Genomic DNA, 113183 nt, shown 5'->3' with positions numbered 1-113183 from the left:
AATTGTGCTGTCCCTTTCTTTGAACTGCTCTGAAACCCAAAGAATTATTTTCATCTGTTTGATACTAATGTGATAAAATTTAGTAATGAAAAAATACTGAGTAAAAAATGCAACATATCATTGTGAGGAAGAAAATGTGAACTCTTGAATCAGGTGTCTTATCTTACAAATTTCTTGTCATCTCAGTAATTAGCTCTCAGTTACAAAGGAGTTTCTGTTTAACACATTTAACACATAGACGCACCATATTAACATTATGCTTATCACTGCAACCTCAACCAGAAAACGCAAGTTGGAGGCTTCTTAGCGCTCATTGAAATTGCATCTCTCTTTGCAAGATCTTAATAAATGTGTAACATAAGTAAATTCAGGGTTAAATACATGCAGGCCTTGAAGTAATTACGCACGAGACTGGAATACTTCCATACTTGAAGACAGTTTCCATTATATTTTAGTAATATTGGATCGTTGTACTGGTTTTGGCTATGGGCTGTGTTTTGGCAGAACCAGGTATACTGCCACTGGCCAGGAGGTTGAGGGTGCGTGGGAGGTTGGGAGGAGACACAGCCAGGACAGGTGAGCCAAACTGACCTAAGGAGCATTTCTGACCGTGGCATCATGCTCAGTGTATAACAAAGTGGGGAGAGGGAGGAGGAAGGGAGGGATCACTCCATGATGGTGTTTATATTCCCAAGTCACTGCTGTGGATGATGAGGCCCGGGTCTCCCAGAGATGGCTGAGCACTTGCCTGCCCACAGGAAGCACTAAATTAATCCCTTGTTTTTTTGCTTGCGTGTTCAGCTTTTGCTTTCTCTCTTAAAATGTCTGTATCTCACCCATGAGTTTTCTGGCTTTTGCTCTCCCGATTCTCTCCCCAATCCTGCTGGTAGAGGAGTGAGCAAGTTCTTGTGTGGGGCTTGGCTGCTTGCTTAGGTTAAACTATGACAATCTGCCTGACTTGTCTGTTGGAATCAGAAATACTGCTTGCTTTGCATTCCATTTCTTCAGTACAATGGGCACAATTATGATTTGGTATGAAATTTCTGATAATTGTGCAAACTTAAGGTTCCGTATGGAATCCAAATGAAGTACCTTTGTGAAATGAAGGTGCTAAATCCTATTTGGTACTGCCCTGCACGTCATTCTATTCATATGCCATTAAAAACAATGCTATTTTGCTTTTTTTTGCAGTTCAATTGAGACAGTGAACTTGTATCAATCTCTTGAATTTTTATGATTAAGACATGGAGTTCCAAAGTACAGGACTCACTCCAAGCGAAGAAAACTCCTTTAGCAGAAGCAGATATGTAAGGAAGAGTATAAACATAGGGTTGTCAGAAATATGCATTGTTTTTCTGCATGGCATGCAGGAATTCCGAACATGAGAGCTGGCCAGCTGTGCAGAATTTGCTTGGGTAGTGAAACCTTTCAGTGCTACAGTAAGTTCTCAGTTGTAGCTGTACAATATAAGCACTTCTATTTCAGTGCAAAATTGAAGTCAAGTGTTGGGATGAACTGTTTGTAGTGGAGCTTTAAGCTGACCTTTTAGGTTGGAACAGAGAAATGGGAGGATTTACAGGATTAGGCAGAACCTCCTCAGCACACTAGCTCGTGTCTGATTTCATGCTGTAATTCTCTGTCTTGACTTGCAAAGCAGGATGTAACCAAAAGTATGTGTTCTATCACCATCTGTTGAAACCAGGTGGTACAGTGATCTTTATCTTTTCCACAAACCATCCTTCCTCCAAGGAAATGTCTTCTGTTAATGGACCACTAAGTCACTGCATGACTGATAAAATTACATCATCCCATTGTGAGATGCTCCACCCAGAGGGAAGAGCCAAGCATTTCCTGCCCAGATGAAATCTGAGATTTGGAACATAAGGGCAGCTTTTTCCACTGGATTCCAGAGGAAAACCAGACCCTTCTACATCATCTCTGGGCCTTCAGAGGAAAACTGCATCCTTCTACAGGACCAGTGCTTCAACTGAATCACATCTGTCACTCCAGGAGGACTGCAGCCACCATTTAATCAGACTGCTACCAACACCCTGGCTGACAGGGTGTCAGGTTGCATTCTGACTCTGTCAGTGTTTTCAGTTTGTTCTTTGTAATACTGTATTTCTATTTTAATTTTTCTAGTAAAGAACTGTTATTCCTATTCCTATATCTTTGTCTGAGAGCTCTAAATTTCAAAATTATAATAATTTAGAGGCAGGAAGGTTACATTTTCCTTTTCAAGAGAGGCTCCGGCCCTTCTTAGCAAACACCTGTCTTTCAAACCAAAACATTCTCCATTATGTATAATTCATATAATGTCTGAAAGCATCAGTTGTCTGAGTTCATCATATAATAGTTCAACAACTTTATTACTTCCTGTTACAGCATATATAGAACACTTATTTCCAATAGATCATGAGATATAGATGGAAAACACAGAGTGAACGAATAATATTGATTTCATATCTGGATGAGGACTCAGAGAGGATCCCTGTGGCCAGTCTTCCACCCTATCAAGGTTATTAATGTTTAAATAGAGTCTTGAGTGCAAGTGTCATTTCTTTTGTGTATTTGGTAGGAAGGATGACGTCCAGTTTTTAGCCTGAAGAATATGAAAACACTGACTAGATTTCATTTAAAGGTGATACTGAGCTTGCAACAGGAAAACCCTTCTCCTTTAAATGTTTACCTGAAAGGAGACAATCACTCTGGTTCATTCTTTAGGCTTGACCAAGCTTATTTTCAAAGCCAATGCAACAAATTAATATTTCCATTACTAATAATCCCTGTGTTCAAGCACCTGAACAATATCATTTTCATGTTACTGAGCAACCAATTGCTCAGCTTCTCTGACTACAAGTCCCCCTCGAGATGCTGTTAACAAACATCATTTGCAGGCATTTAATGTTTTGGTGTAGATATCTGCCTGAGCTCTGCAAAAAGAATCCTGGCCTCTTGCGAAGTATTGACTTCTATAGTTCTGTTAACTATTTGTAAAAGTCCTGTCTTTTTTCTTGACTTAAGCAAGGTATCAAAGCCTCAAAATAGCCCAGAGTAGGATGCCTCCTATTTTTTTCATAAATTAGCTTTATGATGGTGTATAAATTGCTGTCTTGCTTTTATTTGGAATGTTAAAATGTAATGGACCTATAGTTGGAGAAGTTTATCTCATTAATTTTTTTTTTTTAAACTAAAGGTAGAATCAAGCTTAGTAAATGTGTTGAGTAGAAATTTTTATATTCCTGGAGTATTTCAAAGGTCATTCTACTCAAAACACAAGTTGTATAAAAGCACTAGGTGTAGATGTTTTCCTTAACTTTAATTTTCTTTGTTCTATATCTTTGCTGGATTTATCTGCTTTTATCATGCTACTGGCTGCTGCATAAAGAATCTTTGATTTGATACATTTTGGCTATTTTTGTGTTACTACATAATTTAATCATAAAGTTATTTGGTTTAATCATAAAATATCATCCAGTTGCAACCCCTTGCCATGATAAGGGATACTTCCCATTATTCCAGGTTGCTCAAAGCCTTATCCAGCCTGACCTTGAAAAATAGAAGGACAATTATTTTGAGAAAGACTAAATGGTAGCAAGATGATCAGAAGAAGTTGCATTCCACAACTTCTTTATTCAGAACTTTAATTTTAGTATTACCTTCAGTGCTTAAAACCAATGAAACTTTACTTAGCAAGTGGTGCTTACAGAATCTGTAACTAATTTTTAAGCTGATGGGGTTTTGGCTATTTACTTTGAGAACTACAGGTTTGTTTCATCCATTAGGTTTTGCCTGAAATAAAAAGATACTGTAAAGAAGATGTTGAATTAGGAGCTTGTAACATGTATTGTCTTACTGCGTTCCTTTAAACTCTTGATGTGCAGCGGAATTCGTATTTGAATTTAGAAGAAAACAAGAATCACTTGTTTTGTAACCTTGTCCTTACACATAAGGAGGTAATGAAGCAATAAAGTTCCAATTGAAATAAATTGAAAAGCACAAGTATTTGCAATGTTGAGGGGCAGCCAGACTGTCGAAAGGAAACATGGTTTCAGTAAAGACAGGCTTAATTTGGAATGTCTCTGGGTTTTTTTGTTGTTGGTTTCCCCCCCCTCCCCCCCCTCTTTCTCTCCCCGTGTTCCCCTTTGTTTTATTTGTATTTATTTTGTATTTATTTGTTTCTTTTTGGTGCTAGGAAAAAGGATAAAGCTGAACAGAATAGACTGGAGAAAAATTGTAAAGCTGAAGCTGAGAAGATGTGTCTTCCAAAAGTGACCTGGTTTTAGTAGATCTTGTCAAAATGCTTGGCTTATGCCGATGATCAGAGCGTGTGGTCTTCTGTGTGGTCTCAAACTGGTGAGTTGGATATGTTCTTAGGGAGGACTACATTGCTACTACCCTAAGCAGCATGTCCATACATGGGCTTCACTGAAGAATTTCTTCAAGCTGCTAGAAATCTGCATGACATGGTTTTTTAGGTCATAGTGGCTAGTGGTTTGACCAAGTTTCTCAAAGACTTTGATTGCATCTTAAGAGCACTTTGGATAAATGTTATACTGTGTCATGGTGCAGTCCTTTGGAAGGAGTATAACTTGGTGTGATTAATGAATGTGACGAAGTTGACATATAGAGGAGGCACTTTGGACAAAATGAGGGATTGTTGGGATTCTTAATCACTGAGAACATAATGAACAAAGCTTAGTAAAAAAGAAGTTAAGGAATTGCTTTTTCAAGGCCGTGAACTATTTTGTGTGCCTTTATTCTAGGTTATGCAGTCCTGGCCCAACTTCCAGAAAAAAAGTATTGGTCAAGTCAGTCACTGAGAACTGGCTACATAAACAGCAACTTTCACCCCAAGAGGAAGGGAGAGAAACTGATATCCTACAGGTAGCTTACTCTGGACTATGTGTATAATAATTGTTATAAAGAGTAGTAATAGTAGTAATAACAGTAATTCTTGAAAGCATTTCAAGAAAGACATTTTTATTTTAAAAAGACTGCCTGATCCTCAATGATCACTGCTTCAAGCTACCCTTTTGCTTTGGATGTAGGACTAGAGTTTGTTCACTGTTTTTTGCTCCTACATGAAGAATTGCACAGTCCTGTAGCTGCTGGGGCTAGGGTGGTTCTAGTTCCTGGCTGCTACGGGAGACTGGATAGCTCCGAGAGCTCCCAAGGCAGAATGCCAGCTACAAGCTAGCAAGAGACAGAGATCCGAGACTTGCCGCAGAGGTTCCAAAGGCAGTTTATTTCTCCAAAGGGTTTCCACTAGCAAATCCGGTTACATAGCATAGAAAGGGGTCTTTATAGGTTTTAAAGGGATTGAAATTCTAACCAGTAAAATTATGAGTTGAGAAACTATCCAATTACTTTAAGATTCTAGGTAAGAAAAAGACCAGTACAGATGTGTTTTCTGAATTGTTTCAAATCAAGTAGACCCTCTTAGCACACGGTTGCTGTCATTGCAGCACATTTGCTGTCAGTGAGGTGAGGTTCAGGACTTCTGTTCTCTATTGCCTCACATTGTTCTTTCCCCTCCTTCCCCCACCTTTTTTCATCCCCTTATTACCAATGTGCTTCACATAATGCCTTTGTGATAAAAGTAATATTCCACCCTGTGACTAAAGGGACTTAAATGCTGTCTATGCAAAACAGGCAACTATGATGGAGGACTATCTGTTCTGTGCTCCCTTATTTAAATTCCACAAATAAGTAACAACAGTGAAGAACCTTTTGATGTTGCTACCACCTCTGTAAATACCTACAGTTCCTCATGAAACTTTCTTCTGTAAATTTGTGACAGGAAATTACAGAAAATACACATGAAAATTTTACTGTAAATTTCATAAATCAGGGCAATTTCCTCTGATAAAGTGGTCAAAATGTCAGAAGATATTCTCTGACACTGTTTCAGATCACAGTGATCTTCTTTTGTTAGGTCAGATTACATTTGTTAAGAACCAGAAATGAAGGAAGCATACAATTTTGAAATAGAATTGAGGATGAACAGTACAGCCACATTTCTGGTCTGATAGCCTTTCATACTTTCTTATGTAAGGTGACTGTGTGACTCTGGGCTGCCCTTCTCTGTGTCCATCTGAACTGATAGCAGAGGATTATGTGACCAGAGAGACAATTTCAAGGTAAAAAGCAAAGGAGCCAAAACCTCTTCCTGGCTCAGTTTATTCAGTTATCTCTATCTGTTGTTTCTGAAGAGTCAGTGGCAGAGATCCATTGCAGGGAATCTTTCTGGATGTTACTTGCACCCTTGGATGCAGACCCCGTAAATGAGTTTCACTGACTCCTATGCGATTTCCTAAATCACAGCTGTGAGAACAACATGGGTAGCAGTGAGTGACCAGCAAGGTCCATGTAGGAGACACACTCTTCCATGTAGGAAGGTCACGTTCTGTGCTGTGGGCTGTCACCGTGGAGCATGCTGACCTGCACAGCTGGCATGGCAGAGTTCAGGCAGGTTTCATCTATAGCAGATATCACTGCCAGGTGAGATGCCATTCAAGTGCTACTGCAGCAACTTTAGGGATGTTGTCCTTGTCTTTGGTCTACACTTCCAGTATCCTGGAGCTCATTTACGAAGGCTTTGCTTCATGAGTGGTTGGGTTCAGTCTCATCACTCGATGAAACTTCTCTATCCATTTACTAGGATGTGTGTTTGATTTTGGAAGGATTTAGAGGAAGATAAAGTAAACTTTCCCTGAGGTAGCGATTTCCTACTTCCTCGGGATTACTGAAGTCTAAACACACAATTTGTACAAGCTATAATACCACCTCTCAGAGTTATTCAGTGACTGAGAAAGATTGTAAGACTGAGGGGCAACACAGCAATCACATGCAATTAGAGAAAAACATCCGTAAATTATTCTTTTTCATTGAAGTAAAAATAAAATGGAGGATGAACATGTGAAGAAATGAAAAGCTGATTTGAGGTAATGGCTAATGCAAAATACAGATGAGAATGCTAAATACAATATTTTTCTAAAGCCTTTCTAAGGTAAGCAACATTAAAATGGTGGAAAAATTTAGCCTGTATTTCATGATAAAGCTGTATTTTGTGATAGCATAAACATGAGTCCCTGTTTGGAGTTGGTTTTTCCTCTTTGCCTGTGAATTTTTTTTCACATTGGCATGCTAAGAAGCACTGATGGCTAGATCCTTGAGACAGGGGGAGGGGGAGTTTCTCTCAGAGGGAGAGGGGAACCGGAAGATTAGAACCAGGTAAAAGGAGAGTGGGGGCAGTTGCTGTCTCTTGCTCGCTCTTGTCTTCGGAGGAGGAAGGTTGCTACTACCACAGACATCCTAACACCAGGAGCCACCTCTTCTTCCAGTGTTTGACCCCTCATCCCTGACCTGCTAGGACACCCGCCCACTTCAGCTTGCTGTTTCCAAGCATCCTGTTGGAGCACCGGGACCAACACTGCCTCAGGGTTCGTGAGCAAAGCCTGTCTCTTCCATCCCATTCCATCTCAAACACAGCTGCCATCTCCCCAGCACCCCTGCCCTACAGGAGCCTGCCAGTGCTCACTGCCAGCTGTGACAATAACTGCACCAAAGAGGAAAGTGTTACTGGGTTTCTGTTCTGTTTGTTGTTAATTCCGTAATTGTTGTTGTTTTGTTTACCTTGTTATATATATGAGTAAAGAACTGTTATTCCAATCTCCATATCTTTGCCTAAAAGCCTCTTAATTTCAGAATTATATTAATTCAGAGGGAGAAGACTTACTTTCTCCATTTCAAGGGAGAGCCCTTCTTTCCTTAGCAGACACCTGTCTTTCAAACCGGGACAGATTTTGCTGCCTAATGTGGCGCCTGAGAGCATCAGGAGAAAAGCATGAAAAAGGAGTAACAGTTCTTGAGTGCCCTAATCTTTTGTGTTAGGTAGCACCATGTGGTCTAGCTTACCCTGGTTTGGGTGGCATGTGGTCACAGCTATATGTCTCCTATTTGCAGCCCGTTATCTAAACATGGGTCCTGTCACTAAGGCTATTGTGGGTGTTACCCAGTTTACTTTGTGGGTTGAATTTTGTGAGGAATTAGTGGATTTTTAACTTCCTCTGGAAGGTGGATACATGGATTCAGAGCTATCGCACACTTAACCATATGTTTTTGGGTTTACTTCAATAATGTTACCTACTGTGAGGAAGTGACAGCAGGGGAAATTTTCTCCCAACCCTTCACTCAGTTTTCAAAGGGTTCAAATCTTCTCTAAATGCTAATGATATCTTACAATGGCTGGTGTTGCTGATTTGCCTGTTCTATTTAGCATTCAGATATAAGGGGAGATTGACTTGGATAACCACCCTGATACCTACCCCAGAAAATAAGGATGCTGCCCCACAGCCTGACCCTGCCCCACAACCCACCTCAGAAATGAGCCACCCAGATTGGGTGGGGGTTCTAGTGAAGGAGATATTTGAGATGGGCCAGATTGAGATGGGCTGAAGAAGTACATCTCCCCAGCTAGTGAGAAATTTTCCCCCTGCCCTAAAGAAGGAGAGGTCTGATTGTGCTGCAGTGGAACCCACAGACGTTACAAGCGTCCAGGTTCCAGCTGAACCACAAGGGCAGCCACAGCCAGCAGCAGTTGCCTCTGTAGAAACCAAGAAGTCTAAGGCAAAGTCAAAACACCTAATTAATAAGGATAAGAAAGACCTCACAATCAGCAGGGGAGCCAGAGGTTGAAATCATCACTGAGTCCCTGTCATATGAAAGTCTCTGTTATCTGCAAAAAGACATTGTGTGAAGGGGGCGTGAGGCTTATACTACCTGGCTACTTCGGATCTGGGACCTTATGGGTACAGATGTGCAACTGGATGGTACTGAGACAAGGAATTTGGGACCCTTGTCCCAGGACTCAGGTATGAATCAGGTATTTATAAGGGATCCAGGGCCCCTATCCCTCTGGGAGCAGCTTTTAATGAGTGTAAGAGAGAGGTTTGTCCACAGAGAGAGAATGCAGAGTACAATCATAGAATACACTGGAAGACCCTTGAGGAGGGGATCCAGCAGTTGAGAGAAGTGGCAGTGTTAGAGGTACTCTTTGGGAGGGATGGACAGGATGACAATGACCCTGACAAGGTCAGGTGCACTGTGGAATCTGGCAAACCTAGAGCCATCTCAATACACCACTTTCATTGCAACAGTTAATGCTGATAACAACTGAGAGACAGTGAGTTCTGTCACCAACAAGCTTAGGAATTATGAGAGTATGATCAATGGCCTGGTGCAGGCTCATATCTCTGCTGTAATTAATAGCCTCCAAAAGGAGATGAGGGAGGAGGTGAGGAGGAACAATTCCATATGGCATCTGTGCAAGTCACAGGCCCCAAAGTCAGAGCCCAATGTCCACCAGCTAGGGAGAGAGGGTACACCCCACAAGCTGACACCACTGGTGGTTCTTCCTGCGAGACCATGGGGAAGACATGAGAAGGTGGAATGGGAAACCCACTTCTGTCCTGGCAGCATGGGTATGTCAACTCAGGGAGGGAAACACTAATTGAGAGAGTTCCACCAAAGTGAGGGTAGCCTCAACCTCCCATGACCAAGCTATCAGGTATTACAGAAGGGAGGATGATCTGTCAGACCCACTTGAAGGAACCTCTAGTATGTATGCACAGGAAGGAAATGATCAGGGCTAGAGAGACCCTGCTTCTAGCCAGGGAGAGGCACAGGAAAACCAGGTCTTTTGGACGGTGTGGATCCAATGGCCTTGCACATCAGAGCCACAGAAACATGAGGCATTAGTGGATACTGGTTTGCAGTGTACCTAATACCATCAGGACATGTGGGGACATAACCTGTTTCCATTGCTGGGGTGACAGGGGATTGCACGAATTGACTCTGCTGGAGGCTGAGGTGAGCCTGACGGGGAAGGAGTGGCAGTCCCATTGTGACTAACCCAGAGGCTCCATGTATTTTGGGCATAGACGTCCTCCAGAACAGCTATTACAAAGACCCAAAAGGACTCGGGTGGGTTTTTGGAATAGCTGCTATAGAAGTAGAGGACATTAAGCAGTTGAACATCCTGCTTGGACTATCAGAAAACCCATCTGCAGTGGGACTCCTGAAGATGGAAGAGCAACAAGTGCCAATTGCCACCTTGACAGTGCACCACCGGCCATACCAGACCAATTGAGATGCCGTGATCCCCATCCACAAGATGATCCGTGACCTGGAGAGCCAAGGGGTGGTCAGCAAAATCCACTCACCCTTCATTTAGCCTGTGCACAAGTCTGACAAAAAATGAAGAATTGACTGTGGTCTGTCATGCATTGAATGAAGTGACTCCATCGCTGAGCACTGCCATGCCGGACATGCTGAAACTCCAGTATGAGCTGGAGTCCAAGGCTGCAAGATGGTATGCTACCATTGACATTGTAAATGCATTTTTCTCCATTCCTCTGGCAGCAGTGTGCAGATCTCAGTTTGCTGAGGAACTGACTGCACCGGGGATGGAAACACAGCCCCACCATCTGCCATGGACTGATCCAGGCTGCACTGGAAAAGGGTGAAGCTCCAGAACATCTGCAATACATTGATGACATCATTTTGTGGGGGGACACAGCAATGGAAGTGTTTGAGAAAGGAGAGAAGATCATACAGATTCTGCTGGGATTGTGAGCCCTGTCCACCTGGTCACCTGCAAGAAGAACAATTTCCACTGGAGCCCCAAACAACAGCAAACCTTTGCCCAGATCAAACAGGAGATCCCTCATGCAGTAGCCCTTGGGCCAATCAGGACAGGACTAGAGGTAAAGAATGTGCTTTACTCTGCAGCTGGGTACCATGGTCTGTACTGGAGCCTTTGGCAGAAGGTGCCTGGTGAGACCCGAGGCTGACCCCTGGGATTCTGGAGCAGAAGTTACAAAGGGTCTGAAGCCAATTACACTCCCACAGAGAAGGAAATCTTGGCTGCCTATGAGGGAGTTCAAGCTGCCTCAGAGGTGATTGGCACAGAAGCACAGCTTCTCCTGGCACCCTGACTGCCAGTGCTGGGGTGAATGTTCAAAGGAAAGGTTCCCTCTACTCACCATGCCACTGACGCCACATGGAGCAAGTGGATTGCCCTCATCATGCAGCGTGCCCATATTGGAAATTTGAATTTCCCTGGGATTTTGGAAATAATTACAAACTGGCCAGAAGGTGAAAACTTTGGTTTCACTAATGAAGAGGAGATGGATGATGAAGAGTAGCAGGAGCAAGTGACTTGTGCTGAAGAAGACCCACCATACAACCAACTTCCAGCAGATGAAACATGCTATGCTCTTTTCTGTTTCGAAGCATCCTGTTGAAGCACCAGGACCGACACTGCCCCAGACTTCATGAGCAAAGCCTCTCTCCTCCATCCTTTCCCATCTCAGACACAGCTGCCATCACCCCAGTGTCCCCTGCAGCCACAGGGGAATCATCATGCCATAATTATTAATTGTTAATTCCATAGTAGTTGTTGTTTTGTTTGCCTTGTTATATATACTAGTAAAGAACTGTTATTCCTATCTCCCCATCTTTGCCTGAAATCTTCTTAATTTCAAAATTATATTAATTCAGAGGGATTTCAAAGGAGGGCTCTTTTTTCCCTAGCAGAAACCTGTCTTTCAAACTAGAGAATCCCACTGATGAATTCATTGTCCCCAAGCCAGCTCACAAAACAGCATGAAATTTCATGCAGTCAGGGCCATAAACCAGATCAGATGAAACTTGTCTGGGAAAACAAATTTATTTTTTATATCAGCTGAGTTTGTTGTCTCATTCGTCACACAGCTATAGGAACTTTAAATTACCAAGGAGAAAAGGCATGGAGAAATACACAGTCAACCATCTTTTTTCACTGGCTGGGTCAAACAAGACTGATAGAAGTCTGGGATGCTGGACCTTCAGAACAGCCCTGCTCTGTCAGGCCCTACCAAAAAACTTCTGAGCTCTTAACCTAAGTTCAATAAAATTTGATGGGGATATAGAACTCTAATAGGATATTTAATACAGGTTTTGGTGAAACTGGTACACAGGAGGAAGGCAAGAGATGTCAGTGTTTCTTTCTGAACTGCAAAAGCAGCAGAACCCAGCTGCCTGAATACCTCTTCCCCAAAACACTATTGTATGTGTACAGGTGTAGTGAGGACATAGTAAAAGGGGGTTATTATCAAAAGGAGAGAAGGCTAAGGAGAGCAGGCTTTACTGTTCATAGGGCAATTTTATTTTTTTTTCCTTTACAAAGTGCTTACATTTCAGAGCTTTTTCCCACATAAGAAGCACATAAGAAGCAGAGAGATACCTTTCATTGGAATGATGAAGATGCCTACAAGGTATCTAAAAGGCAGGTTGCATCAGCCTGATTTTAGGATTTTATTTCCATCCTCATACTCCAGACAGAAAAGCCCCTCTCCTGCCTCATATCTGCAGGTGGTGCTCACCAAGTGTATGCACATCCCTGCCCCTTTTGTGGCACCCCCACAGCTCAAGGGCTTGTAGGTAATGGCTCCAGCTGCCACCCTTATGGAGCACTCCAGCCCTTTCCAAGCAGCACAGGTGGGACCAGCATCTGCTGCAGGGAGGGCTCAGAAAAGGAGGTTTTCTGAATGTTGTTTGAAGAGCTGTGGATACTCCAGCAAATCACCTTGTGGCCTGCAGGGACTACAGTCCTGCTTCCAGGGACCCAAAATAAAGCCATAGGGGACTGCATGTAGGTCCAACCCAAGGTCCTGTAGGCTTGCACAGGCTTGGAAGGCAAGCTATGGAGCTGAGGTATTTCTGTGAGTCTTGTGAGGTGCACAGGTTCAAGGGGACTGGCTTGGAGACAGCAAGGATGTGGAATGTGTGGTGGTGTCTGCATTTGACCTGCATACTCCCACAACTCTGGAGGAGACAGTGATGTGTGCTTCTCTAATATAATGGGTTATTCCCTAAGGTGTGGTTAAGTCATATTAATCCCCTTTATTATCTGCTGATAGTTTAACTAAGTCAACCAAATTTAAGGGTGAACAAGGCTTCCTAGTTTGGGCCCCTTCACCAATGCAAGTGGAATCTGATGCAAAGGGCTGAACACTTGCAGCTGTCCAAGAAGCCACTAGGAAATTTGTCTGGAAGGTATCAGTTTAGACCAGCTGATGGCAAGGCTCATCTTCAGTGTCCATACAGAGGGAAGGATGGGCTTCCTCACAGGGGTGTTGAGGACATAATTTCATTTATGTGTCTAATGCAAACTAGTGGTGTGATAATGGGTATGAAATAGGAATCTGAGGCAGCCCATCTGAAAAGCCTGGAGTAAAGAAGGCGTGTGACCCCATAGTGAACATTTGGGATAAGGTAAACTAATGAAATAGAATTGGTCAAGGTAGCCTATTTCATGTGCTGCATAAATCAAATATATTTTGTGATAGTAATTCTGTTCTCTAACATATGTCCCCATGTAGAAAGAATGAATAAATTAACTGTCACACCCAACCTTAATTTTGGCTTATGCTAGTTTTGGAGGGATTAACTTTGACACATCTGGGGGTTTTCTAGAGTCTAGGCATGCACACATGTACTGTGTGGTCCAAGGGCATGCAAATAGTGGATTTCTGTTAGGCACGAGGCTGGATCAGACTCATCCATGGTACCCCTACAGTGCTTTGTCATCAGAGCACATTTTACCAGACAATTGTTTTGGAAAGCTTTGACATCTCAAAAGACTGCCTGCTTTCTCAGTACAAAGCCAATGTCAGCAGCTCCACAAACTGCTGTTGCTGCCAGAGAGCAGAGTCTGCTGGCTCTCCAGCTCCATCCTCTCCTTTGCTTAGCTGAGGCATTCCTGCAGCTTTATGGGGACCAGGACATAGGAAACAGGTCAAGGTAATACTTGATTTTGCTGAAATTAAAGCTAATTTAAAGTGCTTGTGCAAATTATGTATAGACATGTGCAGCCAAAAGCTGAGAGATTAAAGAAATATGCACACTGGAAAACCTCTAGCAAGTCCTCTGTGACACTTGCTGTATGTTGCAAAGTCACATCCTAAAGCCTGAAACTGTGAAAAGTGGGGACTGGTTTTATGTCAAAGTTGAGTATCTGTGAAGATAAGCATTGTGAGGTTGTGAATATGTAGAGACCTGACCACAGCTGAATACCTCACCAGCTTTACTGTTTCAAGGAGAGAAACTCTATATTAAAGCTGCAGATAGTTTTTTCCCATAATTTATAACATATTGAATGTTTCATTACAATTGTTCAAGCTTATATTCAGATTGTTTTGATTAAGAGGGGACAGAGAGGTGCATGATAAATAAGGTGCATAGCAATCACCAGCCTGAGTGTGCGTGCACAGATGGAGAGAGCCTTAATTGTAGGGTGGAGCTGTATCTGAGATACCGTGTCTAAGGTAAATGTTTTGTTCTTTTTTATTAGCATACCCCCAACTCTTCCTCAGATATAAAGAAAAGGAAATAACTGTGATATGTAAAGGAAAGCTTCAGACTGCAGAAATGGCTGAAAAGGGGGAGAACAACATTATGCCATCTCATGTGTTGTCAACAGCTAACACTGACATAGGTATGAAAATCCAGAACAAAATGTAGAGGGATTGAACTCTGCCGAATATGAGAGGAGAAAATTTCCAGTCTTCAGCTCAAATAGCCAGAGATTTGGAGAGAAGTCAGGAGATAATTACCAGGAAGTATGGAAATCATGTCTTTTGGTTATGGTATATGGTTGTGTTGAACAAAGCAAGCAGGCTTTGTAGTGCTGAAGGTAGGTGCCACCTGTATCTCCCAGAAGGACAGGTACTGGATACAGACTGCCCCCCCTGACACTGGTCAGCTGTGTCTATCCTGTGGCAAAAGTGTTTTAGAATCACAGAAATATTTTTGCGTTGTAAAAGAGCTTTAATATCATTGTGCCCAACCACTAATCTAACACTGCCAAGTCCACCTCTAAAGCATGCCTTTAAGCACCACATCTATGCCTTTTCTAAATATTTCTGGGGATGGTGACCCAACCATTTCCTTGGGCAATCTGTTCCATCACTTGACAACCCTTTTGGTGGAGAAATTTTTCTTAGCCTCCAAGGTAAACCTTCTTAGTGCAGAACTGTAAGCTTTTAGTAGTTGTCCCAGACACTGAAATGCTGAAAAAATAACGACTGATGTGTTGAACATGACCCAGTACCCAGCAGCAGCCCTACAGAGTAGTACATATATGGTGCCCTCCTATAATGCAAAGACCTGAAGGAATTTCTGGAATCTTGCACATCCAGGATACCAGGCCCCTAGAAGACCTGAATTACCATTGTCTGGTTGCAAGACTCTTTATTTGCTAACTGAGATCTGTTTGTTTCCTGGCAGCGCAGTGTAATGTCTGCTAATTGACTGGGAATGCAGATCAGCTGGGAACCAGGAATTTGGAAACACTGAACTGAGGGAATGTGCATCATCAACTTCAATCCAAGGGTACTTAATCATGGTCCAAAGTGGCTGGCGTTTGCTTTCAGTTCAGTGTTTCATGTGGTCGTATCTGTATAAATTCACTATGTCAGAGCTCTAGAAAATTGCTTTTCTTGCCTTTTCATATTCTCTGTATGTTTTTGCTCAGGTAAGAACAGAAACATAGCTCATTTCAGTGTAAAATTTCTTATGTTTTATCCTTTGTAAGCTGTATAACCAGATGAGATGCTAATATGTAACCCAGAAGATAATTCTCACTTTAAATGGAAATGCAAAAATAATGGGATTTTGCCATTCTGGAAATAGTTGTTTTCCTTTGGATTTAGGTTGATTTAAACACTCTCTTTTTCCAAGTGCTGACTTACCTCTAGGAACAAGGAGTGAGCCTGAAACCTGCAGCACTGATGCTCTTTGACATGGTGTTGCTGCCTGTGTGCAAATAGGGACGGGACAGGTAAAGGGCTGGGAGTGGATCGACTCTGCAGGCAGGGATTTTAAGATTGTAGCTGGTATAAAAGCAGAGGCATGAAGCTTTCATCTCAATAGATCAAATGACAAAGGCAAAGTAGCTGCTGCAGCATTGGCCCTGAATGTTTAGGCAGACATGACTCTGGGTTGCAGCGATCTTGATATCCTGCCCAGTCAGATGAAAAACCACCTTGTGTGCATCTGCACAGCGGTATTTGTATCCCTAACACTGCTCTGCCAATGTGAGGGAGAGCTGAGATCTGAATTATTGCTCTGCCAGTGTGAGGGGGAGCAGAGAGATGCCCAGGTATCACTAAGGGGCCTTCACCTCCTGCAGCCCAGAGAATAGCTGGCGACTTTGCAGGAGTGTGGGGCTCTTGTCTGAATTGTGAGGGGGCTGGGAGGCACAGCCCTGGTTCCTGCTTTCAGACACATGTATTTCAAAGAAGGTAAAGGCAGCCTCAGAGCCTTGCAGCAAGCTCAGTGTGGCATAAATTCTTGAGGCAATGCAAGTAAAGAGGAATTCAAAGTATAGTTAAAGATTGTGAACTTTGCTTTCAATACTACAGTAAAATAGAGTTAAAAAGAGGCATATAAATAACAAATGTGTGTCTTGATGAACATGACGGCATTTTGAAAAGAGCAAAGGATTCCCTTGAATAATATTTAAACTTTAATGTTGCAAATTGCTTGAATGAATAAAATTGACATTTTTAGAAGGTCAAAATTGCTTCAGAAAGGTATCTAATCCTTAAAGTTCAGTGAAGCAATCTGCTTCTTAAGTCATGCTTCTGCTCATGTTGCTCTGGACTCACTTCCAGCTGAGGAATTTGAGCTGCAGTGGAACTGATCCTCTGTCTGTGGATTAAGGTGTATCAATCTGGACATTGGCCATTTCTGGATGCTTTTCATTAACACCGGTGACTGTGCAAGCTCAACAAATCTCTAGGTAAAATCCATCCCTGTCCCAAAGAAAGCTGAGAGGGAAATTCTGAGCATTCTGAGCAAATTGCAGTCTACATGGCAAAGCAAAAATAGCTACTGTAGCTGGCAGAGGAGGCTGATAGGATTTTCTGTAGATGTGTGGTTGGCACTATTTTCCTTCAACCCTGTATGGATCCTCTTAGTGAGCTGCCTGAAGTGCCCCTTCTCTTGCTTTTGTGCTTCTGTTTTCAGATTAGCAAGATTAGGGGTTTCCTCACTTTCTGGGAGATGTTTAGCCCTGGGTATAGAGTGTGCTGTAGATGGGGGGCTGGAAGGGTGCAGGAGAAGCAGGGGTTCCCCCAGTGCAGCCAACTCAGGGTCCAGTACCAGGAACCAATGGACTGAACTTGCATTTTTGTGCTCAGCCTGTCTCCATTCAAACACACCCCCAAATGTGTTTTTGGCATCAGTGGTGTCAGTTAATTTCGTGTCATTTTATCAAAGGAGTATCCCTGCTTTTAATGCAGCCAGCAAGGAGCAATATATGGGAGGACATTGTCTGGCTCCCATTGAAAAAATGAAGCCAGCAAGGAGCAATGTTGTCCTCTTGGAAATGTCCTCTTCCTCCTCTCCCTCGTTGCCTGGCAGATAAGGAGAGGAGGTGAGCAGGGGATAAACCACATTGCCATCATTTGTACTGGGTTAAACAAGTGTTGAGTGAGTTTTGACCTGCCAAAATCAGAGTTTCCCATCTGGGAGGGGAATGTGGCACAGATACAAATCTTCTGGGGTCTGACCTCCCCATGACAAATTCTCTTTCTTGGCCTGTCTTGTTAGTCTTTTACATAATAACTGTGCCTCACCTGGAAACAGCATGTGCTGCTGTGACCCTTTACTTGTTTTCTTTCTATCAATTTTGTGCAATTCCAAGGCATAGTTACAATGTGGTCTGAGTAATTATGTTGCTGCTCTACATGCTTCTTATGTAATTATAGTTACAGAGGCAATATCAGTTTACTTGTCTCTAAAGATGCACCATGGCAAGGCTGTTCTATCACTGTTGTATTTTTGGTAGCTCGTTTGGTCTCCTCAGACTAGGACTGACTTGTAAAAAAAAGGATTTTTCTGTGCTATCACCAAAGGGTAACATGCACATATTCTTGGAGAGTCCCACGGGTGTAGGGGTGGATGGTACAAGCTACAGCAATATGTGTGGTAAGCACTAGATCAAGGAACAGAATGATTAGAAAGGCTTGGCCTGATCTCATCAGCAAATTAGATTAAATAGACTTTGCAGGCTGATTGAAGCTCTAGTTGTCAGAGTGTCAGTGAACCCTTGTTCGTGAGCTGATTGGAAAATTGCAATTTTCCTTCTGATAACTTTGAATTCCCTTCATCCTGCTGTTGTTTTACTCTGGTGTTTCAGAACTTGCTCATTGTGATTGATATTTCCAATTAAAACAAAGTCACGTTCAGCAGCAAAAGAAATATTGTTTGGAAATTTGCTGTAGGAACAGTTGTGAGAATTGAGTTTTTCTGGTAAATGTGTAAATAACTGAAACTTGGAGCCTGACCATCTGCCTTCATCTTTTTCAGGCCAGCTTACTTGCTTTGGATGGATGCGGACATGTTGGGAAGACAACCTCATCTATCCTGCTGCTCTGTACTGGCTGACTAAGAAGTCAGCTCCAGGTCACTATGTAACCTGGTAGTATGGAGACTTTAAAATGGCATTCCCTAGTTAAGGAAACACTAATGGCTCCTCTCAGCTGTCCTCTCAGAACAGCTAACCCTGTTCTGTTCTCTGGTCAGCCCCATGCTCCCTCTCCCTGTCCCTCAGTCTTTTGGTCACTCCCACCCTGTGTCCCTGTTGGCCCTCATGCCCTAAGCCCACCCCTTGTGACACCCCCATGTCCTCTGGTAAATGGTCTCTGACACTTCTTCCCCCGCCCCACTCACCCCATGTACTTAACCTGGACCATCACAGGTTTTTTGCCTCTTGCCTCTGACACTGGACTGTCCATGTGCATGGCTGAAATAAACATCTCTGTGAAACCCCTGCAAAGGCGCTTCCTGCTTCTTTACCTGCATCCATCCCAATGGCCACCCCAGACAGCAATATGGTAGATCTGACTCCTTTCTTGCAATGGTGATGACCTGCTGTTGTTGGACTACTGAAGGTGCATTATGGCAATTACACAAGTCTTTGGACCAAACCTCCCCATCCTCAGTGTGGGTTTGTCAGCAGTGAATTCACTCTTCAGGAATTGTGGTAGGAAGTTATGGTTAGATCAGAGCAATACACCCACCAGCTGGTGTCTTAAGCACTGGTCTGGTCACAAGATGCATTCTGTGCAAAGAGGGAGGCTCACTTTGGGGAAGTCTGAAGTGGCACTGGGGCCTGACTCTGCCTTTGTCTTGCAGTGTTAGAGAAATTTTGTCACCAGGCTCTCATGTCCACTAGATACCTTTTTCTTTGCACAGAACAATCACAGTCTCTGGTAGCTTGAGCCAGATGCCTCTAAAGAGGGACCCCAAACAAAGAAATCCCTGGCCAATTACACCCTAACAATTTGAACTGCTCATCCTTCATGTGACAGTATGGACAAACAGACAAATTACAGTCTATAGTGTTATCCCTCTTTGTTGATTCACTGTTTTGTTACCAGCAGTTGCAATGTTGTTATCTTCATACTTCTTTAGGTCAGATTTGGTGAAGGTTTCATCTAATTCTGCATTCAATACTGTAATGTGTCTGTTATAGTTCATATACCATGACCTGCGGACTCTCCACTCTACCTTTTAATTTTTAAGTAATATTTAAGCTTCTAGCTTTGTCTGTCCTAACCCTTACTAATGTTCAGACTGCTAGCTTCAGATTTCACTTCAATCCACCTTTGACTTCCACAACGTAACCAGAGTTGAGGTAAAGTGCAACTTGCAACCCAACAAATCTAGATATTTATATCTACTTTCAAATAATATAAAAATGTCAACATGCAGGCTAGCCAGAGTCAGGTCTTACCTGCAGCACCCATATATTTGTTCATTTGGTGTTTCTACAAGGTTAAGACTTTGGCAGGACCACGCTGTGTGGGAGAGAGGCAGGAATTCATGTAGTGTGAAGCGTTTGCAACTGGTGCCTCCAGTTTTCTGTTTGTTAAAGGTGTCTCATCAGGCTTGACAGTGTGCGGGCAATTTTGCATGTGGATACGTGCACGCTTTCAGTTATCCTGGTGCAGATTTGAGCTGTCAGGGCCACTGTGCTTTGACTTCCCACTATTCTCCACAAGCACGTCCCCACCACCTCCCAGCATGCTAGTGGTTCTCAGAAACAATCTGGCTGAAAACAACCCTAACAAGAATAAAGTTTCCTTTTGGACAGCCTGATGGACATGACACCTTAGATTCAGACTGGTTTCAACACCTGTGAGAAAAGCCATTGGATTCAAACCCTGTGGACAGTTGCTGCCCAAAGGTCTAACAATCTGTGAGCCTAAATGCTGTTACAGGATGCCCATCCCTTTTTTCTCAGCACCCCTGTCTGTAAATGGATGGAGATGTAGGTGGAACTGTCTGCCCTGTTGTTATCTTCTATGGAAATAATGAAGAAGAAACCAAAGGAAAGCAAGGAATTGGGATTTATTCCATCAAAACCAAGGGTCCTGTTCATGCTTCTAAGATATTTGCAGCTTGCAGAGATTATGGCCCAAAGAATTTTTAGGTGAATAAGTTGCTAAGAGTTTGTTGCGGTGGAGGGTGGAAAAGAAATTAGATCAATTTTATCAGTCAGAGTTTAGGTGACATTTGAGAAATGCTAAACTAACCTTCAAAACGTCTCCAAATGTCTTGTTTAGGAAAAAAAAAGAAGGACATTCAGTCTGGGTAAAACAGACAATGAATGAGTGCACGCAAACATATTCCCTAAAGCATTCATAAATGCATTTCCTCAGCCTTTGGTATTACGTCTGATAATGAATTATTTTTATGTCTGTCTTATTGAACAAAAATTACCACCATCCAAGCTTGAAGGTGAAGAGAGAGCAATATATTTAAACTTAATCTGGATGGAGTTGAACACAGAGAGATTATTAAAAAAAAAAACCCTGAATATTCACAATATTGCTTCCCTGTTCCAATTTAAAAAAAAGAAAACAGGCTTAATTCTGTACTTTGTTGATACTACAACTTAGCTGTTAGTTTATGTGATTCTAATTTCAGACCTTAAAAAATCTGAGATGAAATTGAATGAATTATTTATATATGCTAACACTTGTAAAGATCATTAGGAGACTTGCCTGGTGCTTGTAGGCCCTGTGCTTGTACTCCCACACATGAGATGCTGACAGATATACATGTCCTTTCAAAGTTAGCCTATTTTTTGAGGGTAACTCAAGTGCACTGGAGCCCCCGTATTGTTTCTGGAGCCATGGACTAAATAGATTTTTTCTTGCTGCTCTAGGTGCCAGGGTTCTCTCAAGGAGAAGCCTGGCCCATTGCTGCTTGGCTAAAAGCATCCTGGCACTTAGACAAGGCCAGTTGTCAAGTTTTCTGACATCTCAATAGTCACAGTGGACCACGCTCCCCATGGAGGTCAGCTGATACACTGCCTTCAGAAAGGATTATTGCCCACTAATCCTCCATTCAAGGGAAGAAAACTCAGGTGTTCATCAAGCACCAATTAGCCAGTTTAGTCCTTTCCTCGCTACCTGCATTTCACCACTTTTCTGTGTTATTCTTTTATTTCCAGAGATAGCAATCATGATATTTTTAATCTGAAATCCACTCAGAACTACACTAACTGCAGGTGCTGCTCATTTCAGCCAAGCATTTAAGAGTTTGCAAAGATTTAAACTGATTAAATGTTAGAGAGTGTGATGAATTCCAGATACTGATATGCTAATTGCAATAATGCATTTGTAGTGATTGCTTGCAAGTGTAATTGCCTTGCTCATTGAATCCAGTTCTCTTTGTTCCTTGGTCAGAGGACAAGATAGATAGGAGTGTCACCAAATCTCTGAAAACTGGAATAAAGCCCCTTAACAACAATTTATTGTTAAGAAGGGTGTAATATATTCAGGTACCTGGTTTCACAGTCTGTTCTTGATCTCTTTTATATGTTATTCCTGTTCTCATAAGACAGCTGTCCCAACAGTGCACAGATAGTATCACAATGTTATCCAAATTCTGGCTTTCCCCCAGATAAACTAAACAATGTTTGTATGCTCCTTTTGATTTCAACAGCAGAATTTCCATTGACAACAATAGGAACAGAAAATCTCCTCCATAATCCTGTGAGTTTCTTCCTGCTAGCCAACCATGGTCTTGTTCATCCCTTCTGTTAGGATGCTCTGTTTACTCTGTGTCCTGCTGGGATGAGGTTAGGTTAGGAGTTTGCTTTATGCAGACTTCACACTGGTTTTCCTGTGGCCCTTCAACATGTCCTAGAAGATACTGGGGCACTTGGCTGATTTTTAATCTAAATTAATAATCATTACTTTGTTTCTGTCCCAAACCAAGGACACAAAAATAATGTTGGAAGTTGGACAACCATTTTACCTTTGTGTCTTCCATTATCCATTATGGCTAAGTATTGCTAGAAGGGATGAGGCAAAGCCATGCAGAATATAACTCTGTTTTTCAAATACCATAAACTGAAGAAGGCTTGCTGAACTGTGCTCATAAAAGAGAAGCTCTTCAGCTGTGATAAGAAAACGACCAAGATGAGGAACCCAATATTTCTTCCTCATGGTAATTCCCTCCACTAGTTAAAAACACCCAAAAACTGTAAAAGCTTTTTTAAAAAGGTGGGGGTATTGTGTCTGTCCTTCCCATTGTGTCTGAAAGAATATTGAATGACTTCTTGTTTCTTTTCCCTGACCTCCTTTGTCCCCTGATAACACAAGGAGCTCATGCTTTGTTGTTCATTATTATTATTATTATCATCTCTAGACCCTTTCTAGTCCACTCTCCCTTTGCATCCACAGCACCACTTTTTCTACATAGAGGGGACATTCTTTTCCCTTTGATGCAAAATTTGGTGCTTGATTGTACTCATACACTTTTGTATAGGACTAATTTACTGAATGTCCTTGTCCTGCTTTTGTGAACACTCAGCCCCCATCAGTGTTTATCTGTTTGACATCTGCAAAGCTTAGCAGAAGTGATTTCCTTTGTATTTTCAAATCACTGATAAGTATACTGAATCAGATCAATATGATATTTTTCCACTTTCTTTTTTGATCTGCCTACAGGGTTCAGACTGCATAACACTTGGTAGCAAAGCAATTGCAAGAGCCCTGGGACCTTCAGTGGTAGGTTATTCCTCAATGCCGTCTTTGCCTGCACAGTCCAGGCAGAGGGCACTGACAGTCTGTTTTTCTGTCCCTTTTCTGTATAGCAAGTGGAGCTGGAGAATTAGATGGAAAGGAGACCCCTGCCATTAGGGATTGTGTGGGGATTGCTCTGGATTTCAACACACTGCAACATGGTGACAGGAAAACTTCTGATGCACTGTAAGGGATTTTTGAAGCTGCAATGGGTGACAGGAAAAAGCTCTAAATGGGGGCTTGGTATGCCAAAATGTCATACTGCAGTTCTAATCATAGCTGTGGGTCGTAGTAAACAAACTTTTCTGATAGTCACTCTACTTGAAAAGTCATTTTTTCCCTCCTCTGCTTTTTAGCAATGCTTTAAAGAACATAAAAGCAGCTTTAGAGCAGAAGTGCCACTTCTGTCTCTGCTTGCAGGTATGCCACCTGAAATAGAATGAACCATAAATCACTTTAATAGATAGCAGCAGAAGCTTCACAAATCCTTGTGATTCAAACTTCAGAGGCAGCTAATGTAGCAATTCAGAAGAGGACAACTGGGAAACTGCAGTCGTATTTTGTGCTGCTGGTTGAAAAGCTCATGAAATTAATTCAGCTAATCACATAAAGATTGTCAGTCAATAGAGCAGTGGTTCTGTGTTTAAACGGTTTAATGACTTGACTGGTGAATGTCCTGTAGCTTGATAATAATTTGTCTTTGAGTTGATTATCTGAATAATATTAGCTTTATGAAGCAGAAATGGGGCGGTGGGCAGCTTTTATTACACCATGAAAATAATGAAATCAGACTGCTATACTGTTAATCTTGAAGAAGAATATCTTGGCAGAGCAAGCACTTAAGGCACTTTTACCCTGAAGCTCACCTTCTCCTTCAACAAACAACAGAGCAGTCAGGCATGCTGAGTCTTTTATCCATAAGCTTTTACTTGACTAAAAAGACAGATATCAGAGTTGGTGTGACAATCTCCTAGACAGAAGGGTTGTATATATGAGAGGTGGTGTCTAAGCATGCAGCTGGGTGCAGCAGCATGCAGAGGTATCCAAACTGGCTCTGAATATGGAGTAGAATCACCAGGGTACTGTGGCCTCTGACTTTTTGCCTGTAACCTCATGTGTGCACTAGAGTGCTATACGAAGGCTACTCAAGTGATGGGCTTGGACATGGCTTTTGACTGTGAGTAAATATTTCTAGGGCTTTTCCCTGTCTGATTCTTTCTCTCTGCAGACTGGGGTTCAGGCTGCAGGCACAAGTGCATAGTACAAATTACCCCACAGAAACCAGGGTTCCCCAGGGTGAGAAGATGAGGAAGAAGATGAAAGAGAAGATGACAACGAATCCCCAAACTCTTCATGAAGAGAGTGACACCTGTAAAAGTCCACTTTTGAAAGCCTGTCTATGACTTTTTGACACAGTCTGAGGGCAGGAGAGCACATTTTATTGAATTCAAGACTTTTTGTCTATTTGGACCTTTAAAGCATGGATTTTTTTGCTGCTTAATCCCAGTTTGAGGTGGAAAAGAGTAAAATTAATCAGAATTCTGATCTTGGCTAGGGAGAGGGCTGTATTTTTCCTGAGACTGCCTTTAGTTGCTATAAATGTGACTCTGAGCACACTTGATGTAGTGGTTTTGGTTCACCCAGCCAATGCACCAATTTATGTTGCAAATTTGGCATTGGCCAAATCTCACCCACTAGAATTATTTACTCATTTTCTCCTATGAGATACTATTAGGAGGAAGGCAAAACAGGCTCAAACTTTTAAGGGTACAAAGAAAAACTTTATTACTAGAAGCTATAAGAAAAAAAAGAATAAAACTCAGAATAAAACTTTTAGAACACTTTTCCTTACCCCACAACTTCTTTACTTCCACACTGACAACATACAGAACAAATCAGGCAATTTACCATTTTTTCTGAAAAAAGGTCCTTCACTTGGGAGAGCAGACTTCTCTGTTCAGTCTATGGAGATTTCTACACAAGAAAGTTTTCTCGTGGCCTTGATGTCACAGTCAATCAGTGGCCCAGGAGAATGGAAATCTGATCACTATGTAAAAATCCCTTCCTTAAGTGCTAGTTTTTCCACAAGTGTTATTGAGGATCATATCAACTTATGGGGCACACTTTAAGGATTATGACAGTTCAAACAAATGCTCTCTTCATCTTTGAAAACATAAGTCTTTCTTCTTTCTTATCTTTTCTTCTTTTTTCTTCTTCTTTTTTCTTCCCTGGGAGGCAGCAGGGTTCTTCTTCTCTACTCTCTATTCAAACGTACGGGATCACAGCTGTTTCAACATCTGCTCACTTTAGCACAAATGCCTCTAGTTATATTTACAATTAGACCATTCATACACCCCATAATGCTTTTCCAAATTATAAGGAAACAAGAGTCTCTTCTCCATAGCTTTAAAAAGAAGGAGAAATTTCAGTCCATGACTGTCCTCCTCCCCCTATCTGGCCTTATCTGGCCAGAGGGGCATGGCAGGGCAGCTCCTGCCTGGAGGTGCTCCTTGGGGTGTTAGCAGTGGCAGCATTTCTGCCACGCTGGGGGCAAGGGGGAAGCAGCCAGGATTTCAGTGGCCAAAGGGCCTCACCTTCCCAGCCCCCAGGCCTGGCCCGAGCCAGACTAGCTATCTTCTGAGAGGCCAGAAATGAGAGTTTTCCCAGGGTTTGTTTTAAAATGTGACTCTCACAGAGGCATGTCCATCCCTTTTAGTGGTTTAACCAGCTGCCCGTTCTCAAAACCAATCACTGTTGGTTTTTGTCAGACATAGAGGAAGTCTAGCTGCTCCTCTCAGGGAAAAAAAAAATAAAAAATCACTTCCTTGATTATCTTTAGTGCCAAACCAGCGCACTTGGTGATCCAGGAATTATACAACTGCCAAACCCATAAAAATATCAAGAAAATATCTAAGATTTGTACAAAAATCGTGGAAAGATTTGTATCCCATAGTGTCATCAACTACATGTTGTTGCAAGACTGCTGGTATTTCTGATATTCCTATGACATTCCTCTCCTGTCTGTAGTGTGATTTGAATCCACTAAATTTCAGTAGGGTATCAAGAAATAGGAATGACCTGTGAAATAGGAAGCAAGCATTACTTGTTTCACCATTTCAGTGGTTCCTCCATCCCATTTCTTAGGTTTTTTGTTAGATAATTCTGTGTCAGTGTGCACTGTTTTTCTCCTATCATTTTGCTTGGCCAACCTGAAAAAAAAGTGTCTGCAACCTGTTTTTTAAAATGCCAGTTTGTTTGGAGGTAGCAGTTAAATCAGTTCAGTCCTGCCTGAAATAGTAAATGTAAACACATTAAACAGGTCTTGTGTTCTTCCTGAGCAGAGCCTGATCAACTCCTACTGAAACCAACAAAAAGAATCTTTGTGACTTGTTATAGGGCTAGGTTAATCTACCAGAAATGTTTATTCATCACCCAATAAGCCTCCTCCAACAATGCAAACTGAAGTTCATGCTGCTTTATCTAAGAAAAGAAATTAAATTGATTAGATACTTTCAAAATACAGCAGTTTAATTGCCTTCAGGCTTTTGCAGTCTCCAGCTGGCTAGACTACTAATCTTCTGCAATTATTCTCATAATTACAAAATTAAAATTATGCCTGTTTTTGATGATTGATTGTGTTTCAGAATGGCTTTTGCTTGTGTTCCTCAATACACAGATGTAGGCCTGATCTAATGACCCCACCATATCTTCAATGAAAGGTGATGAAGACCATCTGAGATACATAAACAGAGAACCTGGCTTCAAATACTATGCAGGTTCAAATGTGAAATGCTGAATTCCCACCAGGCCTTTTCTGATATCTGAGTCCCTGAGTGAGCCCTATTAACAGCTTGCCTCCAGACATTGTTAATTAGGTCTCTCACCCATGGCTTTGGGATTTCAAATGAGCTTTTACTGTATTCATGCAGTATGGTGTGTTGCAGTGATTATTCCTGGCCAAGCAGTAGTCTTTAATAAAACTGAGGCAGAGTAGTTTGCCCCCTCTTGAGTCAGGTTAGACTCATTGACATGAAATTTCTCTCTTTTCTTTTTCCATTTTCATAAGAATGCAGACATTTTTGCAGACTCAAGAAACCCCAAGCGAATGAAAATCTTGGTGTAGGATGGAAGATAGGTTAAGAACTGGGTAGGAGCAGGAGAGAGGTGCAGAAGCTGAGGCAGCTCTTCCTGGTTTGCCTGAGATAAAGTTAATTTTTTCTAAGTACCTGGTAGAGTGATGTGGTTTGGATTTACTATGAGAATAAAGTTGATAACATACTGATGTTTTGACTGGTGATGAGCAGACCCTGAGTCAAGGACTTCTCAGTGCCACATGCTTGACCACTGAGCAGGTGCACAAGAAGCAGAGAGGAAGCATGGCCTGGGCAGCTGACCCCAACTGGCCAAAGAGATATTCCATACCATAGAATGTCATGCCCAGTATTTAAACAGGGGGAGTTACCTGGACAGGATTACTGGTTGTGGGGATGGGGTTTGACATTGTTCAACACATGGTAATCAACTCTACTGTGCATCACTTGTTTTTCTTGGGCGTTCTCTCTTTCTCTCTTTTTCTCTTTCATTCTTTGTTTCTCTCTCTCTTCCCTTTTCAATTTACTACTACTATTATTATTATATTTTATTTTGTTTCAGTTATTGAACTGTTCTCAACCTACAAGTTTTACTTTTGCCTCTCCTCCCTGTTCTGCTGGAGCAGTGTGGCAGAGAAGTGAGCAAGTGGCTGTGTAGTGTTTAGTTGCCAGCTGGGCTTAAATCACAACACAGCTCAAGGGTGCTCCTCTGTGAGGGTCTTTTCCCTAGAATGGGGAGTCGTGAGATGAGCCTGAGGGGTTCAGTACCACAGAGTAGATGCCAGACACCATGTGGGAGTGGAAGTCAGGAAATGTGTCTTTATTTCTAGCCCTGGGGATTTTGGATCTTAGAAGCTACATGAAGACTTTACCTAAGCATGCTGCTTAACCCTGTGACCAAGGCCATGATGATGCTGAAGTGCATCTCTTTTTCATTTGATCCAGAAAATGTTCTCTGTGTGCAAAAATTTCAAAATCAAAGTTCTCTCAAAAATAATAATTTGCTGGAAGAGTTTGATTGGCAATAACTATTTCCAGATGACTTTGTCCCACATTACCAGTCCATTCTTTGGGGAATGTTCTGGGAATTGCCAAGTGTTTGATGACATTTGACTTTCCTCTAAGAATTATCTGACACCCATGGCATCACATATGCACCATAATGCTGAGTTACCTTTAAATTGCTATTTTGGTGCCATATAAAAACTGAGCACACTTCTTCCACCTACATTACATATATACAAAGCAGTAATTCCCCTGTCTAGATTTTTAAAAACTCTCTTGGAATAATCCCCCCAATGAGAAGATTAAGCCATGAGGTGCAAATGGGACTTGATTGTATTTTTTTACTTGATCATTTTAAAGTCACTTTTCACTCCCCAGAAGCTACATGAAGTGCCTTTTAGCTTTTAGCATGATCAGGGGAGTCTGACTTATCTTTAATTTTCTGTGTAAATCTTTTAAGGGACCCAAATCCTTTAAGTTAAGGACACTTTATCAATTTACATTTGATGTAATGTAATGCCCTTTGGCATTAGTCTTTCCTGCCCAGGAAGCTGAGTTCTGCTGTCACTTCATACATAATGTATGCAATTACAGGCTCTTAATCACTTCTTTGTAAAATCATGAGCACGTGAAGGTAGTGGAGTAAGAACCCAAATCGTGGTGAGTGGATCCACGTTGTCTGCAAGCCACCAGTGTAGCCATGGGCTGCTGCTCCAGCATGAGGTTGCCATGTGAGACTGAAGAGTGTGAATGTCTTGGGGAAAGAGGACAGAGGATTATACTTCAAAGAGCACTGCTTGTATAACTCTGCTTTCATCAGTATTGATCTCAGCCTGAAAGCCTCAACACAGGCAAAAAGGCCAGCTGCTACCTTATACTTTACTGAAATCAATGAGGAGAGTGTGTTCATGCCTGAAAGTTCATTGGCTTTTCTAACTCTCTCAGCTTGACTTAAGAGGATATTATCTCTCCTAATAGAAGTCCCTTTTGATGCTTTTCATATTAGGTCTCCTCGATGTGCCATTACAAAGCCATGGTCATTAGTAAGGTCCAAAATGAGAGGAACCCCTGATCGCCTTGAAAAAGTTGCAGAGAAAGCCTTTCCTTGCCTTGCTGTGGATTTAGATCTCAATAAACAGCCATAGCAGAAACTAGGACTCTCTTTTAACCCAAAATCTTGCTTCCAACCCACGCACCAAGGTCTGGGTAGGCTGATCATTGTATTGGATAAATTTATTCAAATTCATTTATAGTGAGATTATTTCAGGGGCAGGGTTTGTTGCCCTGGTTAGGTTTTTAAGTAGTCTTCTTCCTTTTCGTCCTTTTCCCACTGACATTATTGTCCTAACAGACAGTAGAAATACCCCTTTTCAGCTTTCCATTTTACCAGCCTCAGCAAACCAATAGCTCAGATTGTTCTTTTTCACATTCCCTCTTTCTCTTGTTTAACACCAAGTGGTCTCATCAAACAGCAAGTGACACTCACACAGTCTTAGAGTTCTTCTGACAAATGCTTCACCAGATACCTGTTGAGATCATTGCTGACTATGGTTGTGTCAATAACAAGGCATCCTCTGGCTGAGGGTGCTCAAGGCTTTCTCCTCTTCAGACATTTCCATCTGATGAGTTCCCAATTTACAACAGAATTTCTCATAGTTGATGTATTTTTAATTTATTATTAACACAGCATTGTACTTATCACATTTCTGCTATTTGGGTCTTGAAGATCATCTTTCTATGTGATGTCTCAGACTGTTCATTTTTACTGAGTTTATTAAAGCTACTGAATTTTAATCCATTTTCATTTGCCTGGCTTGAGACTAAATCAAAAATTAAGTTCTAATTACGTACCACTGTAACCAACTCAGCATGAGGAATCTGTTTGTTTGTAATTTCATGCAAATGCTTGTATGCCTAACCCTATACCCCCATATTTTATTCATACACAGGATGAGATGCCATCAAAAATGACAAAATATTATCTAATGAACAATTCAGCTATAATGCTTATCTAAATTAAACTGCATAAAATAAATTAGTTTGCTAGAGAAAATAAAGCATATTTTACCTTTCAATAAATATTGCATTTACTCCACAAATTAATCACTTCCCAAGGTTGATGAATAAAGTAAAATCTCTTCTCCTGTAAGCACCAAGGCTCTGTGTTGGAAGGTACACACAGATAGCTTCTACACTAGTTTATTTTTATTTGTGGAATGATTCCTCTCTTGACAAAAGGAATTGTGCTCACAGCATATATGTATACAGTTTTGGTTTTTTTTAGTATGCTTGCTGCAATTTCTTTTATTGTTCTTTTTTCATCAAGTGTTTTTGAAAAGTACATGTAGCTCTTGTGAGGGGTAAAGTGAAGTGTCAGACAGTGTGATGCCTTCTGTGTTCTTGTCTGAAATATATCTGTACAGAGAATTAGGACTTCTGAAGGGACACTGAATTTGAGGCCTCCTATCAGCAAGTGTATTCCTATAAAGAGAGCCAAGAGACTATTCTCAGTTATCTTGGTTCAGGGTTACCCCAAAGTGCTAATATTTTGAGAAATTCTTTGCCAGTCTTGTGGGATGTTCAGTTGGGTTATTTTTCTTTTGTTTTTCATAGGGCCCTATGGTTTGAGAGAGGATTTTCCTGATTTTCTGCATGTTGTATTGCCAAGAAAATATGTAATCTGGATAGATACATAAAATTTCTCATATTCGAATGTCAGGGCTTGAACTAAAATAAGTAATATTAGACGTGCTTTTACTTCTGCTTGTGTGTCTTTAGAGACTGCTATTAGGAGGGGTCTAGTGCTTGCAATACCTTATACTCCAAAAGCATGTTTTGCAAGTCCACTTTTATAATGACATATTTGATTCCCACTAAAACAATTAATATTTAAATGTTTAGACAGCTTGTAGAGTATGGACCTTCATTCATTTATGCCTCACAAAAATTGGAGATGTGTAAGATTATTTTTTTGTTACTCTGTGGGAGTCAAATAGTCCTGTATTATCTCAATAAGTATAATTATTTTTCCATGAAAAATATCTTTCAGAAAGAGCCTCACACCTACAAACAACAAAGTATTGGCTAGGTTTTTCTTTTCTTGGACTGATAATGTCTGCACCTCTAAGCACTGGGTTGGCAGTGTGCAGGAGGGTGAAGCATGTTTCTAGGTAGAGTTTTGCTTTGATGACCTTCAATGGTCACTGTTGCATTTTGCTGCCTTGCATTAGTTTTTTCAAAGAAAAACAAAAAGAGACAGAAGTTTCTGAAACAAAACCAAGTTGAAAGATGAAATATACTTTACACTTTTAGCAAGAGATGGAAATCTGGTTTAAGAGAACTGAATTTTAAATTACATCAAAAACTCCAAGACATAATTAAATAGCTTTCTCATTCAGATTTTATTTGAAACTTGTATAGAAAGCATACATGTTTTCTTGTATTAGTGTTAGTTTAGAATGTATCCTAGTCCTATGCTGTTTGATGTGACTTCTCTTGGGGATGAGTATCTGATTTTTCATGCTTCTCAGGAGTCTACAGTCAAATAGGACTTTATCATCATACAAGACTTCATGTCCTAGCAGTCATGCATATGAATATTTCTGTTCACTGTGGGAATGTCAGAAGGATCTCACAGATACCTCTTGAAGTGTTAAAGCTGGTGTAAACCAGAGCTCCTCCTGGGCTGTATTGGACAAGCTAGCTGGGTGTCCTCTTCTTGTTGTGTTCAGCCCCCTTTCTGGGCAATCAGACCTTGACACTGACTTTTTCTGCCTCCTCCCAAGTGTGGGGTGTGTCAACTGAACAACTCTGGCACCTTTAAGCAACTAAACAGTACACAGATGTAGAGCAAGTTGCAGACAAGGAATAAGAAACCTACAGATGAAATTCCCTAAATCTCCCTCCCCAAAGGGGGAGTATTTTCCAGACCAATGGACAATGCTTAGCTTTACAACAGAAGATGTGGAGAACAGAAAAAGGTACTAAAATGCCATCTCCTGCACAGTAAGAAAGCAGCATAGAAAACAAGATGAATTATTTATTCCTATATTTAAGTTCTTGGAAGGGATGCAGACAAAAGCAGTGTGAGGCTATGTAAACTGAAAGATTCTCATATGAAGAAAAGCATAGACATCATGTCCAAAGGAAAAATGATAAGGACTTGTAAATGGTACATAGTACAATGATGAATTAAACAAAAGCTGTTTCTTTGAAAATAAATGAATGATGACTTTATTTCAGTCCGCAGTCCTACATTTATTCATGCATATGCTAAATTTAGATGGACGGGATAATTCATGTGGTAACCCCAGTAAATATTTCATAACTTTTGGTGGGATTGAGTCATACTAAATTTGCAAATCAAAGTACCGCTTGGAAAGGTTATCTAATTTCCAGGTATTAAGTCTAAAAACTCCATTAATTGCTCAAAAGTGGGTTGTGAGTGTACATTTATCAGATGAAAAAGCTGAAATCTACAATCTATGAAGTTGAAACAAAGCAGTCCAATTTTAGGGAAGTTATTGCATGCCCATGGGAAAAACACATTGTCTGGTTCTTATACACAACCTATCCAGGGTTGCTGCTATAAAGGCTGCTGTAGATTCATGGTTTTAATTAAGCAGTAGCAAAATTTAGACATAAAATCTAAATAACAGAACTTCATGGTAATAAAAAGAGATACCTTATTTATTTTCCTGAGAACATAAAAACCCATGATTTTCTATATCTCCTACTTAGGAAAATGTATTTTTGTAATATAGGCAATTATAAATAAATTTTATTCAGTTCTTGCTTTAGAGGAAAAAAAACTCATTGCAAAAGATCATAATAATAAAAACTCCTTTTTAAACTGAGTACACTCAAGTAAGAATAATTTTTTTCACTGAGAGGAAATAAACTCAGTTGCCATACAGCTGGTTAGAGTTAATTTTTAATACAAACATTTCAAGCTGTCTTGTAGTAAAATGAACATCGAAGTTTATAATTGAAGTTTTTCCCTTCATTTAAGAACAGTGTGGTGGGAAGATGCCCGAAGAGTGGAGAAAGGACATGCTCAGGTGCTTGGGTGCACAGCAGCAAAGTTCTGCCTGTTGGTCCTCTGTGAAACCTACGAGTTCACAAGATTGGACCATCAACAGATTATTTCTCCTAAATGTAATCTGAGTTTTGTGGTTTTGCTTGGATCTTTTTCCACCTATGAGTTTGTGCAAAGATGTGTGTGGTTCCCTGCATGATTTAAGCGACAGGGATGATTTACAGGGGGTATGGGATAGGAAAACGCTGCTGTGTGGGTGGTGAGAGAGATCTGCACCAACTAAGTCCCCTTCATGGCAGCTCCCCTTAGGATCCTGAAGAGGCTGCTCAGGGCCTTTGCCACAGAAGTGTGGAAGGATCTGCACATGGGGTGCACCATAGGGTCTGGGAGGGGCTGGTGAATCATTTGCTAGTAGCCCAGAAATAAATGGCTGTCCAGATGTGTCATGTATGAGTCCTGCTGGGACACTGGGGTACCACTGATGTGTCAAGGTAGGACAGCAGGGAAATATCACACTGAAAGGGGAGGAAGAGATACAGGGGCAGTGTTGCTGGTGTGAGTTGAGAAGCTGTGCCAGATGATGTGCCAGGCAGTGTCCGAGCACTTTATTCCCTCTTCTCTGGTATGACTTTGTAAGTGGCTCTGTATGAACCCCAGATACAATTACATAGAGTGACAGTGGTGTTTTCTCATTGGAAAAGTGCCTGTGTTTTCATTTTAACTGGGGTCCTTGCTCTGTAATTGCTTGTAAACATCTCTATCTGTTATAAGAGCCAGATGGTGCAGTACATGGCTTTTAGTGACTCCTGAAAAATAGAGCAGGCTCTGACTAGACACCATTTACAATTATTTCTTCTGTTTGGAGCACATAGATTACAGCTTGCTTTAAACAGAGGGTCAAGATGAAGCCTCACAACAGAGGCATGCAAACCTCTCATACTGAGCTTGGTGCTGGCAGTGTGCAACTGATGAAGCTGCAGTGCCCCCCAAAATATACATGCTATTAGAGCACAATGTGTGGGCTCTTGCCAGTGAGTGCCACCCACTTTAGAGACTACAGGGCTTGTGGGGGACCTCTCTTTTTCTCTTGTTGTCAGTGTGGCTTTGCAGAACATTATCTCTGCTAGATGTATTCTGGTTTTGACAGGACCTGCATCTCCTGCTCTCCATCACTCCTTTCCCGAGAAGTTGCCCCCAGCCTTTGAGTTCTTCTTTCCCTACAAAAAATAAAGAAAGGTCAGAATTAAAGGAGTCAAAAATAGTTAATCAGTTTGGGGACTGTGTTTATGTGTTCCCTCCCTTCTTAGGGGTAGTCAGAGTGACAGTAAAGGACCAATACTCAGAAGGCGGGCAGAGGCTGTTGCTGAAGAAGCAGTAGATGAGGGGGTTGACGGCACTGTTCAAGGCTGGCAGGTTCTGAATAATCACAGATGCGTAAAAGCGCTCTTTGGTCTCAGGGAGTATGTTGAAGTTGTCCAGGATATCAAAAAGAAAGTAAGGGCTCCAACAGAGAATAAATGCTGCAGACAAGACAGAGAGAAAAAGCTTGGATAGTTCAGCAGTTTAGGGGGGTAATTATACACTCATGTAGCAAAACTGTGATAATGCATAAATATTTGTTCATGTAAAAAAATCCAAAAAACCTCTCCCCATTCAGGATCTTATTTAAGAGAATAGTTACCAGATTGTGCTTTTATTTGTTTTTATTTTTATTTTAATACCTATAAAATATATTACATGTGTTTCTCAAAGTGTTTAAAGTGCTCCCTCTAGACATATTGAGACACTTCTGAACACTACACAACACATAAAGGGTAAATAGGTAGCCAGTTAAAGCATCATCAGTTATAGTGAAGTGCTCTTTTAATGGTCCCTGGAGCGAGCAGCCAATCTAAATGTACACACAGCCAAAGTGCTGCTCCGTGACAGCTCTGCCCATCACAGACACCTATTAAAATAAGGTTCTCAGACACCCAGGAGCAAGGAACAACACTCTTTCATACTGCATTATGGCAAACCAACATGTCATTTGGCATGCTGGCTGGAGGTGCTGTGCACATGGAGTGTGCAGGAAGATTCTCCTAATTTCCTGTACTGCCACTTGAGAGATTAATTTGAGGAAGGGAATAGAGCATTGTACTGCTCATAGTGTCTGCTTTTGTTCAGAGGTGGTAGGGAAGAAAGGTTAGCCACAGATCTAGCTTTATTTGGAGACACAGGGAATTAATCTGTCCCTCACAAATTTCTATGCCATTTCTTCTCACAAAGGCTTTGATTCAGGATTTGCATAGAAATGCTGGGACATGCATTTCACTCAACTAAGCTGTAAGTACCTGGGTTGCAAACATACAGGTAACTGTGAAATCAGACACATGATCACATCCTGACCCAGATGGGACCCTTTGCCTGTTTTCTTGTCACATTAATCAGAATTTCTTGGCTGGCAGTTAGCTGAGTGCTCACTAAAAGTGCAAGGAAGAGGTGAGGTAAGCTCCCCTTCTGTTTTCTAGAACAACCAAACAGGAGCTGTCTAGGCTCAGATAAATGAAAATACACAGTGTCAGAGTGTGGATCATAGCACTCACTTTGCAGAACTTTAAGTGGCTTTAAAAAAATCCGTGGATGTTAGATGTCAATCTGTTTGCACTTCAAGAGATGCTAGGTGCCTAATATTCTCAAGGTCTGCTGAAATGCTTGAGCATCCACGTGAGCTCTCAACATCTGATGGCCTTGCAATAGTAGTTGCATCTGATTGCCACACAGTAAAGTTCAGACACGGAGAAGCTGTTCTTGGGCTTATGAAAAGTATGAATCACACTGGCCTTTCTCATGTCTGCAGATGCTGTCACTATACAATGAGCTAAGCTACTAAAGTGGCTGTTATCATAACATTCTCCAATCTGAATTTTGCACAGTTCTGGAAAGAGAAGCAATCTCTTTTTAAGTGTTAAGGGATGACTGTTAGCCATTAGGAGTAAACAGCTTTGGTTCCTTTCCTGCATGTCTCCGGCAGCTAATCACAAGCTCTGTGTGATGCTGTCTTTATTTATTTAGATAGAATATCAGCCTCCTAATTGCATCAGAATAATGCCATTTTCCTGGAAGACTGAGAACACTTGCATTAATTCATCTGCTGCCCAGCTGGGAAAAGAAAGCTTATTCTTTCCATCTGTATTGTATTTGTGACATCAAATACAATTGCTGCATATCTCACCTCTTCTCTCCCTTGCACCACCCCAGCAGCTCACACGCCTTGCTATGTCTCTAAGCCTAAAAGACTACTCAGTTGCCAAATCTTTTGGCAGTCTGGATAGGAAAGGGATGACGTTTTCCTTTGTTCCTTTAAGACATCTTTATTTTGTGCACATGAGGGGCTATGCATTTAATTTAAGGCTTATGTCAGATACCTAAAATAGAAATGTATCAGCCAGAAGAGTGGGGAAGGACAGGCTCAGAAGGCAAGTCATGTGTCTGAATAAAGCTCCTTCTCCAAGCCATCTACTTTGTCTGCTGATGATAGAGGTTGCTGAGGAAAAGCAGCTTCCTAATGCCAGCATCCTCTCAGCTGTGGGGCTTTTCACTTACCAAGGATAATTACAATGCTGTACTTGATTGCTTTCACCTTTGCCCTGGATATGAACCCACGACTGGTATAGCCACTGGAGGTTTTGCCACCTGGGAAAAGAACAGTTCAGCTAGTGAAAGAATGGGACTGGTGTGTGGATGTGTCCATGCATACCTTGACAGGCAAGACAGGAATACACAATCCCATCTTTCCCTGGTGACAGCTAGGACCTAAGTAGTTCCTGAAATTTGGACACTTGCAAGTCTCCTCAAGCTGGACAATCAAAACCTGAGCCAGCCAAAATTAAAAAAAAAAAAAATGTAAAAGGAAGCAGAATAGATCTTCCTGAAGCATTGAGGCATGTGTAGTCTTGGGATGGAATACTCAGATCATTTTCTAGCTTTCTGTGGCCAGGAATTTCTGATCTTGAGCAAAATTCAGACTTGCAAGCATGTGTGAAGACACAAAAAAAGTGTTGCTGAGTATCTGGTAGAAAAAACTATTCTGGAAATGGCGAAAGTTCTAGGAATAGGAATTAGAACTTCTAGAATAAGTAGTATTTTTATTCATTTCCCCCCAGGTGTTTCCTATTTTGTCTCTAAAGAGTATTTAGTGTCAAAGGAAAGAAGGTAAATAATGTAGAAATGGGTTATGAATGAACAAATACAGAAACTCCATTCACACCCAGTGATGGGGGTCCAGCACGACACTGCATGTCCAAGCACTCCCAGATTTGTGAGGATCTGGAACTGAATCACAAAGCTGGAGTCATGGGTACACTGAGACTCACCAGGACAGCTGGATATGATGACAGCCTGAGCTTTGCTCTTCATCCAGATGGTTCGAATCACAATTGAGTATATGATGCTGCAGAATGGGAAGAGTTGATGGTATTAGGCACAATAAATTTAACAGATCATAATCCCAGTCATTTGTGCTCTAAGCATACACTTATCTATGTGTAAGGAATTCACAGAGATGGTGAGACTGAATAAGAGTAAATTACAATAATAGTAATTATTAATATAATATGAGTCTCCCACAGTATTTTTCAGAAGGAGATCTGAAGACTTTTCACCATGGAAGTCCTGATGGTTGTCTTGGCTTTGTAGATGTCAGATCTAAGGCTCAGAGGAATGCAGTGATTCAGTCAAAAATCTTTCAAGCAGGAGCTCATTGGTGATTTTGAGCCAGCCAATGCCAAATCCATCTCAGTATCAGCCCTGAAACACCTAGCTGTGATGATGGAAGCAAGGGAGGAACCTGGTTTTTCTGTATGTACACTTGGATTTTGCTGTTACTTTTTGGGTATGAAGCTGGTGAACAAAATTTCACCCTGGAGAATTTGCTAAGGGCAAGATCCATGAGAAATGCAAATAAATATATCAGTGCTCAGTTTTGTGTCTTAGGATCCTGTGGTGGAAATCAAGGAGGACAGAAGTGTCAACAAATGGGGAGAGTTAGATGATTCAAAACCAGATCCACCACAACTTGCATATTTAGAGAGGTTTATATACTTTCAGTAGGAAAGATGAGAAGTGTCCTAGTACACAGTGACTTTGGATAGTTATGGACTTTCCCTATGCAACAGCCAATCTGGACTTCTATTGATTTAATACAGAATAAATAAAAATATTTCCTTCATGATGAAGAGCTGTTTAAACCCATGTCCTGCTTGAGGATGTTAATTGCCATAAACTTTAGTGGTCCTTATGTGAAAAAGATGCAGTGAAGGACATAATTTCAGGGTATTTTATAGAAGCATAAATTTGTCCTACTGTTAAGGGGCTTATTTTTGCTTTCAGAAGAAGCATTATTCTTACTAGTCCTTTCAGACTGATATACTAGTCTTTTCTACAGCACCCTCAATTGCTAGACATGCTTCCAAAGGCAGAATTTGTGCTCAAAACACTATGAAGGTTTGGAGGTTTCCTTTTTGCGGAAGTTTGAGCCATCTGGTTTCCAGGCTCAGCAGGTGAGAGCTGTAAATTCAAGGTGTAGTCTGGGCTGTGCAGCAGAGCAGTAGTGTCCTTACCCAGGGAGGGATTTGCTCACATCTGCCATAGACTACAACTCGCTCTCCTTAATCCCAAAAGTCCAGCTTGGCTCCCAGCTGATTTGAACATTTTCCTTTTATCTCATGGCTTTTCAAGAGCCTGTTTATTTAACAGATCATACGCTTGAGAGTTTCTTTGTACTTTTATAGACAATGGTGGAAAATTCACATACCATTTCTCATTTGATTATTCCAATGAATCAGAATGTATTATAATGATAATTGTTGTAATCTCAAAAATTTTACCAGCTCACTCTTAAAAGTCCTGTTTCTATTTTCTTCCTAGGCTGCTGTCTCTAGCCTGACCTCTTTATTTGCAGTTGAGACAATGTCCTCTCTGATGCAGATTTTCATTTGTCCTGCAAGACATATTTCAAGTTTCTTTAGCCTCAGAACAAAGAAGTCTAACTCTGTAGTCAAAATATTCAGACTCCCTACTTCTGGCAAAATGTCACAAGGATTGAAATATGAAGCCAGGCTTCTCGCTTGCTTTCCCTCTGACCCCAGAATCCCTGCCCTCTGGCTGCAGAGTCTGGTGGGGACATATCTTTTGCCAGATACACTTACAGCATCTGTCTTCTCATGGGCATTTCACATACTGGATTACATGCTGATTTATTTGAATACTTAATTTTCAGAACTGCAGAGGAAAGATGAATTGTTGTTTTCATCCAGCAGCTTATGAAGCATAGTAGGTCTGTGTGGGTGCTTTTGCCTCTGTTCAGCTTTTTTTTCTCTGCAACCGAAGCTACTGGAGGTTTCCTTATCAGGAATGGACCAGAGGTGGTGTAAAGCTGCTCAAGGTGGGTGTCAGGAAATTTTACATGCTAGATAAGCTTCTGAGCTACTCTTGTACCAGCCAAAGTTATTAATTTATGATTTGATCTCTCTGGGACTCCAGTTCATAGTAGTGCCTAATCCTTTTTTTTTTTCTCCAGCAATGTTGACATGGAGCTGAGAAACTGGAATTTGCAGAAACCTGTTACCTAAAGCATAGATCATAACAGGCAAATGCATGTGTGTTTCAAAGCCACAGAAGTAATAAGAGAGCCCTTGTGAAAGAGAGGTATTTTTCTTACAAGGGAAAAATAGCTTATTTTCCAGACTACATTTGTAGCTCCTTTGTTTCTTGTAAAAGGAGGCCGGAGGAGGATGCAGAGATTGGTCAAATCTTGAAGAAATTCTCATTTGAAAAATGAAGTGGCAGATGAGCAAAGAGCAGCAGGGAACAGATTACAAACTGGTATTCAGAGAAGTGTTTGGAAATAGTCTGCACCATGCCAATCATATCCTAATCTCTGTTCACTTCCTCTGGGTGCTGAACTGCTTAGTCTTCACTGCCAAGATGTAAAAGCAGGTGGTACACATTGCCAGAAAGCTTTTTCCAACCCATGTAACATGCCTGCATGCTGCTTGCTGTGGTCTCCACTGAAAGCATTGGGAGAGGTGATGTGCAGCTCTTGAGCTCCAGGTGTTGCCAGGCTTCTTTGTGTAAGTGCACAGCCCAAATTGTAGGTGACAGACTAATGAAAGGGTACTAAGGTGGAAAAGTCAAATCTGGATGGAAGAGTCACCCCAGCCATTCTGAAAAGTAGCTGCTCAGTCATTGAAGACCACAGGATAGAAAGGTCATGCTGTTGATCTGAAAACATGTGATTTTTCTAACCCTGATAAAATTAATATCTCAAGAGGTGGCAGGAAAATACAAAAATATGGCTCACATTATGATGTATCTCACAAATAAAATTCTTTGCATCTCCAACAACAATTTAGCTTGATCCAAATTCTAAAGGATTAAGAGACATGTTCATCACAGCCTGCTATTAGTTAATGGTATTGTTTAATATGCCTCATTGGTAATTACAGCAATTTTTATCCATGTAAATATGTAACTTACGGTTAGTCATAAAAATGCAATGTGAGTAATTGTACCCTATCTGAATTTTTAATTCATAGACCATTTTGTTTTAATAAAATATCTTCTGGTAAAGCTATGTACGGATATTAACAATCATAAGTGTTACTGATCTGCCTGCTCTTTAAATGCAAATTTTTAAAAAGTAAATAATTGCACTATGACAGCATCCCACACACTCTCAGAATTTTCTAGTAAAATGAGCCTTTACCACGGCAAAAGTGCACTTAACCTCCCTGTTAATTACTTCTATTAATCATCCAGTGTTGCCTATTGTTCCTTATACTTCATTTGTTCAAAGTGATACAGCTGCTTTATGCGAGCTAATTTGCAGAACTATTTGTCTAAAGAGAAAGGTATCCTCATCTGAACAAACCACTGCAGGCATGTGTAATGGGTAAGTGAAGAGATGAGATGGGAAGATATTAGAACATATGCACAAGATCTAGGGGTTTTTATTTAGAAATGGAAATTGTAGGCAAAAAAGAATGCCCTCATTGAGTCAGTTCAAAAAATGACCTTTGGTATTTTTATTAATGTCATTTCCAGTCCTTTTATTTTATTTAATTCAGAGAAATACCTTTTATTAAATCTATTTTTTATTTAATTGCAATGCCTTGGATTAAATTCCATATTTTTCCTTTTAGCTGATTTTGGTTTTTTTTTTTTAATCTTCTAATTATTTTTCAGCTTCTCCAAAGCTCTCTTTGGAGTTTAGATTTTAAACAACAGATAGATATCTTTTTCCTCTGTGCTTCAAAAGGACCTTTAGCAATTTTTTTTTAAACATGAGTTTGCAATTATATTAGGCAAATGTCTATGTATTGTATTTATAATATTAAAACTTAAAAAATATATTTAGCAATCATTAATAACAGCTTTAAATCCTCTGAATTTCTGGATACTTAAGTGCCAAAACATAATTAGATTTTGTCACAGAGTAGCAATGCAGAATAGAAATACAGCAGCTCTTCTGTCTCTGCCTCACAGGTTCCTGCGAATATTTGCAGGAGAGCAGTGTATAATCCTGATTTGATCCATATTTAACCTCTGTTCAACAGTGCTCCAGAGGTCTTCAGCTATCACAGATACCATTTGAGCTTTGCTTGGCATATTTCAGAATACGAGAAAGGCTTTGCTTATAGCTAATGACACTTGTTGCAGAAGAGGAGAGAACTAATTACTGCAGGTTCTCTAATTGCTTTTTTGGAATTTTCTGGAGTTTTGTAGGTTGATAATATCAGCTGCAGAAGAAGTGGTAGAATCATGTAAATAAGAAGGTGCACGTCAGATTTTTAAGCACTGTATAAAAACACCTGACTCAGGATCTGTGGCTCTTCCTGTACAACAGTGAGACAGCAGGGACAAGGGAGGTTTTAATATGAAAAGAACAAATATTCTCCACTTTTTTCAGCTCTCAAAGATATCCACACACTTAGTACCAATCATAGCTTTTAATTTTCTTTTCAATATTCAGGTCTTGTTCATTGTTACTATAATCAGATAAAAAACTTACTGAAAAACCCACAAACTCTTTGATAACTAATTGCTGATCTCTAGTTGTGAAGAAGTGGTAGGAATAGACCTCAGAAGTATTAAAATCTTTCAGGCTGTTGCAGTTTTCTTCATAAATTACCTTTCTATATATACATTTTTTAAAAAAGCAAGGGGCCAGGGGGAGAGAATGCTGAGGAGTTCTAGTTCACGTTTTAGCTTGGAATCCGTAGACTTTGCTCACACCACATCTGGGGGTTTAGCTTGCCAGTGGAAGGGTTTTCCACAGTGAGCATAAGGTTATCAGTTAAATAATTCATTCCATGGGCTTCACTATTATGAATAACACAACTCCTGTGAGTTAGTTGAACGCTGTCAGGAGCATGTGAAATCAGCTTCACTGAGAGAGTTGGGGGCTGGATGAGAGAAGCTTAAAAGATGATGGTGTCTGGACTGTAAAAAGTGAAAATAGCTCAACCACAGCAGCATATCTAGTGTGGAATTAAGCCCTGCTCCTGAAATGTAAGATTTTATCCTTTGTATGCACTTCAGATGAATACCACCAGAAAAAGTGCTGTCATCAGTGAACTGCTTTGCTCTAGAGGTTAGGTTTTCAGCAGAGCCATGCAGTAGAACTAATTAAGAATTAACTCTGCCAGCCAGCATCCCACGTTGCATCAGACACTTGCCATGCAGCTAAATCAGAGTGCTTCAGGAGAGAAAATAAAGTAGCTGTGCAAACAATCTGAATTCTTGCAGATTTCTTTTTTTTTCCTGTATGCACTCTGCTTTACTTCCTCACTGAATGTGGTGGATGACTTGATTTCTGACTTATATGTATTCATGGTTTCTTCTACTCATCCTTGACTTTTCAGTTGCATGTTTATGGATCTTCTCTCCATTTTTATGTTGTTGCCTTTTTAAAATAACACCTTCAGCTAAAGGTCATTAAATTAAAAAAAAATCACAAAATGCCTTCCTGAATTTATTAAATAACACCTTTCATTTTATAAATAATCTCTTGACAGAGTAACACACAATTGGAATATATATGATCTCTCTCACCCTTATGAAATAGCATCTCATTTATCATCAAACCTCCTGTGCATCTGAAAGAATTGGATGAAACAAAACTTTTACAGAGAAACTGAGTCCCTAGAGATGTTAACAACCATTCCTGCTGTTCTTGAGCCACAAACTGCTTGCCAGAGTATTTGTATGCTGCAGCCACATCAGGTGGATTAGCTTTAAACTCCTGGACTGCCAATGATTTTTAAAGAAATAGATGTCACACCTTCAGGCTATGTTGCCAGATGTTTTACAGACACATCAGCTGGGAAGTTGCAACCTTCACATTTATGCTTGAGACTTTAAAAAGTGCTCTACAAAATAGCCAATTCCTTCCAAATTGGATGGCATTTTTCCATAATGTCTCTGCTGACCTTGCCCTGATGCTAATCCTCTTTTTCTGTGGTTTTAGACAATCCTCTCTGTTCTGAAGAAAATAGTATCACTGACAACTAGAAATAAATAAGCACAAAATAAATCCTTCCCTGCACCACTCCCCTTCCTTCCTTCCAGTGCCAGACACCACTTTGGACCTGTCAAAAATCTGACTTCTGCAAGGACACAGGAATGTTTGTGGTAATATACACTGAAACCAGGAATGTTTCTGGGCAGGTGATGGACACTGCTGCCCCTGGCTCCAAAACCAGTGGTTTTAGTTCCTGTCATGCCATAAACTTCTCGTGTGAATATTGCTTAATGTTAAAGCCACAAAATTTTAGGATGTTTAATTCATGTCTCAGATGTCAGGGCAATCTCATGAAATGCCAGTTTCACTGCCTTTCTGTTTCCCCTCATGTCTTCATCACCTTCTTGCTTCTGGGGATTTACTGTAAAGCAAGTCAGAGAGCTGATCTGGTTTGAATATCTTTCTTTGGCAGAGTCAACAGCTCTGAAATATTTCTTGCTCTACAGCTTGTCTTGTCTTGCCAAACAAGTATAGATGGCATGTAAAAGGAGTGGCTGTCTGCAACAGAAACCATGCAAATCTCTATGTTTGAGTGTGAAAGAGATGTTTCACACACCTATTAAATGACTGGTAACTGGGCAATCTGTGGGGCTTTTTTCCTGAAATGCTTATGATGCTGGCTAGAATCTCCCAACTCCTACCTATGTGAGAAAGCTCCTAAAAGAACCCTTTCACAGAAACAGCCAGCCTCAAATTTTTCTAGTGCCATTTCCTTTCACTGTTAGATTGCTTTTTGTCTGTGCAATGTATGTTTATTTTTTTGCTTCTTGTGCTGGGCTGCAGATCTACCCACATTTTTGTTTACATATTCCCAAGAATATTTTTTTGTATGTTGAAAACTAGGCTGGCTTTCAGATACAGAAAAACATACAGAGAAATTATCTCACCTAGGAGGGATAACTTGGGAGTAGTTTTTCCTCTCTTGTTATCCTGTCCTTTTTTAAGGAGAACTTTCTTGATTTTTTTTATAATATCTATAAAATCTGGCATGAAAAATGGAAAGTTTAGCAAACTGCCATGTTATGAGAAAAGTGTAAAAATCATCCCTTCTCTCTAGAGACCAGCACTGGTCCATTTTGAATCCATACCAAAAAGTCAGTGAAATGAGTTTAAGACCACATAGTTTTGATTCTATCAGAGATAAACTTGTTGCCATTAAAAGCTGCAGAACTTAATCTCTGTGATAAAACAGTAATAAACTTCAAGACATTTATTTGGGTTATGTAGTCAGTCCTACCATCATCTAGAAGAGATTGGCCTCTGCCCACCCCACTCTCACTCTACCAATGAGCATGACGCTAAGGGAGACTCATGTCTCATCACACGTTGGAAAAACAGATGGACCATAAAAAAAAAATCCAAGGGACATTGCAAAAATAGTTCTTCTCTCAGAGTCCAAGCAGCCTTTCACCAAATTATGGGGGGAAAAGTAGCCCCAGCAAGTTTTTCTTCCTGCTGACAAGAAGAGATGGACACCAAGAAATACAATTGTAACCTTTCTAGTGAAAGAAAGAAAAATAAAGGCTCTGAGAACTGTCACTGCCAGTGGCAGCATTTTGAGGCAGTTAAAAAGCCTCACTCCCCTACCACATCTGATTTTGGCTGCTCTTTTGCATTGGTGGCTACTCATGGCTTGTTAACTTCTGTTTAACAGCAGCTAGTGGCAGTGCCCTAGAGTGAGGCTGATCACTAAGCACGATCTGCAACATTGATTGACCTCAGTTTAATAGAGTTTCTTCAGATTGTCTCTGGTTTTTGCCTCTGATTTGAGGCAAATCAGTCTCAAATATCCCCAGCTTAGCTTTCCTATTATAAACCAGGAAGAATTACATTTGTTCATATTTTAGGAATAAATGGTAAATTTAATGCTTGGAGATTTCTTTCCAATCCTGGTGAAGGAACATTTGTTGAGTACTGTGAAGCTTAAGAGCACTTCAAGTTAATTTTAGTTTAATTAGTGTTAAGTGCAGTTTTCTGTTCTATTAAAATCATCCTTTGTAATAATGGATAAATATTCATGCTGGATTTATAAAAATATCTTTTAAGCCTGGAGCTGTGGAGATAAGTGGACACACTTAGAGATTCATTCCTTTTTTCAGAGAAAATATTTCTGGCTGTTAATACCACACAGAGAACACCCAGGGCAAGTAAAACGACCTGTGTACCATGTGATAAAAACCAAAGCAGCTATGCAGCAGGTATGAAAATGAAATTGTAATGAATAAGTAGAAATTAAAGCATTAAGCTGATTGCACACTTGATAGCTTTCACCACACACTTGCTGCCTGGGGCTCAACCTTACCTGATAATGATCAGAGGAATGAAATACACCAGGAAAGCCACAACTGTCATGTAGGGGATCCAGTAGGAGTCATCAGGCCAGATAGCCCAGCACTGCACTTCCCCATTGGAGAGCTGCCGTTTCCCAAAAATAATCAGAGTTGGTATGGAAAACAGGAAAGAGAGGGTCCAGGCCACTCCAATAAGCACTTTCGCCTGCCTTTCTGTGTAACAGAGTTAAACAGACAGTGTCAGTGGGGATGTTGGTGTGAGTTAACTCTTGCAGAACTATTGACAGAAAGGCAGGGAGGAGGAGGAAATTCTGTGAAAAAAGGGAATTCTAGGCTGCAACTGGCTGATGCTGAACAGGTTTCAAATGACAAAAGGGATTTCATCTCTTTGTCATGATAAATTGTCATATCACTATGAGCTTGTATTTTGCAAGTTTTATTTAAGGATGTTTAGGGTCTGTTGAATCTGAAACACTATGAGAAGTCACTGGTCAGGTTCAGCAAGTCACAAACATGAAATGCAAATGGTATCTCTATGCCACCAAGAGAATATAATTTGTGGATGTAAAGGACCTCAAGCTTGCCCTACTGCATGCCTAGTGATGCACCTTGAAGTGAGAAAGATTGCAAATCATTTCCTATGAGGAGAAAGAAAATACCTCTGTTCAGGGTCAGAACGAGACTGCACAACCAGCTGCCTTTAACTCCATCTACAACTTTACAGTCCCAAGGAAACATGGGCCCAAAGAGCCTGGGCATCTCCTGCACTTCTCTGTATGATGGTGGGGATCAAATTTAGCTCCTGCTGATGAGCCCAAGCCCTGCCAGGAGTGAACTGCTAACCACAAGACAGGGAGGATGACGGTGCTCAAGTGCTCAGCTCTGTTTTATCTCCTGCAAAATACAGGAACTAGGAGATCCTGCTGGACTTCATGGTAAAGAAAAGGAGATAAAGGACCCCAAAATCTCCATTAGGTTTGGGTTATGTCATCCTCTTGATTTCTGGCTACTTCCAAGTGAGAAAAAACAAGTGGGAAACGAAATGATGCCCAGTGGCACCCAAAAGATTTTGTAAGTATGAATGAGTTGGAGCAAAAAGGCTTTATTTTTGAAAAACCTGCATTTTCTGGCTAAAATCCAGTTAGCTCTAGCTGAGAAGTGTGGTGGAAAAGGGTTTATCTGTGGAGTACCTATGATTATCAGTGACACTTATTCCTCCTCAGTCAGACTGCAAGAGGAACAGATAGGGACAGATATTTTTTTTTTAATCTGGGGAGCTTTAGTGTTCACATACTTTATTGTCCTAAAAAATACCCAAGGTTGTGTGTGAAATAGAAAACCACTTTAAATTATACATGTCAAGAAGAATGTCTTTCCTCCTTGAAGCTCAAAGAGCAATACAAAAGCATGTGGGTGAAACATTCAAGAAGTAATTTTATGCTTTATAAAACATCAGTAGCAAATACTCAGTTATTCTGCTCATTTTTCAATGCTACCCACGTTCAGGAAAGTATGGTCTTGCTAATCTAGGGCTTAAGGGAAGTCTGATGACATCTGCATAAGTGAGAGAGTTAGATTAAGGCCATAAATATTGTACAGGCAAAAGAGAACTGTGAAGTTTCCCAAAGCATAACAGAATAAACTTAGCAGAAGAATATTAAGAATCAATTTTGCAAAATATTTCCTGACAGAAAAGACATTTCATATGTGAGCTAACTACTTAAACTACAATCATGCAAGCCTCAGTGGGGCCTACCTGTGTTATTCTAACTAAAAAAAAATCAGAGCTGTAAAAGAAATCTTATTTTTTTGTACTGTATATTGAACAGAACTGGGCAATTTTGGTTGGGCAAGAGCACTATTTCTTTATGTTTCATAATACTTTTCCTGCAATGTTAATTTATTTTTATTTTAAAATGTCCCTTCCATTTAGTAGAACATGGCCTTGCTAGTCTAAAGGGCCACTGATAGGTAAGCAGATTTTTGTTTTATTAGAATAATGTTCATTTTCTGCCTCACCATCAGGGCTTTTTTAATGCTGCATTTTTAATAATTGCTCTAATATGCTCTAAATGCCAGTAATAACACATAACTAGAACTGTATCAGTTATAAATGAAACCAAACAAATAACGTTTGAAATACAGTATTCTATTGGGCCAGTCTGAGCATTTTCATTTAGAGCTTTTCAATCTCTGGTGGCCCAGACGAACTGCCAGAGCTGGAGTGGGAATCTCAGTTGTGAGCTCTGGCTCTGACTCTCCTAAAAGGTGTTTCTCTGTGACTGTCCCCTTTGCTCTGCTCCCACCATCCCTGCACTGTGGCAGTGGGTTTGAGTACATCTCTCTGTTCCCAGCAACATGGAATAGGAGGACACCCCTTGGGAGGATCTTTACTTCCTGCCATCAAGAATGTCAAGTTTATGCAAACTTTTCATAAATTAAGTGCCACCTTAAAATTAGGTTTTAAATCCAGAGAGAGCAGAGCAGCTCCAGAATCTCAGTGACAGCCCTGTTTTCAGCCCAAAGCCACACAAGGATCAGTGTACACCTTTTTGGCTTTTATCATTTACTTAAGCAGTTCTTTTATCACCTGTTGTTTAGCTTGCATGTTGTTTGCATATATCTTTCCAACATGACAAGTATTCTCAAAATGTGTTCTGCTATAACTTCTCAGTTTATTTTCTTTCTGATCTTTATTTTTACAATTTTTTCTTAATACCTTTCTCTTATCTCATAGTAAATATACCCTTTTGGTGTCTCATAGTAAAAACTTTAGGAATAAAAGACATATTTCTTTCCTATACTGCACTTTCTGTGGTCATTTATGTATTTTTAAGTATAAAATATTCAGCTGTTGAAGTTTGTTTTCTTAAAAACCATGTAAAGAACAGGTCATTGCAAATACTTTGTAACAGGGCTTGAGGTTAGTAACTAAAACACAATTAAAAAAATTGTTTGACATTATCAAAGTGGATTGTTTGATTTTTTTTCTAAAATGATATTTCAAGGCTACATGGAAACATGAGTTTTCAAACCAGGAAGAAGAAATAACTCTTTTGTTTCTTGATTAAAGGATTTTGGGGGGATGAGTGTTTCATTTTGCAAAGAAATTTGCCACAGGTTGACTCAGAACTGTTCATGAAATTCTCCTGTGTCATCACCAATGACAAAGATCAGTAATTCTCTTTGTTCTCTTTCTATAGAATAGCTAAGAGGGCATTTCAAAATCATACCACGTGGCACATCTGCCAAATATGATTGTTTTATGCATATTCCAGAAAATTGCTATGATAAATACACCTCTCTAAAGACTTATTTTGGATTTATAGCTGCCTTCTTTTTTCTTTGAACATGGTGTTTGCTTATGTATCAGTGTATAGCCAGACCTTGCAAGAGGCAGATGGGAGATGGGTTTTATCTGTGTTTTCTCTGCTTCTGACCTTTTTCCCCAGACCAAAGCTGCACCCAACTGATGATTTTGCTACCCTAGACTGAAAGCAACATCTGCTTTACTGCAGTTTAATAAAAAGAAAAAAAAACAAAAGAAAAAAAACCAGCCTTTATGGTATACATATAGGAAATAGGATTTTTAAAAGGCTTTTACAAAGATTTTAAGTGATTTTTCATGGGTTCTTTTTCAACTTCAAAGTGCTTTTCAAAGATTACCCATCAAAATCTTTACTGTACCCAGGTGGTAATTTAACAAGCGCTGCTTTTCCTGCACCACGCGTGAAGAAGAAATGCCAGCAGGTCTGTCCCACAGCTCATCCTGCTCAGCCAGGTTTATGAGCTGCCACCCTTCCTGGTTTATGAGCCCTCCTAAGGGAGCTACAGAGCAATGCCTCCTCTCCCAAAGCCTGCAGGGAAAACCTTGATATCCATCTCCCTGTTTTGAAAGAGCTGATATGCACACGGGGGTATATAAAGGTAAAATTTCACAGAAGTATTTGAAGTTTCAGACCTTAACATCTGCCAAAGCTGCGCTACTGTCTCAGGTGTGATTGACTCACAGGTTTTTAAGGCCAGGAAGGACCATTAATCTGATCCCCTGAATAGAGTCGTCTGGCAAAAGCCATCAGTACTCCAAAACAGGAATGATATTTGCATCTGATTAAAGAATCCTCCAGACCTCATGGTTCTTGTAACTGTTCTTCTTCCTCCCCACCTGCTATTTCTGTTTCTTCACTCAATGCAACATACTTAACGCCCCACTTTGGCTTTGTGGGAAAGAAATAATTTTGTTTAAACTATGTTAAGTGGTCAGGATATATCTAAATGCTGTAAAAAAAACCTGAAATCAAACAAACAGAGGAAATTATAAGAAAAATTAGATATCCAAACCTATATGCTATCTCTTTTGAAGATACATCAAATGAATACCTGAATTCTCAGTACCACACCCTCCACCCAAGTTATTTTTAATGTGAATAAATAGACAGAATAGATATTGCAGTTCCTAAGGTCAGTACAGTGGAACAAGGGATAGCCTTTGCCCATTAAAACCTAAAAATGCTGGAATATAATGATAACCATTATACTTTTCAAAATGTAATTTCATTCTTTGCCAACACAATATTTATAAAAACTACTGAGGGCTAAGTGGAGTTAAATAAATCTTGAAACCACAGCTACTTCATCATTTGGGAAACTGTAACAGAGTTCAAAAGTAGCTACAGCAGGAATGAATAATTCATAGCAACAAGGTTAAGAATTTTGAAAACTAAAAACTTATCCAATAATATCATAGCAAAAACAAGGTACTGAAATTTTCCTACCTCCTTGCAAGAACTTCATGGGATAAACTATGGCATGATACCGGTCTATGCTTAGTGACACAAGGACGTAAGTTGAGGCATAGAGAAGGACCACCTGGGGCAGTAAGTAACAAGACAACAGTTGAGACACATCTATTGCAAAAGGTGATGTCAATGAGAACTCTGATCTAGGAATGTTTCAAAACTTACTGAAAAAAAAAGAAAAAAGAAAAATCCCCTTGTATATTCATCCAGGTATTTTTACTTTTTCCTGTTCACAAAATTTATAAGATTTAATATGCTTTAACTGATGTGTTTTACCTTTAAATTAACATTTTGCTGCTAGAAAAGAATCTACAGTGTTTTTGTCAGTTTACACAAAGCATGAGGAATTTATACCTGGAAGTAGCGAACAACCCTGCAAACGATATCAGGAGCCATAAAATCTCCGGTGTAGCGCCAAATGATGTCAGTCATTATGTTGATGAGTCCTGTGAATGAATCTACAAAGAAATTAAGTGAAGAAGCATTGAAAGAAGCAAATACATGACTTTAGGTGAACCACAGAGGTAGGTACCATTGGGATATATCAGCTCCCCAGTCTTAGAGGCAGTCAAGCCATAACCACTCAGCCCAGTATGCTAGAGAAGTTGGGAAAGCCTCAGAAAACACTCCCTAATTAGTGTCTAAGTATGTAGCTTGAATACAGCTGTGACAAATACTGAACTACTCAATGTTATGGGTTGATGTTTAGACTGGCTCCTCTCCTTGCTTCCCCCGTGCAGCTGCCGGCCCCTCCCTCGGGCTGTTTTATCTAGGCTGGTGTTTTCTGGCTGGCTGCTGCTGCGCTTCGGTTCTTGGGCTGTCTTTCTCGCTCTGTCGTTGCTCAGCTGCACCTCCCCCCCACCCCCCTAGCTACTTTAGCCGCTTTTCCCCTTTCCCCCCAGCTGTTTTGGCTGCGCCCCTGTTTTGGCTTGTCTTGGGCTTGCTTTGGCCTGCTCCCAGCTGCCCCTCCCCCTCTCTCCCTTCTCCGCGCTCCAGGGATTTGCACTGACTCCGGAGGATGAGGATCTGGATTTCGGGGGCCGCTGCTGGAGGTCGGCTCGGAAGGCTCTACCACCCTCCCTGGTGAGGACCGGCCGGGTTTGTCTCATCTGGGTCTGTGCTGGGGAGTGTTTCTTTTATATTTCTGTTAATAAAAAAAGTTTTTTCCATTTTCCCCTGAAGAACATTTTTTTCCGAGCTCGGTGAAGGAAGGAATTGTAAAAAAAAAGGGGGGGGGGGGGGGCCCTTTGGAGCTCTTTTTCCCCAAATTTGTCCTAAACTTGGACACTTAACGCTCTTTATTTTTTATCTGTTATTTCACTTCACAAAGTCTCCTGCAAAATCATCTGGAGTGACAACCAAATGCTGCTAAAGTTAGTAGAAATTTTGTCAGGAATTAATTTGCAAACTTAATTAATTAATTGCTAACTTTGCCTTGTCAGCTTGAAGTTAACCTACTTATGCCTGTATTTTGTATTTGTCAAATTTAATACACCTCAGGCTATCTTTTCTTTTTTCTTCTTTTTTTTTTTCTTCCACAAGAAAATTTAAAGAGATATTCCAGCCTTTGTTCTGTTTCTTATTGAAGAAGTGAGTGCTCACAGAGATGCACATTTTACAAATGAATCAAAAGAACTGGTGCTTCTGTTTCACATATGAGTGATATTAAGTTTTGTCTTTAAAACCAACTTCTCTCACTCGGACATGATGAATGTTTTCAATGCAGTCCATGGAATAAAATGTGTACCAGTCCAATGTCCTGCCACTTCAAGTAACATGTCATGTTGCTCTTCTTGCACAGCTTACCACAAAGGGAGAAAACAGGTTAGGAAAACTTTTCATACAAATTTTTGGGACAAAACCAAACAATATGAACAAACAGTTTCAATCTTTTTTAAAAAAAAATTATAGTGATGAGGTAAAGTGTTTCATTTTGCTGCCACCATTTTACACATTCAAAAACCATCTCTGAAGTTTAGTGTGATAAAGATATTTTAACTCTCGTAATGGAAGACTTCGATTTGAAATTTATACCTTTAGAAACAAAATATTCCAATAATTACAAAAAAATGTTTTGAGAAATAAACAGTTTGGGATAGTATTTCCAATCAAAAAGGCATGTGTTTTACAAAACAGGTTTCTTCTAAACCCTTTGAAATTAGAGAAATTCCAGATATTTCTAGTTGGCAATTGACATTTCAGCTTAATGCTTCAGAAAATTGTTTTACTGAAAAACCTGGTTTGTTTCACTGGAAAATAAGGGATATTTTTTCTGTATCAGTAATCCTTTATCTCCTCATTTTCTTCTTTCATTTATCTTCTTCTTCAAGACTCAGTTCAAAATTAAATTTGTATAACTACATTGCCACCCTCCTTATGACTACTGTTCAATTAATACTGGCTTGCTCTTTATTCTCACAACATTTCCCAGCCCCAATTTCTCTCTCTTCTGCCTCCAGAGAGAGGCTGGATCAGAGACAATCTCTGAAAGGAAGTCTGTTGTTTAAAACATTACGTTAAATGTTGTTCATTGATTAGGGTGATGGGATAAGGAACGATTGTTCCTCTGATGAGTGCAGTGGCTTTAAGATTTTACTGAAAAGACTGTATGTATATAATTCAGGTGGTCTTAGAGAAAATCACAGAGTTTAAGTGTTTCAAAAAGTGAAATGTATCCCCCAGCAGTAGTTCCAACCTATCCCTTTCCCTTTCCTTACTCCTGAATTATTGATCCACATTCTCTCTCTCTACAGTAATGAAATATATATTGGTTCAAAGTATTACACATCAATAGAGCTTCACCTCAGGCTATCCTCCTGCTTTTGATCAGCTGAGCGTCTGCCAAGCAGGTGCTAAATGAGGGTTCATCATTCCTCAGGAGGGGGAGGGCGCAGAGGCTGCCCTCCCTCCTGCCAATCTCAGCGCTCTGAAAAGAGAGGGAGAAGGGACAGCACCTCAGGTATCTCGCCCTTTCCTTCTTCTCACAGCTATCTTCCTATCCCTTTTCAGTGCATCAGGAGAGTGCTTTAGAGGTGCATCCTGCAGCTGTGGTGGGACATGGGACAGAATCCTGGTGGTTTCCTTCAGGTAAGCAATTTGGCAATCCCAGACAACGCCCACGTCAGCTTTTTAGTTTGCATCAGGAGTGTGGTTTTTAACCTGTGGATGGCCCCCACCTCACTGGCTCATGTAATGGAGATCCACAGGGGAATGAGGCTTTGTTCAGCTGATGCTTGGCCCGAAAGTACTCTCCAGGGCTGCCCTCCTCGCATCCCACACTATGTAGCTGCCAGCCAATGCTCAGGCTCAGGAACCATGGCAAAGTTTATGCAGCAGAAGCAAATCACTCTCCAGAAATACAGAATATGGATATCAGCTCTGTCTTTTTCATGCTACAGGTCTCTACCCATAGTTTTAAATACTTCAGGAGCTTTAAAGACAACTCATAATTGTTTTTCCCTTGAGACCTGTTGAGTGAGGTTTTTCAGGTGACTGCAGAGGCTTTTAAATGAGGCTTAAACTTCACAGCTTTTTTGTGCTTGAAGCCTCAACTCATCTCCCCCAGCAGTATGTTTTAAGAGTTCCCTGTCCTGAATTTCAGAATTGCTGTGGAGGGCTCAGCATGAGCCTCCAAGCACGTGCCTCTGAACACAACACACACATGCATACCAAAGCCAATGCACCCAGCTGTCTGTGTGGGCCAATTTTAGCCAGATTTCTCAATGCCCTTTAATTATAGAAACATTCTCCCACTCAATGCCCTCATTCTCTCCTCAGGTTTTAGAAATATCTCTTGTCTTTTCAATCCTAAAAGCATACCAGACTAGTTTTTCTCGGAGGATTGTTCAGTCCTCTGCTGCCTGCTTCAGAGGGTGTTTCTTATCCCATCTCTGCAAAGGACGAGGTTCTCTCAGTATGAGCACACACGTCTCGAGGGTTTGTCCTGCAGACTTCACATAGGGTCACCAAGTAAATAATGTGCTTTGTGTCAGTGATCAGACAGCATGAGGGGAAAATGCAGCAAACCTACAAATTATGACAAAGGATTGTGATATACTCTCCAGACACACATGTACCTAGTGCAAAACTTCATTAGTGATTTAGACACTAAATGTGCTGCTCATTAATCTTTTATGTTATGATCATTCACACCTTCAATAACCAGACTTTATATTTTTCACACCTTCACAACATTTTTTTCTTACAAGTCTCTTTTTGCACAAGGCCCCAATGTGCCAGCACTATATACCTAGCATAGAGCTAATGAATTGCCAGCAGACCTTTTGCCACTGGTAGATGAATCCTCCTCACCCTATCATCTCAAATGCAATTATATCCATGACCACAGCATCTTCAAGTCCTCATTTTCCATGTAATTTTAGTTGCTGTAGTAGAGTTCAGAATTCAGCTGGTTTCAGCAATGAGATCTTAGCAGATCACATATTCCCTGGCTGTTTTTGGCAATCTTATACCTCAGACTATGTCACTGGGTTGCATCATTGCCATCCTAAGTGTTGAATGTCAGGTACAGAAAGCTGACATAGCCAATACATTGCTCTGAACCTCAGTGTTCTCATCCTCATGACTTTGAGTATCCTCACCACTCCTTACAAAGCTGGTGGTTAGCGTGTTAAATACCTGTGTTCTTTCACTGATGAATGTTCTTTGGGCCAAACAGCACCAAGATAATTTCTGAAAAGTATCCTAAACAACCTTCACTCATAGGTGTATGCAAGTTTATCATTGCCACTGCCTTCTTAATAATCTTCTAAATTCTTTTACTAAGCAGTGGTGTGTTTACTGTCATACTGTGTCACCATTGCTAGGCAACAGTGGGGTTATTGGCCCATTTAATTACTCAGAAAAATAGGCAGAAATTCTATTAATGGAATGTATTGTCTTTTGATACAAAATAAAGATGCCAGCAAGTGATATTTTGTGACTTTTAAGCCAGATGTATATTCAAAGGGGGATACAGATAAACAATTCCTTGTTGAAAAGAGTGCATGGTGCTAGTGTGATAGGAATGTAAGACTTGCAAGTCTCTCTCCCTCAAGTTTGGGCTTGAGTGAGAGTGGGTTTTCTGTAAATAAATGTAAAAGAAAAATTTCATTATATTTCAATAATAAGAAAAAGTAGAGGGAGATAGAGAGTAAAGATGGCTTTGCCTGGGCAAAGGGAGACAAGAACAGCTTTGTGGTGTTTGTGCAACTGGACAGGTCTGCAAACCTTTATCTGTCTCCTCCCTGTCACCACCATGGCCACAGCCAGTCCTCAAAGGCAAAACAAGTGTCTGCCTTTACAAACCTGTCAGCATTTCAAAATGCAGCATTTTTAGACAGTGTTAATCAAAAAGGCCAAGAAAATTGGCCTGTTGTTCCCAGAGGAGACTGAAACATGCTAAATATAGAGCTACAGCATCTGTTGTTGGGAAATATATCAGGTACTGAAACAACCTGTGAAAATCCTGGGCCCAAAAGGCCAACATAACCCAAGTTTCCATCATGTTCAGAAAAATGCCTTTGGATTTTATTATGGACATGAATGAGTGTTGGCATTGTCTCTATACTTTTGAGCCCAGGAACCACTTGGTTCAAGGAGATGGGTGATGGGTGCTGCCTCATATGACACTGATCTCAGAAATCTCTGATCTCAGAAATTTAAAAAACTGCCCTTGGAGGAACAAATCTGAATTTCATCTTGCTGTTGCTGTGAGTGAAACAAATTTTTGTGTCAAAAAGCCCTCCACGGAGAAAGAAGTCCATTATAGAAAGCAAATGGTGGTAATGAGCAATCTGGCATGGGAATAGACAGGTTACAACTGTCTCAGATATCTTCACAGAAACTCGTTGACTTGATGGTGTTCCCAAAGGGATGTACCTTTGCAGACTTCAGGGTATTCCTTTTGTTACAACTAAGGAGGTTCAGACAAAAAATCAGCGCTAGCAAAAACTAGCAAGTCTACAAGAAAATATCTCCATGATTTGATTATAGTACTGACACTACTCTTCCCTCCAGATGCTTACCCTGGGGACAAAAGTTTTTCTGCCAGAAATGGAGAGCAGATGGTTGGTAAACTGTGATGTGTTAAAAAGATCCACATGTCATCTCAGCTGCAGTTTCTTTTTTTCCCTGATGAGAACAGTTCTATTAATTTGGATGTGGCGACCCATAATTTCTTGGTGAAGCTGTGCCTCTTACTAAAATATCCTCTCTCTTTCCATGTCACTTACAGAGTGATTCCATTGTAACGAGGTATATCTTTTTCTGCTTTGTAGACAGCACCAAGCTGCATAAGGCAACACATTTTGTAAGGCAAGACAAAGAGTGCAAGTTCCTGATCAGGGCTGAGCCTTTCATATGGCTCTTTTTTTTTTTTTTTTTTTTTTTCTTTACTTCATGAGGTACATTCCTGTCACCTACCACTCCCCGAAGAGTGTATCCTCTGGAAGCATCAGAAGCAGCAATTTGCTAACACCTGCCTGCAACAGTGATAGACCCTTAAACACAAAAGTGGCATCATTGCCTTATGACAAAAATAAGGTCCTGTCCATGATTTTTGAACTGATGAGGCAGTCACTGCTCTCTGACCTTGCTGCTCTGTATCATGCTTGATTTGCTGTCAGCTAATCAGAGTCAGTGCTGTGAAAAGCAATTTTAATTAGGTGTTCTTAGAGGTCCTGGAGGTTGGCTTTAGTACAGGCACAGGGCAGAGAGAGCAGGAGAAGCTGCCCTACCTCTTGCAAACACCTCTAGAGCTGCTTTTCTCCTCTTCTTCCCATAGTCTGTGCTTTCCACTGAAAATTTCACAGGTGGCTTTGCAAGTATTCACTGCACTAGAAATAATTTTGTAACCACATTTCCTAAAAAATCTACCTAGCCCACTCTCTCATTCAGAAGCTGATAGTGAAATAGGTTGTGTCCCTCATCTGGGTATCTATAGGAAAACATGGTGGTTCCACATGGAAGGGGGGAAGTGCGGAGCCTACACATGGAAGGGGGGAATGGAGGGGCTGTCCCCTCGCTGGGAGCTTCCCCTGTGAGATGTGGAGACCAGTCAGAGGCTGATTTGGTGGTTGATATCCCAGATGGCCAATGAGAGAGTTGTTTCATTTTTATAAATCACATTGGTGGGGGGTGGGCCACTCTCTTTCAGCTTCCAGCCTCTCCGGAGGTGAGATGGCTCTGGCCAGGCCCTGGCCACATGGCCTTGGGCTCAGCCCTGGCCCCTGCCCTGTCCTTGATGGCCCTTGGCTCAGCTCGGCTCGGCTCAGCTTGGCTCTGCTCCACTCCACTCCGCTCTGCTCCCCTCTCCACATGGCATGAACAAGCAGGGGAATCAGGGAGCCACCAAAGGTTCTCCCTTCCCCACACCCTCCCCTTCTGAGAGAAGAGGCCTCCAGCTGACCACGGGGCTTCTTCTTGTTCTGGATGCAATTTTAACTCTTTTAATGCCTGGATAAGATTCTTGATCTCCTGAGCTCCCCTGAATGAGAAGAAGTAAAGCATGGAGTCTATAGAAGTCAGCAGAATGAAGATAAAGTTCCTGATAGGAAGAGATTGAAAAGATGCAACTGATGAGTAGCTGAAAACCTTTTTTGTGGGGCTATAAGGGGACTGTGACTACACTAAAATTCTTTTAAACTGTGAAATATACTTGGGGAAGTTTGGGTGCTTGAAAAGAAGAGCTTTTTGCTTTGAGAAAATGGGGCTCTCTGTTTTGGGACTGGAATATGGACAGAGACATTTAACAGAAAAAGAGATGAAGAGAATTTTGTCTTTCAGCAGCCTGCCTTTAAAAGTGGTACCCCAAGTGAGTAACATAACCCATAGCACAGCTCTGGAAGGACTGTGGAGATGAGAGGAGAGTCATAATCTGCAATATTTCCTGGGTGAATGCAGATTGTGAAGGTGAAGACACCCCCTAAGCCTAAGCCTAAGCCAAAAAAGGGACTTTTCTCTCTAGAGTGAATTGAAATTATTATTTAAGTATATAACTGACTGAAGTGTTTTCTGTATGTTGTTAAGAAATGTGGAATGAAGGAAGCGGGAGGAGGGAATAATCTAGAAATCTAATTTTGAATTATTTTTGTGTTATTAATAAATTTCTTCTTATACCCTTTTAAGTTTTACGCCTGCCTTGCCTCTTCTTCTGAATCCTATCTCTAAAGAAAACTGAATACATTAAAATTGGCAAACCTAAGTCACACTGTGACAGACAATATACTCACAAGATACTCAGAAGATGCTTTTTCAAATTATGACATTTTAGCTCTTCAAATGCTGAGCTGTGACAGCCTGGTGTATGGCTTCTCCATGCAGTCATGGTGCAGCGAGAGGCTGTGTGTGGAGCAGGGTGGGTGCAGGGGGCCTGGGTGCAAGAGTTGCCCTCATGCTTTGACAACTTATTCCTCCCCTTCACAACCATTCCAGGTGCATATATCTGAGGTTATGGTCATTTGCAGCCCCTTGCTCCAGCATTTAGAGCATCTGGACTCCATGCTGGAAACAGGGCCAATAGAGAGAATGGTTGAAAAACCCAGGAGCTGCCATGAATCTGCCAATCTTGATTTTGACTCTTTTAGAAGTGTTGATATGAAGCAGATATAATTGAGCTTACACAGTGCAAGAATCCCAGCTCTCTGCCAGAGGATCTCTGGCAAAGGGATGGAAAGTGTTAGCCTTTGGTGTGCACTAACTTTTTATGAGGAATCAGCAAGGACATCCACAAACACTTTGTTCCATTATGGTGCCTGTATTGGAGCATATAGTTTGCATTGGAGTGGCAATTTTGCCACAGGAACCAACAATATGTACTGTGCTGTTCTTGGGCATTTTCTCCTTCAGCCTGGAACAAATGTAATGTATAAAGCAAAACACACTTGAAAATTGTCAAGGGAAAACCTGTTCAATTGACCTGTTAAAGCTATGTGATTTTTTTTGTGGCAGTGGTGCTTTCTTTCTCTTTCTGACTCATAGGAAGTGACAGGAAATTTTGTTAAGCTGTGTGAGCATCTAATTTATTTGTTGCATTTCTTATACTTCTGCTCTTGATCCACTTTCTCATGTGATGAGGCAGGCCCTCTTAGGCTAGATGTTGTAAAGGATGGATTCAATGATGTCACAGCTTCACTCCACAGCTCATCCAGGTTGAAAGAGGAAAGGCTGAGAATAGCATATACTGCATGATACCAACCTCTTAAGAAGCAGCACTTACAAGAGAGCTGGAGATCTGATCTCTAGGAACTAAAATTCAAAATGCCCAGCCATTGTGAAAGGCACTGAGGTTTTGTTTAATTTTCCTTTATTAATATATCTCTTCCTACCATTTTTTCCTACTTCATAGTTGCTGTGGGGATACAGCTGGAGGGGGCTGGACTGATCCAGCAGTTCTTCCAAGAAGGAGCATGGCACCCACCAAAACAGGGCAGGATAACAGGAACAGCAGCAGCACATCAAAAACAGGTGGGGGACGGGAGAGGAATGGGCAAAAAGGTGGGCTTGGTCACCACATCACCAGTGGTCTCAGTATTCAGAAAAACTGGGTCCTCCCACAAAGTTGAAGAACTGAATTGTTTTTAATTTGAGAATTGTTGTCCAGGATGTATTATGAACCAGTCAAGACAGTAAAGGCAAGTAATTTTCATTCAGAAGTCCCCTTCTTCAGATGTCTGTGGATACAATGGTCTGGGATTGGCAGTTGCACTTAGGGGGAATATGTGGGAGCAGATGGAGTTGGTGATAATTCTGGAAATTATTTAGAACAAAGTTTCCTCTTCCCATCTTGTGTAACTTGCACATAGATGAGACCACTGTCTACTATATGAAATACTATTCTGTTGCATGCAGTTGTTCAATGGTTCAGTCTGTGTAAAGAGAATGTGTCTCAGTGTAAATGCAGAAGACACACTCCTGTGGATCAATTTGTTTTACTTAAACACAGAAACACAAGGATATGACTCCTCAAAAGACAAAGGAATCACATTGTTTGTAATTAATAACTGCTGTATATATTTCAAGTGGTGCCTGTACTTACAGTATTTTCCAGAAAAAAAATTATCTTCTGAGATGCCAAGTACCAAACGATTCCATTTTGAATTATTTCCTTTCCCAACATCTTGTGTAGATGCTTCTGCTATTTTCTCTGAATCGTCTATGCTGATCCTTTTGCCAATGCTTTACCTCAAGTATTTGGAGGACTGCAGATTCATATCTTGATCAGAACAGAAACTACACGATAATTCTCATCTAAAAATGTAGACTATCCTAGGAGTATTTTCTGTTGGCGTAGTTCAGGCACCCAGGTCAATATAGTCATTGATTATCCACACTTCTGATGCTGCCTTGGTTGGCGTAGATATTGTTGATGCAGATACTTTAGCTGAAGTAGGAGTGGCAAGTGGTTTCTTCCCTCACAGCAAACTGTAAATTAAGACTCCCATGGTGCTCAAGCAGTGACATTGCACGCTGCAGCTCAATTTTTGTTGATGCTTAGGCTTTCCATTACAGAATAATAGAATAGTGTTTATTCCCATTTTTGTATCTGCTTTCTCTTCCCTGGTGGTTGCTCATAGCATGAACAAAAGCACACTGGTAAGTGTCATTGGCAAATTCCCATGCAAAATCATCATATGGAAAAGGTAGATAGGCAAACCCACACTAAGCTGTTTTCCATTAAATATGCTGCAATGCCAGGACAGGCTGAAAATTCATTACATGCGGTCTGGATCTCCGTCCTGAAATTGACCTGAATGTGGCCAAAATGGACTTCTGAGCATTTGATCTTAATAGAGCAACTAAGTCTCTGTAGCACATGGTATCTTTGACCTGAATTCCATAAATCCTGGTAATGCTGTGTGAACATTTGCTAACCAGCTAGGCAATGGAATTAAAGGAAGTGACTCTCCAGAGAAAATCTGTAAAACACATGAACGTGAGTTGGATGTTTTGACAGGTGATGAAATGCCACATGAAAATGTTGGATGTGTCATCCTACAGCCCTTTGCAAAAAAGGGTAGAAGGAAATGTATTGGTGTTATTGTCAGTGACACGAATGTGTCACTAACACATTTAGTGACACAAAGACAATCTAAGTAAATAAATATCACTGCTTTCATATGCAAGAGGGGACTAGAAAAACCCAAATCTTCTTAATGTAACTTTAGTGCATGCAAAGGCTATTTCCAGAATAATTTCTGTTTGATTGCAACTAGATGTGCTGCAGCATAGATGATGGACTAAAAGGTACTAATGATGTATTTATACTTTTGATGTCGAAAGTTTAAAGTCATGTCTTTTAATGGGAGATAATGAGACCCTAAGTGATGATTTCAAATAAAGCATGGTCATTATGGCCATGCTGTTGGCAGCACCACGCTTGTGCAATCCTGTCTCTCAGCATTTGCTGCTGGCACGTGAGGAAGTCAGGTAGCAAACTCCACACACCTACCTATATTTAACAATAGAAGTCAAACTCTCATGTAGAGTAACAGTTAAATAAATGTCCTCTATGTCAGGTGACAATTCTGCCTGGATATCCATCAGGGAATCATAAAATTTAGAGGCAATGTTTTCCAAGTAAGTCAGAAAGAAATCCATTCCCCCCCTTAATGTGAAATGTTGGACCCAAAGGATTTATCTGCCAAGCAACCTTTATGAAAAAACAAAACCATAAAGAAACGTAACACAACTGTCATTAGGATTTGAATGTCTGAAACAGGCTGAAGATAGGAAAACCATAATCAGTCCTTCAGGACCACATAACAATTTTGTAGGTGTCAAAACAAGAATTAAGGCTTCCTATAAACTGACATAAATTTACACAGCAAAAGCTGACTGTTGCTGATGTAACAAATGCATGGCTCATTTCATTGACTGTCAAATAGGTCTACAAAGTATATTCAGGGCCATCACTGGGCTACAGGAAAGGCTATCAAAAAAACTTTCATAAGATTATCAAAATAACCTGCCTAAACCATCCTCATGTCTCATTTTGCTCTGGAGCCCTGTAGAAAACCCTGAGTTCACCTCTTGCAGTTCATGTTTCCCTGTGCCTCACTACATGCAACAGGAATAAAACCACACTGTTCTTGTACTCTGCTTTGTTGGAAAAACATGGTGTTTTGAATCAAGTAACTTATGAAAAGATGCATTAAACAGGACCATTGTTGTTCCATCAAGACTTGGAGATGCTGATGATCTGTTTTCTCAAACTATGTCAGTGATATGAATAAAGGCTGTGCCTATGCCCTCTATATGCCATGTCTGGACTGTGGTACTGCATGAAGCTGGTGCATCAGATTTTGTCAGTGTAGCCAAGTCAGACCCCTCTGACAGTGCTGAATGTAGACAATCCTTCTGTGGGTTCCCGAAGGATTCAAACCTGAGGCCGATATGAAGGCACAAAAAAACTTCAAGACCTACAGAGAGCTTCACTATAATGGAGTTCCAAAGTTCCCCACCAGTGTCAAAACTATTTGGATTTCATCTAAATTCTAGTTTAAGGGCCAAGCCAGCCAGCCAGAAGCTGTGTCAAGATTGCAATCACAACCCAAAACTGAAACTCCAGCATGCTAAAATCATGAAAGACATCAGTCTTTTCAAAATGTCTTCTTCTCCTGACCAAAAAATGCTTGAGCATCTTTGAGATTAATAACCAGATATTTGGATTTTCCCTGAAGGTAATTCACTGGGATTGATTGACTATAAAGAGTGTAAACAATTACTCTAATTTGAAAGCTAAAATCAATTTACTTGTGCCTTTTCCACATCCTGTCAGTCAACATCCTAGCAAAGTACTTCTGAAATTGGCATGTCTTCCCAAATGATGAATGAATATGAAGTTTTGGTGTTTATTTACAATTCACACAGAAAATATAACTGTGGGAAAATATTCATGAAGATCTAAGTATGTCTATCTACATCTAAATCAATGAATGGTCAAGAAAGGGATGCGAGTATTTTTACAAACATTTTTACAAAAATCATAGAATTATTTAGGTTGGAAATTATCTTTGTGAGGAACAAATAGCATAATCAACAGATTTCATGAATTCAACAATAGGAAAAATTTATAAGCACTGTAATTTCAAGAACATTTTCTGCAAGGCACAAAATATGTATTGTGGAAATATTGTTAGCTAAAAACAATGCTAACCTACCAAAGCCTTCATATTGAAACAGTATTTGGTACACTAATGAGTGAGTGTTTAAGGATTTGGAAATAGAGTTGAAAATGCAAAACTCTGTCTTATAGGAGTACATCCATTTGTGACGTTTCAGAATGATCAAATTAATCTTGAGCAAGAGTGAACTGTTTTGTTTGTGATAGTATCTGTGCACAAATAGGTCCAACAGAACTTAAAATAATTTCCTTTTACTGATCCTTTCAAATTCACGTTGACATTATAAACCATGTAAGTGGAGCACAGAGATATTTAAAAGCATACCTCCGAGAGGCAGTTTTGGAAGCACGGCTTTGTTTTTCCAACGATCTTGTTGAATCAATTTTTTCCAGTCTATTTGTATTAGCTGGGTAGAGAATTCATGGAAATGCCATTGTGTATTGTAATTTGACTTTGATCACAGTAATTTTCTTTCTTGTGTCTCCCAAGCAGTCTTCTAGAAAATATAGCATTAATGGTCTGCAGCAGTGGATATTGAACTGCTTGCAAGCCACTCAGGCAGCTCATAAAAACATTATTAAAAAGCAAATGCCCTTTGTGCTCATAACTTCTAAACTACACAAGCTGAAGTGCCTCAATACTTCTAATGCATTCTAATATAGTAAGATGTGCTCTCTTGGAGTTGGTGTCGTGGCTTTCCAACTGACATCTTGTCCTCTTTTGCCAGTCACCATGGTTTGGTTTGACTCTTCAAGTTCAAGAAGTCAGGAGTCTGAGCATGGCTTTCTGGGAAGCTCAATGACTGGCAGGTGGCACATACATTCTTTCTGGAGCAATCTCATCTCCTACAGAAGAAGCCTTTTCCCTTCTACTAATGAGTGTTCTCCCAAACCATGGAAGCTCTGGAGATGCCCAGTCCTGCAAAGGTGCTTTGGCTCACCTGATAATATAAATCTGCTCCCAAGGTGAGAGTTCTGGGAGACCTGTGAAGGTCACAGAAGGCAAGAGTGTTTTCTGTGGCCACATGATGTGTGTGCTTTACCAGGTAGAACAATAAAGGAACCCTTTTAAAGATAATCCTGATGTTCACTAAGAAAGTGGTATAGTGCTTTATTTTCTGGTTGCATTAAACAGCAAACTTCCCATCTCCTAAGGTCATCCCTTGCCCAGCAACATCCATGAATGCTATATTCAGACATACGAGTTTTTTCCTTTACCTGAAGAATTGGAAGCACATCTGAGGATGTGCTTTCTCTCAAAATCAGAACTTTTGTAGGTGACTTGGAGCTTTTCCCAGAAAGAGAAGAGCAACAAGACTTGCTGTAGAGTTCAACATCTGAGTAAGTATTACTAATCCTGTGTGATGGGAAATTCTTTTACCATTTTTATTTCCTGTAAATGTTAGCATCACTATCTTCAACTTTTTTTCTATCTTGCCTAGTTCTTTTGTAAACTAAACATTAAGTCACACTGTCAACAGGGTCCAGGTTTTGTGGCCTTAAAAAATATTTCTCCAAATAGCAGTTAAAAAGGATGCAGGACACGTTGGAGCATCTAAGACCTTCACACAGACAACAGCCGCCATTCCAATCAGTATCAAATTGTCAATATATGATTTATTTTTTCAGTTGGCCTCAAGATCTTTATCCCAAATAACAATTTTTCTATTGGCTCACAATTTCCCCTAAAATGGAAATTACTTTCCCTACTGGCGTACTTTGGTGTATTAGGGACTCCCCTTTGACAGTGAGTAAACTGTACTGCCTTCATTTCCTCCTCTCCACTGCTCCTTTCCACATTCCCCCTTTCCAGCTCTGAATGTAGATATTTGATTTGGATAACTTTGGTCTAGATAGGATTGTGAGTGCTCCTTCCAAAAAGGGCAGGTATAAGTTACTCTCAATGGAGTTTATACCTCTGCTAACCAAAAGAAGTTAGTAGGCAGAGGGCTGAAATCCAGTTTTAAGTATACAAGTTGTTTCATGCCCCATGCCTTTGGACATGGTAGGCACTTACAGTAAGATAACTTCAGACTGCAAAGCATGATTTTAATGCCATTACTGACAGAAAATCCATACTTGAAGCAATATACACACACTTTTCAGTGCCTCGGACACAGTGCAAACCAATTCCATGCTGATTTTCATCAACCATCCATTTTCTCCAGGGCCTCAGAAGATGACCAACACTGAACCTTGTCTCACCCATTCTACTACCAGTACTGAAGTACTACAAGCTCACACTACTCAAAAACTTCCTGTTTAACAAGCATTTGGTAGACATATAAGTGCCTTTGAGAAATACCTGAGGGGTGCAAAAAGCAGTCTATTTTGAACAAACTCAGTTGGTTTATTTATTGCATAGAAGGCAAACTGGGAATTTGGGAGGTGCTTGTTAAGTACCACGTTGTGGTGTCCAATTGAACTTGGCAAGCTGTAAGTACCAGCATACTCAGGCGGGGAGACTTAGAGATGGTCTTCACTTAAAACCAAATGTCAAAAGCACAGGATATATTACTGATTTGTTTGACAGAAGCTTCATTGTTTGAGAGAGAAGGTTCTACAGCATGAGAGGACACTTCAGAGAAACTAGGTTGATGTGCAAGTGATATGATTGTCTCTTCTTAATATTAGATGATACACCTTGGGAAAGCAAAGATTTCAGGTGAGGAGTTTTATCATTGTGCAGTCTTTTGTGCATTAAAATTTCATTAAGTTTGTATTTTAGAGCAATGAGATTTGCCACTAATAACTCTTTGACACAAAAAAAACTTATTTTATATTTGAGTTACACAACACTATAAAACCTCATCAGAGCAGATCATCAGAGATGCACGGAGATGCATGTACTGTTAGTAGTCTTCATGGGTCTCATGATCCCAGTGCTGTGAGGATTATTCAAATGGAGTGTGTCATCTAACAAGCTCAGTACTTAAAATGTGTCAAGCTTGCTGTGTGGCTGCATTTGCTTCTGACAGGGATAAGAAGGAATGCAAATTTAAATTGATTATCTGAATGAAAGATGGAAGAAGTGTTCATGGTATCCTCCTTTCAAAAAGATGAACAAAAAACACTGAAACACTCTTACTTTACCAGGGTTATGTACTAAGCTTTTCAGGAGTAGTGACACTAGATTCCATGCTAAGGATGAGGGAAAAAGCCACTCTACTTCTCAGCCCTGTTAGAGGGAATCTGCTACCAACTTCCATAAGCAAAGAGTTGTGACCTTGCATTTCTTAAGAAAAGGTTTAAATAAGAGAGAATGTCCCCTTGATTTCTGAAAGCTTTGCATGTTTCATTAAAAAAAAGATGACTGAGCAGCAAATGATATTTCTTGTATTTCAGCTGGCTTATCAGATATTGCTGGAGAGACAGTTTCATAATGAGCATTGAAATTACCATATTGAATATACCTTGAATTTTTTCTATGGACTTACTAGTAGTATAGCAGTAGCTCCAGAACTCCCATAACATATTAGAAAACCAGTGATTACACAGTCCCTATCTCTGCAGCATGGAAAAACCATTTTCTAAGAGGGCTCACCATTCCTTCCATATGTGGCATCAGCTCCTGATTTTCTCCCTGCCTATGGGAGACGGAAATGAAGATGTATAGAAATCATTCTTCCATCCAAGACTAGAAAATGTCCATCAAAAAAACCAAAATAATCTCAAAATGTGTGCAAGCTTTTGATTCTGTTTTTTTAGAAAACAAATGAACATATGTTTTTTGCCACTTATCTTCAGGTCCCCACAATTTCAAAGCAAACAGAATCAGATCCACATCAGATCCTTCAGTAATTTCAGGTGGTTCTTTCTACCAACAGTGGGGCACAGCACTTACATGCACTGAACTCAACAATCTTGAAGTTCTTTCCTAACCTAATTGGTTCTATGATCCTAAATATTCTCCTTTGGGGCTAGTCATGAAGCTAGTGTTAATGCACAGGTTTGGAGTAATATTTGTCACTTAAACTACACTTTTGCTCCACATCCTATTTAGATCTCTGCAACTACCTGAAAGGACATTATAGAAAGTTGGGGGCAGTCTATTCTCCCTAGCATCAAGCAATAGAATGAGAGAAAATGGCCTCAGGTTGTTCCAGGAGAAGTTTAGTTTGAATATTAGGAAAGACTTCTTCAAAGAAAAGAAGCATTGGTCAAGCATTGGAACAGTCTGCCTAGGGAAGGGGGTTAATCGCCATGCCTAGAAATATTTAAAACACATGTAGATGTCTTCATTTCAGATTCTTCAGGAATTTTAGAGATGGAGTTGGCAGTGTTAGGTTGAACTCGATCTTTTCCAACCTAAATGATTCTGTGATTCTACGAACAAACTGTCTTTTGGGTGGTGCTAGAAAATCTTGGACAATTCCAGATGGCAATTAAGAAACAAATCTGAGCACAAAAGAAATAATCCTGCATTTTCCATCAGGTAACTTTGCTGTGCCTTGTTGTGCTTAAAAATAAATAAATGGGAAGGTTCTGAGAAACAACTTCTCCATAAAACTTTGTGTTTGGGGATGGGATTGGAGTCAGAGTCTTTTATGGTCTGATTGAAATAGCAGAAGCTTAGGTTTGTAGTTGTCAAAAATTAATAGTAATCCTAATATATTTGATGATGTACAAACACTGGAGGGATTTGTATAGTCAACTTTAGGGATCTAAATAAGGAATTGAATCCTCTGTGCAAGTCAGTGAAACTTAAGCCCAAATATAAAGCTACTTGGAGTGTTTTGCTCTATTGGCTATAAATTGAGCATGGGAAGGGTGACTTGGTATCTTACATACCTACAGTGAGGACCCTAAAATAAATGGCATGAATCATCCCTAAAATGAATACCAGTGTGCAAGAATGCAGTCATGAGATTTAATCCAAATATCTCTGTGACAATTATGTCCCATTTTTCTTCCCACAACTGATGTCAAGAAGTGGGCTTTCTTCAGACCTACTTCTGTACAAATGGCAAGAGGCTAACAGGGCATCTCCCCTCCACCCTCCCTGCTATTACACAGAATCACAGAATATTCTAAATTGGAAGAGACTCTCAAGGTTCCCCAAGTCCAACTCTTAAGTGAATGGCCCATATGGAGATCTTGGTATTATTAGCACCAAACTCTCACCATCTGAGCTAATCTCAGTATTAATGATGTTGTATAAAGCAAAAGGTGTAATGTTCCAAATAATAGTAACTTCCTCAGATCACAGGAGGTCACAGATTAAAATTGCATTGGTCAAAGACCTGCAAATGTAAATTGTCACCTATGCAGTCAACCACCCAGCTGTATGGCAACCAAGGTGTCTGAAGATACTTGCCTAATCTGCATTTCACTCAGCTGACTAGAAAAGTTACCACAATAGATTAGAATTTTGTTGTTCTTTTTGCTGTTTCTTTCAAACGCCACACCGCTGCATATGTGCCCAGACCATCCTGCATTTTTGTCTTACAGCCCTGAAAGTGCTGTAGTTGCCCATACAAACCTTTATAATCTCCACATAGCCCTACTGGTATCAGCAGAGCTGTGATAGTGTGAGGGTCAGCACAGGGTTAGGGAAATTACATTGCAGGTGAAAATGGGGGCAAAAAGGTACTGAAAAAAAAAAAAGCAGCTGAAAGGAAATGCTTTCATTTTAGTCACACAGATGTCTTGTCAGGAAAAACCTTTGTATGCAAAGATCTGAAGGAATGACAGCTTCTTTTGAAAGAACAGAAATGGTAAATGTGGCCCTCCTATGTGGAAATCTGTGGGTGGGTAAGTGGAATCAAATTTAGGCTGTGTGTGTCTATTGAAATGAGAAAACAATGCCTTTGATAAAGATAGGGCATAGAAGGTGCATTCATCACTTTCAATCCTTTCAGAAATGACTCATTAGCCAGGAAAAGCAAACAGAACAACTGATTCCATCTTAGTTTAAAACTGTATGATCTGGGGTGAATTTGGAGAGATAGGATTATCACTATATTAATATTGTCATTATATTAATATTTCTTTATAATACTTTATAACTAAAAAAAATACAAATTAAAAAAAGAATATATCTGGATTCAGAGTGTTAAAATGATTGAGATGAAGCTGAAATGAGGGCATATAATCTTTGTTGCTAAATTCTCGGGTGGTCCACTGGAATATGAAAAAAAAACCAAAATCATATGACCATATCCTACATTAAAAGTGGTACTGGAACCAGTGACAAGCAGAGTGTGTCTGCTGTTTTGCATTTACAGAGGGAGATACAGTTTATATCCCTAGGTGCTCTGAAAGTTGCACTCTGAGTCTCTATGTATGACAAACACACAAACTGTCCCCTTCCCTAGAACAATTTAGTACGGCATTTAAGTACTGTATTTTGAGGAAATAAAATACTTTTTTCATTAGTTTTTTGCCTGTATGAACCTCAGCTCTGTACTTGGGTTTAGGCTGCAGAGTGATTTTTGCTACCCAAAAGGGATCTGAAGACCACTGTACACGGAAAAGAGACAGAAAAGCACTCGTTTATGGATGTCTCCCCAGTGGGTTGTGATTGCATTAATTACAAATCATGAATCATGGACATCTTGTTCCTGCATTTGTAAGATTAAAGTAGGCTATATAAATAAAAGTCATTACAGGGTTTTAAGGGATGATGACGTTTGCTTCCAGTAGCAAATCGGGATACCTCATTACTTTTATATTGCCACTAATGGGAGCGACACTGCATTGTACTCTTATAGTTACTGCACATCAGCTTCTTTTCCTTTTTTTTTTTTTTAAATAGTGCTAGTGCTGCTGTTTCCTACTGCAGTGAGCTCCAGTGTATAGACTCTTAGCAAACACAGATACTGTGTCCAGCCCTGACACTTAGGATTTGGTTTGGAGTTAGATTCTAAAGCAAACCTACAGCTCATTTCTGCATTCTCCAAATGTCCCATCCCTACAATAGCTCCCAGACAGCTTTTTGGGGTACCTCATTCTGGCCTAAAACCCTCTGGTTTACTGCAGCAAGATTTTATCCATTGCGGTTTCTTTGTTTTTCCTCATATACTTGCTTGACTCCAATCCTTTTGGAAGGCAAAGGTGATCCATCTGCCTTAGACCCCAGGATTACTGCCAAGTCTCCAAGGCTACCTTTTTTTCTTATAGTCTCAGTCTTGTAGTATCATAACTTTACCTTTTCAGAGAGATAAATATTGCACCTAAAGAAGTTTATTTTGCTTTAGATCTCACAGGGAAATAGCATAACTCCACGGATTGTTTGAGCACTAGTCCCATATTCAGCGTTCCTACACTTCTAGACTGGACAAGAACAAAGTATTATCAGGATACCAAGTTTTCTATGTCAGGCCTCTTGCTTCACGATTTCACCTCTAAAATATGAAATCTACTCTGTTTTCTGTGAGCATTTTCCTTTGGGTACCTGATCAAACTGTGAAATAGAGACCCTGATACCCCTAAAAAACATATCTCCTTCACATAAAGCTTCTTTCTGTCTCTCAGTTTTGATGCTGAAGTTCACTTCTGGTTTCCTATCCTACCTTCTGAGGATATTTCACTTTTTACCCTATCTATTTCAGGACTGTTTGGGAGAAAATGCATTTAAACAGGGATGCATATATAGGATATTTTCCTTGGGAAAGTAGAAACTACGTTTTGACTAACCATTTATGCAGAGATAATTTAATACATACAGACATACAGAAATACTCATGGCTCTTCACATAAGAAATCTTGGAGTATTGTAAAAGATGATTCATAGTATCAAGCTGGAATTGTACAACACCAGTGTCCAAGTTGCATATTACAAACTAGGGAACTATGACTCATCTTCAAATCTGAGTAAAAGTTCAAAGGAGAATTTGAGTTTCTCCTAGATGTTATTAAAATCCACCAGGAATAGCAATGGATATCAAATCTGTTTTGCCTTGTGCTGACACAGGGTATTGCAGGCTGTGACCACATTTATCTTATTCTGCATTATTTCCCAGTTTGTGGGACAATGCTAATACATACCTAACTTAAAGTAAGTCCTGCATTGCTTTCCTCTTACTAAATTAGTCTTCTTGGCAGAATCAGGATGGAAAAATTATTTCTTCTTTTCCAGGCAACTAATGCAGCCATGCAACAAATTTTCTTATTCACATAGTTGCATGGGATGCACTGAATAAGCAATATTAATTTTGGTGTGTTTACTCCCAGAGACCAGTTTTGCTCTTGGTAAAGGGAATCACATTTATTCTGTGAATGCAAAATGGAAGTTGCACTAAATGCTATAGTTTCTGTAGCCTATGGAGGAAAGGTGGGTGTAATCTATTTATTTCCCTGTTTATCAAGCCATGTGTACTGTCAGGTGATTTGCAGAGTTCTTAGACTTCCAGCTAGGTGTTTAGGAATCAAACTCCTTGCAAAAGTGGGGAATTTGGATGCCATTGGGCACTCTGTAAAATTTCAGTGTCTGTGCCTGAGGGAATATTAACAAATCACACTCTTTCTTCCAGTCTTGATAAACCTTTTTCAGCAGTGGTGGGAGCATGAAGTGCAGAACACAGACGATCCATTAGCAGAGACAGTTTCCTTACATTGATTACACTTTCAAGAGATTTTAGGACATAATGAATATAAGAAATTCACATGTCTTTCTTTCAATTTAACAATTAATTCTGCATTCAATTGTAACTTCCTCAAAGTTTTCTTTTCTGCAGTTAGGATGATGCAACCTCTCACCCTTCTTCAGCGTTCATATTTTTCCTACAAATTAGCAGACAATTAGTATGGAAAGAGGAGGAAGACAGATTTCTGGGAATCAGTTCAGTTTTGTGCATTAAGTTTCTTAGGTGGACAACCGTGTAAATCATATTGGCAGGTTACAGCCAAGATCCAGCTGGTAAGATAGGCAAGTTTTCCAGTATAACTGGGAACTCTACAGACTTTTTGGCTGCCAACAGTCCACCTCCATTAAGGTGACTTGCTGATTTGGCTGTTAATTGGCTCTATGCAATTAACTTCCACTGCTCATAATCACCGTGATGTCTAAACTACTTGTAAAACTGATGAATTTGTATGTATGATTTCTCTAATGTGCAGAAATATTCCAAGTATCATTTTCCAGATTAAAAGCTTGTACAGAGACCATTATCTGTTAACAATGTTCTACATGTTAATTTTTGTAATGGTGTTATTATATTACGCTTTTCTACAGATCATGTCATCTTCATTCCTTCAAGTCACAGAGTGCAGTGAAGAAAATTATTGAAGGACAGACACAGTCCATTAAAGTAGTCAGTACACTACTGGTTTTGGTGTAGGGGAAAGAAAAGAAGAAAAGAAGGACGAATTTGTTCATGTTTAGCTCTTGCAGTTGTTAGATGCACTCATTTGGTGTGTTTAACCAGAAAAAATATTGGTAGTCCTTGCCTTCAATCACCTAATCCAAAGACCCCCCAGATGTCAGTAATTGAGCCCAGTTGGTTCTAGTCTCACAGTCATGCTCTCTCTGGGCTGTTAGAAGCAGCACAGAAATAAAGCAGCACTCTTTGTTTTAGCAGGTGCTTCCATTGTCGTCTCATAGCAGGCTCTCAGTATATTGGCTTTTTACCAAACACTAAACAAAATGAGTGCATCTGATAAGGACCAAGGCCTTCAACTTCCTGGAGGAAATTAAAAAAGGTGGCAATGATACAATATCTTTACATCACTTTTAAAATTATCACCTTGTCTTTTTAATGTCAGTGCTCAAGTCATCCCTTAGGATTTAGTATTCATACCATAATATGGACTGTATAGCTACATATGTTTACAGACCACCTTTTTTTTTTCCTGTTTATATGTAAATTATCATAGAAGTTACGTGATGTTCTTTCTATTTTCTCTTCATTACAGCCACAGCAATACCTATGTGAGCATGTATTTCCAAACAAGACTGTCAGAATGTTATGGGCTGATGTTTGGACTGGCTCCTCTCCTTGCTTCCCCCGTGCAGCTGCCGGTCCCTCCCTCGGATGGTTTTATCTAGGCTGGTGTTTTCCGGCTCTCTCTCTCTCTTGCTGCGCTTCGGTTGTGGGCTGTGTCTTGCTCTCTGCCGTCTGCTCAGCTGTGACCCCCTCCCCTGGCTTCTTTGGCTGTTTTTTCCCTTTTCCCCCAGCTGTTTTGTCTGTGCCCCCGTGTTAGCTTGTCTTGAGTTTGCTTTTGCTTGTCTTGGGCTCGCTTTAGCTTGTCTTGGGCTTGCTTTGGGCCTGCTCCCGGCTGCCCCTCCCCCTCTCTCCCTTCTCCCTGCTCCAGGGATTTGCACCGACTCCGGAGGACAAGGATCTGGACTTCGGGGGCCGCTGCTGGAGGTCGGCTTGGGAGGCTCTGCCGCTCTCCCCGGCGAGGACCGGCTGGGTTCGTCTCATCTGGGTTTGGGTTGGGGGAGTGTTTCTTTTGTATTTTTGTTAATAAAAAGTTTTTTCCATTTTCACCACAAGAACAATTCTTTCTGAGCTCATTGAAGGAAGGAATTGTAAAAAAGAAAAAGGGGGGGGGGGCCCTTTGGAGCTTTTTTTTTTTTCCCCAAATTTGTCCTAAACTTGGACATACTTTTTGGCGCCCAACGTGGGGCTCGAACCCACGACCCTGAGATTAAGAGTCTCATGCTCTACCGACTGAGCTAGCCGGGCCAGACATGCTGGAACTCCAGTACGAGCTAGAGTCCAAGGCAGCAAGGTGGTATGCCACCATTGACATTGCAAATGCATTTTTCTCCATTCCTTTGGCAGCAGAATGCAGGCCTCAATTTGCTTTCACCTGGAGGGGCGTGCAGTACACCTGGAACCGACTACCCCAGGGGTGGAAGCACAGTCCTACCATCTGTCATGGACTGATCCAGGCTGCACTGGAAAAGGGTGAAGCTCCGGAACATCTACAATATATTGATGATATCATCGTATGGGGAAACACAGCAGCGGAAGTGTTTGAGAAAGGAGAAAAAATTATTCAAATTCTCCTGGAAGCCGGCTTCGCCATCAAGAAGAGTAAAGTTAAAGGACCTGCTCGAGAGATTCAGTTCCTGGGAGTGAAATGGCAAGATGGACGGCGTCAGATTCCTACTGATGTTATTAACAAGATTACAGCTATGTCCCCACCTACTAATAAAAAGGAGACACAAGCTTTTCTAGGTGCCATCGGTTTTTGGAGAATGCACATTCCTGAGTACAGCCAGATTGTGAGCCCTCTTTACCTTATTACACGCAAGAAGAATGATTTCCACTGGGGCCCTGAACAGCAGCAAGCCTTTGCTCAGATTAAACAGGAGATTGCCCATGCAGTAGCCCTTGGCCCAGTCAGGAGGGGACCAGATGTGAAGAACGTACTTTACTCAGCAGCTGGGAGCCATGGTTTGTCTTGGAGCCTGTGGCAGAAGGTGCCTGGTGAGACCCGAGGCCGACCCCTGGGATTCTGGAGCAGAAGCTACAGAGGGTCCGAAGCCAACTACACTCCCACAGAGAAGGAAATCTTGGCTGCCTATGAAGGAGTTCAAGCTGCCTCAGAGGTGATTGGCACAGAAGCACAACTTCGCCTGGCACCTCGACTGCCAGTGCTGGGGTGGATGTTTAAAGGAAAGGTTCCCTCTACTCACCATGCCACTGACGCCACATGGAGCAAGTGGATTGCCCTCATCACGCAGCGCGCCCGTATTGGTAACCCAAATCGCCCTGGGATTTTAGAGATAATTACAAACTGGCCAGAAGGTGAAGATTTTGGTCTCTCTGATGAAGAGGAGCAGGAGCAAGTGACCCGGGCTGAAGAAGCTCCACCGTACAACCAGCTGCCAGCAGATGAAACACGCTACGCCCTTTTCACCGACGGTTCCTGCCGCATTGTGGGGATGAACCGGAAGTGGAAAGCTGCCGTATGGAGCCCCACACGACAGGTTGCACAAGCTACCGAAGGAGAAGGTGGATCGAGTCAATTTGCGGAACTCAAAGCTGTTCAGCTGGCCTTGGACATTGCTGAGAGAGAGAAATGGCCAAAGCTCTACCTTTACACTGATTCGTGGATGGTAGCCAATGCTCTGTGGGGTTGGCTGGAAAGGTGGAAAAAGGCTGACTGGCAACGCAGAGGAAAACCAATCTGGGCTGCTGATGAGTGGAAAGACATTGCCACTCGGGTAGAGAAGCTCCCCGTGAAAGTCCGTCATGTGGATGCCCATGTTCCCAAGAGTCGGGCTAATGAAGAACACAGGCACAACAAGCAGGTAGATCAGGCTGCACAGATAGAGGTCTCAAAGATAGACTTAGATTGGGAACATAAGGGAGAGTTGTTCCTGGCTCGATGGGCCCATGATGCCTCAGGCCATCAGGGTAGGGATGCCACCTATAAGTGGGCACGAGACCGAGGGGTGGATCTTACCATGGACAGCATTACCCAAGTCATTCATGACTGTGACACTTGCGCTGCCATCAAGCAGGCCAAGCGGGTAAAACCCCTCTGATATGGTGGACGGTGGTCCAAATACAAGTATGGAGAGGCCTGGCAGATTGATTACATCACACTGCCTCAGACCCGCCAGGGAAAACGTTATGTGCTGACCATGGTGGAAGCCACCACTGGATGGTTGGAGACTTACCCTGTGTCCCATGCTACTGCCCGCAACACCATCCTGGGCCTGGAAAAGCAGGTCCTTTGGAGGCATGGTACCCCTGAGAGAATTGAGTCAGACAATGGGACGCATTTTAAAAATAAGCTTGTTGACACCTGGGCTAGGGAACATGGTATTGAGTGGGTGTACCATATCCCTTACCATGCACCAGCTGCAGGTAAAGTGGAGAGGTACAATGGATTGTTGAAGACCACATTAAAGGCATTGGGTGGGGGATCTTTAAAAAACTGGGAGCAGCACCTGGCAAAAGCCACTTGGTTAGTCAACACTCGAGGTTCCACCAACCGAGCAGGTCCCGCCCAGTCTGAAGGCCTTAATGTGATAGATGGAGATAAAGTCCCAGTGGCCCATGTTAGAGGGTTGCTAGGAAAGACAGTATGGATTCATCCTGCCTCGAGTACAGGCAAACCCATTCGTGGGATTGCCTTTGCTCAAGGACCAGGATGTACTTGGTGGATAATGCAGAAGGATGGAACAACCTGCTGTGTACCTCAGGGAGATCTGACTATAGGATGAAGTATAGACAAATGTTATTGTTGAGTGTTGCCACCATTGTATACTAGATTCTATGAATAGAAAGAAATGTGTAAGTATTGAAGGTTTAAGCAAGTCAGGAAATTTCCATATCGTGTTTAGTGAGTGTGTATCCCAATCGTGTGTCAATGATCACGATGTGGGATAAGGGGTGGAATGTTATGGGCTGATGTTTGGACTGGCTCCTCTCCTTGCTTCCCCCGTGCAGCTGCCGGTCCCTCCCTCGGATGGTTTTATCTAGGCTGGTGTTTTCCGGCTCTCTCTCTCTCTTGCTGCGCTTCGGTTGTGGGCTGTGTCTTGCTCTCTGCCGTCTGCTCAGCTGTGACCCCCTCCCCTGGCTTCTTTGGCCGTTTTTTCCCTTTTCCCCCAGCTGTTTTGTCTGTGCCCCCGTGTTAGCTTGTCTTGAGTTTGCTTTTGCTTGTCTTGGGCTCGCTTTAGCTTGTCTTGGGCTTGCTTTGGGCCTGCTCCCGGCTGCCCCTCCCCCTCTCTCCCTTCTCCCTGCTCCAGGGATTTGCACCGACTCCGGAGGACAAGGATCTGGACTTCGGGGGCCGCTGCTGGAGGTCGGCTTGGGAGGCTCTGCCGCTCTCCCCGGCGAGGACCGGCTGGGTTCGTCTCATCTGGGTTTGGGTTGGGGGAGTGTTTCTTTTGTATTTTTGTTAATAAAAAGTTTTTTCCATTTTCACCACAAGAACAATTCTTTCTGAGCTCATTGAAGGAAGGAATTGTAAAAAAGAAAAAGGGGGGGGGGGGGGGCCTTTGGAGCTTTTTTTTTTTCCCCAAATTTGTCCTAAACTTGGACACAGATATAGCTTAAAATTCAGCATGCAGTAAAGTGCCTACATGTATTTCTACCCCTAACAATGGAAAAAATATAACACTGGTCCTAAAGCAATGATCTCTGCTAAATGATGGAATAGAAACACACTGAGCTAAAAGGTCATGACATTTCAAGTTCCAAATCTCCAGATGTCAATGTTGGAGAAAAAGATATAAATAAACTACCTACTTCTGGTCAGTAAAAAGAGCTTGAATACATTCCTCTGTTAGTAGGTGAATGGAAAATAATGAGAAGCAAAATTCTTTTTTTTCATTCATTCCTTTCAATTAATTTCATTCAAATTCAGACTTTTTTAAATGTATTGCTTGATTGATTTTGGAATTGGCCAAATAATAACAGTTCTTACTGTATTAACTCTTTGGCCCACAAATTACGTTTCTTATCCACTGCTACTCAAACAACTAGGTTTGATTTTTTTCTCATGTTCACTGCTTTTACATTTTGAGAGTAAACTTAAGAAGGCCTTGGTAGTGCTGGGTAAATTGACCTATACAGATATAAACGTGTGGACAACCCATCTTTTCTCAAAATAATATTTCACTTCAATATTTCCTGCCTTATACAGCATCTGTGAACTCATCCCACTCTTTGATCTTGAACCACTTAGTGATTTCAGTTGGAGGCAAACATCTTAAATATACTAAGACTCTGAAGTTATGTGAAATGGCATCGGGTAGGGGAAGATGTGAGAGATTTCCTGCAGGGAGAGAGAGCTATGCCATGAGCATAACTTGTGCTAAATTCAGAAGGAATCTATTTAGGGAAAAGTGTTTAGAAATATCCTCCTCACAGGGTAATCTTCAGAGCCTGCTCTTTCTGAGAAACTAAATTTTGTTGGAGATAGAAATCTGTAGGAAACCTAGCTTTAGTTTCAGTCTGCACAAACAACAAATGCTGTTTCTAAGAACATTTTTACAGAAGAGGAATATGCCCAAAGGCAAACTGGAAACTGAACACAAGGCAAATATGGCAATATTCTTTTTTAATTTAGCTGATGCTGAATGATTAGTACTATTGTTCAGCTCAGCTGTTAACTCTTAGCTGATTTCCTAGTGCTTAATTCCCAGATAATTTCAAAGAGATTTATGCATGAACTGAGTGTTAGATACAGACTTAAATGTGGTGCTGACACAAGCTTTGTATACGTGTATCTTTAATGTGAAATATTGTGAATCCAGGCTTCAGCAACATCCTTAATCATTCAGAAGTTGAAGGGATTACTCACATTCCTACAGATTCCTGAAATCTTGAGCACCACGTTGAATTATGACATAGTAGAGGATCAGTAAGTCTCTAGATTTGTGGAGTGGGTTGAACCACTGAATTCTGTTGGTGTTGAAAGAAGCCTCAAGCAGTTAGTTGCTTCTCATCTGCATCTGGCTTGGCAACCAGTCAAGAAGAACAACAGCACTCACTTTCTGCTCATGTATTATACACAGTTTTGCTTTGAATACCTTGTTTATTCTAACAATGAAGGCTGTATTTTAATTTCATTTTGGTCCTACATTAGCAGGAAAATGTGAGAATTGAGGGTACCACTCAACTATTGAGCCACAGATGAACAGACAAAAAAGTTTTTAAATGGCTTTGAAATGCCTTCATTTATAAAGCTATATCCATTATTCTTCTTTCTGCTACTGGGAAGAAATAAGAAATATTTTAACAATCTCAAAATAGATGGAAGTAGTAATATTGACTAAGAAGAAACTGTTTGCCAGGAGATTAAGCTTTAGTTGGTAGGATATAAATATGCTTGGCATGTCAAAGCAATGTGACAAGTCAGTGTTTTCATAATGTTCTGTGTCTACCTCATAACTTGTTGTGAAAGGATGACGGCTGTTGCCAACTTGTTTTGTTCTTAATAATATTTTTAAAGATAAGAAAGTGAAATGGCTCAATTTCAGGAATTAAGTCATTTCCTTGTGCCAAAATACTGACAAGCAGTCATGGTGCAGGAACATAAATTAGAGTTCTGACTCCTGCATCACAAAAAATAAATCAACATTGCTTGAAAAGCGCCTTGTGGTTCAAGCTGGAGTTACTTCTTTTAATGTTGCAGATGTGAATGTCAAGTGAGTTTCTATGTGAATTTTTGTAATATGAAATGGACCAGACTGTTGAATTCATGCAAGATTAAAAATCAAAGATAATTTTAGAGAGGGGGAAGTCAGAAGAATCAGCAAATTCAACACAAATCTCAGTCAAATTATAACATCAGCTGTATAGCACTATTTGCTGCCAACATCTAATGGTATATTTTCCTTGTTGTCTTTGTCACTGTCACTCTTTCAGCTCCCTCAAAACTGCACTTGCAGTGCCTTCCTTTCTCTTCATGCTGACAGCATTTAAACCCCTAGTGAATAGTTCTCCATGCACCTCCACTCTAATACAAAAAGTCTTCCTTCCTATGGGCACAAAATAGAAAAATTCCCACTCAGACACATCCAGCCCAGCAACAGCAGTAGACACCTCCCAGTACACCTGGCAGTAAGTAGAAAATGGATTATGTTCCATTGGGGGCTTCTTCTGCCTACTTCTGCTTGGCTGCCTGAGTACATTCCATTCATTTGTAACTGGGAACTCTTTGAGCAGAGTTTATTTTGAAACTCCTGTGAACACTGTAACGATTGATCTGTGACTGATGCTTCCAAGTTATGGGGTTAGGCTGTACTGGCCCACCTTACCTGATAGAAAATACCACTGGTACATGAAGGAAGTGGCACAAAGGTCACAACTGAGATAAGAAGTAAAGCCATTTATTACAGATGACTTGGGCAAACAGGAAAATCAGATGTCTGCACTTCAGAAGAGAAGTTACTGCAAAACTACACCTCTTCACCTTGCATGGATTCTTACATCACCTGTTACAGGTCTGCCTCTTTGCCTCAATTTGCACACCCCAGTCTATCTGTTTTAGCTGAATAGTTCTTCAAACTGAACATGCTCCTGAGCAGATGTGGTTGAAACCATGGAGTTCATTTATTCACAAAAACACATATTGAGAACTGGGCAGTGTAGTGTCTTGGTTTTCCAGTTACAATACAGGTACAACAGACACCAAAGGAGGATGCAGTATTGCTGTGCATTGGGGTGACTTTATGATGCTTGTATGTCCCCAATCATCTGTTCTGTTTGTGTTGAATATTGAGTTCTGCAGCTTTAAGACTGGTTCCAGGAGTGAAGGGGAAGACAAGAGGTGCAGAATTTGTTATCGGAGACTGCACTTGCTCCCCTGCATCCTTCACACAGACTGTGTTGTTGGCAGTGGACAGCAGGAGAGAGCTCTCCTTTGCTCTTGGTTAGTTTCTGGATAGCTGAGGCAGAGAAGCTCCCTGGACTGTTTTTTTTCCTTTTTCTTGGAATTGTCCAAACCTGCTCTGGACTGAAAACCCAGAAGAGCACCTGGAGCTCACACCTGTGTCCCACCGGGCCTGGCCTGGGCCCTGGCGTTTCCCAGCACTGGAGGGACTGATACCAGACTGAGCCAGGCTGCAACCCACAGAAGGGACTCCTCTGAATCTGTCATCTCTTCAGAGCGGGGAGAGGTTTTACTGTTTTGTATTGTTCAGTTTTGCACTGAGAAGTGTTTTTCCTGTTAAATAATTTTTTTTCCCACTTCTCTCCAGGGAAATATTTTCCCTGAAACAGTTGAGGGGGGGACTGCTTGAATCTGTTACCTAGAGGGACCCCATTCATAGGTTTCCTCTGAAATTTGCCCAAAATCAGGACATGTAGAAAAATCATATATTAAATGTCTCTTTAGTGAAAAAGTGCTATAATTCCTGCCATAGCTTTGGTGTGAGGGGGAAACAATAGCAAGCATATAAATATATCCTATACACAAACAACAAAGATGTCTTGTAAGCAGGTATTAGTAGCAGCACATAATAATAGAAATAACACATATTTTCCCTTGGGAAAATTAAACCTCCACAAATGTAGTCCATTCAAGACCACAGAGAAACAATGTGCTGCTTATGCTCATTTCCTTTCCTTCTTGATGAGACTGACATTTTAAAAATTAGGCACATTTCACTTTCCATTTAAAAATTACTAAGTCCTTGGATCAGCATCCTTTTGTCCATTAAAAAAAATCTAAATTCATTCCTCTCCACCTTACTTTGTTAAACTGGACAGCATGAAGTTATTTTCACTCCTCACTTCAGGAGCATAATTGATGAAGTAGTTTTATTAGAAAAACACAAGACTAGTTTAATTTAAGCAGTTCCATGACAAAAGCTGGAGACATAGCTTCTGGGAAATCCACATGCAAACTCAGACTTGAAGATAAGATTTAATGACATCAACAAGTTGCAAATGTTGCATACTACTACATTTAGCATCATCTTTTTAGATCAGAATCTGACTGAGCCCTAAGATAAGCAGCCATCCATTTGCTTTATGGCAAACTGCAACCGGAAATTAGGTAACAACTGAATTCTTCACCGCTCAACTCACATCTTCTTATCTATCACTTTAATAGGGATTCCTGTGCAGGTCAGGGGCCCTTTCCCCTCCCATACACTACCTGTGATTGCCAGCTGAGTAACAAAGTACGTCATTCGAGATTTCCTCTTCCTCCTCCAGGTAGAGAAGAGTACAACAGCATTTCCAGCAATTGTGACAATAAAGAGAATCCAAAGAGTCACCAGCTGCTCTGTCTGCAATGGAAAGAAGGGAAAAAAGCATATCAGTGGGTGCTTGGATAGACAGTCACTTATCCTCAAACAAATGAGATCAGAATGGAAAACAGGATTGAAATTTGAGTTTTGCCAATTGATTTAAACTATTTAGTCTAAAAGACATTCTTGGTTGTTTTCAGAAAATACTTAGCATGCATCATTTCTAATGATGTTCACTCCAGTTTTGTTTGCAGTGGCTGTATGTTACTTCTCTCTTCACAAAACCACCAGCAGTATTCTGCACTTAGTGCTAAAATGAGAGTCAGCTCTCTGCTTTCTTGTGCTGCTCCAGCAAGCTGTGAAATAACCAGCTGCCTCACATCATAAAGAATGTTGATAGATGGGCTTCTTTAGAGAAATGGGGGAAATAAATTCTTTCTTTCCCTTCACTGAGTCTGGGCCACTCACGAGCCCTATGAAATTCAGACATCCACTCCATGATCTAGATGTGCACCAAGACTGAAAAGGAAGCATGACCCACTAAAGAAAAGTATAATTGTGTAGCGACTGAAACGTGATGACAAAACGTCCCCTAGTGGTGTGTGTACAAAGAAAACAAGGTAAGAAAATTATTCATGCTCTCAAAGCATCAGGATGCTCTGGCTGCCAGATCAACAGGGTAGGTGTCCATGTTTGCTTGTTTGGTGAGTGCACACCCAATCTCTATATTCTAGCAATTGGGATGAGTTTTAGGCAATGCCAATGAGGTCATTCCAGATCTTTCCATTCCAGACAGCAAACCCACATCGTGGGAGTTAGAGGAAGATGGAGGAGGCAAGTAAGGGCTGCAGCTGAGGAGGGGTGCCAGATTCTGGCCTTACAGACATGGCCTCAAGGACCTGTCCTGAGCAGGCTGGGAGAAGGATGCTGTCAGTAAGACCCCACCTACCTGGCTGGACTGAGAGTGGAGCAGAAGCCAGGGAGAACACTCATTAAAAGCATTTGTAAGCCACTATGGGTGAGCAGAAACCAGAGCTCCTTCTGTTTGCAAAGAAAATAGCTCACTGTGAGTGTGGGGAGGAAAGGTAAAATGAAAGGAATGGAGCAGGGACATGGTGATTCTTGCTTTATAATCAGCCTTAGTGCCTCCTCAGCACTTAGCCCCACTCCTGGCTAGCAATCATTGTCCCTCCTCATCCCTCCCATTGACCCCCCTCCCACCGGGCAGTCTCTCCTGGGAACCAGCCTCAGCTTTGCTCTAGGCAGGGAATGACACTACCTTGTGGATCATGCAGTCATGCAGGGAAAGCAAGATCTGATGAGGAGCAATTTGATGTTGCACTCTGTGCCTGAGCCCAGATTAGTTTAAGCAAACAAGGCAGGCTGTGTAGAAAGGATTTCACTTTTCACAACATGATGATTTTCACCATGAATCCACCATTTATGTTGTCTCCCCTAACTTTAAAGTTCTGAAGAGGCACAAGGATTCTAAATTGTCTTAGTATTGTCTAGGTAATAGCAGTGTGTCAGAGATGAGTCACAACTCATCTCACCTACCTTGGGACAGGTTGTCTTCACTGAATATAGAGTGATCTAGATGAGACAACCTGTGTGGGCTAGATACCTAGCTTTTAGATTTTAAAAAAATCTATTTTTGGGGTATCTGCAAATCCCTTGAATTTCTTGGAAACAAATTTCCTTTAAAAAGTGTGGCAGAGATATGGTGAAGCTATTTTTATGGGGATGCTTTTCTTAGTACAGGAATTGGAAAGAAATGTCTTTTTGGAAGACAATAAAATCATAAAAGACAAGATTTCACATCACTTTTGTCCTTGAAATCAATGATTTCTCCTTAGGGTTTGTTTTGTTTTTTCTATTTCAGGAAATATATTTGTTACCATTTTCCTTAGTATAAAATCAGAAAAGCATTTTCTTGAAAGTAATTATATTCTTGTATTATACTGATACAGATAGGAACAGAACAAGGATCTGACACTCAAACCTTCTCATGATTCCCACAGAAGAAATAGTTGTGGAGCAACAGAGGCTGTGTTAGAAGGATGTTTCCCTGCCATTGGAGCACAATAAATGGTCAGATTAAACCCCTTTTGCCAATTTAAAAACACTGCCTAACATTTAAGCAATGTTATACTCCAGAAATTAAACCAGACTATAAAGATAACTTAAAAATGCAAACAGTGAAAATAGAGGTAAGTCTGGAAGTACTGCAGACAAAGAAATAAAGCTGAAATTTCTATTAATCTCTTAGTGGGAGCTGCCATTGAGACAAAAGGAAAAACATCTCATTCCTGGGCATTAAGGAGCCATGAAAACAGGCAATTTAAACCACCACAGCCTCTCCCAACCTGTGTTAACTTGCACAATGAAAACTTCCATGGTTATTAATGAGATGCCTGCTGTGATAAAGGCCTTTGCAGAGGCTAGAATTGGAATTCAAAATTATCTTAATGAATTGGAAACATGTACAGAGAAAAAAGCAACATGCTGTCCAACAAGGAGAAGTGCAGGACTGCAGTGTAGTGCATGTAATCACAATTGGTTGGACCAGCCTTCAAAACATCAACCCTCACAAGCAGCGCAACTGCAAAGTGCCCCAGAACATCATGGCATCACTCTACCATGAAAGCAACAGACACTCCTTTGGGATCAACACCACGCTTATGTGCCTCTGCTCTAATCTTTCCACTGGGCCATGCCCACCCCTGGGCACAGTACTTCAAGAGCGACACACAAATGAGTTTAAAGGATATAGTTAGTTATAGTTATAGTTAACTTTATAGTTATAAAGGATATAGTCAGGCAAAACAACTGAATTAATCAAGTTTCTAAATCCAGCAAAAGCTGACTGCAAGAAAAGATGAACATAGCCTTGAGGACACAAAAAGACTAATGTAAAAAAGTAAAGACTAATCTCTTCTTTAGATCCACTGCAGACAGGACAAAAATCAAACTATGGCACAGAATTCAGAATGAAAATTTTAAAAGAAAAAGAAGGTTTTAAAATATATCATCAATAGAGAGATTGATTGAGCCTTCACATATCTGAAGGCTTAAAAATAGTTATTAGATGAGATAGCTGATGGATCTTTGAATTTCACTCCAGCTGAATTTTCTCTAGTTTTATTCATCATCTTCAGGTTGTTTAGACACAGAAGTGTTTAATTTCATATTGTTCATTCATCAAACAAAAAATCCTTTCTTAATAACAATCCTTGACAAATAAATTTACAAAAAATATTTCTCAATAATATATTGTGCAAACATCAGAAGCATTCTAATGAAAAGAATGGTAGCAATATCTCCCAAACCCCTGTTGACGAGGGCTTCTTTTGAAATGGGCATTAATAATTACACTAGATAAGAATGCCATGAGAGACTATTGTCATACAGAAGTTATTTCAGGTTATAAAAGCTAGAGATGCTGTTGACATTATTAAGGTCCCCAACAAATGATAGTCAAGAGGATTTCCTTGGCTTGGCTTGAGCCATTGCACATGTTGCTGTTTCACAAGGCTGCTGTGTTTGGAGCACGGAAGTGCTTGACATCCAGAATGCATATTCACGCTTTGTTATCGTGCTCTACGATTAAAATCAGAGGAAAATGCCTCTTCGTGGGTGAAATGTAAGCCAGAAAACCTGTCTGAAGATTGAATGCACTTTCCTTTGGCTATAAAAAAGGCTAGTCATTTTCTTTTTCTAATAAAATTTCTGAATCCAGAGGCTGGAATAAGTCTAACAAGTGGTGTATTCTGCTTTATATTTGAGGCAAAAATCACCCCTGCAAACCCCTTTAATCAAGACCATAGTTAAATCCTTTTGGAGATGTTGGAGATGTTTGGTAGCACAATGCCATACCTCCTTCCAGTTCTTGCCAGCCAACTTCCTTGCTTTGTAATCTCTCAGGATTTGTATCCCTTCTGCGGGGGAGCACCAGCTGTGGAATGGGGATATACCTGATAGCCCACTCTAGTGGAGGCGCTGTTCCTCATGCCTTGATGTGCAAAAGCCTTTGTCTGATATTAGAGGAGTTGCTTAATAGAAAGAGGGGTTCAACTACCAATCGACAAAAGCTTGTTGGTACTTGAACAGGGATACAATCTAAGGCAGTTTAGCTCTAGCTGCTGAGGCTGCTTGGGAAACAACCTGAAAAAAATCGGTTTCCAGGTAAGAAATACAGAATTTTCTATTCCTAAGCAAATAGAAAAAGAGAGAGATACTCCATGCTGTGGATGACTGGCCTCTGAATATGAGGACCACAGGCTTATGGTAAATTCTTCGTCCTGCTGACCTGGTGTCTTTCTGCACCATTTTCTTGGTCTCTTGGGTGATGAAGAGTCATGATCCCTCATGTCATAAGTCAGTAGCAGCTTAAGTCTCTGAACAGCTTTTTCTTGACAGTTGAGAAACTCTGGGAATACACAAATGATCTTGCCTTTGATACATTTTAAAAATTATGGGCTTAGCATTGCAGCAATTGAGATTGTAAGAGACCTGCAATCATGGAGCAAGTCAAGCAATTTTGCAAGAGTGTTCTTAACACATAAGAAGAATATATAAATCCCTTTGTTAAATTGGGCAACTGTCATGCTCATGGTCGGGTTTATCATTAGCAGATTGCATTGCACTTTCTTGAAGGAGGGATAAAAAGAGAAAAATCTTTCCTCATTCTCTAAAAGAATGACATTAATTGCAGACCATGTAGAAAAATGGAGCAGTCTAGATTAGCAATTTTTTTATCCTACTGTAGAAGATCTGGACTCTTGAACATTGAAAACTGAAAATGTTCAGGATGGATTTGCTATTTTAACATCCTCCATTTAGGATGGAAACTTAAAACCCTTAAAAAATTTAAAACAAACAAAAACACCCCCCAAACAAACAAACAAAGCCACAAAACAACACCAACCAAAAAAAAAAAAAAAAAAGATCAAACCATAAACACCCCAAAAAACCCCCAGAGAAACTCCCCCCAAAAAACCCCAGGAGAATTAATTTTCCAGAGGTAGACAAGTGCCATGCAGTGTGTCTGATTTCTGTCAGGGATTTATAACCAGCTTATCTCTAAGGCACATTGCACCTCAGACTGCAACACTGAAGGGAATCAAAGAAAAACACCCATTAACCCAATTAGTGAGTTTTAAAGGTACTGGCTAAACCTCTGATCTAATTAACTGAATTTTTAAAATAAATAAACAAAGCAAAAATCATAAAACACCTCTTTTTCATACTGTCACCTTCCTTCCTTAGGGGTTTCTGGGCTCTAAATGCTGCCCACAATTATCTAGCAGGGGGGTAGGGAGAAGAGGGAGGCAGATTCTTCTCAGATGTGCACCATGGAAGGGCAAGAGTCCACAAACAAGGGTTGCAATATGGGAGATGGTGAGACACTAGGAAAAAATGTGTTCCTCATGAGGGTTGTGAAGCACCAGGTTGGGAACCAAGAGGGGTTGTGGGATTTCCATCCCTGGAGATATTCAGAACTTAAATAGGCACTGCCCTGAGATATCTGACATTGTTTGGATTTGCTTTCATGTGGTTGGTACAGGTGACCTCCAGAAGTCCTTCTTTACTTGAATTACTATGCACACACAGAAGTATGCATAAGACATATTTTCTTAAGGAATATTCTTAAAACCAAAAGGTACTTAAACAGATATAATCAGATGAGTGCTTTGCACACATTGTATATTATTTTATTGTATCACAGAAATATGAACAGCTCAGGTCTTTCTGGGAATCTTTATGTAAATTAAAATTTGCTCTGCAAGTAAAGAGTATGGGTGTAAAGGCTACTGGCATGGAAAGGGCAAAAACATATTAGTCATAGGAAAAAGGACTTTAAAAGTATAAGATGACATTTTTCTTATATTTATTTCAAGTCCTGAGATGGAGAATTTCTGCAGGTTGTGACCAGCTTAAACTGTGGGCTTTCAGAAATGAATTGTGATGCCACTGACTATGGTTATGCTTACCATCTACAAAATAAAGGTTCTGTAATGCACAAAAAAAAAAAAAAAAAAAAAAAAAAAAAAAAAAAGAATTAACTTAGTTAAACTTCCAAGGAAACATCCGTATTTCTTCTTGTGTTGGAACTTTCTACACAAGCTGGGTTGTGAAAAAACCCACAAACTAACAGCAATATGCTTGAAGAAAATCTGTAGGTGCATTAAGGTATACTTTTAATTGTAGACAACAATTCTGACTGTCAAGAATGGAAAAAAGTAATGGGCACCAAATATCTTACAAGAAGAGGCACAACAAACAGAATACTTGGGCTAGAAGCAAGCTTCACACAGTAAATGCTAATGACCTGAATGTGAAGACTTAGATGATTAATTCATCTCCTAATGCCCAAGAAAAGAAAAACTGACAAAAAAAATGGTTGAAAAGCTCTTGATTTATTTGCTGATAGGTCTTGTCTTAAAAAGAAAGAAACATGCTCAAACAGCTAGGAAGGTCACTGAAATCTTCAGCCTTAGCTGTAACAAGCAGCAGGAAGTTAAAATATTCAACCCTGTAATACAATTATGTTTTGAAAGAAGGTTCTCAATCCAGCAAGACAAAAGTTAGAAGATGTTTCTACACAGCGTTCACATAAGATACTCCTGAAAATTCTGAGAAAACAAATTTTGACACTTAAAAACCCAGGGAAAACTCAAGCAAAGGTAAGAGAGACAGGAAAGACAGTTCAAAGCTAAGTTTTATATTTTGTTATTGAAAGTGCTTCCATTATGATTGAATTTGAGAGAAACACATTTGGGCAGGCAACAAGCCCTCCAGGAGTTCTTTTTTTCTTTTTAATTCATTTGGCCTGGAATGGAGCCTGATTCAAAGTGCATAAACACAAGTTCAGCCTCAGGTTTGACTCTGGTACTGCTGCTTTCTCATTTAAATGCTACTAGCTGTGCTTGATAGCCCTCCTATCCTCTGTGTAGAGGCTGTCTCATTGAGCCGATTTCTAATTGACTGCCTGGATTATCCTCCCAGCCCAAGGTTATGGAACATCCTGGCAAAGCTGGGATGCATTGCCACATGAAACCTTCACAACATATCAAACATGCTGGCAACTGTCACTTTCCAAGGAGTCCTTATTGTTGGAAAAAACAGCTGGAAGGAACACAAGTTGATTTTTTCTGTTCTGTTGAACTTGAGAAGCAGTTTTGTGTGAGTTTGTGTTGATATGGCATTCCACTCATAGTCTGTTATGCTTATGTGTTACATACAGGAAAGTTCTATAATATTTTTTCTTTTAGACTTAGGGAAACAGACAAGCTGAGAAAGTTTATTCCCTAAACCAGGACACTTTCTCATGGAAAGGGACAATTTTGTTATTAAGATTAATTTCTCATCTTTTTGAAATGCAGCAAAGCTGTAAATGTTGGGTTTTTTTGTTTTGTTTTGTTTTTTTTTTGTGAACCGTCATATTTTTAAAAATCCTATTTCTTAGCTCTGACTTCACCACCATGCGTGACGCATGATAGTGGTTGTAATCTCTCCAACCTCAACAACTGAACAAGTCCCCACTCTGCCACAAAATTCTCCATAGACACGGTGGTGATAGTCAGTAACAAATGTGACTAATCCAACCCAATTCCACCACCAAATTGTAGAGGCCCAGTGGTCTGCCACTCAGACCATAGCACTTCACCCCTTGAGGGTCAAGAAGAAGAGAGAAGAAACACCCCTCTTAGGTTATGGTGAGAAGTGTTTATAACCTCCCAAAAGTCTTTGCAGACATATGTTAGTATCTTAAGTTCCATTGGTTTCCACATTTGTTCCACCCATGTTCTGCCCCTGTTTGCCTTGCATATATGTACCTTCATGGAATGTTCTTCCCTTCCTTGATCCCCATTGGCTATGTTTTGCCACATTGCTCTACCCCTGTTATCCTATTTGTTTCCCTGGTTGCCTGTCCCTCCTCTGCACCACGTTCACTTGTTCCTATTGGGCCTTTACCCTTAGACCTGCCTCTTCTGTCCCATATTTAGTCCTGTGCCCTCTACCCAGCTTTTGCCATTTTCCCTGGACTCCCTTTGAGACCAAATAAATCTTCCCTTGGATTTCCATACAAAGACCTGTGCTTTGCCTCTTTTATCAGCCAGTTTTCTTTTAAGCACTAAGGAACACATCAGTCTTGGAGGAACCCATTGAAGCACACTGCTTCACCAGATAGTTCTTATTTGTCTTTCTGTTGTGATTTGGTACAAGACCAATAATAAATGTGGGCAGTACTGCTCAGTTATTGCAGGATGTTTTACCCATTACACTCTAGGAAAATTCCACAGAATTAGACAGATATTCCTGATTTAAATGTCAGCAGGAAACATAAATTTTAATGGTGTACCTATCTATATTTTTGTAGAATATTTTCAATGTGGAAAGACAATATTGTGTCACTCTAAGATCCATCCATAATTTATTTTATTTTTGACAGCTCTATTTAAAACTCTGAAGTGTTGTTTCTATTAATCACTTAAAATGATTATGCACACCCAATTGGTAAAATTAAAATATCTCAAAAATGTTTTAAAAAACATGATTTCTAGGCATATTTATATAGGAGAGGCAGACAGGTGCAAATCATGTGCCTCTATGTAGCTCAGGGACAGTAGTATGAGGGTTGTAAGTGTAAAAGAGCCCAAATCAGCTGGCTCAGAGCTGCTGCCTGTTGGACTGTCTTACTGCCACATCAATTGTGTTGCATTTAAGCTATTGGATGAGGCCAGCCTGGCCAACAGCACTGCAGCAGCAGTTTCCCAAGGAGATTATTCTCAGCGCCGCATCTCAAGAGCAGCAACAGTCAATACAGCACATTGCAGAGGCTGTGTTCAGGAGTCCCTGACACTTTATTTGGGTAAACTTAATCATTCTCCTCTCACTGCACTGAAAGTTTGCAAAGTTACCTCTGAATTATTTGATATGTCTCTTTTCTAAAATTCGTGATTGCATTGTCAGAGATTACTCCAGAAATTTCACAGCACCCATTATTATTTTCCTATTATGGATTCAATTATGGGATGCTCTGTGATATTTGCTTGAAAGAATGAGCAATAGTATAAGCAAATGAAATATAAAGTGACTCCTACATTTGGATGAAAGAATGGGGACATCAGACTGTGACTTCAGCAGTCTCTGAGAATACCTGGAGCCAAGTCCATGTAACTGGATAGTCCTGCAAAACCTATCAACATATGTTGTTCTCCTCAGCTCTTTGCTGGCGATAGTAAACCCCAACCTTCGTAAAAAGCATTAGCTCCATGGATATGCAACCCCTGTTCTTAGAATTGTGCTTATTTGACCTAGGTTGCACTGTCCTGTTTGATATCTGAGTCTGGGCTAAAACACACAGGTACAGGGAATGCTACAGTGTGGGGGGAGGACAGTCAAAACATATATTTAAAATAATTTGTGATGGTTTTGATAGGCACACAGTTCCTCCTGAGAGCTATAACACTTCAGCATCACTGCTGTGCTAATGCTGCATGGCACAGCAACCAGGGCTCATGGGAGCAGGGGCAAGGGTGTGTTAACATTTGGACCAGTGGTTGGGGTTCCCACTTGGCAGGGGAGACACTGGGTTCCCAACAACCTTGGTTATAAAACAACAAAACCTTTGTGTCCTGCTGCACAGGTGAGGACTCTACACAGCAGGAAACAAAAAGCACACATGATGGATTCCCAGCTCTGCTGGGAGGTAGAAAATGATGGCAGGAACAAAGTCCCACTGAGAAAACTCGCAGGTGCTGTTCCTTTCTATTTTTGAGCAGCCCAACCTTACACTGCTTTTTTGCAGGAAAGTTATCTCCTTTCTCAGCAGAGCTCTTAAAACAGAGAAGATCACTACGTAATCTTTCTGAGGACAAGCACACACTCCTGCCATGGTGAAAGCTTCTGGGTTATTTAGTATCTGGCAGGAGGAGATGCTTCCTCCAGCCCTGAAAAATCCTCCCAAACCCTGCACGAAATCAGGCCAAACCTATTCTGTGATTCCAGCTTTTCTCTGGCAGGTTTCTGGTTTGTACCTTGTCAGGTTTGCAGAATTAAGAAGGTCCTAAAGTAGAGGAAGGCTATAGGTTCAGATTATTAGATTATTTCTGCTTTTTCTGGACTACTGTATTTGGCAGGTGCAGTTGTGGTGCTTACTTGGAGTTCTTTTACACATGGATTAAGCACATTTAGAGGAGATTGTAAAGGGATGTATTGAACTGTCCTTGGCTTGAGAGATTGGAGCTGTAATTAATACTAATTTGCACATCTGTTTGAAATTAGGTGCTGAAACAGCCAGCAGAATTCCTTGTAATTTGAGTCAGTAACCTACCTGGATACACAGAAAGGCACCCAGGAAGAATGATGATCTGGGTTTTCAGGACGATTTGCCATAACACAGAAGCAAGACTTAAATAGCAGTGGGAATGAGGCAGTGCCTTTCCCATGGGAAGCACCACCTCATCTTGTGTGGAATGGTGTGTGGATACACTCAGTCCTGCCCCAAAAGCTGCCATTCTGTATGCAAGAGTCAGTCTAGTTAGCTCACATGACCACAAATCAGACTTCATTAGCAAAGCTTTGGTGAGCAGTTGGCCCTTCTGTAGTAATGACTACCTGACTACCAGAAGAAAATCAGCATTTCTCTAAGTGGAGAAAATGTTCCATTTCTGAGCTAAAATAAATCAACAAGATCCCCCCCCTCCCTCCCCCCCCCCCCCCCACCCACCCCCCCCCCCCCCCGCCCCAGACTTCCCCCCAAAAAGGCAATAAAAACCTGATCTGGCAAAACTGTGCAGGTTTTAGTTGTTAAGCAGAGGAGTACACAGAAGCTCAAATTTTTCTGAGAGAGAAGCATTCACAGCTCAGCCTTTAACAGGACTTTCTGTCACTGATATTCTTTCTGGCGCTATGCACATTATTTTACTTTTGTCATGTTGCCACAAAAGTATAACACAGACACTGTCTGGGGTACGTACCAGCTATCCTTTTCAGCTTGGAATGAAAAGAAGACACCAGCACATGCTCATGTAGCTTGAGCAGCATATGAGATACCCTGTCATTGGGCAAAATCATTAAAAAGTCATAAACACAGGCACAGGGTGTTACTCCCTAGTCTACATTTATCAGTTTAGATCATGTTTTTCTATGACTGCTTTGATAAGGTAGGTTACACCTGAATTTTCCAAGCAGAAATAGCTTGTGTGCTCTATCTGCATCCCAGCATACAGGCTCTGGAGTCAACCTGTGTAGTGACCACACCCTGTCTTCACAGTCAGCCACAGGCTACAGTGTGTTTGAAAATCCAAACCCTATTTGTAAGCTACATTTTGAACACTGAACTCTGTTTTTCAAATTCATTCAGCCTGTTCCAAACTGAAACTTAGATTGCTTTAGCTGCTTAACTACAGCATTGTAAAGAGAAACACGATGCTGCTTGGCTTGCTGAAGCAGGCGAGGACACAGCCACAACACAGGGCTGAGCTGATGGAGGATGGCCAGCTGAGTGAACAGGTATCAGCAGCACTTTCCACGTGTGAGTTTTACAGTGCTGAAGTTGCTGGCAGGGAGCCCTGTCTTCCCTAAACTGTAGTCATCAGAGCAGGTGCTTTCTCCTTCTTTCCTATAGCTGCACCTGTTGTCACTCGTCTCTAGAGTCAAAATATTTCCATGCCTATCAACAGCTAGTAATTGATGTGAAATCAGTGAATCTCCTTGCAAAGTTCATGCTACATGTGCCAGAGTCAGGCATGTGGCAGAGACTCAAATGCAAGTCTAATGAGAAGCTCTCAGCCACAGAATTGCTTCCTTTAGCAATGGATGAGCATGCATGACTATCCTTCATTTCCAAATTATTGTAATTTACTAAATCTCTCCTATTAATGAGCATTTTTCTGCCTGGGGACTTTCTAATTATAGAATTAATTGACACTTTTACCATTATAAAACATGGCTCCCATGACATTGTTCAGATTTACAGCCCTGACTATGAAAAGAAGACAGGAGATAAAGTTGTGAAATTATTATTCTTGTCCCTTGTGATTTTTTTTTAAGAGCATTTTAGGAGTCTAACATGGAGAGGGGAAAAAAAAAGGAATAAAAAATAATTTTCACCCTTGAAATCTTAGGTAGGAAGTATTATCTTAGCAATTATAAGCAGCATGTTAAAAGAGACCCTCATTAATTAAGAGTAGCACTATGGATCATCTCTTTAATTAGGGCTGGGAACCTGCTGTAATTCCACTGATTCCACTAGGATTGTGTCAGAGCACTACCAGTCTCACAGATACAAAAGTTGCTTCTGAATATATCCCCTTTTACCTCATGTGCTGTCAAATTATATAGATGCCTGTATCTTTCCAGCTGAAATTGATCTCTTTGGTGCTGAACTCTAGAAGAAATGGCAGGGTACTCCTAGTCAGACTTTTTTAATTACTTCAGCATACATCATACCATAAAAGTGAAGAGGCATGGCATTCAGAACAAAATTAGGCAGTAGCAACAGGCATAGAAATCTGAAGGAAATATGAACTTCAGAACTTCTTTAATCTTTTTCCTACATTCACATATTGCTAGGGTGATGTTTAGTTTTGGAGATGACTGAATACACTTCCTATTCAATTCAACAGCATTCACTACTGAATGACTCATCTGATGCATTCTTAACAGCAGATTTCAAGAGACGCTGCAACCCCCGCTCAACTTACCAATAAACAAACAAATTAGAACTTGTCCCTCATGACTAAAAAAACCCCAAACAACAAAAAAAGCCTCTCACTTGTGTACGATGTTTGTAACAGCTGCAAAATTGAAAAGAAATCCCTTCCCTCTAAGAAATTAAATTAAAAATGTGTTAAAAGTAATACAAGCTTTTGACTAAAGGTGTGTGTATAATACTATACCTCTACAGAAAATCAGTACTGTCCTCTCTTGGAAGGGGATAGAGTTAGCTAAGACATGTAAATGTGAAGTCAAATTTCTACAAGTATTTTGCTTTTCAGTATGCTCACACGTGCTGTCAGCTGTCTTTGCAGGGAAAAAGCCCCACCAATATCTAGGACAAAATAATCTTAGCTGCCTCCCCACATATGTGCTGAAAATGCTCCAAAGCTGCTAGAATTTGAGAAAATAAAGTACACCTTAAAGTGGTACCTTAAAGGAGTAGTAAAAGGATCCCAACTCCTCTTCTGCCACCAGTTCTGTGAAAGTCATCGTTTCAGTGAAGGTGACAGGGGTAAGATCCAGACAGCTGGTGCCTCCCTGGGAGCTGCTGCTGGTTTCTGTGGAGTTGACCTCCATCGCTGGATTTCTGGATTTTGTTTAAGTTGTCTAGGTGCTTGTTTTAGTAAGAGTTAATGCAGTCAGGCTTTTCTTGTAAAAGCGCAGCACAAAACCAGCTTCTCACTGGCTACCAGAGGTGTCGGGCTTCAGTGCAGCTGAGTGATAGCGAGAAAAAAAAAAAAAAAAAAAAAAAAAAAAAAAAAAAAAAAAAAGGAAGCTGGCATTCCTTTGAGCTTTTTTTTGGTACAACTCTGACAATAGCCATCCGTATGCTCTTTCCTACAGCAACAGCCAGTAACAAAGTCAGTACACACAAACCCAGTCATGTGCTTTGTCGACTCTGGATTAACTTGCACCCCAAGCTGTTAGCTCTGAAGTCAGGCACACCTGTAAAAGCATAGAGCTCCTCCCTGCTCTAAGCCCAGGAGCCTGGGTATTCCACTCAGCAACATCACTTACTTACCTTTTCTGGGCTCACTATGATTTTCTTTACCTTTAGTCTTACAGTATATCCATAAAGCACCAACACATTCCCCCATATTAGCAAAACCCTATTAAGTTTGTAGGCTTAAAATACCACAATTTTCCTGTCAATATCTACTTGACTTCATTAATAGACCTCTCCCTCACCTTTGCAAAGAGCTGGAGTGTGCTGCACACCCAGGAAGGCAGTGCTTTCTTTGCTGTATGGAAAATCTGTCTGGAAAGGCACAGCTCCTAGATAATTGGAGGCTCAAGACTCTTCAGGAAAAGGTAATTAATTATCTATTTGCAGAATTTCTGGGCACCGATCCCACATACTCCCTGTTTATTCAGATTCTTTTAGCCATCTCCAGTGGCATCAGCCCGGCTTTACACCAAGGTGACAGATGACAGTGCACTCACCTTCCCTGACCAGAGCTCAAAGTCACTTGTAAATACAGCACTCGTTCAGCTTTGCTAAGATGCTCTGCCTAAATGACAGTGCAATCCCAAGCAGAACTTGATGCTTTTCACACTCACACCCCACCAATTCAATCTCTCCTTACCTGCTCATGGCAAAATCCAATTCTGCATTTATGTAGGCACAGATGGCCATGGGTGAGCTCAGGAGTCTTTAAACTCCTCTCTCTCGCTAGCACAGCACACTTTCTCCACAGGTGCTGGAGCAGGGGTCTCCACAACATGCCTACATCATCTGTGTCCCTGGTCTTCTTGGGTCTGTGCTCATCCTTGCCTACATAAGCAGAAAGAGAGGGGTCACTAAAGGGTGCTCCAGCTCCCAGGGACTGTATCCACAGGGAAATTGAGAGGAATTCAGGTCCAAATTTTGACTCTGAACCCTCCCAAGTTAGGACATGCCTGGATCTAGGGCTTTGGACCAGTTCATTCTAGAGACTGCGGAAACCTCTGAGTGTCTGAGCAATATTCAGACTCTTCAGAAGATGCTGGAGTCATCAGTCATTCAGCACAGTCATTTAGAGGAGGGAATCAGTCCAGACCAATACAGATAATCAGTACCAGTCACAAAGCAATCAACTCTGACTAATATACACCAATGATCAACATTTAACAGCAAGAAATGATTCATGGATTGGAACATGACATAAATAAAAAAGAAATACTATAAGAAAAAAGATAGAAAGAAATATTATAGAACCACAATATTTTGCTGAAAACTACCAGGGAAATGCCATATATATTATATAAAAGAGAGGGGTAATACTTTTTGCATTTTTTTTTGGACTGATTGTACAAATCAACTTTGAAACTCTGCTAAGAAGTATTTAGGCAGCATTTCAGCTTATTGAAAATATTTTACCTATTTTTCCCCTCTTCTCTCTACCTTTCTTTCTTATATTTACAGAATTATCTTAGCTAGAATTAAAATTTATTACCCTGAATTTTTGGGTTTTGGTGGGCTTTTTGCACTTTCATTCATATAGAGCTGTTAAGCTCAAACACATCACAGACATTAAGAGGCTTTTCAGTATCTACACCACACGCCAAATCACGTGTAGCTCTCAGGGCTAACCTAGAGTGACCTGTCTTCTGGTTTTCTCAGCTACTTTCTTTAAGTAGTGCTTATGGTGCTGCAAAAGGTTATACCATGCCCTGCTCCAGCACCCTCTAGAGTACAAGGGCTAATTTGGGTTTTCCATCACTATTAGCTTTTCTGCCAATGAGTATTTCTCAGTTACTGTCACTACCATGTTTTGTTGAGGGCTGGTTTTATCAAAATGCTGTTTAGACACAGAATTTGAAGCCACGGGCTGTCTGTGGTACCACATCTAGAATTAGGCTAATTGTCTAGAATAAAATACTTTGTTTTTAAACCACTGCAAGTCATTACAAGTTTTTGAAATTTAGTGTTCAGAATTTTTTCCCCACCCCACTCTCCATGGTGAGATTAAGCAAATTCTGAAATGAATGGCTAAATAAAATACTTTTATGATTGACTCTCAAAAGCTTAAAAAAGGCACGATCAAATCCTAGAAACTCCTCTGTACTGAAACAAGAGCAGATTTATTCCAGTAACTCACTTTGGTTTTTTTCCCAGCTGGGACCTTGGAAAGTCTCTGAGAACTTCCAATGTTTTAAGAGATTGAGACAGTTTTACAGGGAGAGAAATTCAGTGTTCTCTCTGCTTTAATATAAAATGCTGTCCAATGATTATTGTAAGACAGTTTTTTATCGAATGTATAATAAAATATGCTTTTTCCTTTTAAGCCTTTAGAGGGACATTTTTTTTAAAATTCGCTATACTGTTGTACTGCACCACAGCATGCTTCATAAGTTGGAAAGATACTGAAAAATCCATAAGCGATAAGAATGGATTATTTGAAAGAAGAATAGAGAGAACTTGCTTTAGAGGCCTCTTTATTTGCCGTTGCCTTTATTTCAGTCTTGGAAGCTACACACATTTAGTTTGCATAAACAAAATCTTGATCCAAAATACTAGAAAACCTAAGAGCATAAATGGTTCAACTGAAAGGTGAAGAAAGTATTCTGTGGTAGCTGTGTGGAACAAAACTGATATCCTTCATGTGCAGAAACATGGGGGCAGATGTGCAATGCCTATTTTTTATCTCCCTATAATGGCTGGAAGAAGAGACTGGAAAGAAGAGACTGACTGGAAAGAAGAGAAAATCCTGTGCAACTGCAGAAAGTGAAACCAGGAGATTGATGCAATGCGATGTGATGCGATAATGTGATGCAATGTAGTAGATGTAAGTAGGTAACTCTGGAAAGAAAAGGTAAAAAAAAAAAAAACAGGAAAAACAAGAAGCAATGAATCAAAGTTTTAAAAGATAAGGTGCAAATTAGTGATTTTGATTATTTTAGCCTGAAATTCCTTGCACAAAAACTCTAGTCTTTCCTGCACAACATCTGTGAAATGCAATAGGTAGAGATGGGTCGTTTTGTACACCACACTGTGGATGCTCCATGGCAGGCAGAGGTGCCATCATAGGGGATGTTACATTCCAAAACTCTGCAGTAGCAGGAGGAATATCTGGTTTCTCCTATGCTATCCATTTCTGTATCTTGACTTCTACTGGAAGAAACTGTTGCGTGGCAGTGTTTTTGTGCATGATGTTGATAACCTGTCAAAAGTCAGCCAGTGTAAATATTCTAACGTGCCTAATCTTTAAAAAGATTAGGCACCTCTGAAATGGGCAGAAAAAAGGTCTGCACAAATGGTTTGGGTTTTGTTTGTTTGTTTGTTTGGTTGGTTGGTTTTTTTACTGAGACTTTATGGTAGATTTCTGGTTGTTTTTTTTTTTTTAATTTTTTTTTTTTTTTTTTTTTTTTTTTGGCATCGTTTAGAGTAAAATTGAAAAAAATATTTGGTTTTTTGCTCTTTGGAGCTTTGGCATCCTGGAGTAGTTGGGCATAATCATATTAAATGCAAAGAATAAATAATGGTATCAGACTAGGAAGAAAGAGAATGAGTTATTTCTTAGTCCTAAAAGAACAGCAAGTTAACTGCTTTTCTGTAAAAGAAAATGCTTGCCCAAATCTTCATATGGAAGCTTCGGAAGAGGAAATTTAGCCTGTCCTTCCCAATGCACAGCTCTTCTCCCCAAAAGCTGAACATCTGGGCTAATTCAGAGGGACTCAGCTGCTGGCTCTGGCAGCATAATACCACTTTACAGCTGTGTGCCCTTATCCCTGCTGCACAGGAGAGCAGAACTGACACATTAGTGACACAATTCCTGTTGTCTGTCAGAAACTCATTCTCCTTTTACTTAGCAAGACGCTTAGCACTTGCATTGGTTTCCTTTGGCACCTCCAGAGGGATGCAGACCTGAGCATCAAAGGTGGGGGATACCCAAACAGACTGGATTGATTCCCTCAAATCTGGAACCAAAAATGTCTTCACGTAGTCACCATGCCTAGGATGTGTCTGGGAAGGGATGCCCATGTTTCTGGACTCTTGTAGGACACTGCTGTGTGTGACACAGAGGGCTATTCTGCTACACATTTGCACTCACATTTATGCAATTTCTGAGCCCCTCCAGGTGGAGATAACATAAATTTCTAAATTTTCAATACTTGAAACAACAATGATCTTTTATAGGCTTGTTGGGGGCTGGGGTTTGTTCCCTTACTTTTCCTCCTCTTTGGAGAATTTTTGCCATTATTATGCTAAGAAAGCCTGCTGGGCTGCACCCAAGCTCTTCATGGCTAAAGACAAAGGGATGGGCGGGGACGGTCTCCCGGGCTTTTCACTCGCCAGCGGGGCTCTGAGGGTACTCTGGGGACTGCTCATTTCCAGCCCAAGCCATGCGAACACCGGGAACCAGTCTTAGGCTGTCTCCTCCGCTCCAGCCTCCTACCTCTGAGCACACAGCTGAGCACCAGGACCCAAACGATGAGTGGGGAGCCTTCCTCCACCCTTCTCCCACCTGGGAATGACGCTGCCACCTCCCCCCGGTCCCGCCTGCCACCTCTGTAGCTGCCGGGCCCTGCCCCGCTCTCGACCAGGACCGAGCACAGGGAGAGTGTGTCTGCAGTTGAAAAGGGACTGGAACTGAGTTATTTGTTCTGTTTGTTGTTAATTTTCATAGCTGCTGTTGTTTATGTTTGTCTGGTTAGATGTTAGTTAAAAGCTGTTATTCCTACCCCCATATCTCTGCCTGAGAGTCCCTGATTAAAAACTTATAATAATTGGGAGGGAGGGGGCTTATATTCTCCATCTTGGGAAGAATTCCTGCCTTTGTTGGCAAAATACCTGCCCTTCAAACCAGGACAAGGCTAAATACACAGTTACTGGGTTTTCTTGGCAGAAGCCCCTAACATCCATTGTTCACCTTCCCGAAGTGACTGTAACTAGGATACTAAAATTTGGGAGTCAAAGTAAGATTTCAGAAGCTGGTTTTAACCTCCTCCCAAGCATTTAATGTCCGGGTCTGCAACCCAAAACAGGACCTGGCAGCAGCACGTTGACACTGCCAAACTTAGCCATTCCCAGAATGCTCTTTGTGAGATACGAATTTCTGCTACACTCTACAGAGATTCTGGGGTTGACTCTGTCCCATCAGCATCACATGGATAACCTTGGGTCACAGGGCCAACTAACAGCACACTGCATTTATGGCATCCCCAAATTTTTTGGTTCTGGAGTTAGAGGCTAGAAACTGCAACTGAAAACCCTTTCTCTTTGACGGAAACATTTGAATTTGATTTTCATCCAGAATCTGAATAAACTTAATTTTGAAATATTAAAAGCATCACAGAATGAGATAACTGTTCTTTGCTGGGCTCCCCGCTGATGTCTCACCTGTCATGACTCTATCCAGCTCTGAATCAGAACCCCACACTGACAGCAAATTGACATTTTCCTCTTAACATCAGTTTTGAATCAGGTCTTTTCAAATGCTTAGATTTTACCCATAGTAAAACACTAGAACTGCAAAAATCGCAGAAAGTTTTTATAATAAATTATAAAAAGCAAGTTATATATTTCTTATGTAATTTAAACCATTTTTTAAAGAGGATTTTTTCTCATCTTTATTACTGTTTGTAGTCTTATTCCAGATTGGTTAATTTTGCAAAAATGATACACAGCCATTTCTCATTTATTGTTAAGAAACTTTTACAGAAGAATGAGAAATCCTTGAGAGATTATCTTTGAAAAGAGGCAAGCAGATAAAGAAAACATGGAGAGGAATTCCATTAAATATGAATATTGTGTTAGTGGAACTGTCAGACACCCTGAGATTTCAAATCCCTTCACTCTGTTTCCTTCAATATTACCATCAAGGAAATCATATATTTTGCAAGGGCTTGATTCTCCATTCATTTAACATGTTGCAGAGCAGAATATCTTTCTGTTCTGTGACTAGAATGGCAAGTAGCTTCCACAAAGAAGGAGCCAAGCCCCGTGAACTGAAAGAGATGCCTGATGAATGTACATTCCTATAAAATATTGAGGCAGTCAACATAGTCACTTGGAGTGTTCTAACTTTTAAGAAGCTGAGCAGGTGGCCAAAATGTATGGCATCCATCAGGTGCTGCCATGTGTACAAATGTCAGTAAGTAGGTAGAATAAATTCACAGCTCGCATCACCACCAGAATGATTTTTCCTTCAAAATCTTCCACTTCCAATTGCCAAGGCACTGTCTACCCTTCTCAAAGCACTGCAGCTGGAAATGGAAAAGAGCACAGAAATAAATCCAAGCTGCTAGAAGGGAAAGGTGGCTTCAGGTGAACCCTGGCCAGCTCCCAGCACAGCCAGCAGGAACGCAGCCAACCTGCCCGACTGCATTGCCCAGCACACCGTATGCTCATTAACAAGGCAACTGCAGGGAACAAAACACCAACCATATGCTTGTCCTGCCCCGCTTCTCCCTCTGCTTAGGGTCCCATTGAACTACAATGAGCACCAATGTACCTTGAGAGGGGGGCCAAGAGGCTGTGCAGATGCAGGTACTAGATCCTATATTGCCTAAAGCTGGCATCAGCAGCTTGTTGTAAAATCTCCTGAACCACAAGCCAGAGCCTCAGCAGTCCAGAGCTCTATTTCCAGTGTACAGGAAGGGCATTGGAGGAAAATTTGGCTCAGGATTTCCACATGGCAACTTCTTAGCCGCCACTGACACATAATGCATTTAACATATCTAAATAGGAATCCTTTTCAATTCTGTTTTCATATTGTTGCTTAGAAGCAGTTTTCTTTCCTTTCCTCATGTTTAATTGAACCAAAACAAATTTAACAGTCTGTTGGACAAGACTGTTAGGTCCCTTCCAACTGAAAATAGTCTAGTCTAGTTTCTTCTATACCAATGCTTAAATAATCTTAATCTACAGGGTATGATAACACATTGTATCTGCATTGGGAGAGAAATATTCCTCTCCTTCACTCCTTACCTTTCTGTCTGCTGCCTCTGGTGAGTGCACACAAGAGGTCATTTCAAGCCTGCATTGATACAGGAATTAATCCCCTATTAGATTTCAGAGGATGCCTGGATCTGATAAACCTCTCTCTTCTTCTAGAGGGGTTGATCCAATGCCTAAAACTCAGGCTTGGAGTTCAGGGAAGATGGTAAGCACCTTGCTCTTTTGCACATTCCCATTCTGCCCCTGACTAAGAGATCTCCCCTTCCATAAGGAAGAGCTTTGGAAAGTGAACATGTGACAGAAGGCCTTCTGGATGTCATTCCCCATTCACCTGGATACTCCTGCTGGCATAGTTATCCCCAACTCTGGGCACACAGATCAGTTGCAGCATTCAGCTGGTGTTCAACTGTAATTTTTGACAGACCCTCTATATACAGGGACCTGATTCTCAGTTTAAAGAGACTACACTATTGGTCCTCAAGTGGCAAATCAGAGCCAGCGAAATCAGCAGTAGACTAAAACTGTGCCAAACAGGAGCAGAAGGTTTTAAAAAACTGCACATCTGGATGAAGTGTGAAATTAAAGTTACAAACATAGCAAAAAAGATCATAATTAATGCATAAGAACATGTTTTCAGACTCTGATCAAATAGTGCTACAGATGCTACAGAGGTAGAAGAGGGCAACAAAGGGAATTAGTCTAATCCACCAATACTAAAACTTTGGGAAAAGAACAGCACAAACCACAACGTTGGTCAAAAAAATTTGCCCTTAGAGAGGTAGTGGGAAGAAAAGAAAGTGTGTGAAGAAAAATTTTTTAATGCCTGCATCCCTGCTCTTCTTTCTATGGAAGAAGTTGTACTTGGAGTAATGAATACACTCTGTCTTGTGGCGATGAGCAGCAGAGTGGAATTACAGATTTACCATAGAGGTAGAAAGCCATTAGATGAATTGCAAGACCCTTTATTACCAATTGCAATTTCATGGCAGAGTTATTTTTTATTAAATATAGAAGCAGCCAGTTGAATTCTTACTGCTCTTTGGTTTAATTCCACTTGTCAAAAGGCTGAAGAAATTACACAGAGCAGACTAAAAGTGCACAGCAGTAGCAGGCATCTTTCTCACTGCCTTCTTATGGATACAGAGAGAGAGGGAGAAAGAAAGAAATAAAAAAAATCATTGTATGGAAGAGAAACAAGTTACACCCAAGTTTCCCTTTGAAAAAGCCTAATGTAGAGTAAAATAAATGTACTGGACTGCTATCATTACTGCACCTAAAGAGCAGTTTGGACAATGTAACACCCTCAAGTACTGAAACTGAGATTTTTACCATCTCTGGCAAAAGATACACTTTACCCCCTGCTCTGTCATACAAAATCTGTGTGCAGACAGAAAATAAATCCGTGAAATTACATGATCCAAGTGAGAATTAGTGTGTGGGCAGGGGAATAAGATAATATTGGCCATAATATATAATTGCATCCCCAGTCATCTCCATGAAGACGGATTATGTATATTTCAGGCATCAAAAGGGATGAGCTATTCAAACCCCAGCAGCTTTGTGCCAGTGCTAACTTTGAATTCACAGAACTGCAGAGCAGTGAAAGGGAAGAGGAACCAGAGAGAGGTGAAGAAATATCCAATAAAGAAACTGTCTCAGCATGGCTCAAATCTCTAAGGCTTTGTTCATGCTTATCTGTCACTGCACATTGGGATGAGCAGGATGTTTAATAACTTATATTGGCCAGAAGAGCAAATGCCATAACAAAAACATTCTTTTTAAATTTTTTTTCTCTAGCATTCAGCAAATAATAAAAAAAGAGATTCAGCAGGAGCAAAAAAGATATATAAAATTTCTATAAAATATATTTGTGTATAAAAAAGTAATCTCCTGGAAGCCAGCAATTTTTAGACTATAACCTAGATGTAGATTAGTCTGGTGTGATACAAACCTTCATTTCCAAATGTCCTGGTTTGAAAGGACAGGTGTCTGCCAGTAAGGGCAGAAGTTTCCCTTTGGAATAGAGACTTTGGTTCCACTCCCCTCCCCCAAGTATTATGATTGTTTGAATCAAGGACTCTGAGGCAGAGATAAGGGGGGTGGGAATAACAGCTCTTTTACTAATATATCTAACTATACAAACAGAAAACAATAACAGTTAAAATTGCTAACAGAACGAAATAGGTAACTCGGTGTCAGTCCCTTTAGATGCAAGCACGCTGTCTCTGTGCTTAGTCCAGAGCCCGGATCTGCTGAAGGGCAGGCGGGAAACGGAGGAAGGAAGGAGGGGGGGAGGGGCGGCAGCGGCCACGCCGGTCCCGGGCGGGAACGGGCTGGAGCGGCGGCTCCTCGCTCACCGTGTGTGTCCGGGGGATCAGCTGTGTCCGCAGAGGCAGGAGGCTGGAACAGGGCAGATGCAGGGCAGGTGGTCGCAGAGGGTCTGGCTCTCCTGTGCTCGGCCACGCAGCTGAAGATCCACGGCCTCCTCCTCCGAGCTCGCCGGAAACGCGAGTGCCCTCCCGGAAGCCTCAGAGGCCCCTCAGGGGCCGTCCCCACCCACCCCTTTGTCTGGACTCATCAGGGACCCTGGGTGTAGCCCGGCCAGCTCCATTGGCATGATAATGGGAAAAAATTCTTTCAATTGACACAGTAACAGAAAAACACTCAACCCCCAACACCAAAATAACATACTCTTTTGCTAATATATTTTTCAGGCATCTTCTTTGGATATTAACTGATATTCTTTATCAACATATTGATGTTCCTGATAACACTAGGAAATGTATTTTCATTAAAAATGTGTGAGAGGAATGTTACATTTGTCTTTACAAACAAATTGTAGATCTGTTGGTAGGTAAAGTTAGCATCTGGAGATAAAAGAAACAATGGGAGGGATTACACTGATTGATGAATGGAAAAAGAGATTTGCCTTTACAAACAAACTGTAGGTTTGCTGGTAAATAAAATTGGCTAACAGAAGATGAAAGAAGCAACGGGGAAGGGGAAAATTGAATTCTACAAGAATTAAAAATTAAAAGGAAGGGTTATACATTAGAGGGGAATGTCAGGTGTCAGGCGTTCCGGGAAGTCTGTGCCTCTCGAGTACCTCAGCCAATGGGGAAAGAGAGAGGGAAAAAGCGGCCGGGAAATTAGGATAAAAAGGGAGGCTGTGTCCTCCAAAAATTCGAGAGATCCCAGGGGAATGCCCCATGGCCTCTCCCTTTATTCGAATAAAGCAAAAAGGACTCCTCTGTCTCCTTTTTGGACATAAACCTCTGGTGTTTGTGGGTTAATTTCCCTTACATGTGGAAATGAACTGCTATCATTTCCATTTCTGCATAAATAAAACCTTTCCATTACAGTTCCAATCCAATGAAGAAATGAAACAGGACTGTCTCACATGTGACAAGAGACAAGAGAGCATAGTTCAAAGAAACAAGACTGTTTCAAGAACAAGACAAGTAAAATACAAAATTTATCAACTAGTTAAAGGTTGTGGATACAGCTGATGTAAGTGTTCACATCCCGAGTGACCAAATAGGCAGCAAATTCTATCTAGGCAAACTCAATCGAGTATTTTTAAGTCCCCAGATTTTGAGATTGCTGTGTCTCTTAGATCATCCGCATTTCAATAAGGTGACAATGATGTGGATTTATCATGCTAATGATTCTTTCTTCACCATAGCAAATGCGGGTATTAGGATAGTTGTATTATGATACAAATGTTCAGAGAAATGTGAAGTAGGATGTTGTTTTTAGAGTGGGTTTGATTACCCTAATGATGGCATTGCATACAGGCAGCCCTGTGAGCCAGCTGATGACAGCTGCTCTATGTGCAGTAAGTTGAGGACCAGCAGCACCAGATCTTCATGCAGATAAATGGGCACAGCCCTTTTCAGCTCACAGATTGTGCCCAAGCATGTGAGCAGCTGATCTGGCTTGCTACATCTGGGAGGTAAACTGTGGATTCTTTACACATTAGTAATGATATGTGTATATGTATAAACAGAGATCTAATGTCTATACAGATAAAACAACATCTCTTTTAGTTAGCTGAGTCATTTCCAATGCTTGTCCAAACATACCTTTTGAACATTACAGCTCTTCTTGTAATAAAGCAATACAGGATAGGATAATAAGTACCACCTAGGAAGCAGGAGTGCGACAGGTTTCAAGTGCATAATGGTGTTGTAGGCGGTATACATGAAATAGCAAATACAATACCATTAGAAGCAAATTAGAAATCAGTGTGGGACACATTTGCTGCGCCTGCTGCTCAGAGCTAAGTTTTCAGAACTTATGAAAAGACCAAAATTGTTGAAGAGTTCCTTAGGTTTTATATTTGGAACAGAAAGAAAATTGGAAGGGAAAGAAATTATTGTTAAGCATCCACATGTATAAAGCCAGTGAGACATTAAATGAAGGAAAAGGAAAATGTCTGTACACTTGAAGCATACAAAGCTTTTGTAGCACAATTTGCTTCAGGAGAAAATAATGTTATCTGTGGTTATGAACATACAAAAAGATTCCAGACTTAGTGTGAACTGCTGCTCAGGGATTAGATGAGGATTTAATGTCTTTTTCAAAGAAAGGATTAATTAAAATCTGTCTTCTTTGGGAAGTTGCTGATCAAAATAATTTCATATGCATATAGAGCTCTTGAATTTTTTCTCCGCAGAAACTAAAAGTATTTGATGATTTCTCATTTAATATATTTTTCTTCAAAAAAAGGAATAATTTTATATTTTAATTAATAGAACTCGCTGAAGGGATTTTAACTGGCTTTCAGAATATAAATAAAAAACAAAACTGAATCTCGGGAGTCTCCTGTAGAAAACTTTGAAAATCTGCTATTAGGAGCTGAGGAAATACTGCTTAAACATCAATAATGTAATATATGATATAATGTAATTTGTGTAAAGTTGTAAAATAACGTAGAATAAGCAATGTTTGTATGAATAAAATAATAAAGAAAGCTCAGAAACCAAAAAGAGGACCACGGACGAAAAGGACACAGATTGCTTCTTCACAGCATTGTAACATCCAACAAAACCAGGACAGCTCAGGTTAACTAGTAAATAGACGTAGCCGGGTGGAGATGGCTCTTTTGGGAACTGTCCAGGGAACACCCAAACGATGAGAGCCCGACAAGTACCCACGATTAACATAACCAGAGCCATCGGGAAAAATACATCTAATTGCCACTTTCCCGTAAACCAGAACCTGCCTTCATCTGAATTCATGGTCTCCCAGAATATGGTTTTGTCCAGCCCAACGCAGAGAAAGAAAACCACATGAATATGCGGAACGAGGAAAGGAGAAAAAGACCTCTGCTCTGGGCTAGAAAAACTGTATAAAAACTGGGCTGACCAAGGAGGTTTTGTGAACATTGGGGGGCTGATGCAGTAGAGGTCAGATCAGAGTGTGTTCACCCAGTGCCAATCCCAGGCTCGGCATTGACCCTTTTTGATTGTGGCTATCGAGAACCGTATTTCGGTCACAAAATAAATATCACTTATTTTGATCATATTTAATTTGGCTTGATCTCGTTTTTATCTATAACAAATAAGAAACTGCCCTTTTGCTACATATTTCACCATGCTTAACAGTGAAATTGGTTAGAAAGTCTACTGGCTAGTGATAGACCTAACTGCATTTTTAATATCATGATCACATTATGAAGTTTTACTTGTCTTTCCACAAAAGGCCTCGATTGTCATCAAAAAGCTGAAGCAGGCACACACACAATTGTTTCTTGTTTATTTGTAGACCTTAGTAGCTGGTGTTTTAGAGAACTTGGATTAAAATCCAAGTAATCTGGTCTTGTCTCAGGGTGTAAAAATTTGGAAGTGTCTTTCACCATCTTGTGAAAGGAATTACACAAATTAGATCATCTCATAGGATACCTGCTGGTGCCTGGCCCCCTCCATTCTCTTCCTCTCTATAAAGCAGCAATCCATGACAGTTGCAATTAAAAAAAAATAAAAATTCCATCATTTGTTTCATGATAGAAATTCCAGTAGATATGTCTGAATTCCCTCCAGCACTGATACAAAGGAAACAGGTTATTTTACTGAACAAATTTAATTTTTAAAAATACAAAAAATACTCATTTTGAGCCATCAAGACTAAAAAAGTTATGATTCTTCTTTTTTTTTTTTTTGTCAAAACTAACCTTTTATGAGGAGTTTGATACTAGCAATCCGTTAACTGTACCATTTTGTAAAATGAAATATCTGGCAAAATTACATGAATTTATACATATATATATATATATATATATATATATATATATATATATATATATACCTTTAGTAGAAATTTAAATTACTCAGGCTAAATTTCAGAGCTTCCTGTACTGAAAATCATTGACACACAATGAATGGTTAGTTTAAAAAGACAAAAAAAAAGACAAAAACAAATAAACAGACAACAACAACAAAAAAAAAAAAAACCCAAAACAAAACAAAAACCAACACAAAACCAACAAAACAAAAAACCAAAAAGAAACCCAGACACACCTAAGCAAACAAGCAAAAAACCCCCAACCAAACACAAAAATCTATCTGGTAATAGGTGCATAACCCATACCAGAAGTATAGAAAAGTAAGAAGCAATGAATGACAAGCTGAAAGTACGATCTAAAGAAGCAAAGAAAAACAAAGCTTGCTAGAGAAATTTACACTCTTGTACAGCTGATGTCCTTAAATGCCTGGGACACCAACTGGATTTTTTTGTCTTTCATCTGTCTCATTTCTTCAGTCCCAACATGCACAAAGTCTAAGGCAAAAGCTTGTCAGTGTCTGCTGCCCTATTTGATGAGCATCAGTGCCCTTTGCTCAGGTGGTCAAGGTCTGTGTCCTGCAGCACAGCATGGGTAAGGTCAAAAAAAGCAGGTGATACTCCTGATGAGCACACTCAAATAATTACTAAATAGTAAATATAGCAGGGACCAGCATCTCTTGGATGGAGTAGAGAACAGAATTGGATGACCTGGTCTACTGATTCAAACGAGGCTCAGCTTCAAGGAGTTTGCCTGAACTTTATAAGACAATCTTAGCCCATATGTTTATTCAAGGAGCTCAAGAAAGGATTGATGGTCTGCAATTTTACAGTCACTGCATGATCCTGTAAGATGAATATGGATTAACTGTCCTAGCATTAAATATTTAATGTAAAAAACTGTTTTCTAAAAGGTATGGAAGTTTGACTTGGTTCTGCATTTTAGTTATGCTTAAAAAAAGTCCTGTCAACATCTAATTTGTTCTGTTCAAATCCCAGCATTCTCCAAAGATAAATCTCTTCTGTTTAAAGAAGGTTGAGAGAGTCAAAGGAGAAGATAAATAATTAGGCATAGGTGAATTTAAAATCACTGTTCCAGACAGTCAAATAAATTAGATTTCAAAGACAGAACAGTAAATTATACATATGTATAACATATATGTACAATTTCTCATTCCATTTTTGCAATTGAAAAAAAAGAAAAATATACATTTTATTAATTCATCCAAGACTCTCTAGATACTTGATAGTAGATCAGCAATTACATTAAATAAGTTACAGTTAAATCTTTATAGTACCTGCCCAAAATGAACCTGTCTCTACCACATCATAGCATATCCACTGCTCCATCTAGCTGAGACTGGTTATGCATTTCACCTTCTGCACCTTTTCTCCTACGCTACTTTTGGGAACTGTGCTATTCAACTATGAGGTCAGGAGGTACGAGCTCACTCACAGTGAAATGAAAATAGAAAATTTCAGGTGTGTTGCTTTAGGTCAGGTACAGGGGTTTTTTAGTTTAATTACAAATGAATGTAATTCATTATAGATGAAGCGATAATGTTTCAAACTTGTAAAATTTGTAAAATTAAAAGAAAAAAAAGAAAATTAAATATTCCACTGGGAAAGTGCTGAAGTTGAAATTTCTCTGACCTTTTATTTTATCTGGAAATTTTTGCTAAGTTGAACACTGCTTGTGAAAGCAAGAACACCATTAGGATTTTATCAAATTGGCCTCTTACTGGTTCTTAGTGGTTTGCCTGCAGATGAACTCAGGCCTTATCTGCGTGTCATCACTTAAGAGCAACACCCTTCATTTCAGGTCAGAGGCAGAATATTTTTTCCTCCTCTCCTCTGTTCCTGGTATCAACCATGCTGGTGGGTAAGAAAAGCTGGATAACAGAGGGAACATCCTCCCACCTTTCTCATCTGGGCTCAGCGCCTTTGCCCACAGTGTAACACAACTCACTTCCATTCCCGGGTGTCCCCCAGACTCAAGTTCCCCAGCTTAGGGAACACAGTCATTGAAGGTTGGAGAAATAGTTCCAATGGCAGACAGGTTAAGGTTTTTGGCCACCAGCTGCAGCATCAATTTAGTGACTGGGTTTTTAAATGCTTTTTTATAGCAGAGACCATTAAACCATGGAATGCCCCTCCTGAACTCTATAAAGTGGATAAATAATGAGTTCAACTATCAGTGGTTTCTGCACCTTCACTGCTGCCTTTCAAATGGAAAAGTGAACCCAAGAATTCGACACCAGCAATTAAAAGGAAAGAGGTGAACAACAGTTAATTTTACAGCGTGCAGCACCCTGAAAGCCACCAAAGGTAATACCTGCTAGTGGAGCAAGGCTATAAAGTGACCACACTGCCTGGGTGGCCACATTCTGGTGATGTACTTCACTTCATAAAGACTCCTCATTAATTAAGACTTTTGCTTTTGACTGCTGATGGGAGGGTTTCAGCTGCAGCAGGGGAGACTCTCTGGGGACAGGGAACTTGCTTGTAGGAGCAAACAAACCAAATCCACTCATGGAGGTGAATTGTCAAGTTTGCCCTGGTGTATCCCCTACACCTGTGCAGTGGGAAAAAGGCTTCTTGTGAGTAGCATGACATCAAAATGAAGCCTCACACCTCTTGACACTTACCTTTCTTCTGGAGACCAAAGCAAATGTGATTTTTTTCCCCATTTCACAGTGAAAACTTAGTTTGATCCTCAGCCTGAAGAGACAAAATGAAATATCATCTATGCACAATCATTGTCCCAAAATTATATTTTAAAAATCAATAGACACAGCTGTCCTATGGCCTGTCTTTGTTGTAAAGCACATTGATGCTACCAAAACCAACTTTTCCAGAAGCCCACTACCACAATCAGGAATAAGAGACCTTGGGCACAGCAGCTTGCAAGTGGCTGATCAGTTTTTCGCATTTTGCAGTATTGTTACACTCTTTTTTCTCCAGATGTCTTTCCAAAGACCACTTTAACTCCATGCATTCTCTGAAAATTAAGCACATGGTACAGGGTCTGCACTTTAAAAGGCAGAAATTGGCTGCTCCCTATGTGTGAGGTATCATGCTTGTTTTCAGACTCAGGTGGAATTTTGAGGACAAAACCAGCATAGGACAAAAACTAGCTAAACATTGATGGGTTGCCTTGAAAAGCTGATAGAGGCTTGACAGACCATCAGTAACAGCAGGAAAAGCAAGTACTCCATGAGTTTTTCCTGTGAAAAAGATAAAGGACAACTATCTCTGCTGGTGTTTAAAAATCAGCAGCAGCACTCGTCCTCAGTATGTCCAACAGAAGCCCTACATGCTGCCCATTGGAACAATAGCCTAGAGATGCAGATGACAGCAGGGTGGGTTTCTCAAGGTGATTACAGGTTACTGACACACCAATCCTGATGGTTCCAGATGGTTCCATCAAAAAGGTGGAGGAAGGACACAGCTGATAAATGACATAAAGCTCACCACAGTATTAGTCACACTAGTACCACATACACAGCTAGTCCTCCCATATAATTGAATTTTCCACTATCTTGCATCCATGGGCATACCTACACCTTCAAGTATTTCCAGCTGCTGCACAGACACATTTTATTATCCTAGATTG

General features: G+C 40.6%; 1 protein-coding gene across 1 annotated transcript; it reads right to left on the bottom strand.

Annotated features, from left to right (window-relative positions):
* Window positions 1-34410: 34410 nt before the first annotated feature.
* NPSR1 (neuropeptide S receptor 1) lies at window positions 34411-95979 on the bottom strand (the record flags this gene model as incomplete). Its single annotated transcript, XM_079302662.1, has 9 exons — window positions 34411-34504; window positions 34627-34807; window positions 36873-36962; window positions 37643-37719; window positions 46154-46355; window positions 50918-51011; window positions 51296-51399; window positions 82581-82713; window positions 95833-95979. 9 exons carry the CDS (start codon window positions 95977-95979, stop codon window positions 34411-34413), a joined length of 1122 nt encoding a protein of 373 aa, XP_079158788.1.
* Window positions 95980-113183: the final 17204 nt, after the last annotated feature.

The sequence above is a fragment of the Erithacus rubecula genome (assembly GCF_903797595.1).
Source record: "Erithacus rubecula genome assembly, chromosome: 3".
Classification (NCBI taxonomy): domain Eukaryota; kingdom Metazoa; phylum Chordata; class Aves; order Passeriformes; family Muscicapidae; genus Erithacus; species Erithacus rubecula.
This window is presented reverse-complemented; position numbering and strand designations above follow the sequence as displayed.